The sequence below is a fragment of the Coregonus clupeaformis genome, chromosome 17 (assembly GCF_020615455.1).
Source record: "Coregonus clupeaformis isolate EN_2021a chromosome 17, ASM2061545v1, whole genome shotgun sequence".
NCBI classification, from domain to species: Eukaryota; Metazoa; Chordata; class Actinopteri; order Salmoniformes; family Salmonidae; genus Coregonus; species Coregonus clupeaformis.
The window spans coordinates 43329577-43473356 of record NC_059208.1 but is presented as its reverse complement, the minus strand read 5'-3'; the positions used below and the strand labels follow the sequence as shown (position 1 = coordinate 43473356).

The following is a 143780-nucleotide window of genomic DNA, read 5'->3' as shown; positions in this document are numbered from 1 at the left end:
ACACACAATATCCCATAATGAAAAAGCCAAAACAGGTTTTTAGAAAATTTTGCAAAAAAAAAAAAAGATTTGAAATAGAGCTCAGGTGCATCCTGTTTCTATTAATCATCCTTGAGATGTTTCTACAACTTGATTGGAGTCCACCTGTGGTAAATTCAATTGATTGGACATGATTTGGAAAGGCACACACCTGTCTATATAAGGTCCCACTGGTGACAGTGCATGTCAGAGCAAAAACCAAGCCATGACGTCGAAGGACTTGTCCTGGGGAAGGGTCCCAAAACATGTCTGCAGCATTGAAGGTCCCCAAGAACACAGTGGCCTCCATCATTCTTAAATGGAAGAAGTTTGGAACCAACAAGACTCTACCTAGAGCTGGCCGCTTGGCCAAACTGAGCAATCAAGGGAGAAGGGCCTTGGTTAAGGAGGTGACCAAGATCCTGATGGTCACTATGACAGAGCTCCAGAGTTCCTCTGTGGAGATGGGAGAACCTTCCAGAAGGACAACCATCTCCGCAGCACTCCACCAAATCAGGCCTTTATGGTAGAGTAGCCACTCCTCAGTAAAAGCTACTCCTTAGTAAGCCACTTCTCAGTAAAAGGCACATGACAGCCCGCTTGGAGTTTGCCAAAAGGCACTTAAAGGACTCTCAGACCATGAGAAACAAGATACTCTGGTCTGATGAAACCAAGATTGAACTCTTTGGCCTGAATGCCAAGCCTCACGTCTGGAGGAAACCTGGCACCATCCCTACGGTGAAGCATGGTGGTGGCAGCGTCATGCTGTGGGGATGTTTTTAAGCGACTGGGAGACTAGTCAGGATTGAGGGAAAGATGAACGGAGCAATGCACAGAGAGATCCTTGATGAAAACCTGCTCCAGAGCACTCAGGACCTCAGGCTGAGGTAAACGTTCACCTTCCAACAGGACAACAACCCTAAGCACACAGCCAAGACAACGCAGGACTGGCTTCGGGACAAGTCTCTTAATGTCCTTGAGTGGCCCAGCCAGAGTCCGGACTTGAACCTGATCGAACATCTCTGGAGAAGCCTGAAAATAACTGTGCAGCGACGCTCCCTATCCAACCTGACAAGTGCATGAGAGGATCTGCAGAGAAGAACGGGAGAAACTCCCCAAATACAGGTGTGCCAAGCTTATAGCGTCATACCCAAGAAGAATCGAGGCTGTAATCGCTGCCAAAGGTGCTTCAACAAAGTACTGAGTAAAGTGTCTGAATACTTATGTAAATGTCATATTTCAGTTTTTAATTTGTCATAAATTTGCAGAAATGTCTAAAAACCAGTTTTTGCTATGTCATTATGGTGTATTGTGTGTTGATTGAAGAGAAAAAAAAAAAAAAGATGTAATCCATTTTAGAATAAGGCTGTAACGTAACAAAATGTTGAAAAGGTCAAGGGTTCTGAATACTACCTGAATGCACTGTATATAGACCGAGGGAGAGGCTGTGATACTAACCTGTAGTTCTCAAGCAAGGAATCACTATGATGGATAAAGAGAAAAATAAATAGAAATGTTATAATTCATATGCATTTTGGCCGTAGTGCCCCCCTTTCATAGTAGTACCTTAGATGAAACTTTTCTTAACATTTAACAACAACAAAAACATTGAATGATAAAAATCAAGACCTACCAATTGTCCCTCTTCTGTGCAGAACAAACACGCCAACCAAGATCAGAACTACAATAATGGGGATGACTGCCGCAATGACTCCACCAACGACACTTCCACAGTCACAACATTTTCCATCTGCAAAACAAAATGCATAGTATTTATAAAAAGCAACAATATGTAACAAGAAGCTGATTTCAGTTTTGTTCCTGCTTCACTTGCAAAGCTGTTGTTAGTATGCTGTTTAGTAAGCTGTTGTTAGTATGCTGTTTAGTAAGCTGTTGTTAGTATGCTGTTTAGTAAGCTGTTGTTAGTATGCTGTTTAGTAAGCTGTTGTTAGTATGCTGTTTAGTAAGCTGTTGTTAGTATGCTGTTTAGTAAGCTGTTGTTAGTATGCTGTTTAGTAAGCTGTTGTTAGTATGCTGTTTAGTAAGCTGTTGTTAGTATGCTGTTTAGTAAGCTGTTGTTAGTATGCTGTTTAGTAAGCTGTTGTTAGTATGCTGTTTAGTAAGCTGTTGTTAGTATGCAATTTATGATTGTTTCCCGTGTCAATAACATTCAACCAAATGAACCATACTTTACCCCATTTTTCCACAATTGGCTCCTTCAAAGCGTCATGATTGACATAGCATTCATAAGTTTCCTTATCTGCCTCTGGGACATGCACACTCATCCTGATCTGGTAGGTGTCATCATCATTGGGTAGGACTTCTGTAGACAGCACTCCATCATGTTTGGTCAATTGGACCCCATTCTTCTTAATATGCATATCCACATCTTTGGGATAGAACCCTGTGGCCATGCAGGTCAGTCGGACATGTCCTGCAATTTGGGACTTTTTAGCAAATGCATATACCTTTGGAGGGGCTAAAGAGGGAATGAATGGAGAACATTAATATTATTTCTGATCTCACATTTACAAATGGTTGTTTTTTGTTAACCATTTGTTAGGCTATACTATTTAAGGTTCATAAGTACTCACAATCAGCACTACTAAATTCTTTCTCGTCATATTCCATGAATTTAGACAGCCAGTCCACACACTCCTTCTCCAGGTAGCCCTTGGTGTACTGGTTGAGGATCTGCACCCCGTCCCACTTCCTCTTAGTCGGCAGAGCTTGATCAACTGGGGCCACCCACTGCATAGTGGCATCATCGAAGGCCAGGAAAGTCGTCACCATCGTAGCTGTATTGGTCAATGCCCTTTATGAATTTCAATGTGCCGTCTGGCTGTTGGTCAATCTCACAGCCATGCTTCCACTGAAGGATATGGACATCTGAAACAAAAAATAAACAATGAAAAAGAAGGTGAATGATGCCTCTATGGCAATATACATAGATAACTAATGACCCACAATTTTAAAAGATTAACGGTGAGCGTAGGACACATTTCAGGTGTGGTCCCTCACCAGTGCTGTTATGCATCATGCGCTTCATCAAGATGTCGACGTTGACTTTGAACCACTGCTCCTTGCTCTTGCGTGACTGAGTGCCTTTTTCCCAGTAGTCTGCAGGCAGCTTCTCCCTCATCCAGTCCTGTTTGGGAATCTTCTTCTTTGCCACACTGTCATAGTAGTCGATCTGTTTGTTGTTCATCAGACCCATGGCAGTGAACTCATGGATACCAGGCAATTCTACTGGCTTTGACAGGGCAGTGTAGATGTAATTCAGGGAGTAGATGGCTGTAGGGGAAAACATTTAAACATTGAGATCATTTGTCTGAATTTAACTTCTCTCCATGTTACTCAGACAACGCTGTAAAACATTAACAGGAAATTACTGTATGTCAAATATTTATCTCTATCACACTGTAGGTCTGTAACGGCCAACAAAATAATGTATTCAATTAATAGTGTCAAAGAGACCTTGCATGATGTTGTCTAAATGTTAGGTAACATATAAATAACAAATAAGCCCACACTAGTGCATTAGTGAAAAGTGGGACACATGAGGCCATTTATCTACTTCCCAAGAGTCAGATGAACTCAAGGATACCATTTTTATTCCTCTGTGTCCAGTATGAAGTTAGCGGTAGTTTCACAAGCCAATGCTAACTAGCGTTACTGCTATTGCTAACTAGCGTTAGCGCAATGACTAAAAGTCTATGGGTACAGCTAGTTAGCATTGGCTCTCGAAAGTACCTGTAACTTACTTCCTACTGGGCGCAGATACCTAAAAATGGTACCCACGAGTTCACCTGATGCTGGGAAAGTAGATAAAGGGATTAATTGACAAAATCCTGAACTATCCCTTTAACCCAACACCTAGTGACAGCTTCGGACCTCTTGGTATAATGGTTAAGGTGTTGGCTTGACAGTCACTGGAACTGGGTTTGAGTCCCGGTCCGGACTACCCCATGAATTTGCTACACTGGTGTCAGAAGTGGGATGGTGCCCGTGAGCCCATCGGAGAGGGACTTGGTAAAGAGAAGCGTGGGGACACGATCTCCTGAAGGAAGGTGGTAATGTATAGACCTTAACCCAACACCTACCGACCTTATCAAGAAGTTCGGACCTCTTGGTGTAACGATTAAGGTGTTGGCTTGATAGTCGCTTGATCCAGGTTTGAGTACCAGTTGGGGCTATCCCCCGGATTCGCTACCATAAAGAATATAAATCCTCTGCATTATTGTAGCCATTTGCTGCAGCCTGTCAACTATGCCTCTGCCTATCCCTGTTCTCTCCTCTCCGCACAGGCTACACAAACGCCTCACACCGCGTGGCTGCTGCCTCTCTAACCTGGTGGTCCCTGCACGCACCACTCACCTGGAGTTCCAGGTCTCAGGCAGCCTCTGGAACTGCCGTTCTGCTGCCAACAAGGCAGAGTTCATCCCAGCCTATGCTACCCTCCAATCCCTCGACTTCTTGGCGCTGACGGAAACATGGATTACCACTGAAAACACTGCTACTTCTACTGCTCTCTCCTCGTCTGACCATGTGTTCTCGCATACCCCGAGAGCATTTGGTCAGCGGGGTGGTGGCACAGGAATCCTCATATCTCCCAAGTGGACATTCTAAATTTTTCCCCTAACCCATCTGTCTATCTCCTCATTTGAATTCCATGCTGTCACAGTCACTAGCCTATTTAAGCTTAATATCCTTGTCATCTATCGCCCTCCAGGTTCCCTTGGAGAGTTCATCAATGAGCTTGACGCCTTGATAAGCTCCTTTCCTGAGGATGGCTCACCCCTCACAGTTCTGGGGGATTTCAACCTCCCTACGTCTACATTTGACTCATTTCTCTCTGCCTCCTTCTTTCCACTCCTCTCCTCTTTTGACCTCACCCTCTCACCGTCCCCCCCTACTCACAAGGCAGGCAATACGCTTGACCTCATCTTTACTAGATGCTGTTCTTCTACTAATCTCACTGCAACTCCCCTCCATGTCTCCGACCACTACTTTGTATCCTTCTCTCTCTCGCTCTCCTCCAACACTACTCACTCTGCCCCTACACAGATGGTAATGCGCCGTCGCAACCTTCGCTCTCTCTCTCTCCCGCTACTCTCTCCTCTTCTATCCTATCATATCTTCCCTCTGCTCAATCCTTCTCCCTCCAATCTCCTGATTCTGCCTCCTCAACCCTCCTCTCCTCCCTTTCTGCATCATTTGACTCTCTATATCCCCTATCCTCCCGGCCGGCTCGGTCCTACCCTCCAGCTCCGTGGCTTGATGACTCATTGCGAGCTCACAGAACAGAGCTCCGGGCAGCTGAGCGGAAATGGAAGAAAACTAGACTCCCTGCGGACCTGGCATCTTTTCACTCCCTCCTCTCTACATTTTCTTCATCTGTTTCTGCTGCTAAGGCCACATTCTACCACTCTAAATTCCAAGCATCTGCCTCTAACCCTAGGAAGCTCTTTGCCACATTCTCCTCCCTGCTGAATCCCCCCCCTCTCCCTCTCTGTGGATGACGTCGTCAACCACTTTGAAAAAAAGGTTGACAACATCCGATCCTCGTTTGTTAAGCCAAATGACACTGCTGGTCCTGCTCACACTGCCCTACCCTATGCTTTGACTTCTTTCTCCCCTCTCTCTCCAGATAAAATCATGCGACTTGTGACGGCAGGCCGCCCAACAACCTGCCCGCTTGACCCTATCCCCTCCTCTCTTCTCCAGACCATCTCCGGTGACCTTCTCCCCTACCTCACCTCGTTGATCAACTCATCCTTCACCGCTGGCTATGTCCCTTCCGTCTTCAAGAGAGCGAGAGTTGCACCCCTTCTCAAAAAACCAACACTCGATCCCTCTGATGTCAACAACTACAGACCAGTATCCCTTCTTTCTTTTCTCTCCAAAACTATTGAGCGTGCCGTCTCTAGCCAACTCTCTTGCTATCTCTCTCAGAATGACCTTCTTGATCCAAACCAGTCAGGTTTCAAGACTGGTCATTCAACTGAGACTGCTCTTCTCTGTGTCACGGAGGCTCTCTGCACTGCTAAAGCTAACTCTCTCTCCTCTGCTCTTATCCTTCTAGACCTGTCTGCTGCCTTTGATACTGTGAACCATCAGATCCTCCTCTCCACCCTCTCCGAGCTGGGCATCTCCGGCGCGGCTCACTCTTGGATTGCGTCCTACCTGACCGGTCGCTCCTACCAAGTGGCGTGGCGAGAAGCTGTCTCCGCACCACGTGCTCTCACCACTGGTGTCCCCCAGGGCTCAGTTCTAGGCCCTCTCCTATTCTCGCTATACACCAAGTCACTTGGCTCTGTCATATCCTCACATGGCCTCTCCTATCATTGCTACGCTGACGATACACAACTAATCTTCTCCTTTCCCCCTTCTGATAACCAGGTGGCGAATCGCATCTCTGCATGTCTGGCAGACATATCAGTATGGATGACGGATCACCACCTCAAGCTGAACCTTGGCAAGACGGAGCTGCTCTTCCTCCCGGGGAAGGACTGCCCGTTCCATGATCTCGCCATCACGGTTGACAACTCCGTTGTGCCCTCCTCCCAGAGTGCGAAGAGCCTTGGCGTGACCCTGGACAACACCCTGTCGTTCTCTGCTAACATCAAGGCGGTGACCCGATCCTGTAGGTTCATGCTCTACAACATTCGGAGAGTACGACCCTGCCTTACACAGGAAGCGGCACAGGTCCTAATCCAGGCACTTGTCATCTCCCGTCTGGATTACTGCAACTCGCTGTTGGCTGGGCTCTCTGCCTGTGCCATTAAACCCCTACAACTCATCCAGAATGCCGCAGCCCGCCTGGTGTTCAACCTTCCCAAGTTCTCTCACGTCACCCCGCTCCTACGCACACTCCACTGGCTTCCAGTTGAAGCTCGCATCTGTTACAAGACCATGGTGCTTGCCTATGGAGCTGTGAGGGGAACGGCACCTCCGTACCTTCAGGCTCTGATCAGTCCCTACACCCAAACGAGGGCATTGCGTTCATCCACCTCTGGCCTGCTGGCTCCCCTTCCTCTGCGGAAGCATAGTTCCCGCTCAGCCCAGTCAAAACTGTTCGCTGCTCTGGCACCCCAATGGTGGAACAAGCTCCCTCACGACGCCAGGACAGCGGAGTCACTCACCACCTTCCGGAGACATTTGAAACCCCACCTATTTAAGGAATACCTGGGATAGGATAAAGTAATCCTTCTACCCCCCCTTACCCCCAAAAAAACTTGTAAAGTGGTTGTACTACTGGCTATAAGGTGAATGCACCAATTTGTAAGTCGCTCTGGATAAGCGCATCTGCTAAATGACGTAAATGTAAATATGTCTTTCCTTTGTTCATATATTGTTGTTTTGCTGTATTGTTTGTATATCGTATTTTAAATTTGTGTGACTGTCCTTGTCTATCAGTGAGTGTATAAGTGTTTTGTTACTTGTTATGACTTGTGTTTTGTTTGTGGGCCCCAGGAAGAGTAGCTGCTGCTAAATAAATAAACAAACCTGTGTAAAATTACAGAAGTCATTATAAGTATATAGGCTACTGTAAAATTGCAAACACATTACAAACATATTAAATCTTCTTTGCACTTGTTTTACTTTGTGATAATTAAAAATAAGTAGATGACGCTATGCCTGGTTATTCCAAGCAAAGTAAAAATATGTGTGTTCTTGTTCTTGTGCTGGCCTGTAAGTTCGCAATAGCTTTCCGGTAATCGATACAATGGATGGAGAAACGCGCATAAAGGTCCACTACAAATGCTATAATGCAATTTAAACAAGTAGACGATTATGCTAATAGGCCGCAGCAGTTTATATAGCGATTTTAAAAGTTTTATTTTGTATTATTTTTTTGGCAAGCCTGGATGTAAACTTTTACTTTCACTTTTGATAGTCGAGTACTTACCGCTTTGGCTCTGGCAAATACATTCTAGTGAAAAATATAAAACAAAAACCATCAAATTAGGTCTATACATCTTGTTAATCAAACTACAGCCGTTTTCTTAAGCTATATCCCTATTTTTAAAAGTAAATGTCGATGGAAAGCTCCTTCACAAATGTCTGATGAGTTGCTGCTGCTGCTGCTTCCTCTTCTTCTTCTGTGGGTTTTATGGCGGAGTACTTTTTTTTTTTTTTTCATAGTCATTTAGCAGACGCTCTTATCCAGAGCGACTTACAGTTAGTGAGTGCATACATTTTCATACTGTCCCCCATGGGAAACGAACTCACAACCCTGGCGTTGCAAGCGCAATGCTCTACCAACTGAGCTACAGGATTTTCTTTTGTTACATGGAATATTGGCAAAAGCCGTACCACCATCTCAGGCCCTAGAGCCTGAGAAGGGAGATATGGAGATTTAAAAGAAGGAAGAAATGGGAGTTTTGTTTTGGTAATGTACTATTTTCATTAGGGTGGAGTAAGTTAGTATCACTATTAAGTATGATTCACAATCCACTTCATCGTCCGCCTCCGCCATCTTTTCAAATCTGTCATACCCTCGTGTCCGTTCAACGTTTTTTGCGACGGCCACCAACAGCACCGCTCAAATTGTCATGCAACGGACACACCGATTGTGTTTGGCTTTTTGGTACACAATAAATACATTAATTTCCAATGGAACGCTGCGTCTACCTTGCAGCATTGCGTTGCGGAGACAGTTGCAGTGCGTTCTGTGTGGTGCATACCTTGGATTTATCGAACGTATGCGTCAAACCTTATGCGTAAATGGGTTGACAGAAATGGTAGCAGAAGGTGAATGTTGAACTTTTGTTCCACACATTTCTAGATGATGCTGCATACTATTTTGCGCAAAAACACAGTCGGTGTGTTCAAAAAGCGTTGCATTGCATTCTTTGCCATTTGAAGAGTATTTCTATCCAATGATTTTCGAGGGCTGAAATAAACCTAGCTGTTGTCAGTAAAATAGAGCGTGGGAGGTTGCCGTGGCTGTAGCCTGTGGCGTCATAGTGAAGAAAAATATAGACAAGGCTATGAAAATATCACAACATATTTTTACTTGAAATCAAATATTTAATAAAATCTCTACAATAAGTCAATTACAATAAAATGTATTGTTACAACTCTATCATAGGTCTACACAATGGTAACACCTGACCTTATTCTCTTTATTTTATTTGAGGTACTTAAACTTTTGAAACTGTTGTCACTGACAATTCATGTGTAGTGATTTTATTTATTGTTTATTTGCTTTACTTTAATGTTATTTTATGTTTCTTAAGAGAAAATATACTTGTAGTGATGTCCTATGTTCATTTGTTATTGTATTGCAATTTTAAATTTTAAAGGCAGATTTTTCACTGTAGATAGGAATGGATAACTTATTTCATGAACAACATGAAATAAACATTCACATACCCTCAATAATTGTATTATGTAACAATAATGATAATTTGTATTTTACATTGACAGACTTTTTCTGACCATTTGGTAAACTTTCTGTTTATAGGTTTGTAAGTCTCTTTTTTTTCACTGATGATACATATTTCATCATAATGTCATGACTGATTGCTCTGACATAGGTGTCAATCAGTACATCTCTACTGTCAACTCATCCCTCCCTTCATCATCAATTTATCCTCCAGCCCTCTACCTTACCCTTTTCCAAGTTCCCCACACTCCAGTAGTCCGAGTGCCTCCTCTTTTTCACAACCCCTCCATCCGAGTGCCTCCCTTCTGTCTGTTGAAAGCCTGAAGCCCGCCGGCGATGTACGTGAGAGCCTTGTTCCTGTTTCCTCCCCCCTGTCCTTCCTCTCTCCACCCTCTGGGTAGTGCAGAGTGTCCATAGGGTGGCCGGGGAAGGGACCCAGCGGCCTCCTCTCCAGATACCCCCTCTGGCCCCTCATCATGCCCTTCTGTCCCCAGCTGTTCTCTGCCACCAGCTCCCTGAGCAGTCCCAGGCGTGGGACCTCTGGTCCCAGCTTCAGCAGCGGCCCCCAGGTGCTGCCTGGAGCTGGAGTAAGTCAGCCTCCCACTCAGGGTTCTCCAACGTGGGCAGGATGGAATGGGGGAAGTGGGGGTCCCCGTGGCCCCCGGGATGGGAACCAGCAGAGCCAGTGAGAAAAGAGTGAGCATCGGCTGAGAGGCACAGAGAAGGAACGAAGATAATCTCATCTATAGGTTGTTGGAAAGATAAAGTAGTTCTGAAATAAATCACAAAATGTAAAAAGATGGCTGTAGTTTGATTAGTAAGATGTATAGACATCATTTGATGGTTTTTCTTTTATGTTTTTCACTGGAATGTATTTGCCAGAGCCGAAGCGGTAAGATGTGTACTCGAATATCAAAGTGAAAGTAAGAGTTTACAGCCAGGCATGGCAAAATAATAATAAAAATGTATTTAAAATCTCTTACCATATATACTGCTGCGGACTATTAGCATAATAGTCTACTTGTTTTAATTGCATTATAGCATTTGTAGTCAACCTTTTTGCGCGTTCCTCCATCCATTGTATGGATTACTGGAAAGCTATTGCGCACTTACAAGGCCCTATTCAAGAATAAGAAAAAATGTACTGTGTGGGCAACAAAGAAGATAAACTTCATAACACAGCATTCCTCCTTCCCACACAGAAATATGATTTTACCCTGAAATAGCACTAAGTGTGTTCGATAAGATAGGACATGATATCTAGCAGCACACAAAATGCATACCTAACATGAAGATTTCTACAGGTATTTACTTAGAACCATTTACTATGTAAGCACTGAATCATATGTAGCTGCTGTACATATTAGTACACAGAAATAAACTGAATATCAATGTCCACACCTAATACCAACCACATAAGCATTGATATATCCATTGGCTTACCTTGTAGAGTTTTCAGTGTTTCTGCCTAAAATAGTTTATCAGCTGACAGCATCGTGTCCTCTGTCCCTAATTGGTTAATCGGGCCCTTGACACACAAGTGTAACGCAACTCTGACATCTACATTCTTCTGGCTTGGAAACAGGTCTTACTTAATTGATGGACTCTAAAGTGCCCAATTATTGTGCTTGATTGTGAAGTGATTCAGTAGGATTTGAAGAAACCTCGTCAAGGTCTCAGTCATTAAGGTCATCTCACGGGGAGGACACAGACACACCTGAAAGAATTCCATTGTCCAGTTCCTGACAAAATCCCAATCCTTATAGACATAATTCATAAATACTCCGGATCAGTCACTTTTCTCAATTGAACGATTCAAGTAAAAACATCATACAACCAGACTTCTATAATGATCATACAACATCAACTATGGCTGAAATTCCAACACGAAAGATAACTTCTCTTTTGCTTTCTGTTTGCCATGTATAAATCCTATTTTTATATGGGTAGTTGGATGTATTTGTTTATGTTTTCTTATCGGTATATTGGTATCCAAGTTCATGTCATTTTCTGGTGTTGTTGGTTGTTTACAAAATATCCTGTCTTTTGGGCAGTGGGTAATTGGTATTATGCAATCATAAGTGGTTTATTGAGGTCACAACCACACTATAGATTACATTAATTACTAAACAGAGCTGTTATCCTCACAGAGGACAGTCCTGCGTGCTTAGTAAATTCCCCTTTTAAAGACGTTCTCCGGTACTTTTGTATACTTTTAGCCAGTAGTTCTGAAAGTAGTGCTAACGAGCCAAAAGTGGTCCCTGAAAATTGCTTGTTATGTCACATATGTGCAGATATGTGCTCCCTCTCTCGCTCTGCTGTGTTTGCATCTTGCTAGGTGTTACTCAAATGGCGAGGGGCTGAAGCTCATTGGCTGAAACTCGAATTGCTAGGGGGCTGGCCCATGTGGGGGAAATGGTGCTGCACAGCTTCCAGAAAACAGTCGCTTTCAAACTAGGGATTTTGTGGCCAATTAATGTAAGACAGTAATTCTGCTCATAGATTATGCATGTATGAACTACACATTGAAACATCCAGCCCAAAGCAGGAGGTTTAAAAAAGACTTACTAATTGCCAAAGTTCCAGAGCATGCCTAAGAGGATTGTAGCATGATCCTAACTAAACCTGGTCTGTTAAAAGCATTCTAGTAAGGTACGACTTCTCCATTGATAGGTGTTTACTTCAGCTATCTGATCTGTTGAAAAATGCTTTTAGACAACGAGTAAATAAAAGACTACCTACACTTCCATTAGTTAATACAGCCCATTTATTAAAGACCTCATATTGTCATATTTGGGGTGGGATTGGGTCACTTGATCTTGCGCACAGATTTCCTGGCACTCACTGTGTACAATATCATCACAAACATCTATACATCTTGTTATTGATTACTGCATTGTTGGGTTTAGAGCTAGCAAGAAAGGCATTTCACTGTACTTGTGCACATGACATGAAAACTTGAAACTCTAAACTACGTGCACATATTGGTATCATAACAACCATGACAAACCGTGGAATAAAACAAGTATTCGCGAGGAATAATCATAAAATGCTTAAATTTACCATAGCATTATTATATACTGAACAAAAATATAAACGTAAGACTGAACAATTTCAAAGATTTTACTGAGTAACAGTTCATATAAGGAAATCAGTCAATTGAAATAAATAAATTAGGCCCTAATCTATGGATTTCACATGTCTGGGCAGGGGTGCAGCCATGGGTGGACCTTGGAGGGCATAGGCCCACCCACTTAGAAGCCAGGCCCACCCACTGGGGAGCCAGGCCCAGCCAATCAGAATGAGTTTTTCTCCCACAAAAGGGCTTTATTACAGACAAAAATACCATAACAGGGATGTATACAAATTGTGCACAACATTTCAGAGAAATAAGCTTTTTGTGTGCGTATGGACAATTTCTAGGATCTTTTATTTCATCTCATGAAACATGTGACCAACACTTTACATGTTGCGTTTATATTTTTCTTCAGTAAATATAAACCCTGAATTGTTAATGCTATGTATTGGCCATTGAGAGGATTTGAAGCCACCAGTCGGACATATTGGCACTCCCCAATAGGAGCAGTCCTCCATAGGAATGAATGGAATTTCAATTAAAGGACACAATTAAATGTATTTAAGTAGTTGGGACAGTAACATTAGTCATTTTATAAAAGTATACCTTAACGAAAATTTTTTATATGTTCTTTAATTTCAAATGTTATATTTTGCTTACATAATACATATAATTTAAAAGTATGCACTAAGGTGTCTGTAATAGAATAAATATGGCAAAAACGAATGTAGATATCAATAAATGCATTTCTATAGCTTCCTTCAAAAGGAGCACAATTCTCTCGCCCTCCATTTGGCAAAACTGACCATAATTCTATCCTTTTGATTCCTGCTTAGAGGAGTAAAAACTAAAGCAGGAAGTACCAGTGACTTGCTCAATACGGAAGTGGTCAGATGATGCCGATGCTACGCCACAGGACTGTTTTGCTAACACAGACTGGAAAATATTCTGGGATTCATCCAATGGCATTGAGGAGTATACCACCTCAGTCACCGGCTTCATCACAAAGTGCATCAACGACATCTTCCCGTACGTACATTTCCCAACCAGAAGCCATGGAATACAGGCAACATCCGCACCGAGCTAAAGGCTAGAGCTGCTGCTTTCAAGGAGCGGGACACTAATCCGGACCCTTATAAGAAATACCGCTATGCCCTCAGACGAAACATCAAACAGGCAAAGCGTCAATACAGGACTAAGATTGAATCATACTACACCGGCTCTGACGCTCGTCGGATGTGGCAGGGTTTGAAAACGATTATGGACTGCAAAGGGGAACACAGCCATGAGCTGCCCAGTGTCGCGAGCCTACCAGACGAGCTAAATGCCTTTTATGCTCGCTTCGAGGCAAGCAACACTGAAGCATGCATGAGAGCACCACCTCCTCTGCAACTTGATCCTGGACTTCCTGACAGGCCTCCCCAAGTGGTAAGGGTAGTCAACTACACATCTGCCTTGCTGATCCTCAACACTGGGGCCCCTCAGGGGTGCGTGCTTAGTCCCCTCATGTACTCCCTGTTCACACACGACTGCGTGGCCAAGCACGATTCTAACACCATCATTAAGTTTGCTGATGACACAACAGTGGTAGGCCTGATCACCGACAACGATGAGACAGCCTATAGGGAGGAGGTCAGAGACCTGGCAGTGTTGTGCCAGGACAACAACCTCTCCCTCAATGTGAGCAAGACAATGGAGCTGATCGTGGACTATAGGAAAAGGAGGGCCGAACAGGCCCCCATTAACATCGATGGGGCTGAAGTGGAGCGGGTCGAGAGTTAAGTTCCTTGGTGTCCACATCACCAAAGAACTATCATGGTCCAAACACACCAAGACAGGTGTGAAGAGGGCACGACAACACCTTTTCCCCCTCAGGAGACAGAAAATATTTGGCAATGGTCCCCAGATCCTCAAAAAGTTTACAGCTGCACCATCGAGAGCATCCTGACCGGTTGCATAACATTTTTAGCTTTTTCCAAAGTCATTGTATTCTGTCACAATAATGCTCCTCTACTGTATGTGGCTTGTGTGGGAACATGACAACATTTATAAGTAAGTTGTTTTGATCTTGAAGCATGATCTTATCCTTATCGATTTTCATACTAAAGCTGAAAGTATCAAATCAAATCAAATGCTGTTTGTCACATGCGCCGAATACAACAGGTGTAGACCTTAGAAAATATTTACTAAATAAACTAAAGTTAAAACAAAATAAAAAATAAGATAAAATGTAACACAATAAAATAACAACAACAAGGCTATATACAGGGGGTACCGGTACCGAGTCAATGTGCGGGGGCACAGGCCAGTCGAGGCAATTCGTACATGTAGGTAGGGGCAAAGTGACCATGCATAGACAATAAACAGCGTAAATATGTAAATAGTCTGGGTGGCCATTTGATTAATTCTTCAGCAGTCTTATGGCTTGGGGGTAGAAGCTGTCAGTATGTGAAGTATCCTAGGTTCATTGTGTCAAACAGCATGCTTGTTATTCTTCAGTGTTTTACTTGGTTTACTTTTCTTTGGTAAACCCTGCAGTCTTTTTTGTATAATTGTTTGGTAAACCCCACAGTCTTCTTTCACCTAAACGTTACCTAATAGTATCACTATACATACACAGCTATAATCAACTACATTGTCCTTGTTATGCTCAAAGTTACAAAGTTAATGCGACTTTGTAATTATAGGTCTGCAGTAGGTATGTAAGTCCTTCAGAATGGTTACATTAGCTACATACCCTGTAGTTTATAGGTCTGCAGTAGGTATGTAAGTCCTTCAGAATGGTTACATTAGCTACATACCCTGTAGTTTATAGGTCTGCAGTAGGTATGTAAGTCCTTCAGAATGGTTACATTAGCTACATACCCTGTAGTTTATAGGTCTGCAGTAGGTATGTAAGTCCTTCAGAATGGTTACATTAGCTACATACCCTGTAGTTTATAGGTCTGCAGTAGGTATGTAAGTCCTTCAGAATGGTTACATTAGCTACATACCCTGTAGTTTATAGGTCTGCAGTAGGTATGTAAGTCCTTCAGAATGGTTACATTAGCTACATACCCTGTAGTTTATAGGTCTGCAGTAGGTATGTAAGTCCTTCAGAATGGTTACATTAGCTACATACCCTGTAGTTTATAGGTCTGCAGTAGGTATGTAAGTCCTTCAGAATGGTTACATTAGCTACATACCCTGTAGTTTATAGGTCTGCAGTAGGTATGTAAGTCCTTCAGAATGGTTACATTAGCTACATACCCTGTAGTTTATAGGTCTGCAGTAGGTATGTAAGTCCTTCAGAATGGTTACATTAGCTACATACCCTGTAGTTTACCTGTTGACTCTTTGATGGTCATGGCATCACTTTCCAACTTGTCTCTGAAGATGCCGGACACGGCCACCTTGTATTCAGTGTTGGGAATCAGTCCAGTCAGAGGGTAGGTGTTCATGTTACCATTCACCAGCATCTTCACCATGGGGAGAAAGAGCGAGAGAGAGCTATATAAAGAGAAGGATAGAGATTAATTTCAGTAGGCAACAGAAGAAAAAACTGACAGAGACAGACAGAGACAAAAAAACAGAAAGACAGACAGAAATACCTATTCAGTTGCTCCTCCTCTGGTTGGGGTCCAGGTGAGTCTGTGTAGAGGACCACGTCTTGGGCTCTCTGTGGAGAACACACTGCTCCTCAAGTTCAGAGGCTTTGGGACAATCTCTGGATTAGACACAAAGGGCGAGTCATTTAAAGAGAGCACACATGACACATACATTTTCCATCTAAATTGCTTCCTAAAAACATTCAGAATTCATTGCACACAGGTAGTTCATATAGAGTGTATCACAATGAGATAGCTGCATAGGCTGGATGTAAGTTGGCAGTAAATGTTACAAATTCCCTGCCTCTTTTTAGCACCTCACAACCCTACCTGTCGTCTGCCGAAAAATAAGTCAATCAAAATTACATATTTGTACTGCTAAAGAAAAGCAGGACAACAACACACAAGAGCAATAGAGAATTACAGTAGAGTAGAGCAATAGAGAAGTACAGTAGAGTAGAGCAATAGAGAAGTACAGTAGAGTAGAGCAATAGAGAATTACAGTAGAGTAGAGCAATAGAGAATTACAGTAGAGTAGAGCAATAGAGAAGTACAGTAGAGTAGAGCAATAGAGAATTTCAGTAGAGTAGAGCAATAGAGAAGTACAGTAGAGTAGAGCAATAGAGAATTACAGTAGAGTAGAGCAATAGAGAAGTACAGTAGAGTAGAGCAATAGAGAATTTCAGTAGAGTAGAGCAATAGAGAAGTACAGTAGAGTAGAGCAATAGAGAATTACAGTAGAGTAGAGCAATAGAGAATTACAGTAGAGTAGAGCAATAGAGAAGTAGAGTAGAGCAATAGAGAATTACAGTAGAGTAGAGCAATAGAGAATTACAGTAGAGTAGAGCAATGAGAAGTACAGTAGAGTAGAGCAATAGAGAATTTCAGTAGAGTAGAGCAATAGAGAAGTACAGTAGAGTAGAGCAATAGAGAATTACAGTAGAGTAGAGCAATAGAGAATTACAGTAGAGTAGAGCAATAGAGAAGTAGAGTAGAGCAATAGAGAATTACAGTAGAGTAGAGCAATAGAGAATTACAGTAGAGTAGAGCAATAGAGAAGTACAGTAGAGTAGAGCAATAGAGAATTACAGTAGAGTAGAGCAATAGAGAAGTACAGTAGAGTAGAGCATTGTCTCCGTGCTGCTGTGCTGTTTGTTGCTACTTGGCTACCTGCCAAACTATTCACGTTTTACTTTTAATAAACGTTTAATCAATCTCTGTGTTCAACACATTTACCAACTTTTTAGTTTTGTCCTCACTCATCTTTTTTCGTTAAACTTTTTTCACCCCGGACGTTTTATCCCGAGACAGAAGAGTCATTTTCCTGTGCGTTTTAGCTGCCAACTTTACTTTATTTTCCTTTTTTCCATCGCAACTTTTTTCCCTTATTCAACTTTTTCACTCCGGACGCTTTATCTGGACATGGTTCGTCAACATCTTCAACAGCCGAAGCTAAGTAGTAACATTAACATGATGTCTTCTAATTGCAGTCGCTGTACTCATAATATACAGGAGAACGATCGCCTTACGGCGAGAATAGCTGTGCTACAAGCCCAGCTTCAGACGCAATCGTTAGGCAAGGGTAATTTCAGTGTAGGAAAGGAAGAAACAGCGTCTGTGCCACCAGTAAGTACAGACAGTAACGTTAGTATAAATCCCCCCGCACAGTCCCCGCAGCCGGACAACTTTCTCATGGCTTCTGGAGGGAAATACTGTTGGAATGCTCAACCGGTGTCGCTCATTCAGCCGACAGAAACTTTCAACCGGTTTTCCCCATTATGTAGCGAGTCGGAGTCTGAGTCTGAGTCTTCTCTTGTCTCTACTCCTCCCGTTACGGGGTCTGAGACGCCGAAGGCTCCCACCATTAGCTCTGACAAATTGAAAACCCTAGTCATTGGCGACTCCATTACCCGCAGTATTAGACTTAAAACGAATCACCCAGCGATCATACACTGTTTACCAGGGGGCAGGGCTACCGACGTTAAGGCTAATCTAAAGATGGTGCTGGCTAAAGCTAAAACTGGCGAGTGTAGAGAGTATAGAGATATTGTTATCCACGTCGGCACCAACGATGTTAGGATGAAACAGTCAGAGGTCACCAAGTGCAACATAGCTTCAGCGTGTAAATCAGCTAGAAAGATGTGTCGGCATCGAGTAATTGTCTCTGGCCCCCTCCCAGTTAGGGGAAGTGACAAGCTCTACAGCAGAGTCTCAGCACTCAATCGCTGGTTGAAAACTGTTTTCTGCCCCTCCCAAAAGATAACATTTGTGGATAATTGGCCCTCTTTCTGGGACTCACCCACAAACAGGACCAAGCCTGACCTGCTGAGGAGTGACGGACTCCATCCTAGCTGGAGGGGTGCTCTCCTCTTATCTACCAACATAGATAGGGCTCTAACTCCTCTAGCCCCACAGTGAAATAGGGTGCAGGCCAGGCAGCAGGCTGTTAGCCAACCTGCCAGCTTAGTGGAGTCTGCCAATAGCACAGTCAGTGTAGTCAGCTCAGCCATACCCATTGAGACTGTGTCTGTGCCTCGACCTAGGTTGGGCAAAACTAAACATGGCGGTGTTCACCCTAGCAATCTTATTAGGATAAAGACCTCCTCCATTCCTGCCATTATTGAAAGAGATCGTGATACCTCACATCTCAAAATAGGGTTACTTAATGTTAGATCCCTCACTTCAAAGGCAGTCATAGTCAATGAACTAATCACTGATCATAATCTTGATGTGATTGGCCTGACTGAAACATGGCTTAAGCCTGATGAATTTGCTGTGTTAAATGAGGCCTCACCTCCTGGTTACACTAGTGACCATATTCCCTGTGCATCCCGCAAAGGCGGAGGTGTTGCTAACATTTACGATAGCAAATTTCAATTTACCCAAAAAAAAAATGGCGTTTTCGTCTTTTGAGCTTCTAGTCATGAAATCTATGCAGCCTACTCAATCACTTTTTATAGCTACTGTTTACAGGCCTCCTGGGCCATATACAGCGTTCCTCTCTGAGTTTCCTGAATTCCTATCAGACCTTGTAGTCATAGCAGATCATATTCTAATTTTTGGTGATTTTAATATTCACATGGAGAAGTCCACAGACCCACTCCAAAAGTCTTTCGGAGCCATCATCGACTCAGTGGGTTTTGTCCAACATGTCTCTGGACCTACTCACTGCCACAGTCATACTCTGGACCTAGTTTTGTCCCATGGAATAAATGTTGTAGATCTTAATGTTTTTCCACAAAATCCTGGACTATCGGACCACCATTTTATTACGTTTGCAATCGCAACAAATAATCTGCTCAGACCCCAACCAAGGAGCATCAAAAGTCGTGCTATAAATTCTCAGACAACACAAAAATTCCTTGATGCCCTTCCAGACTCCTTCTGCCTACCCAAGGACGTCAGAGGACAAAAATCAGTTAACCACTTAACTGAGGAACTCAATTTAACCTTGCGCAATACCCTAGATGCAGTTGCACCCCTAAAAACGAAAAACATTTGTCATAAGAAACTAGCTCCCTGGTATACAGAAAATACCCGAGCTTTGAAGCAAGCTTCCAGGAAATTGGAACGGAAATGGCGCCACACCAAACTGGAAGTCTTCCGACTAGCTTGGAAAGACAGTACCGTGCAGTACCGAAGAGCCCTCACTGCTGCTCGATCATCCTACTTTTCCAACTTAATCGAGGAAAATAAGAACAATCCAAAATTTCTTTTTGATACTGTTGCAAAGCTAACTAAAAAGCAGCATTCCCCAAGAGAGGATGGCTTTCACTTCAGCAGTAATAAATTCATGAACTTCTTTGAGGAAAAGATCATGACCATTAGAAAGCAAATTACGGACTCCTCTTTGAATCTGCGTATTCCTCCAGGGCTTAGCTGTCCTGGATCTGCACAGCTCTGCGAGGGCCTGGGATCGGGAGAGACACTTAAGTGTTTTAGTACTATATCTCTTGACACAATGATGAAAATAATCATGGCCTCTAAACCTTCAAGCTGCATACTGGATCCTATTCCTACTAAACTGCTGAAGGAGCTGCTTCCTGTGCTTGGCCCTCCTATGTTGAACATAATAAACAGCTCTCTATCCACCGGATGTGTACCAAACTCACTAAAAGTGGCAGTGATAAAGCCTCTCTTGAAAAAGCCAAACCTTGACCCGGAAAATATAAAAAACTATCGGCCTATATCGAATCTTCCATTCCTCTCAAAAATTTTAGAAAAAGCTGTTGCGCAGCAACTCACTGCCTTTCTGAAGACAAACAATGTATACGAAATGCTTCAGTCTGGTTTTAGACCCCATCATAGCACTGAGACTGCACTTGTGAAGGTGGTAAATGACCTTTTAATGGCGTCAGACCGAGGCTCTGCATCTGTCCTCGTGCTACTAGACCTTAGTGCTGCCTTTGACACCATCGATCACCACATTCTTTTGGAGAGACTGGAAACCAAAATTGGTCTACACGGACAAGTTCTGGCCTGGTTTAGATCTTACCTGTCGGAAAGATATCAGTTTGTCTCTGTGAATGGTCTGTCCTCCGACAAATCAACTGTACATTTCGGTGTTCATCAAGGTTCCGTTTTAGGACCACTATTGTTTTCACTATATATTTTACCTCTTGGGGATGTTATTCGAAAACATAATGTTAACTTTCACTGCTATGCGGATGACACACAGCTGTACATTTCAATGAAACATGGTGAAGCCCCAAAATTGCCCTCGCTAGAAGCCTGTGTTTCAGACATAAGGAAGTGGATGGCTGAAAACGTTCTACTTTTAAACTCGGACAAAACAGAGATGCTTGTTCTAGGTCCCAAGAAACAAAGAGATCTTCTGTTAAATCTGACAATTCATCTTGATGGTTGTAAAGTCGTCTCAAATAAAACTGTGAAGGACCTCGGCGTTACTCTTGACCCTGATCTCTCTTTTGACGAACATATCAAGACTGTTTCAAGGACAGCTTTTTTCCATCTACGTAACATTGCAAAAATCAGAAATTTTCTGTCCAAAAATGATGCAGAAAAATTAATCCATGCATTTGTTACTTCTAGGTTAGACTACTGCAATGCTCTACTTTCCGGCTACCCGGATAAAGCACTAAATAAACTTCAGTTAGTGCTAAATACGGCTGCTAGAATCCTGACTAGAACCAAGAAATTTGATCATATTACTCCAGTGCTAGCTTCCCTACACTGGCTTCCTGTTAAGGCAAGGGCTGATTTCAAGGTTTTACTGTTAACCTATAAAGCGTTACATGGGCTTGCTCCTACCTATCTTTCCGAGTTGGTCCTGCCGTACATACCAATACGTACGCTACGGTCACAAGACGCAGGCCTCCTAATTGTCCCTAGAATTTCTAAGCAAACAGCGGGAGGCAGGGCTTTCTCCTATAGATCTCCATTTTTATGGAACAGTCTGCCTACCCATGTGAGAGACGCAGACTCGGTCTCAACCTTTAAGTCTTTACTGAAGACTTATCTCTTCAGTAGGTCTTATGATTGAGTGTAGTCTGGCCCAGGAGTGTGAAGGTGAACGGAAAGGCTCTGGAGCAACGAACAGCCCTTGCTGTCTCTGCCAGGCCGGTTCCCCTCTCCACTGGGGTTCTCTGCCTCTAACCCTGTTGCAGGGGCTGAGTCACTGGCTTGCTGGTGCTCTTTCATGCCGTCCCTGGGAGGGGTGCGTCACTTGAGTGGGTTGAGTTACTGACGTGATCTTCCTGTCTGGGTTGGCGCCCCCCCTTGGTTTGTGTTGTGGTGGAGACCTCTGTGGGCTATACTCGGCACAGTAGAGTAGAGCAATAGAGCATTACAGTAGAGTAGAGCAATAGAGAATTTCGGTAGAGTAGAGCAATATTTTGGAATAGTCTTTCTGGCCATCAGTCTTTCTCCTTTAGTACATTTAACATTTTAGCAGACACTCTTGTCCAGAGCGACTTACAGTATTGAGTCCATACATTTTCATAATTTTTTCCAAATTGGTCCCCCTCAGAAATCGAACCCACAACCCTGCCGTTGCAAGCACCATGCTCTACTTACTGAGCTACACGGGACCACTGTACCAAACGGCTCTCCACAACTAACAACTGGGGAGAATAAAGGGGAGGGGAGAGCCAGTCTTACTGGTGGTAAATCAGCCAGTCAGGGGCTTGGCGACCCCCATCATTCAATGCCAAGATGGTCACAGTGTACTCTGTCAGTGACATCAGGTTACTAAGCAACACTGGGGTTTTGTTGCATTCACATTCGCCCTATGGTCAAAGAAGAGGTAAGGTGAGTGTTAATTAATCTCAAAGATATGTACCGGTAGATGGCATTCTGATACAGTCTTTACATCCTGGCAAATATTGAAAACATTCATTCATTTTAAGAATAACGTCAAATAACAATAATGATACTGGGATGTCTGTGCCTCCTGGATTTGCCTTTTTTTAAGGTAGTACACAGAACAAAAATAGAAACGCAACATGTAAAGTGTTGGTCCCATGTTTCATGAGCTGAAATAAAAGATACCAGAAATGTTCCATACGCACAGAAAGCTTATTTCTCAAAAATATTGTGCACAAATTTGTTTACATCTCTGTTAGTGAGCATTTCTCCTTTTTCATGATGATTCATCCACCTGACAGGTGTGGCATATTAAGAATTTGATTAAACAGCATGGTCATTACACAGGTGCACCTTGTGCTGGGGACAATAAAAGGCCACTCTAAAATGTGCAGTTTGGTCACACAATGCCACAGATGTCTCAAGTTTTGAAGGAGCATCTAATTGGCATGCTGACTGCAGGAATGTCCACCAGAGCTGTTGCCAGATAATTGAATAATAATTTATCTACAATAAGCCGCCTCCAACATCGTTTTAGAGAATTTGGCAGTATGTCCAACAGGCCTCACAACTGCAGACCATGTGTATGGCGTCGTATGGGCGATCGGTTTGTTGATGTCAACATTGTGAACAGAGTTCCCCATAGTGGCGGTGGGGTTATGGTATGGGCAGGCATAAGCTATGGACAACGAACACAATTGCATTTTATCGATGGCAATATGAATGCACAGATACCATGACGAGATCCGAGTCCCATTGTCGTGCCATTCATCCGCCACCATCACTTCACATTTCAGCATTATTGTGGAAAGGTTAATATAATAGTCTGTTTAAAACATTTACATGCATTGCAAGAAGAACGATTTCTCTAATAATCCTGTTTAAATGAACTCATCTGAAATCAGGCTACTGATGGGACTTAGATAAATGCAGAAAATCGGCAATCAAAATAAACGTTCTACCCCGGTGACCACGTTACATTTGTGAATACTATTTGATTCTGAGTTCGGACATATACATTTTGTATGTGAAAACTATTTATAAGATGCATACTTTCAGTTTTCCCGAACTCACTTCACTCGCGCATAATAGAGGGATGGTAGCACTACCTGGTTCTGCACATGCGCAGATCAAATACACAGCTGGAACGCTGATTAAGCTGTTTACATGTCCTAATAATTTGAAAGATTGCTCAGAAAACCATGTGTTGTAATCGGCGTATGCTTACTTCGATTTTACGCCGATTAAGATAAGCAGAGGAAGGTGTTTACATGACTAATGCCATACTCGGCCTTCTGCCATAATCAGTTTAATATCGAATTATTGGTGTGCCTGTAAACTAATAATTGTTTAATGTGTTGATGTAAGAACTAAGATTCATATGTTATCAAGTTTACCATGTGATTTGTTCCCGAGGTAAAGAAAATCTCTTCAATGAATTATTGGACACCTTTTTAAACATTAACACTAAGGGTTCGATTCAATCTGTAGCACTGATGCAGAACATCAGCGCTGTAAAGCAGTTCACAATTAAAGGGGAAATCTGTAGTTGCTACATCCATATTTGGACTCTTTATAAATTCATTAAATATACCCATTGATTCTTCAAGAATATAACTTAGAAATGCCTCATGAGCTTAGTTCAACTGTCGTACCTTATCAGAACCCAAAATATCAGCTTGTTTTACTCCAAGGTTTGTAAACAAAATAAATGTAAACAAACACTATGTAGCCTCAAAACATGGTTAAAACTATCATTTTGGTATCATGGATGGTTAGTCCTTACATCCATAGCTCTGTTTATGAATTTGAGAGTGGTTAGCTACATTTCTCCAGGCCCATCCTTCAGCTTTTTAACGAAACAGGGGCGAAGAATATGCTTTGTTATTGTTTCAACTGCTGATTGCCCCTTTAATTTTTATTTCTAATTGAGCCCACATATGCAGCGTCTACCATGAATGCCATCTCTGCGACCGCGGGAACATTGCCTTTAATTGTCAATCGCACTATAAAGCGGATCTTTAGTGCTACGGATTGAATTGAGACCTGACTTTGACATAATGGACCACACATGTGGTCCTCTGTAGCTCAGCTGGTAGAGCACGGCGCTTGTAACGCCAAGGTAGTGGGTTCGATCCCCGGGACCACCCATACACAAAAATGTATGCACGCACGACTGTAAGTTGCTTTGGATAAAAGCGTCTGCTAAATGGCATATTATTATTATTATTATTATTATTACATAAAGTCCAGTCATGTTATTAGCTGAGTGTTGGTGTGAGCTCTTACCTCATGGGTCTTTAACCCCTTGGTCATGGCCCACCAGCAGTAGCAGTTGGCCTTGAAGAGCGGTGTTCCCCAGGTGAACGTTACAGAACTGTGGTCGATTTTGGAGAATTGCAGGTTCTGCGCCTGGAGTGCTGGGAGAAGAAGGGGCATAGTTCTAGACAAATGTCTTCTCTCTACAAAAATAACAATGTGTCTCAAATTACATAACCACATTATGTTATAGAACAATAACTGCATGAAACTTACATATTATGCCCCTTTTCAAAAGAAACAGTATCAAGGGAACTGAGATCCATATGAGCAGAAGGACTACAACAGCACCAATGACACCACCTGTGACTTGGCTACAGTCACAGCATTTTCCATCTTTATGGAAGAAAAGAGGATATATTAAGCATTGATAATAAAATCCTAAATATTGAGCTTGAAACTGTTCTCAATTGCATAGAATTTTTCAACAATCAACCACTTCATTTATGTTCATTATTCAAATTAACTAAATAAAATTGATTGATTGATTGATGAATGGGGGAGAATTATATTATTATTTTACATTTACATTTACATTTACGTCATTTAGCAGACGCTCTTATCCAGAGCGACTTACAAATTGGTGCATTCACCTTATAGTTATGTCTCATTTTTTATAGATAGCTAACCAAAATATAATCTATATTCATGACCTCATAACTGTGAGAGCAAAGAAACGTCTACACTAGAATACTTTACCCCATTTTTCCACAATTGGCTTCGGTAAATCAAACAACATTTGGTTTAGTTTTGGCAGAAACCTGTGGCCATGCAGGTCAGTCTGACATGTCCTGCAGTTTTGGCCTTTTTTGCAAATGCATGGACCTTTGGAGGGGCTAAAGAGAGAATTAACCGTTTTACAAAGTGTGGATTGCAGTCAATCCTTGTCTGTAGACGGCTTTAGAAGCAATATCTTTAAAAAAAAAATGTATCTGAAGTATCTGTTGCAAAAAGACCCTTTGAGTTATCCAAAGTCAGGCTACACTATGTGAGGTTTAGAACACTATTCAAAAAGTACTCACAATCATCCCTACTGAATTATTTCTCCCCACCCACTGCATAGTGGCATCATCAAAGGCCAGGAAGTCATCATCACTATTGTAGCTGTTCTGGTCAGTGCTGTTTATGAAATTCAATGTGCCGTCACTACATTGGTCAATCTCACAGCCATGCTTCCACAGAAGAATATGGAGATCTGAAAGGAAAAACAAGTAGAAGAAGAGAGAGAATGACTTAACCATACTATGGCATTGTACTTAGAGTCAAGTCAAATAATAATAAAATAAAATAAATAAAATAAGTCTTAGAAGTTAGTACTTAGAAATTCATCCATTATGTTGGAGTTTTAGTCAAATATCTACTGTAGGCTATGTAGAGTGATACAAATGCAAGCGTTGTTTCTCACCAGTGTTGTTGTGCCTCATGCGCTCCATCAGGATGTTGACATTGACTTTGAACCACTGCTCCTTGCTCTTGCGTGGCTGATTGCCTTTTTCCTAGTATTCTGCTGGTAGCTTCTCCCTCATCCAGTCCTGTTTGGGAATCTTCTTCTTTGCCACACTGTCATAGTAGTCGATCTGTTTGTTGTTCATCAGACCCATGGCAGTGAACTCATGGATACCAGGCAATTCTACTGGCTTTGACAGGGCAGTGTAGATGTAATGTACTGACCATTTCTCTACTGGTCACAAAGAGGGAAACATGAGTTAGTCGTGACTTCTGAGTAGAGATAAAATGCTTCTTCTTCAAAGACCAAAATAATTGAAAACAATTGTTTTAAGGAATATCAAATTAATTGGAATTCTAAATGAATGGATGATGGTGATAAAATGTACCTTAATCAATCTGTTAAATGTTTTTTATTATTTGTATTTAATAATCATTCCATTTTTGTTCACCACTTAGCCTACAATGGTTATTGAAAGAGACCAAACGAAAACTGATCCTGGATCAATGAAATTGGACACTTGGCTAGTCGGCAACATAGCATTTCCAACCAATCAAACTGTCCTTTTATGTTGCCAGGTGAGATGGTTTTCACAGCTGTATAGTCAAGTACAGTCAATGGAACTTGGCAGCAACAGGCAAATCAAATATTGTAGATGAATTACCTATATAGTTTAACCCTTGTGTGGTGTTCATGTTTTTGATATTCACCCAATGTTCGCTGGTCTGATGGACCCACAACATTATTGGGTTTTTAAAACAATACAGCCATAACAATTTCCGTAAAAATAATTCATACTTAATATTTAGATGTTGACTTATATAAAGTACAAGCAATATAGACAGCATACATGGTTAATATTTGCCATTTACCGCTGCTAGATCACATTTAGCAATAAAAGCGCTATTTGTCTTTTTTTATCAAGTTTTATTTTTGTAAACAAAAATCAATTGTAATCAAGACATGGGTGGAATAAATCATGTTTATATTGAACAAATATAAAGGAAACAAGGTTTTCATCACTATTGCTGTTTATTGCTTTGAACTGACAGATTTTACATCCAGTATTTTATGGAAATTAAAAATGATCCCCATTGAAAACAAATTAAGGCCGGTCTACACACCACATGAGGGACAGAGTTTTACTGTGTGTGTGTTGCCAATGTATTTCTTGCACTTGATGCATGTGTACTGTGTCTTCCTGTCCTTCTTGGGTCCACACACATCGCAGCGCTTCTTCTTGTTGCTACCGGCTGCAATGTAGAATGATGAAAACACTTTGTTCAGGAATTTTGCTAACATCTCACTCACTCACATATATAGTTACAGCAGGTCAAGGTAGGAGAGTCAGACACACACACATGCAGCAACATCACTCACACTTACTTCCGGTATTAGAGTTGTTGGTTCTGTGGGTCGGGCGGATGGGGCACCAGCATCCTCCTCCTGAATCCTCCTCATGATGGCTGCAGAAGCTGGGGTCCCTGGGATATGTTGCCTCCTCTGGATTTGAGGTCTTACCAATGCCTTGCCCAGCTCCTCGAGAAAGAGCCGTCTCCTCTGGAGCTTCCCCCTGTTCCAATCTGGGTTCAACGCCATCCAGATGACAAACGCGTTGTACGCCGAGATGTCCAAGATGTTGAAGAATATCACAAGTGGCCAGCAAATGGTTTTTCTTTTGCAGCTGTAGCCAGTCACCAGCTTGTCTAAATTGTACACCCCTCCTTTTGTGCCATTGTAATCCATTATGATTTCAGTTTTTTGATGTTCCTGGCCACAGATTCTCCCATCCCTATGCAGCGTACCACATTTTTGCCTTTCTTTGGCACGTAGGACACTAGGGACGTAGGACACTAGGGACATGTCGGCCGTGAACACAAACTTAGAGGAATTGATAGGCCTGTTCTGTGTGTTCAACAGCTGAGGTGGGAGCTCTGGCTTGTTTTTTCGTACTGTTCCTACCATCGTCAGCTTCCTCTTGAGGAGCTCCTGTCTCAGCTTGTGAGAAGTAAAAAAGTTATCGCAAGTGATGTTGTGGCCACGGAGTCCCTGTGTCACATCCAGGACAACCCACATCCCTTGGTTCTTCTCAGGGGCTCCTCCATCTGGCTTCCCTGAATAAACGTACAAGTTCCCCGCATATGATGAAGCAGCATCACAGGCAGCCCAGATCTTCATTCCATATTTTGCAGGTTTAGACGGAATGTACTGCCTGAAGGGGCAGCGGCCCCTAAATGGCATAAGCTGCTCATCAACAGTAATGTTGGGCCCAGGGCTGTAAAACAGGGGAAGACGGTCCAGAGACATGATCCTCATATTCGGAAAATTCATCATCTTCCAAAGTGGAAGACGCTCCTTCCACACTAGTTTCTCTCTCTGCAAAAAACAATTCTAAGGCCCTCTGAGCATTGATTATTTTTGCCATACTGATTGATTGTGGTAAAGAGCCACACATGCAAATCTATTTATTTGGTGTGTCCCTCCCCCAATTTGCACCTGGCTGGGGTAGAGTGTGGGAAAATACTACATTTTTTACAATGTATCGAAATAATGTATTGAAATAATGTATTGTAATAACATTGTGCAGGCTCCCGCAAGACATTGTGAGGTTTCACACACTACAAAAGGTAAAGAGTGCAAGAAAAGCAGGAGACAGGCAGACAGGCAGCAAGACAGACAGGTTCTTGGTGCTATGTTGAAACAGTAGGCCTAGGGAGGAGGAAGACAGAGTGAAGGCACACAGCAAACCTTTTTGTTTCATTTTTACTTGTTTTCACCTACACACACACTTTTCCACACTTTTATTACCCTCGGGTCCAGTGGACCCGAACACCACATACAGTGAGGGAAAAAAGTATTTGATCCCCTGCTGATTTTGTACGTCTGCCCACTGACAAAGACATGATCAGTCTATAATTTTAATGGTAGGTTTATTTGAACAGTGAGAGACAGAATAACAACAAGAAAATCCAGAAAAACGCATGTAAAATTGTTTATAAATTGAATTGCATTTTAATGAGGGAAATAAGTATTTGACCCCTCTGCAAAACATGATTTAGTACTTGGTGGCAAAACCCTTGTTGGCAATCACAGAGGTCAGACGTTTCTTGTAGTTGGCCACCAGGTTTGCACACATCTCAGGAGGGATTTTGTCCCACTCCTCTTTGCAGATCTTCTCCAAGTCATTAAGATTTCGAGGCTGACGTTTGGCAACTCGAACCATCAGCTCCCTCCACAGATTTTCTATGGGATTAAGGTCTGGAGACTGGCTAGGCCACTCCAGGACCTTAATGTGCTTCTTCTTGAGCCACTTCTTTGTTGCCTTGGCCGTGTGTTTTGGGTTATTGTCATGCTGGAATACCAATCCACGAACCCAATGTTCAATGCCCTGGCTGAGGGAAGGAGGTTCTCACCCAAGATTTGACGGTACATGGCCCCGTCCATCGTCCCTTTAATGTGGTGAAGTTGTCCTGTCCCCTTAGCAGAAAAACACCCCCAAAGCATAATGTTTCCACCTCCATGTTTGACGGTGGGGATGGTGTTCTTGGGGTCATAGGCAGTAACAAAATGTTGGGATGTTGTAGTTCTTAGGTTACTCATGAATGTTTTTGACAGTTTGCGCGCATTTGGCCTATCCCTTTTTCTTGTCAACAATAAATAGCCTAACTTAACAAAACATTACATTTTTACATGAAACAATCATTAAACACGAGTCATCTAAATGTGCCTCTATAATAATAGTTTCACCATATGTAAACAAAAATAAAACGGAATCTCCTATAAGCAACTTGGCCAAAACAACATTTTACTTTTAGCAACATTACAGATAAATAATCTTAGGCCTACCACTGTTCACCGTCGAAAGTGTCCCAAAAAGGAACAAAATTATTTTGAATGCTCACATGAATAATGAATTGCCCGAAAATAATAAGAAAATCTATCCTAAATCAATTTTGTGTCAAATTCGCAGGTGAGCCACACAGTGCAACGACAGTGAACCTGGGCTTTCTTACCAGGTGAACTCCTCTCTTTCCTCATGGAACGTGGTCAAACTAGTTTGGTTGCTTGTGTTAACTGTAGCTAGGCCTACTTCATGCAATATGCATAATCTTGACTTTATTCGTTGGTATCCTTCATTATTATAATGACTAAAAAGCATAACAAGGATCCTATAATTATTGGAACAGTCAAATGTGGCATCATGCATTGTTGAACACATAAGGGCTACTGAGGCGTTAACATTGGTTCATAAAGTAGTATTTTATTAAAGCAGTGATTTATTTCCCCCCCAAAAAAAACATATTTAAAAGCATTTCAGTGCATGTGTGTGCAATGATTTAAATGATTGGTTTCTAGTTTAAAATAAACAATCTACAATAGAAATAGAATAAGGTTCCAATACCAATATATTAAAATGTCCAACATATAGGCGATTTACAAATCAATTTGTTGAAAAATAATTTGGCACATTTTATTCTCACAAGGAATCTATTATGATATTCAAAAGATCAAAATGTTCATTAATAAGTATTCATATCCAAACCGATCTGATCAAAATGGTCAATGCTTGGGAATGAACACATCCAGATTGACAGTATTTGTTGATTAACAAAACAGAATCACACATTCTTTGCTAGATTTGGATGCGTTGTCACTCACTCCCCAATGGCTGAGAGAATAGAGAGAGAAAGTCATCATGGGAATGGTGCTTGCTTTTTATACTAAGGCTATAGCTGCACTAACAGTAGGAATGCTAGTGACAGTCATTTAGATAACTAAGAATTACACCTAAATAATAAATAGTAATGGTACAGTTAGAATTACATGTCCATGTAGTCTCATGATGCTGATATTTGTAAAAGTATGTTGGAATGTTAGTTAATATATGGTTTATACTGTCAGTGGACATGTGCAAGTAGCCTAGTTGGATACAGGGTGGTATGGCTGGAGGCACCAAATCCTTTAAGTGCTCAGATACATAATAGTACACTCAAAAACAACATATTTTTACTTTTGAGGATGAGATTGGGAGGCCATTTAGAGGTGACTGGATCCCAGTAGGTGGTTGAGCTCCTTTTTTACCAGCCCCTAAAACAATGGAGCAAAATGTTAACGCCAAATATGACAGGTTTTTATTAAATTAGTATCTGAAACAGTGGAAGACACAGTGGAAACACAGGGGTAGGAAACATAAATATACAATACTTCACTTTGTTTGACCTCCTGACTTGAGATTAACTAAGGTCATGCCCTGATGTCAAAAAAGGTTGCGACATTACTTAATCGCTTTAGTTTATCTCACAGAACAATACCAATAAGAAAAATAACATACTGTATGAAATTCATTCACAATGTGAGAAACGTACATATTTTGCGTCTTTTCCAAAGAACAAACGGTGAGGCAACCAAGATCAACAGGAGGACCACCACAACAAATGCACCAATGATAACACCTGTTTCTTGGGAACAATCACAGCATTTTCCATCTGCATGGAAGACAAGATAAGAGGACATATTCAGCATTAACAATAACATCTTGTACATTGAGCTTGAAAAACAGTTGTCACATTTTAATAATCTGCATTCATGACCTGTTAACAGTCTCAGAAACGTCTGATTTTACCACAATTGATAACCATGCTAATAGCTGTTTTTTTTATTTTATAAATGCAGTACCGGTATATTAAATATAAGGACTACTTTACCCCATTCTTCCACAATGGGCTCCTTCAATGCTCTGTGGTTGACATAGCATTCATAACCGGCTGTGTCAGCTTCTGGGATCTGCACACTCATCCTGATCTGGTAGGTGTCATCATCATTGGGTAGGACTTCTGTAGACAGCACTCCATCATGTTTGGTCAATTGGACCCCATTCTTCTTAATATGCATATCCACATCTTTGGGATAGAACCCTGTGGCCATGCAGGTCAGTCGGACATGTCCTGCAATTTGGGACTTTTTAGCAAATGCATATACCTTTGGAGCGGCTAAAGAGTGAATAAACAGAGAACATTAGTGTTTCATTTCTGATCTCACAGGTACAAATATGCCTTTTCTGTAATCCACATTTACACTATTTGAAGTTTAGATGACCATTCAAATGTCAGTCCTTATTAGCCTCTTTCATACAGTAAGTACTCACAATCATCCCTACTGAAATCTTTCTCCTCATATTCCATGAATTTAGACAGCCAGTCCACACACTCCTTCTCCAGGTAGCCTTTGGTGTACTGGTTGAGGATCTGCACCCCGTCCCACTTCCTCTTAGTCGGCAGAGCTTGATCAACTGGGGCCACCCACTGCATAGAGGCATCATCAAAGGCCAGGAAGTCGTCACCATCGTAGCTGTATTGGTCAGTGCCCTTTATGAATTTCAATGTGCCGTCACTCTGTCGGTCAATCTCACAGCCATGCTTCCACTGAAGGATATGGACATCTGAGAGGGAAAACAAGTAGAATAGGAGAGGGAATGGCTCACCTATGGTATAGTCAAGTCTCCCCCCCTTTTTTTTTCATTGTGAATTATCTTGGAGTTTTAGTCAAAAATCTACATTAGGCTATGTAGAGTGATACCAATGCATGCACGGTCGCTCACCAGTGTTGTTGTGCTTCATGCGGTCCATCAGGATGTTGACGTTAACTTTGAACCACTGCTCCTTGCTCTTGCGTGACTGAGTGCCTTTTTCCCAGTAGTCTGCTGGCAGCTTCTCCCTCATCCAGTCCTGTTTGGGAATCTTCTTCTTTGCCACACTGTCATAGTAGTCAATCTGATTGTCATTCATCAGACCCATGGCAGTGAACTCATGGATACCAGGCAATTCTACTGGCTTTGACAGGGCAGTGTAGATGTAATTTAGCGACCATTTCTCAACTGGTCACAAAGAGTGAAACATGAGTTAGTCATGACTTCTGAGTAGAGATACAGTCAAGTCCATAAGTATTTGGACAGTGACACAATTTGCATTATTTTGGCTCTGTACGCCACCACAATGTATTTGAAAGGAAACAATCAAGATGTGCTTTATACATAGCCCCCCAATTTTAGGGGCTCAAAAGTAATGGACAAACTAACATAATCATAAATTAAATTGTTAGTTTTAATACTTGGTTGCAAATCCTTTGCAGTCAATGACTGCCTAAAGTCTGGAACTCATAGACATCACCAGATATTGGGTTTCTTCCCTGGTGATGCTCTGCTAGGCCTTTACTGCAGCTGTCTTCAGTTCCTGCTTGTTCTTGGGGCGTTTTGCCTTCATCAAGTGAAATGCATGATCAATTGGATTCAGGTCAGGTGATTGACTCGGCCATTGCAGAACATTCCACTTCTTTGCCTTAAAAAGGTATTGGGTTACTTTCGCAGTATGCTTCGGGTCATTGTCCATCTGCACTGTGAAGCGCCGTCCAATGAGTTTTGAAGCATTTGGCTGAATCAGAGCAGATAATATAGCCTTAAACACTTCAGAATTTATCCTCCTGCTTTTGTCAGCAGTCACATCATCAATAAATACAAGGGAACCAGTTCCATTGGCAGCCATACATGCCCACGCCATAACACTACCTACACCATGCTACCACAGAGGTGGTATGCTTCGGATCATGAGCAGTTCCTTCCCTTCTCCATACTCTTCTCTTCCCATCATTCTGGTACCAGTTCATCTATGTCTCATCTGTCCATAGGATGTTGTTCCAGAACTGTACAAGCTTTTTAGATGTTTTTTGGCAAACTCTAATCTGGTCTTCCTGTTTTTGAGGCTTACCAATGGTTTACGTCGCTGTATTTACTCTGGTGAAGTCATCTCTTGATTGTTGACTTTGACACAGATACGCCTACCTACCGGAGGGTGTTCTTGATCTGGCCAACTGTTGTGAAGGGGTTTTTCTTCACCAGGGAAATAATTATTGTCATCCACCACAGTTGCTTTCCGTGGTCTTCCGGGCCTTTTGGTGTTCCTGAGCTCACCAGTGCGTTCTTTCTTTTTAAGAATGCACCAAATAGTTGATTTTGCCACACCTAATGTTTTTGCTATCTCTCTGATGGGTTTGGTTAGATTTTTCAGCCTAATGAGGGCTTGCTTCACTGGCAGTAGCAGCTCTTTGAACTTCATTTTGAGGGTTAACAGCAACAGATTCCAAATGCAAATGCCACACTTGAAATCAACTCTAGACCTTTAATCTGCTTACTTGTAAATTAACTAATGAGGGAATAACACACACCTGGCCATGGAACAGCTAAGCAGCCAATTGTCCAATTACTTTTGATCCCTTAAAAAGGGGGGGACCACATATAAAAAGTGCTGTAATTCCTACACCGTTTACCCGATTTGGATGTAAATACCCTCAAATTAAAGCTGTAAGTCTGCACTTTCAGCTCATTTTCATTATTTAATTTAAACTCCAATATGCTGCGGTAGACAGCAAAAATAATAATAACTTGGTCAATGTCCAAATATTTATGGAACTGACTGTAAATACTTCTTCAAAGCCCAAAATAATTGATGACGATTGTTTTAAGAAATATCAAATTAATTGGAATTCTAAATGAAGGGATGATGGTGATTAAATATATCTTAATCAATCTGTAAATTTTTTCATATTATTTGTATTTAATAATCATTCCATTTTTGTTCACCACTTAGCTTACAATGGTTATTGAAAGAGAACAACCTAAAAAAAAAATGATCCTGGATTAATGAAATTGGACACTAGTCTAGTCTACGCCATAGCATTTCCAACCAATCAAACTGTCCTTTTCTGTTGCCAGGTGAGATAGTTTTCACAGGTGTACAGTCAGGTACAGTCAATGGAACTTGGCAGCAACAAGCAAAACATAAACATTGTAGCCTAATTATCAATACAGTTTTAAGAACTAAATAAAATGTTGGGACGTTGTAGTTATTAAGTAACTAATTATTATTTTTGACAGTTCACAAGCATTTTCGTGTCAACAGAACAATAAATAACCTAACAAAACAACATTTTCACATGATACAATAATTGAACATCAATCGTCAAAATGTGCCTCTATAATAATCATTTCTCCATGTGTTTTTGTTTTTTTACGTAGGCATATTGCAACTTACCCAAAAAACATATTACTTTCACTTTTAGCAACATTACAGACAAATAAATATTCTTACCACTGTCCACCGTTGAAGGTTTTGCAAAAGGAACAAAAGTACGACAAAATACATTTTGAACGCACACATGAATGATGAATGGCCCGAAAATAATAATAATAATATGCCTCTCCGAAATAAAGTCTGGTCCCAGGTGAGCCGCACAGTGTAACAACAGTGAACCTTGGCTTTCACAACCAGGTGAGCTCTAGTCTTTCCTCATGGAACGTGGTCAAACAGGTCAAACAAGTTTGGTTGGTCATGTAAACTGTAACTGTAGCTAGGCTTACTTCATGCAATATAAATAAACGTACCTTTATTCATTGCTATCTTACAGGGGTCCTAAAATTACTGGAACAGTCAAATGTGACATGAATTGTTGAACACATACTGTAAGGGCTACTGAGGTGTTCACATTGGTTCATAAAGTAGTCCTTTATTAAAGCAGTGATTTATACTTACAAATATATATATACACTACCAGTCAAAAGTTTGGACACACCTACTCATTCAAGGGTTTTTCTTTATTTTTCTATTTTTTACATTGTAGAATAATAGTGAAGACATCAAAACTATGAAAGAAAAACCCTGGAATGAGTAGGTGTGTCCAAACTTTTGACTGGTACTGTATGTACAGTTGAAGTCGGAAGTTTACATACACTTAGGTTGGAGTCATTAAAACTAGTTTTTCAACCACTCCACAAATTTCTTGTTAACAAACTATAGTTTTGGCAAGTCGGTTAGGACATCTACTTTGTGCATGACACAAGTAATTTTTCCAACAATTGTTTACAGACAGATTATTTCAATTATAATTCAATGTATCACAATTCCAGTGGGTCAGAAATGTACATACACTAAATTGACTGTGCCTTTAAACAACTTGGAAAATTCCAGAAAATGATGTCATGGCTTTAGAAGCTTCTGATAGGCTAATTGACATAATTTGAGTCAATTGGAGGTGTACCTGTGGATGTATTTCAAGGCCTACCTTCAAAAAAGCCAGACTATGGTTTGGAACTGCACATGGGCACAAAGATTGTACTTTTTGGAGAAATGTCCTCTGGTCTGATGAAACAAAAATATAACTGTTTGGCCATAATGACCATCGTTATGTTTGGAGGAAAAAGGATGATAGCTTTTATAGGCCTTTATACAAAGTGGCGTAAACAAGATGGCGTATTGAATAGAAATCGGTACAAAACACCTCAAGATAAAAACATAATATTCAAAATCAGTAAGTTAGACTAAATATTAGCATTTCATATATTCGCAGTTAATATAATTCAATCTGGATAATAACAGAAATAAGATCATAAGGCTAGAGAAATATATCGACAAATATTACTACAACAAGCAACACCCAAACATGACTGAAGACAAGCGTGGAGAGCCGATCCCCAAAAGAAAACGCGACTCATCGACAGATACAGATGATATATGCTTTTCACCACTAGGTATGGTAAGTGTGGAAAGCGACCTGTTGAAGTCGATAAATGACAAATTGGGCATATTAGAACTGGTCAGTAAAGACGTAAAAGAGTTGAAAGCGAGTCTTCAAATGAGTGACGAAAAAGCTTTGGTAATGGAGAAAGAAACCAAATAAATAAAAGTGACAGTCTCTAAAATGGAAACGGACGTTAGGGAATTAAAAAAGGAGAACAATCTTCTGAGAGAAGCCTTACTAGACATCCAAACTAGATCGATGAGGGAAAATCTAGTACTTACGGGTATTCAGGAAAAGGAGGGAGAAATAACAGAGAATATTATGAAGGACTTCCTGCATACAGCGCTACAAATCCCACTCGAGGCTGTCGATAAAATCCAACTCGAACGTGTACATCGTTTCGGAAAAAGAGGACAGAAATATGAGCGCCCAATCGTTGCCAAATTTGCTTTTTTTAAGGACAAAGCTATGGTGAAAAGCCTGGGAAAAAGACTTGCCGGCACGAAAATAGGCATGAATGATCAGTTCCCGAAGGAGATTGTAGAAAGGCGCAAAGTTCTGTATCCAATCTTCAAGGAAAACAGATTAAAAGGGAAACGTGTTGCACTAGTGGTGGATAAATTATATATTGACAACCAAATGTTAAGAGACACAAAGACTACTCCATGGCTATTCTAAAAGTTGTAATGGAGGAGTCAAATATTGGAGCACCTGATACTAGCAATGATAGGGATTGTAATATTAAATAATATTTATAGTAAGTATAGTATTTTATAAATGGATAAAACGATATAACAAGCAGAATAATACATCTTTATATACAAATAATTAGAACATGGATTTTTTTGGCGGGAGGTTGTTGTTTTGGCGGATGGTTGTTGTGGTTGGTCCTGTGTTCTCTCTGGCGTCCTTTCCCCCTTGCAGCAGATGGGGGTGCGGGTGCGTTTGCACGCTCGGCCCATTTCTTCCGCAGTCAACCATGTGGTGTGCATTTTTGTGTTTGAAAAGGTACAGCGTTAAGTGAGTGAGAGGGGAAATGGTTGCATATCCCAGAGCCGACCGGGGGTCTATGAACAGGGGTAGTGAGAGAGAGAGCTTTCAATTTTGTGTAGATGAGGGATATACATTTTTAAATATAGTATACATCTAATCTAATTATTCATTGTCCTATCATGATGGAAAGATCCCTAACCCTATAACCTGGACACCCACCTGAGCGACCCATACACCAAAGAGAAGTTCCCATCTATTTTATGGACCTGCTGTGAATATGCAGCCTAAATAGAGAAATAAATGCGGTCAGAGACCTACTTGAGCAGCACCGCCCCCTCAAGATTCTGAGCCTGCCTGGCAGGGTTGGTCCTACAAAGCCAGAGCCCCCTGATGGGAGAGCATAATATACAAGGAAATTCTCAAAGCTGCTAATGAGAACCTTGACGACCTTTTACCTAGCCGGTGGGGATTCCGGTGGGGTACGCCCACCCAGGTAGTGGCAGTGCTGGCAACACTGGCTGCAGTAACCCATGGGGAGGGGGTCACACTCGGACAATCAGAGAGGGGGTTTATCATTGTGGCCCAGGTGGCACAAAATAATCAAAGGTCTGACCGCATGGAGATGCTTGGGAAAATGGTTACAACAGGGGATCAGAGTGTTTGTGTCTCAGGTGAAGAGGGTGGATCTGATCTCCATCACCTAGGACTTGACATAGATTAAGTAGATTAATCAAATCTCACATTGTTATCAATTTCTGCTCAATTTGCATGCTTTCTCAATCAGCTTTAACTGTATGTGCACTCGTAGATCAAGTTATTTCTCGAGTTGGGCTCTGGGATATAACAGCCGTTGAGTATCGGATTTTATGGTGGATTGTGGAGGAGGGGGGTTGAGTGTGTTGGAGTATGTGAGTATGTGCGTGTGTGCTGGTCTGGCATCTGTTGTGGGGGGGTGTGGGGATGTTGGGGGGTATGGGATGGACCGCGGGAATTATTTGCTAGGATAATAATTGCTTGTCAATGAATTAAATGTAATACAATGGCAATCCTGGTTATATGTTAGAATCCTATGCGTGAACTGCCGACATTATTACGCATATTAATTGATAATGATGGAAAATAGGATATGCATAATAAAAAATAAAAAATAATAGTTATATAGATATATATATATAGAGGTGAAAGCATTGGAAATGCTTTTGGCGGTTAACCTGCTTCTGTTTTGTGGGTGGCACTGTGTGCTGTTTTCGATGGATGGGTCCTGGCCTCTCGGGGCCTTAGGGATACGGAGGGACGTGGGGGGGATGCTGATCACTGGGATGACGGCTCAACTTGGGATGGGGAGGGGCTTTAGCGGGGGAATTAGTGGAGAACAATTGAAGGGTTACTCCGTAGCAATGCAAATATCACGGTACAGCTATATGGACACTCAATCATTACGCTATTTTTTATTGGTAAATTTACAAACATATATAATGATAAATAGACTTGAAACTTGTATCTCATTATGGTGTATGGTGAAATAAGTATAGCCAGTTATAATTGTAATGGCTTAGCTGATAATGGTCCTCTGTAGCTCAGCTGGTAGAGCACGGCGCTTGTAACGCCAAGGTAGTGGGTTCGATCCCCGGGACCACCCATACACAAAAAAAAATGTATGCATGCATGACTGTAAGTCGCTTTGGATAAAAGCGTCTGCTAAATGGCATATTATTATTATTTATTATTATAATAACAAAAGAAGAACAATATTTACATGGCTCAAAGAGAAGGAATATAATATATATTGTATATAGGAAACTCATTCAACAATTCGAGATGAAGTAGCGTGGAAAAAAGAATGGGGGAAATATACTTCTCCCATGGGCAAAGAAATTCAAAAGGGGTGATGATATTAATTAATAGTAATTTCGATCCGAATGTGCAAATTGTCCAAATAGATACGCAAGGTAGATGGATTATTTTAAATATGGTATTGGACCATAAACAGATATGGCTCATTAACCTTTACGGACCAAATAATGATGATCCACAATTCTTTGACAATATATATAATAAATTATCAAGCCTGCAAGCAACTCAAGACAATATTATTATGGTGGGGGATTATAATACTGTTTTAAATAGCTCAATGGACCGAAAAGGAAATCACACCACAAACAATCACCCACATGCTCTTAAGGAAATTGTGAATGTCATGGATACATTAGAACTAGTAGATATATGGAGGCTTAAATATGCTGATCTAGTGAGATATACATGGCGGAGACTGAATCAAGCTAGTCGTCTTGACTTCTTTCTTATCTCATTCTCGTTGGCACCAAAAGTAAAAAAAAGTGTTGATAGGGGACAGAATGCGGTCGGACCATCATATAATAGGCATATACATTACTCTGACTGAATTTCCACGTGGGCGAGGATATTGGAAATTTAATCAAAGCCTATTAGATGATAATTTATTTATAATTAGAACAAAGGAATTTATAACTGACTTTTTCCAACATAACATAGGTACAGCGAATCCCCTTATTGTATGGGACACCTTTAAATGTGCCTTTAGAGGCCATGCAATTCAGTACTCATCTCGAAAACAAAAGCAATTTAGGTCAAAAGAGTTTATACTAAGAAAGGAAATAGAAAGTCTAACAGAACAGATAGATGGCAATAAAAACTGTAACATAGAGGCTCAGAATAAATTAGAGGAAAAACAAAAAGAAATGGAAAAACTTATTCAAGAAAGATCAAGTGTAATATATTATAAAAATAAAGCAAACTGGATGGAATATGGGGAAAAATGCACAAAATTCTTTTTTAATCTTCAACATAGGAATGCTACCAAAAAGAACTTAATGAAACTGGTTACAATTGACGGAGTCACCCATAATTCACCTAATGATTCACCTAACAAAGTATTTTAAGCATATGTTTTCTTTTCAGTCGCCTCCATCTCCTCTAACTGAAGCTAATTGTAGAGATTTTTTTCCTATTGATAATGTCAAATTAACAGCCACACAGAAAGACTCATGTGAAGGTGAAATTACAGAGGAGGAACTTCTGGATGCAATTAAAGACTTTAAGTCCGGGAAAACTCCAGGGTTGGATGGCATACCAATCGAGGTATACCAAACCTTTTTTGATATACTAAGAGGACCGTTATTAGCATGTTTTAACCACTCCTATGTAAATGGTAGATTATCTGACACTCAAGAAGAAGGTCTGATCTCATTATTACTGAAACAGGATACAAGTGGAAAATATAAAGATCCAGTCCATTTACAAAATTGGAGGCCCCTTACACTTCAGTGTTGTGATGCAAAAATCCTAGCAAAATGTATAGCGCATAGAATTAAAAAGGTATTGTCGGATATTATTCATTCTAATCAGACAGGTTTTTTACATGGAAGATACATTGGAGATAATATAAGGCAAGTATTGGAAACAATAGAACACTATGGAAAATATGGGAAACCAGGCCTGCTATTCATAGCAGACTTCGAAAAGGCATTTGATAAAGTTCGACTGGAATTTATATATAAATGCCTGGAGCATTTCAATTTTGGAGAATCTCTTATAAAATGGGTCAAAATCATGTATAGTAACCCTAGGTGTAAAATAGTAAATAATGGCTATTTCTCAGAAAGTTTCAAACTGTCAAGAGGAGTGAAACAAGGTTGTCCACTATCGGCATATCTATTTATTGTGGCCATCGAGATGTTAGCTATTAAAATCAGATCCAATAATAATATCAGAGGATTAGAAATACAGGGCTTAAAAACAAAGGTGTCATTGTACGCAGATGATTCATGTTTTCTTTTAGATCCACAACTAGAATCCCTCCACAGCCTCATAGAGGATCTAGATACATTTTCTAACCTCTCTGGATTAAAACCAAATTATGACAAATGTACTATATTACGTATTGGATCACAAAAAATAACATTTTTACATTACCATGTAGTTTACCAATAAAATGGTCTGATGGTGATGTGGATATACTCGGAATACATATCCCAAAGGAAATAAAAGATCTCACTTCAATAAATTTTAATAGAAAGTTATCAAAAATAGATAAGATCTTACTACCATGGAAAGGAAAATACCTGTCAATTTGTGGAAAAATCACCCTGATTAACTCTTTAGTATTATCCCAGTTTACCTATTTGCTTATGGTCTTGCCTACGCCTAGCAAACAGTTTTTTAAATTATATGAGAAAAAAATATTCAATTTTATTTGGAACGGCAAGCCAGACAAAATTAAAAGAGCATATTTATATAATGAATATGAATTCGGAGGACAGAAATTATTAAATATTAAAGCATTAGACCTATCACTAAAATCTTCAGTCATCCAAAAGTTATACTTAAATCCGAACTGGTTCTCAAGCAAATTAGTAAGATTGTCTCACCCACTGTTCAAGAAAGGCCTTTTTCCCTTTATTCAGATTACAACCTCTCACTTTCAGTTATTTGAAAAGGAAATAATCTCCCAAATGTCACTATTTCTAAAACAAGCCATAGAAAGTTGGTTGCAATTTCAATTTAATCCTCCAGAAACGACAGAACAAATAATGCAACAAATATTGTGGTTAAATTAAAATATACTAATTGACAAAAAACCTTTATTTTTTGACAGAATGTTTAAAAAAGGTATAATCTTCGTAAATGATATCATCGGTAGGACTGGTGGAGTTATGTCGCACATGCAGCTAACAAAAACATATGGAAATGTCTGCTCTACCCAAAATTACAACCAAATAATTGCAGCCTTACCGCAAAAGTGGAAGAGGAAAGTTGAAGGGGGGAGAAAGTAAGGAACTTGTCTGTCGGCCTTGCATTAAAGAACATAATTGGTTAAGGAAAACTGTGATAAATAAAAAAGTATATCAGTTTCACTTAAGGACCAAAGGATTGACAGCAGTCCCATATAGATTGCAAAATAGTTGGGAAGAGATCTTTGACGTACCGATCCCATGGCATAGTGTTTATGAACTGACACGCAAAAGCGACACCGGATTCAAAAATTAGAATCTTTCAATTTAAATTATTATATAAAATTCTTGCTACCAATAGAATGTTATTTATATGGGGGATACAATCTTCCCAGCTCTGCAGATTTTGCTGTGAAGAGATAGAATCATTAGATCATTTGTTTTGGTTCTGTCCATTTGTAGCTTGTTTTTGGACACAGGTCCAGGAATGGCTAAAGGATTGCAATATTTACCTGGAACTAACCTTGCAGATAGCATTACTGGGTGATCTGAAAAGTCATAGTCAATCAATCAATAATATAATAATACATTTAGCAAAAATGTTTATTTTTAATTCACAATCTGTAGAAGCAATGAGAATAGAAAGGTTCAGAACTTTTGTAAAACATCACAGTACGGTTGAAATATATATGGCAAATAGAAATCCTATATGGATGGTGTTAAGAGATAGATGGGAGGTATTGAATAGAGTTGAAGGATGGGACTAATAACAAATAACAACAAATAATAACAAAGATAGCTAATAATGTAAGCATACTGTGTCCATAATAAGTATATAGGTTGTATGTTGGGAGCTTTTGGGAAAGAGCACAGTTAGAAAGATATGGCATTTAGAAGCAAACCGGATGGACATCATGAAAATGATCGGAGAGGTTGAGAGTAGAAGAAGTTCAGGAGCAAAAAAATATATATATATATATATTTATATATATATATATATATATATAGATATAGAATTATTGTAAAATTAACTCTGTCCATAAGGTGTAGATAGTAAGTATAGACCGGAAGTAGAGGCCTGGGCGTTGTTGTTCACTAATTTACTCCAAGTAGGGAAAGGATGGTGGGGTTGAAAAGTAATAAAGGGGAATATATATATAAAAAATAAAAATAAACATGGGGGATTGGAAGTGATGCAGACAATTACATTGATAGAAGATACAATCTATCTGCAATATTAAGCTGATCCATCCCCCCGAAAAAAAAAATAAAAAATAAAAAGGATGATAGCTTGCAAGCCGAAGAACACCATCCCAACCGTGAAGCACGGGGGTGGCTGCATCATGCTGTGGGGGTGCTTTGCTGCAGGAGGGACTGGTGCACTTCACAAAATAGATGGCATCATGAGGAAGGAAAATTATGTGGATATATTGAAGCAACATCTCAAGACATCAGTCAGGAAGTTAAAGCTTGGTCACAAATGGGTCTTCCAAATGGACAATGACCCCAAGCATACTTCCAAAGTTGTGGCAAAATGGCTTAAGGACAACAAAGTCAAGTTATTGGAGTGGCCATCACAAAGCCCTGACCTCAATCCTATAGAACATTTGTGGGCAGAACTGAAAAAGCGTGTGCGAGCAAGGAGGCCTACAAACCTGACTCAGTTACGCCAACTCTGTCAGAAGGAATGAGCCAAAATTCACCCAACTTATTGTGGGAAGCTTGTGGAAGGCTACCCGAAACGTTTGACCCAAGTTAAACAACTTAAAGGCAATGCTACCAAATACTAATTGAGTGTGTGTAAACTACTGACCCACTGGGAATGTGATGAAAGAAATAAAAGCTGAAATAAATCACTCTCTACTATTATTCTGACATTTCACATTCTTAAAATAAAGTTGTGATCCTAACTGACCTAAGACAGGGAATTTTTACTAGGATTAAATGTCAGGAATTGTGAAAAACTGAGTTTAAATGTATTTGGCTAAGGTGTATGTAAACTTCCGACTTAACTGTATATTTAAATAAGTGGTGTGTGTGGGTGTGTATGTGTGTGGTGATTGAAATGAATGGGCTCTATGTTAAAATAAACAACCATAACAAATTATGTTATAATATAAATAGATGTGTGGTTCCAATACCAATACATTTGGTAAGAAATAAATATATGAAAAACATGAAAACACACACAATGTTTCCATTTCTATATCTAAAATGTGATTCACTAAAATGTTATTGAAGTGAAAATACATTTATTTTGGCACATTTTATTCTCACAAGGAGTTCCATTATGATATTCAAAAGATCAAAATGATCATAAACTACGAACTTCATATCAAAGGCTATGTTCAAAATGGTAAATGCTTGGAAATTAATACATCTAGATTCACAGTATTTGTTGATTAACAAAATAGAAACACACGTTCTTTGCTAGATTTGGATGCCCTGTCAGTCACTGTGATGGCTGAGAGAATAGAGTGAGAAAGTCATTATGGGAATGGGAGCTTGCTTTTTATACTCAGGCTATAGCTGCACTAACAGTAGGACATCTAATAACAATAACAAAATCATTTAGATAACTCTTAGAATTACAATAGAAGTAAAATATTACCAGGGTCGTGGGTGGACAAGGACCCATTTCATGAACCTAAAGAAAGAAATAGTAATGGTGCGTTAGTACTACATGTCCATGTAGTCTCTTGATGATATTTGTTGGGATGTTTGGGGATGTTGGTTAATATATGGTTTGTAGTGTCAATACCTGTAGTTGGATGCAGGGTGGTATGGCTGCTGGCACCAAATCCATGTTTCATTTCTGTAATCCACATTAACACTATTTGAGGTTGAGATTAACATTCAAATGTCAGCTTGTTTGTAAATACTCACAGTCCTCAGCCTCTGAGTTCTTTGTCCCCATATGCCATGCATTTGGACAGCCAGTCCACATACTCCTTCTCCGGGTAGCCCTTGGTGTACTAGTTGAGGATCTGCACCCCGTCCCACTTCCTCTCAGTCGGCAGAGCTTGATCAACTGGGACCACCCACTGCATAGTGGCATCACAGATAGAACAATGAGACAGATATTTCACTGGATGTATAAATGCGAAGCATCTGGTTGGCGTTTCCGAGAGGAAGCCCACTGGCGGGCAGTGGGAGAAGATGGAACGAGATGTTTTTTGGCCGACATTCTGCATAATTTCTCACCGATTAAACATTTGATCTAAATATAGTTTTCTGTTCCCAAAACTAGAATCTGCTATGAACAGAGTGGACTTAGTTTTGTAGACTTTACCCTTTGCAAAAGTTTTTATAAATCGCACTGTTTAGAAGGAGTGCAAAGGCGAATTGAATTATTGCACACGGGCACTTCACAGAGTAGGAGTTCCCTAACGGAAATATGCAGATAGCTACTAGAGTGCGCCAATAGGATATCGCTAGCGTCCCCACCTCCTTGCTTGTTCTGCCCACTATGACTCATTTGTTCCCATTGGAAACGAAGAGCTGTGGTCTATCTTGGTTTAGTTATAAAAAATATTTGGTGGCATCATCAAAGGCCAGAAAGTCGCCACCATGGTAGCAATAGTATATTGGTCAGTGACCTTTATGAATTTCAATGTGCCGTCACTCTGTTGGGCAACCTCACAGCCATGTTACCACTGAAGAATCTGAGTGGAAAAACAAGTAGAATAGAGCCCCACAGTGGAGGTGTCATAATACCCATAAAACCTATCGGTCAAACAGGGTAATGGTTCCAATCGTTTTTTCACCATTCATTTTTACCATAGGGGATTTTAGACACAGTTAAAATAAGGTCTGTGTTTCGTGTAGGCTTACCCTGGCGTGACGTTTTGATAACCATGTAAATCTCTCTCGGACAAGGTGACTTTTATCAATATATTCGGCTCTATTTACTCTCAGATTAGAAAATGCTAATTAGCATCAAAGTAGACATCATGCAAGACTACATATATCTGCAAGCTCCTGCACATCATCTATGTCACCTTTGCTAACAGGTACATTAAAAAATGTAGCACATTTATTCATTACTACATTTAGTTAACTTTAGATAGTGAATCCAGAGATTCTTACTTTTGCCTTGATTTGGCAGTCTCGTCCAGGTCATCGTGGCATTTGTAGTTCTTTATGATAGTCACATTAGCAGCTAATTCGAATTTCATTTGTTGGGGGTAAATACTGTCAAATATATTGATACATGTCACCTTGTCTGAGAGATTTACAGTTATCAAAACGTCACGCCAGGGTAAGCCTACACAAAACAGCCCTTATATTAAGTGTTTATAAAATCCACTACGTGTAAAATTAATGGTGGAAAAACGATTTGAACCATTTCCATTTGACCGCTAGGTTTTATGAATATTATGACTCATACTGTGGTACTCTACATGAGAGGCAATGACACACCTATGGTATGTTCAAGTCCTTATTTATTTTTTTGCGCATTGTACTTACAAGTTAATTATCTTGGAGTTTTAGTAAAATATCTACAGGATGTTGACGTTGACTTTGAACCACTGCTCCTTGCACTTTTGTGACTGACTGCTTTTTTCCCAGTAGTCTAATGGCAGCTTTTCCCTCATCCAGGCCTGTTTGGGAATCTTCTTCTTTGCCACACTGTCATAGTAATCAATCTGTTTGTCATTCATCAGACCCATGTCAGTGAATTCATGGATACCAGGCAATTCTACTGGCTTTGACAAGGCAGTGTAGATGTAGCTCGGCGACCATGTCTCTAATGGTCACAAAGAGGAGCAAATGGGTTAGTCACAACTCCTGAGTAGAGATGTAAAAGTAGTGAGGTAGTGATGGGAATAAAAAATAAAAAAAGTTATGATAATAGTAAGTACAGTAACATCATAGTCATTGTCATGGTATGAAATCTATACCTAATCAATCCATTATTTTATTGAAACTTTGTTTAATTAAATTATGTATTTGTGATGAGGTGATGTCGAAGGAGTCAGGCGCAGGAGGGTAAATCACAGAATAACAGGCTTTATTCCGCAAATACAGAGTTATGCAGAAATGCGTCGAACACTCTAGTGCGCAAAACAGGCGCACTGGAAAATACAAGGCACACAGGGAAATATCCCGTCGATACAAAATACACGGAGCTCCACCAAGCTTAGCTATCCTCCACAATAAACAATCACACACAAAGACAAGGGGGCAGAGGGAATATAGGTACTGATGAGGGGATATGAACCAGGTGTGTGTACTAAACAAGACAAAACAAATGGAATGATGAGATGAGGAGCGGCAGTGGCTAGAAGGCCGGTGACGACAAACGCCGAAGCCTGCCCGAACAAGAAGAGGTGGCAGCTTCAGAGGAAGTCGGTGACATTATTAGACTAATTTGTTTTTCTGAAAGAGACTAAAGAATAATAAACGGAGACTACAAACTTTTATGTGCCAGTCATACTATATAGTCTTATCACCTGACAGTTCCAACCAATCAAACTGTACTATCATGTTGCCAGGTAGATTATTTTCTCAGCCGTGTAGTCAGTGGAACTTGCCAGCGGCAACAATGAAACATCGCAATATAAGGGCCTACAAAACTAGCCAACCATTAAACAAAAAGTTGGAGTTGTCATCAATAATACGAACATAACATTACAATTTAAATAATATGAACAAAACATTATATTTCATTCAACCAACATAATAGGCTAGTAATTGAAAATTGCTTTTTATGTTTATTATTGATTTGAAAAAGAATGTAGGCTATATACAGTGGGGAGAACAAGTATTTGATACACTGCCGATTTTGCAGGTTTTCCTACTTACAAAGCATGTAGAGGTCTGTAATTTTTATCATAGGTACACTTCAACTGTGAGGGACGGAATCTAAAACAAAAATCCAGAAAAACACATTGTATGATTTTTAAGTAATTAATTTGCATTTTATTGCATGACATAAGTATTTGATCACCTACCAACCAGTAAGAATTCCGGCTCTCACAGACCTGTTAGTTTTTCTTTAAGAAGCCCTCCTGTTCTCCACTCATTACCTGTATTAACTGCACCTGTTTGAACTCGTTACCTGTATAAAAGACACCTGTCCACACACTCAATCAAACAGACTCCAACCTCTCCACAATGGCCAAGACCAGAGAGCTGTGTAAGGACATCAGGGATAAGATTGTAGACCTGCACAAGGCTGGGATGGGCTACAGGACAATAGGCAAGCAGCTTGGTGAGAAGGCAACAACTGTTGGCGCAATTATTAGAAAATGGAAGAAGTTCAAGATGATGGTCAATCACCCTCAGTCTGGGGCTCCATGCAAGATCTCACCTCGTGGGGCATCAATGATCATGAGGAAGGTGAGGGATCAGCCCAGAATTACACGGCAGGACCTGGTCAATGACCTGAAGAGAGCTGGGACCACAGTCTCAAAGAAAACCATTAGTAACACACTACGCCGTCATGGATTAAAATCCTGCAGCGCACGCAAGGTCCCCCTGCTCAAGCCAGCGCATGTCCAGGACCGTCTGAAGTTTGCCAATGACCATCTGGATGATCCAGAGGAGGAATGGGAGAAGGTCATGTGGTCTGATGAGAGTAAAATATAGCTTTTTGGTCTAAACTCCACTCGCCGTGTTTGGAGGAAGAAGGATGAGTACAACCCCAAGAACACCATCCCAACCGTGAAGCATGGAGGTGGAAACATCATTCTTTGGGGATGCTTTTCTGCAAAGGGGACAGGACGACTGCAACGTATTGAGGGGAGGATGGATGGGGCCATGTATCGCGAGATCTTGGCCAACAACCTCCTTCCCTCAGTAAGAGCATTGAAGATGGGTCGTGGCTGGGTCTTCCAGCATGACAACGACCCGAAACACACAGCCAGGGCAACTAAGGAGTGGCTCCGTAAGAAGCATCTCAAGGTCCTGGAGTGGCCTAGCCAGTCTCCAGACCTGAACCCAATAGAAAATCTTTGGAGGGAGCTGAAAGTCCTTATTGCCCAGCGACAGCCCCGAAACCTGAATGATCTGGAGAAGGTATGTATGGAGGAGTGGGCCAAAATCCCTGCTGCAGTGTGTGAAAACCTGGTCAAGACCTACAGGAAATGTATGATCTCTGTAATTGCAAACAAAGGTTTCTGTACCAAATATTAAGTTCTGCTTTTCTGATGTATCAAATACTTATGTCATGCAATAAAATGCAAATTAATTACTTAAAAATCATACAATGTGATTTTCTGGATTTTTGTTTTAGATTCCGTCTCTCACAGTTGAAGTGTACCTAGGATAACAATTACAGACCTCTACATGCTTTGTAAGTAGGAAAACCTGCAAAATCGGCAGTGTATCAAATACTTGTTCTCCCCACTGTATATTGCTCTGCCAAGAGCTTTTATTTTCACTCATGATACATTTTCTAGAAGTAAAATCATTCTTACCGCTGTTCACCGTTGAATGTGTCCCAAACAAGAGCAAAACTACGACAAAATATGTTTTGAACCCTCACATGTATTGGATAACCCGAAAATATACTAAATTCTATGTCTAATTCAGGTCCGCCCCAAAATGCTACGACTGTGCGCTCTTAGCTTTCTCTACCAAGTATAGTCCTGTATTGATCCTGATCATTAAGTTGAACAGGTGTTGTAAAAGTCCAAAGTCTCTTCTCTGATGTTACTGTACTTCATAAGCAATAGTCATACATTGGATTTGCACACCATTCATAACCAGAACTCTGTGCAAATGTGCTGTTGCTTACAATTCTGTTATCATTAGCCAATACTATCCTCCTGAAGATAAATTCTGTTTTGAATTATAGAACGTGCAAAAAAAGGGGCTTTCTTTCTTATTTATTTATTTTTTTCTTCAGAAAAACAAATAAATCATACAGGATGTGTCAAAAGCAGTACAGATTATACACATTGTGTGTGTACATCAGTGGGCATGAATGCAATATGTCACGTAACATACTGGTTTAGTGAATAGTAACAGAGCAATGCCAAGCAAAATTAATGTAGTCATTTGGCGAATGCATTTAGTCCACAGGTAGTGTGCATAACAATAGAGGCCCTATTCATTAAAAACCCCTGACTAGGTTTCTGGCATAAGATACAAAATATTTTTGTCTTGAGCTTCAAGACTGCATGTTGGAATTATTTGTGTCCTCCATAAATCAATGTTTACACTGTGATATTAAAAGAAACTCCACGGCATATTAATTCAAGAGTGTAGCTTTGTCTTAGCCTGGAAACCCAGTGAACGGTTTTGAAATGGGCCCTAGGTTGAAATAAACAATCAAGTATTCTACAATATTAAACAACAAAATAATTTTTACATATTTGCAGGAACTTAAAACAAGACATACAATACGGTAAAAACACTCATGAAACACACGTGTTGTAGTGAAGATGTGCTTTTTTGTTACTGTAAATGTTACTTAAAATGTTTGTCTATACCTCTTTTGAAATGTTACTTAAAATGTTTGTCTATACCTCTTTTGAAATGTTACTTAAAATGTTTGTCTATACCTCTTTTGAAATGTTACTTAAAATGTTTGTCTATACCTCTTTTGAAATGTTACTTAAAATAAGAGTATGTCATTGATTGGCCAGAGGTATAAAAACATATCAGCATATACCTCTAGGCTTATATAACCCTGGATAATTATACAAATACCTTAAAAGGTGCCTCTCCCTTTAGTAACATCCATTGTAACAGTAAAACAATGAAATACAACAGAATACATTCATTCAGGAGAATGAGATACATCAACCCCAATGGTACCTAACCCCCCACTAATGAGACTATTTGGAAGTACAGAAACCTACTCAAGAACAGCTAAAACTATTAAATGCAGCAAATTTTAGCACATTGCAATAAAGTAACTATCATTTCCATCACTAGATTATAATAATGTATTAGTGTAACAGAATAACAAGCAATAGCCATACTTAGGGGTTGTGGCGGTCATGACATTTTGTCAGCCGGTGATCGTCAAGCAAATAACTGCCGGTCTCACGGTTATTGACCGTTAATTAACATAAACACATTTAGCATCTCCTGCTTAGAATTCCGTGGCATTACTTTATAGTATGAAGAATACAATTGAACATAGCTGAATAAAATATAAAGTGTGCACATCCGGCTATTCTGAGTTGAGCTGTTAACAAAGAAACAGGTACTCCTATATGCTTAATTTAGTGTTATTTATGTAACTTTAGTTGTGATACAAATGTTGGGCTATATGTTTTGATTTTTTATACATTCTTAGGCTGCATGATGCGACTCTAAAATTATTTGAAAAAAGTTTAATGAAAGGCATGAGCGCTGCTTTGTTTTTTTGCACAGGCTGTACACACTTCATCAGTCTCTCATTCACTATTTGACAAGCACTTGATAATACCTTGAATTTCCCGGCTGCATCCCTTTGTGGCCGTAACGGCCCCTAAAAGAATCCATGCCTTTTGCGGCCAGTGGCCAGTGTGCCCTTGGGCTGAATATAATAATTATAATTCCCTTCTCCCGGCTGCTTGCTGAAGCACCTCTCACTCACATGGCTCTCTGTCACGTGATCGGGTCTTTCTCACAGGCTATAAGTGAAGACATACACATTGTGGACGCAACTGTGCGCATCCTTATCCAATGAAGAGACTGGACTTTTTGTCAGCCAACAAAATGAGTAGGCTTAATGAACAGCAAAAGCACTAGCCTATGTCAATCTACTATCCCCCATTGTACAAAAGTTGACCTATTATATTCTGTGCAATTAATAAATATTCCAAACATAGTCAGGGACAGTTGTGAGATATGATAGATCCCAAATTAATACAACCACTAGCATCAAAAAACCTGTTTTAAGCAATGAGCCTGACGCAACAGATGAGAACGTTTAAAATGTTGATCAACTATTAGGGTATATCGTTTGCCTTAAGCTGGGCATCATTCACAAGTGATAATATATCATTCACAAGTGATAGGCTAATATTGTCACCCATCAGACTTTTCTTGATTTAATCTTTACATATACTAAATAACGTGTGAAATTTGTTTTGATTTATAATGGACCATTATCCTGCACCTGTCTCTAAACAGGGGCAGCAGGAAAAAATACATGTAATCTATGCACTTAAATAGTGAATGGAGGACGCTTTTCCAGTGTTTCATTTCCATGCAAGCCAGGTAGGCTATACTCCTGTTTTAAAGAGAAGTAACGTGCTTAATATTAGGAAAGTTGAGAGATAAATATAGTAGGCCTAGCCTATAGAAAGTAGATGGGATCCCCCTCTTTTTAATAGAGGCCATCACTCTATTGTCTCACGCAATTGCATAGCCTATAGAAATGTTGAGCAACATGAGCTCATGGGCTCTCATAAGTGTTTGATTAGATTTTCGATTACATTTGCGTTGATGTCAGAGTGATTAGAGGGACAACAGAGTGCTGAGTACCAGGCAGTAAGTAAGTTTGGTAGGCTACTAATGACCATCAGCAGCTTGGAGAAGCCTAATTACCGTGACTAAACGGTCACGTGGAATTTGACTGCTGTCATGACTCGTGGCCAAACCGAAACAGCCCTAGCCATACTATAAAATTATGAATGAATTGACTGTCCTTAATGGTCCGCTCAGGAAGTTTGGCCACCAACGGTCATCTAGACACCTGCACATAAATAGACAACATGGAAAAGATGTGCATTATTAGATCGAACACATACCTTACAGTGCTGTAAAATATTACTCATTACAATAACTGACATGGCTCAGCTTTAATTACAAACGGATGGTGTCAGATACCGCCTATGGTTTTGCCTCACATTAACCAACCAGTTGTTAGGATCTTTAACTTTATCTTTTGATGATAAAACAAAGTGTTGTCCGTGACATTTTGAAAGTGATGTTCCTTAAGTTCTAAACTGTCGATTTATCGATAAATGCAAACTTTGTAGAACCAACAAAGGAAATGTATTTATTACATTAAATTAACCAATTCTATATGGCAAAACCAAAGCAGCATTAAATTCACACTTATTTTATGCTTTCTCCATAATTACTCGTTAGGAAATTATTTTGGTAATAAACAAGCAACATTTTAATATTAGAGGAACCAGAAGAACCCTATAATACTTGGGTTGGATATCACTGAATTATTAAACCATCCAAATTGCAAGTTGGAGAAGAGATGACAGAAGGGTTGATATCCATCTAGACTTACTTCCATTAGGCAGCATTGACTTCTTAACATTCTCCCCACTGCCTCTGTCTGAGGACCCTTCATTCTGGCTGCCTTTACCTGAAATAGTGGCAGAGCAAAACTGTCTTTCTACAGTCTCAAAATAATTAGTCAACAAATACAATCTAAGTCTTTGATTGATATTAAGTATGGACACACGACTAAGTCACTTTGGATAAAAGTGTCTGCTTAATGTATTTTATTTTATATTTATTATGGGTCAAGGGAATATTAGATTTCCAGAGTCTGATGAGGTTCTGCTTTCAACATCTTTTGCTAATAAAAATGAGAAAAAAGTCACTAATTTCATTCCAGATATTACTAAAATATCTGTTTCAGTAAAGTAAAGTTTCAGTACAAGAAGATCATGTAGTTGAATGAATGACTAAAGTGTTTCAGACAAGTTCAGAATAAATGAGTACTTATCAAAACCCAAAGGGAAATCTAAACAGTATTGATTGTTACATAGAACACCTTTTAAGTTTGATGGCCAGATTGTTGTTCTGATATAAAAGCATCATGTTGTCTTTATAACTAATGTCAAAAGTATGTTATATGTAACATTCGACCATTATGCTGATAAATGACATGTACAGTCCATTCGGAAAGTATTCAGACCCCTTCCTTTTTTCCACATTTGTTACGTTACAGACTTATAAAATTGATTAAATTATATATTTTTCTCATCAATCTACACACAATACCCCATAATGAAAAAGCCAAAACTGGTTTTTAGAAAATTTTACAAATAAAAAAAAAAAAGATTCGAAATAGAGCTCAGGTGCATCCTGTTTCTATTAATCATCCTTGAGATGTTTCTACAACTTGATTGGAGTCCACCTGTGGTAAATTCAATTGATTGGACATGATTTGGAAAGGCACACACCTGTCTATATAAGGTCCCACTGGTGACAGTGCATGTCAGAGCAAAAACCAAGCCATGACGTCGAAGGACTTGTCCTGGGGAAGGGTCCCAAAACATGTCTGCAGCATTGAAGGTCCCCAAGAACACAGTGGCCTCCATCATTCTTAAATGGAAGAAGTTTTGAACCAACAAGACTCTACCTAGAACTGGCCGCTTGGCCAAACTGAGCAATCAGGGGAGAAGGGCCTTGGTTAAGGAGGTGACCAAGAACCCGATGGTCACTCTGACAGAGCTCCAGAGTTCCTCTGTGGAGATGGGAGAACCTTCCAGAAGGACAACCATCTCCGCAGCACTCCACCAAATCAGGCCTTTATGGTAGAGTAGCCACTCCTCAGTAAAAGCCACTCCTTAGTAAGCCACTTCTCAGTAAAAGGCACATGACAGCCCGCTTGGAGTTTGCCAAAAGGCACTTAAAGGACTCTCAGACCATGAGAAACAAGATACTCTGGTCTGATGAAACCAAGATTGAACTCTTTGGCCTGAATGCCAAGCCTCACGTCTGGAGGAAATCTGGCACCATCCCTACGGTGAAGCATGGTGGTGGCAGCGTCATGCTGTGGGGATGTTTTTAAGCGACTGGGAGACTAGTCAGGATTGAGGGAAAGATGAACGGAGCAATGCACAGAGAGATCCTTGATGAAAACCTGCTCCAGAGCACTCAGGACCTCAGGCTGAGGTGAACGTTCACCTTCCAACAGGACAACAACCCTAAGCACACAGCCAAGACAACGCAGGACTGGCTTCGGGACAAGTCTCTTAATGTCCTTGAGTGGCCCAGCCAGAGTCCGGACTTGAACCTGATTGAACATCTCTGGAGAAGCCTGAAAATAACTGTGCAGCGACGCTCCCTATCCAACCTGACAAGTGCATGAGAGGATCTGCAGAGAAGAACGGGAGAAACTCCCCAAATACAGGTGTGCCAAGCTTATAGCGTCATACCCAAGAAGACTCGAGGCTGTAATCGCTGCCAAAGGTGCTTCAACAAAGTACTGAGTAAAGTGTCTGAATACTTATGTAAATGTCATATTTCAGTTTTTAATTTGTCATAAATTTGCAGAAATGTCTAAAAACCAGTTTTTGCTATGTCATTATGGTGTATTGTGTGTTGATTGAAGAGGGGGAAAAAAAGAGATGTAATCCATTTTAGAATAAGGCTGTAACGTAACAAAATGTTGAAAAGGTCAAGGGGTCTGAATACTTTCCGAATGCACTGTATATAGACCGAGGGAGAGGCTGTGATACTAACCTGTAGTTCTCAAGCAAGGAATCACTATGATGGATAAAGAGAAAAATAAATAGAAATGTTATAATTCATATGCATTTTGGCCGTAGTGCCCCCCTTTCATAGTAGTACCTTAGATGAAACTTTTCTTAACATTTAACAACAACAAAAACATTGAATGATAAAAATCAAGACCTACCAATTGTCCCTCTTCTGTGCAGAACAAAAAACACGCCAACCAAGATCAGAACTACAATAATGGAGATGACTGCCGCAATGACTCCACCAACAACACTTCCACAGTCACAACATTTTCCATCTGCAAAACAAAATGCATAGTATTTATAAAAAGCAACAATATGTAACAAGAAGCTGATTTCAGTTTTGTTCCTGCTTCACTTGCAAAGCTGTTGTTAGTATGCTGTTTAGTAAGCTGTTGTTAGTATGCAATTTATGATTGTTTCCCGTGTCAATAACATTCAACCAAATGAACCATACTTTACCCCATTTTTCCACAATTGGCTCCTTCAAAGTGTCATGGTTGACATAGCATTCATAAGTTTCCTTATCTGCCTCTGGGATCTGCACACTCATCCTGATCTGGTAGGTGTCATCATCATTGGGTAGGACTCCTGTAGACAGCACTCCATCATGTGTGGTCAATTGGACCCCATTCTTCTTAATACGCATATCCACATCTTTGGGATAGAACCCTGTGGCCATGCAGGTCAGTCGGACATGTCCTGCAATTTGGGCCTTTTTAGCAAATGCATATACCTTTGGAGGGGCTAAAGAGGGAATAAATGGAGAACATTAATATTATTTCTGATCTCACATTTACAAATGGTCGTTTTTTGTTAACCATTTGTTAGGCTATACTATTTAAGGTTCATAAGTACTCACAATCAGCACTACTAAATTCTTTCTCCTCATATTCCATGAATTTAGACAGCCAGTCCACACACTCCTTCTCCAGGTAGCCTTTGGTGTACTGGTTGAGGATCTGCACCCCGTCCCACTTCCTCTTAGTCGGCAGAGCTTGATCAACTGGGGCCACCCACTGCATAGTGGCATCATCGAAGGCCAGGAAGTCGTCACCATCGTAGCTGTATTGGTCAATGCCCTTTATGAATTTCAATGTGCCGTCTGGCTGTTGGTCAATCTCACAGCCATGCTTCCACTGAAGGATATGGACATCTGAAACAAAAAATAAACAATGAAAAAGAAGGTGAATGATGCCTCTATGGCAATATACATAGATAACTAATGACCCACAATTTTAAAAGATTAACGGTGAGCGTAGGACACATTTCAGGTGTGGTCCCTCACCAGTGCTGTTATGCATCATGCGCTTCATTAAGATGTCGACGTTGACTTTGAACCACTGCTCCTTGCTCTTGCGTGACTGAGTGCCTTTTTCCCAGTAGTCTGCAGGCAGCTTCTCCCTCATCCAGTCCTGTTTGGGAATCTTCTTCTTTGCCACACTGTCATAGTAGTCGATCTGTTTGTTATTCATCAGGCCCATGGCAGTGAACTCATGGATACCAGGCAATTCTACTGGCTTTGACAGGGCAGTGTAGATGTAATTCAGGGAGTAGATGGCTGTAGGGGAAAACATTTAAACATTGAGATAATTTCTCTAAATTTAACTTCTCTCCATGTTACTCAGACAACGCTGTAAAACATTAACAGGAAATTACTGTATGTCAAATATTTATCTCTATCACACTGTAGGTCTGTAACGGCCAACAAAATAATGTATTCAATTAATAGTGTCAAAGAGACCTTGCATGATGTTGTCTAAATGTTAGGTAACATATAAATAACAAATAAGCCCACACTAGTGCATTAGTGAGAAGTGGGACACGAGGCCCTTTATCTACTTCCCAAGAGTCAGATGAACTCAAGGATACCATTTTTATTCCTCTGTGTCCAGTATGAAGTTAGCGGTAGTTTCACAAGCCAATGCTAACTAGCGTTACTGCTATTGCTAACTAGCGTTAGCGCAATGACTAAAAGTCTATGGGTACAGCTAGTTAGCATTGGCTCTCGAAAGTACCTGTAACTTACTTCCTACTGGGCGCAGATACCTAAAAATGGTACCCACGAGTTCACCTGATGCTGGGAAAGTAGATAAAGGGATTAATTGACAAAATCCTGAACTATCCCTTTAACCCAACACCTAGTGACTTCATCAAGAGCTTCGGACCTCTTGGTATAATGGTTAAGGTGTTGGCTTGACAGTCACTGGAACTGGGTTTGAGTCCCGGTCCGGACTACCCCATGAATTTGCTACACTGGTGTCAGAAGTGGGATGGTGCCCGTGAGCCCGACTTGGTAAAGAGAAGCGTGGGGACACGATCTCCTGAAGGAAGGTGGTAATGTATAGACCTTAACCCAACACCTACCAACCTTATCAAGAAGTTCGGACCTCTTGGTGTAACGATTAAGGCAGGGGTGTCAAACTCATTTTAGCTCAGGGGCCACATGGAGGAAAATCTATTCCCAAGTGGGCCGGACCGGAAAAATCATGGTATATATAACTTAAAAACAACAACTTCAGATTGTTTTCTTTGTTTTAATACGATCAACATACAACATAAAGCTGGAGTCTGAGGACAGTGTGTCCAAAATAGTACAAGCACAACATCACTATTAATCATAAAACACGTCAAGTTTATTTGAAAATTCTAAAGAAAAAGAACACACAAACACACAATGCCTCAGTGATTAACAGAACTGTTTCACAGATCACAGAACTATATCAGGGTGTCATTTCCCAGGCAGAAATGTAGATAAAAATAATGAAATCCTGTTCCCCAAACAAGTGCAAGAACCACAGAGTCAAGAATAGGTTAAATATACAAATAAAATCAATTTAAAACAATAGCACATCAACATAAAAACATAAACATAAATCTGAAAGCGTTGCTCAAACTCCCGTAACAGTCCCGTTATTTTATCTTTGAACCGCTTCATGTCTGCCACATGTTGGGTCGCGCACACATTTTTCAGACAGGGGAAGTGAGCTACATCACCACCGGCAAGTTGCGTCTCCCACAATGACAGCTTCAACTTGAAAGAATGTATGCTGTCATAATACTGCGTGACAACTTTGTTGCGCCCTTGCAGCTGTTTGTTCAAGTTATTCAGGTGCTCTGTAACATCCACCATAAATGCAAGGTCCTGCATCCATTCTGCGGAATGAAATTCTAACACTGGTTTGCCCTTTTCTTCCATGAACTGTTCAATTTCTTCTCGTAAATCAAAGAAACGCCTCAGCACAGCACCTCGGCTTAACCATCTTACCTCAGTGTGGTATGGCAGGCCATAGATGTGGTCTTTCTCTCTGAGAAGGCTGTCAAACTGACGGTGATTCAGGGCTTCTGGATCGGATGAAATTAACAGTTTGGATGACCACCTTCATGACGTTATCCATCTTTAATGACTTGCAACACAAAGCCTCCTGGTGCAAAATACAGTGAAAAGTCAAAAAATCACGTCCTCCATTTGCAGATTGCATTTTCTCTCTGAACTTTGTCACAACGCCTGCTTTTTTCCCGATCATTGAGGGCGCACCATCTGTAGCCAGGCTGACAGCGCGGGACCAGTCCACTCCGACCCTGTCCAGCGCGCCCGACGAGTGCGGTAAAAATATCAGCTGCTGTCGTTGTATCTGTCATCGGCACCAACTCCACGAACTCCTCGGTGACGGTCAATGTGTCATCAACTCCCGCGGATGAAAATGGCTGTCTGTAATGCCCGTGCTTTCATCAATTGCAACCGAAAACGCAATAAATGACTTTACTTTTTGCTTCAACTGGCTGTCCAAATCCACTGAAAGATCGGAAATCCTGTCTGCAACTGTGTTTCTTGTCAGGCTGATATTTGCAAAAAGCCTGCCGCTTTTCAGGGCACACAATCTCCGCTGCCTTCATCATGCATGTTTTTACAAATTCACCCTCACTAAATGGTTTTGAAGCCACTGCGATTTCATTAGCAATGAGGTAGCTAGCTTTCACTGCAGCGTCACTGATGTGTCGGCTGTGAGTAAACACAGACTGCTGTTTCTTCAGACCCGCCAACAGTTCATTCACCTTCTCTCATCTCTGCTGTCCTTGAAAGTTGTCATATTTGTCGGCATGAAGACTCACATAGTGGCGGCCGAAGGTTATATTCTTTCAGCACTGCAACATGCTCTGAACACACCAAACATACAGCTTTCCCATTCAATTCCGTGAATAAATAGGATGACCATTTTTCTTGGAACACTCTGCACTCTGCGTCCACTTTTCTCTTTTTTGACAGAGACATATTGGGGCAATGAGGGTGCCAAAGCACATAATGTTAAAAGTAAAAGCCGTAATAAATATCGCGGGCAAAACAAAGTAGCTCATTGGCTGCACGTGCTTGACCTACTTGCTCTGCCCCGGTATAAACAGTTTGCTTGCTTAACACAATTGCTATTGCGCCATCCAGTGGACGCAATTGGAACAGCAGTTTATTTTATTGAAAAATTGCAGCGCATTTTTATACTTTACACCCAAAAAAAAAAAAAAAAATTCAAAAATCATCTCGGGCCGTACGTTTGACACCCCTGGATTAAGGTGTTGGCTTGATAGTCGCTTGATCCAGGTTTGAGTACCAGTTGGGGCTATCCCCCGGATTCACTACCATAAAGAATATAAATCATATGTCTTTCCTTTGTTCATATATTGTTGTTTTGTTGTATTGTTTGTATATCGTATTTTAAATTTGTGTGACTGTCCTTGTCTATCAGTGAGTGTATAAGTGTTTTGTTACTTGTTATGACTTGTGTTTTGTTTGTGGGCCCCAGGAAGAGTAGCTGCTGCTAAACAAATAAACAAACCTGTGTAAAATTACAGAAGTCATTATCAGTATATAGGCTACTGTAAAATTGCAAACACATTACAAACATATTAAATCTTCTTTGCACATGTTTTACTTTGTGATAATAAAAAAATAAGTAGATGACGCTATGCCTGGTTATTCCAAGCAAAGTAAAAATATGTGTTCTTGTTCTTGTGCTGGCCTGTAAGTGCGCAATAGCTTTCCAGTAATCGATACAATGGATGGAGAAACGCTTAAAAAGGTCGACTACAAATGCTATAATGCAATTATGCGAATAGTCCGCAGCAGTATATATGGTAAGCGATTTTAAAAGTATTATTTTTTATTATTATTTTGCCACGCCTGGCTGTAAACTCTTACTTTCACTTTGATATTCGAGTACACAACTTACCGCTTCGGCTCTGGCAAATACATTCCAGTGAAAAATATAAAACAAAAACCATCAAATTAGGTCTATACATCTTACTAATTAAACTACAGCCGTTTTCTTAAACTATATTCCGTATTTTAAAAAGTATATGTCGATGGAAATCCCCTTCACAAATGTCTGTTGCATATGGTGTATTTCCTTGCCCTTTGAAAGTGTTTTTATCCAATGATTTTCGAGGGCTGAAATAAACCTAGCTGTTGTCAGGTAAAATAGAGTGTGGGAGATTTCCGTGGCTGAAGCCTACGGCGTCATACTAAAGACAAATATAGCCAAGGCTATGAAAATATAACATGTTTTTTACTTGAAAGCAAATATTTTATAAAATCTCTAAAATAAGTCAATAACAAAAAAATGTATTCTTACAACTCTATCATAGGTCTACACAATTGTAACCCCCAACTTAAACTTTTGAAACTGTTGTCACTGACAATTAATGTGTAGTGATTTTTATTTGTTTATTTGCTTTACTTTAATGTTTCTTAAGATAAAATATACTTGTAGTGATGTCCTATGTTCATTTGTTATTGTATTGTAATATAAAATTGTATTTAAAATAAAAAATTAAAAGGCTGATTTTTCACTGTAGGTAGGAATGGATAACTTAAATCATGGACAACATGAAATAAACATTCACATACCCTCAATAATTTTATTATGTAGCAATTATGATACATTGTATTTTACATTGACAGACATTTTCTGATCACTTGGTAAACTTTCTGTTTATCGGTTTGTAAGTCTCTTTTTCTCTAATGATACATATCTCATCATAATGTCATGACTGATTGCTCTGACATAGGTGTCAAACAGTACATCTCTACTGTCAACTCATCCCTTCCTTCATCATCAATTCATCCTCCAGCCCTCTACCTTACCCTTTTCCAAGTTCCCCACAGTAGTCCGAGTGCCTCCTCTTTTTCCCCGACCCCTCCCTCCTTTTTCACTTCCTTCCAAAGCGGAACCCGAAGCCTCCCTTCTCTCTGTTGAAAGCCTGAAGCCCGCCGGCGATGGACGAGAGGGCCTCGTTCCTCTTTCCTCCCCCCTCTCCTTCCTCTTCTCCCCCCTCTTGGTAGTGCAGAGTGTCCATAGGGTGGCCGGGGAAGGGACCCAGCGGCCTCCTCTCCAGATCCCCCCTCTGGCCCCTCATCATGCCCTTCTGTCCCCAGCTGTTCTCTGCCACCAGCTCCCTGAGCATGCCCAGAAGTGGGTCCTCTGGTCCCAGCTTCAGCAGCGGCCCCCAGGGGCGGAGGCCTGCCGGAGCTACAGCCCCGTGCATATCGAGGGAGGCCTGGAGCTGGAGTAAGTCAGCCTCCCACTCAGGGTTCTCCAACGTGGGCAGGATGGCAAGGGGGAAGTGGGGGTGCCCGTGTGCCCCCGGGATGGGAAGCAGCAGAGCCAGTGAGAAAAGAGTGAGCATCGGCTGAGAGGCACAGAGATGGAACGAAGATAATCTCATCTATAGGTTGTTGAAAAGATAAAGTAGTTGTGAAATAAATCACAAAATGTAAAAAGAGACTGTCAACGCATCATAAATTGCAAACCTATCCAGATATTTTCAAGCCCTGATTCTTAGGGCCCTATGACGTAAATGTAAATGTATTCAAGAATAAGAAAAAATGTACTGTGTGGGGCAACAAACAAGATCACCTTCATAACACCGCATTCCTCCTTCCCACACAAAAATATGATTTTACCCTGAAATAGCACTAAGTGTGTTAGATAAGATAGGACATGATGTCTAGCAGCACACAAAATGCATACCTAACATGAAGATCTCTACAGGTATTTACTTAGAACCATTTACTATGTAAGCACTGAATCATATGTACCTGCTGTACACATAAATAATATCAACATCCACAACTAATTCCAACCACATAAGCATTGATATATCCATTGGCTTACCTTGTAGAGTTTTCAGTGTTTCTACCTTGACATCCCCCTGACCCTTTAAATACCCCATAAATGAAAAGAGTGTATCAGCTGACAGCATCGTGTCCTCTGTCACTGATTGGTTAATCGGGCACTTGACGCACAAGTGTAACGCAACTCTGACATCTACATTCTTCTGGCTTGGAAACAGGTCTTACTTAATTGATTGACTCTAAAGTGCCCAATTATTGTGCTTGATTGTGAAGTGATTCATTAGGATTTGAAGAAACCTTGTCAAGGTCTCAGTCATTAAGGTCATCTCACGGGGAGGACACAGACACACCTGAAAGAATTCCATTGTCCAGTTCCTGACAAAATCCCATTCCTTATAAACATCATTCATAAATACTCCGGATCAGTCACTTTTCTTAATTGAACGATTCAAGTAAAAACATCATACAACCAGACTTCTATAATGCTCATACAACATCAACTTTGGCTGAAATTCCAACACGAAAGATAACCTCTTTTGCTTTCTGTTTGCCATGTAAAAATCCTATTTTATTATTTTTGGATGTATTTGTTTATATTTTCTTATCGGTATATTGGTATCCAAGTTCATGTCATTTTCTGGTGTTGTTGGGTGTCTACAAAATATCCTGTCTTTTGGGCATTGGGTAATTGGTATTATGCAATCATAAGTGGTTTATTGAGGTCACACCCACACTATAGATTAAATTAATTGCTAAACAGAGCTGTTATCCTCACAGAGGACAGTCCTGCGTGCTTAGTAAATTCTAATTTTAAAGAGATTATCCTGTACTTTTGTATACTTTTTAGCCAGTAGTTCTGAAAGTAATGCTCACGAGCCAAAAGTGGTCCCTGAAAATTGCTTGTTATGTCACATATGTGCAGATATGTGCTCCCTCTCTCACTCTGCTGTGTGTGCATCTTGCTAGCTGTTACTCAAATGGCAAGGGGCTGAAGCTCATTGGCTGAAGCTCAAATTGCTAGGGGGCTGGCCCATGTGCTGCACAGCTTCCAGAAAACAGTCGCTTTCAAACTAGGGATTTTGTGGCCAATTGAGGAAAGACAATAATTCTGCATGTATGAACTACACATTGAAACATCCAGCCCAAAGCAGGAGGTTTAAAAAATACTTACTAATTGCCAAAGTTCCAGAGCATGTCTAAGAGGATTGTAGCATGATCCTAACTAAACCTGGTCTGTGAAAAGCATTCTAGTAAGGTACGACTTCTCCGATTTGACTGATAGGTGTTTACTTCAGCTATCTGATCTGTTGAAAAATGCTTTTAGACAACAAGTAAATAAAAGACTACCTACACTTCCATTAGGTAATACAGCCCATTTATTAAAGACCTCATATTGTCATATTTGGGGTGGGATTGGGTTACTTGATCTTGTGCACACACACTTCCTGGCATTCAATGTGTACAATATCATCACAAACATCTATACATCTTGTTATTGATTACTGCATTGTTGGGTTTAGAGCTTGCAAAAGGCATTTCACTGTACTTGTGCACATGACATTAAAACTTCAACTAAACTTCATAACAACTATGACAAACCGTGGAACAAAACAAGTAGTCGTGAGGAATAAACATAAAATGCTTAAATTTCCCATAGCATTATTATATACTGAACAAAAATATAAACACAGCATGAAACAACTTCTAAGATTTTACAGAGTTACAGTTCATAAGGAAATCAGTCAATTGAAATAAATCAATTAGGCCCTAATCTATGGATTTCACATGACTGGGCAGGGGTGCAGCCATGGGTGTACCTTGGAGGGCATAGGCCCACCCACTTGGCAGCCAGGCCCACCAACTTGGGAGCCAGGCCCAATCAATCAGAATTAGATTTTCCCCCACAAAAGGGCCTTATTACAGACAGAAAAACCCCTCCACCCACCCTCAGACGATCCCGCAGGTGAAGAAGCCGGATGTGGAGGTCCTAGGCTGGCGTGGTTACACGTGGTCTGTGGTTGTGAGGCCGGTTGGACCTACTGCCAAGCTTATGGTAGAGAAATGAACATTAAATTATCTGGCAACAGATTTGGTGGACATTCCTGCAGTCAGCATGCCAATTGCACGCTCCCTCAACACATTAGGCGCCTGTGGCATTGTGTTGTATGACAAAACTGCACATTTTAAAGTGGCCTTTTATTGTCCCCAGCACAAGGTGCACCTGTGTAATGAGCATGCTGTTTAATCAACTTCTTGATAAGCCACACCTGTCAGGTGGATCAATTATCTTGGCAAAGGAGAAATGCTCACCAACAGGGATGTAAACAAATGTGTGCACGTCATTTGAGAGAAATACGTTTTTTGTTCATATGGAACATTTTATTTTAGCTCATGAAACATGGGACCAACACTTTATATGTTGTGTTTATATTCTTGTTCAGTGTAACTAAAAAGTCCATCAGTTTACAGGTCACAGAGTTTTACCGTCAACATGCCTAACAATAATATGGTTGAAGTACCTTGTCAGAATTCCCTTCTCTCCCTAATCCAGACTCTCAAAAGTCATAGGTCATCAAAGGGGAGAGCCTTGGTGCACCCTGGGAATTGTAGTCCAGGAAGACAGTCTTTAAAGCCTGTTGATTGGTTGGTGGGGCTTTGGGCTGGGTCACTGAGAGGGGCGATGAGCAGAGAGAGCTCCAGTTGGTTGATGGTGCTGGTCTGGAAGGACTGGGAATGGTGGGAGGAGGCCACTGGGGACGGGGAGGGCGTTGCCATGGCATCAAACCTCTGGGGGGCGGGTGAGTTGCTCTGCGACTCGTCAGCTGAGAGGGAGCGCCTGAGCTTGGCCCTTGCGTTCTGGAACCACACCTGAGTATGTGTTTGTGAGAGATAATGAGAAACAACTAATAATAATCCTACACGGATTTGTATTATTTTTCTGGATCACTATTCCAGTCAAAAAAAAAATCACAGTTCAAATCCTATGTTCTATGTCTCAAACCTGAAGCACTCTCTTGGGCAGACCGGTCCTCTGAGACAGACAGCTCCAATCCTTGCCATCAGGGTTGTGCTTCAGGGCGAAATAGGACTCCATGGCTCTCAACTGCTCGCTACGGAAACATGTTCTGATTCGCTTGGTTCGCCTGCGGCCCCGGCCACCTGTAACGCCATCCTCAAGCCGTGGCTCAGGGCTGCTGACAGATTCCTCCCCTTCTCCTGTATCAAGGAAGGCTGATGTAGCAGACTGTCAATATACATACAGTAGTCGATTTGTAAACATGGATATCATCTATTAATAACTCACCTTCTCTCTGCTTGAGGTGGAGCTTGTGAGAGGGTGGAGCACTACAGTCGTCATGGTTATGTGATTGACAGTACAGGCTCTGCCCCTGTTGGTAGTATAGGTTTCCAGGCATCAAGGTGACATCACACTCCTATGAAATATAGAATTAGCTCCATTGATATAATTGCAACTGAGCTTGGAGAGAGTGACTTCAACAGCCTATGTTCCTATTAAAGTATACTTTGTTTATTCAAGCTTACGTGTCTTGGCCTTTGTCAGAGCGTTTAAAAAAATAATCACAACACCATTACCACAGCTTTGATTAATAAACAAGAATCCTCGCCACTGCCTTATGGTAGGGGTAATTGTTCCACCTTATACTCTGAAAGTTTAAGAAACCCTGCCCTAGCCTATAGGTGGGGACCCAAAGTGGGCCCTAGGCTTGTGAGAGGTGGATCGCAAGTTATGAGAACACATCAATAATCTCACAGTATTTCTTCTTAATTTGGGTCGTTGGAGGACAATTTGGGTCACGGGTGGAAGGTAAATTCTAATTTGGGTCTTGAGTTAAAAAAATTGAGTTGCCATATTGCTTACACTCAGCTCTAAAGAAGTGCCTAGGAGGTAGTCCCCTGTAGCTCAGTTGGTAGAGCATGGCGCTTGCAACGCCAGGATTGTAGGTTCGTTTCCCACGGGGGGCCAGTATGAAAATGTATGCACTCACTAACTGTAAGTCGCTCTGGATAAGAACGTCTGCTAAATGACTAAAATGTAAATGTAAAATGAGGTAGGGTAGGGGTTAGTGGTCAAAGTAGAATTGGGCAGATACTGTACACTCAGTGGCCAGTTTATTAGGTACACCCATCTATATAGCCACGCTATCATTGTGTATTTATTCCTTGTGTTAGTACGTTTTTCTATTATAATTTTTTTTTGTATTCTGCATTGTTGGGAAGGCCCATAAGAAAGCATTTCATTGTTAGTTTACACCTGTTGTTCACAAAGCATGTGACAATTCAAATTTGATTTGATTTAGTACCGGGTCAAACCCCCCCTCCAGAAAAGCCTGAATTCTTCGGGGCATGGATTTTACAAGGTGTGGCGTTCAAACGTTGCTCAATTGGTATCAATGGACCTAACGTGTGCCAAGAAAACATTCCCCACACCATTACACCACCGCCACCAGCCTGTATCATTGACACCAGGCAGGATGGGGCCATGGACTCATGCCGTTTACGCCAAATCCCAACTCTGCCACAACAGAAACTTGGATTTGTCGGACCAGGCAATGTTTTTCCACTCCTCAATTGTTGGTGATCGCGTGCCCACCACTGTTGTACTGCACTGTTATTTGCCTGTTTGTCGCCCACTGTTTTCGCTCACAGGACTGCCACAGACTGGATGTTTCTTGTTTGTCGCACCATTCTCGATAAACCCTAGGCCCCTCAGGGGTTCGTGCTCAGTCCCCTCCTGTACTCTCTGTTCACCCATGACTGCATGGCCAGGCACGACTCCAACACCATCATTAAGTTTGCCGACGACACAACAGTGGTAGGCCTGATCACCGACAACGATGAGACAGCCTATAGGGAGGAGGTCAGAGACCTGGCCATGTGGTGCCAGGACAACAACCTCTCCCTCAACGTGACCAAGACAAAGGAGATGATTGTGGACTACAGGAAAAAAAAGAGGACTGAGCACGCCCCCATTCTCATCGACGGGGCTGTAGTGGAACAGGTTGAGAGCTTCAAGTTCCTTGGTGTCCACATCACCAACGAACTATCATGGTCCAAACACACCAAGACAGTCGTGAAGAGGGCACGACAAAGCCTATTCCCCCTCAGGAGACTGAAAAGATTTGGCATGGGTCCTCAGATCCTCAAAAAATTCTACAGCTGCACCATCGAGAGCATCCTGACTGGTTGCATCACCGCCTGGTATGGCAACTGCTTGGCCTCCGACCGCAAGGCACTACAGAGGGTAGTGCGTACGGCCCAGTACATCACTGGGGCCAAGCTTCCTGCCATCCAGGACCTCTATACCAGGCGGTGTCAGAGGAAGGCCCTCAAAATTGTCAAAGACTCCAGCCACCCTAGTCATAGACTGTTCTCCCTGCTACCGCACGGCAAGCGGTACCCGAGTGCCAAGTCTAGGTCCAAAAGACTTCTCAACAGCTTCTACCCCCAAGCCATAAGACTCCTGAACAGCTAATCATGGCTACCCGGACTATTTGCACTGCCCCCCCACCCCATCCTTTTCACGCTGCTGCTACTCTGTTAATTATTTATGCATAGTCACTTTAACTCTACCCACATGTACATATTACTTCAACTATCTCAACTAGCCGGTGCCCCCGCACATTGACTCTGCACCGGTACCCCCCTGTATATATAGCCTCCCTACTGTTATTTTATTTTACTTCTGCTCTTTTTTTCGCAACACTTTTTTTGTTGTTGTTTTATTTTTAATTTTTTTGTTAAAAATAAATGCACTGTTGGTTAAGGGCTGTAAGTAAGCATTTCACTGTAATGTCTGCACCTGTTGTATTCGGCGCATGTGACCATTAAAATTTGATTTGGTTTGATTTGACACTGGCGTGCGTGAAAAGCCCAGGAGGCCGGCCGTGTCTGAGATACTGGGACCGACGATCATACCACGCTCAAAGTCACTTAGTTCACTCGCTTTGCCCAAGTTCAATCAAACAGTAACTGAATGCCTCGATGCCTGTCTGCATGCTTTATATAGCAAGCCACAGCCACTCCATTTTCAGAAACAGGATTGTGTACCTAATAAACTGTGTATGTGCTAATTATAGATCCAAAATAGCTAACCTGGCAGGAAAAGCATTCGGGGTGAAAGGTCAGATCACCAGACCTCATGACTATTGCTGATGACGGCATTGGCTGGGAGCAGCGGGAACATCGTCCCACACTGAATAACCTGGCCAGGTAGAGAAATACGATTTCTGTTAGCACTCATTATTCTTGAACAATAGCAGGCCTTAACATGCTCCACTTAAGGAAATCACCTTTGACGGAAGAGAAAAGTGTACATATAGAAGATTGAAAGTAACCTACAGAGTACTCCTGCACAAGAAAATGAAGACGGGACCAAAACAACCAAATGGGTAGTCTGGTGCAGATAAGTAGGTAGAGGCAGAATCAAAGCAACCAGAGCAGAGGTATGTAAAGTGGGTGAAGACTGTAGTCACCTGCAGTAGTCCTGCTGGCAGTAGATGCTGCCGTCACGGCAGTAGAGAGTGAGGTGCGTCTGGAGCTCACACTGGCATTGGCTACAGCGGAGACACGCCGCGTGCCACGCCCGCCCGGCAGCCAATAGGACAAAGCGGTCGCAAACACACCCCCCGCAGCTGGCACACACCAATGGCTCCTCTGCTATGCCTGTAGCTAGAGACTGCAACGCAAAAATAGAAAGGTCACTCTGGGGCACAAGGGCTCCGTTCCAATACTTTACAAATGCATCCCTCCTTCCTCGAGGTAATCACTGACTTGACATGACTGGAGAGGTGTAAGCTGACTCATGTCAGATCAATGACTAACTTTGGTAATTGAACAGGGCCATGAAGAGACATTTCAGGGGGTCTTGGGGGCCACTCTGTATAAAAAAAATAGAGCCACATTTCCTGGTTTTCCTGCGATCACTATTCCTTCCATCAAATAAGACAAATCAGAACAGGGTCATGGATATCCTGCTTCTGCTTACTTTGTGTATATAGTGGTTGTGGTCTAATGCACAAATTGAAGCCCGTTAGCTGAATCATGCATGTTAATTATGTAGTCTATCCCTGGAACAGTATTCAGACACTCACTATTGGAGCAGTGCAAAAAAGGAGCAAAGCTTCTCTTTATGGGAAGCTTGCAAATCATGGTCTATTCATAAAAACCCATAGAATACAAATGGAGTGTAGGGCCCCTGGGCCAGCATTGAGACTGGTCTCACACGACTAGGTTGTGAAAAATACTATCAAAATGTAAAGATATTTGGTCAAGAATGATACAGTTTCAGATACAATGCCTGTTTAGGAATGTTAATAAAAAATATTTGATCGCTCACAAAGCTGGGGCATATGCTATTATATAGTCCCCTTTTACAGTACTGTACGGGTTTTAGCCAACTCTTCTGACTATTGTCGTCATGACATGCATGTACGGCCGTCAGAAGCGTCTGGGACCAGGCTACAGACAAAGATAATTGGATCAGGTTAGCTGGGGCTTACACTGGCTGTGGAATTCACCTCTCCTGACCGGCTGCTCCCTTGGTTCACAGACCCCTCCCCCTTGTCACCATGGAGGATGCCATACAATAAGCCCTCCAGGGTGCTGCTATCCTCTGGTGACATCATGATTGCCCTTGTGACAGAGGGAAAAAGAGGGATGTGGATCACATCAAATAACAAGACATTTAAAGAGTTCTTGTTTATTCATTACACAACTTCATTACATTTATTTCGAACACTATCCTTGCAGTGGATACTTCAATCTCCTATCCTAAAATGCACATTTACCAAACACTTACAATACATGCAAGTAAACAACGTGGAATAAGAATACATTGCTCTTAACATAGCTATTCAATGAATTGGCTTGACTAGACTCATGAGCATAAAATGGTCTTACCTGACGTGTTGATGTCCTGAAAGCATGCACTTCTTTTGGATCCCTGAACAATATCCCCTTTAAACAGTACTATTCTCTGTCCACGTGACTACATGAACACCTTCTCTTCGACTCAAAAAATCCTCATGTCCACACCATTATTGGGATACTAAGCAAAACAGTGTTCCCACTCGTCTTTAGTCGTTCAACTGGTGTGCCGTTTAAACATCTAACTCCCTAAATTTTGCCCAGTGTGTTTCTCGGTCCCAAGTGATGCCCTAGCACACCTGTAAACAGGACCATCCGAAGCTGTTCCAGGCAGGTGTGAGAAGATCTGATTGGCTGCCTGCTGGGAAAGCGGGTAGATCAGGGGCCAGGAGGCAGCAGAAAGCTGTCCCAAGAGATCAATTAAAAAAGGAGAGCCAAAAGGGGCATCTGGGAACACAACACCATAAGATGAAAATACAAATGAGACAAAGGCGGTGGATAAAACCACATGCACACAAACACCACAGATACCTGTTAAAATTGGGCATGACAAATAACAGGTTAACGTGAAGGAAATGAATGTCCAGGTTCTAAGTATGGATCTGTAGTCCTACAATAGCTGCATGGGTCACCATCTTCAATACAGAAATGAGTCATTAGCAGGTTGTCCACAGACATCATATATTCCACTATATGTAGCTCTATGATTTTATCCCTGCACATATGAACAGAGGTATACAAATGTGAGGCATTTCTAATTCTTTTCGTAATGAATAAAAACATTTATTTAAAATCCAACATGAAAATGATTTATAAAAACATTATTTACAGAAAATCAAATATATCTTACAGATTTTACCAGTATACTACCTTGGCTTAGGTGCCATGAGGCCCAAAACACAGATGAACTAAAGCAGTATACCCAACACAGTGTTTCCCTTCAATGTACAACAAATATTTCTAAATGCAAAACATTGGTCAATAGTCTTTGCCTGGGTTAGCATTTTGTTACAGCATATATTGAGGTTATAACTAGCATGAACATGGCAAGAACATAATGCATGTATATTTGGGGAAAATTAGGTCCACTGATGCTTTGCATTAAAACACAGCACTGTTAGGTCCTTAACACCCCATTGTCCATGATCCAAGGTCAGATTGGCTGAGCTTGAGTGGTAAAAACAAAATATATTTGAGGCTATAACAGGCCCCACCCCAAGCCAAACTGCTCACTCCTCAATGGCTCATCTGAGCATTCTCAGAGATTATCCACTCCTCGAATTCGCCGGGCAAGCTGAATGTCACGGGGGAACAGCGTTACACGCTTGGCGTGGATGGTACACAGGTAGGCGTCGGAAAACAGTAAAACGAGGAAAGCCTCTGCAGCCTGTAAGAGAAATAATGGTGTCAAATGATGACCAGCAAACTTTCATATTGACAACATCGTTAATAGGGATACAAAAAAAAAATGAGGGCAGTTATTTTTTTGCAGATGTGTAAATATTTTTTTCTTCTTCAAAATAAGTGTACTATGATGTTGTTATAATACTTTTAAACTGTAAGAGAAGGGTTTAGAGCAGGGGTCTACAACTGTTTGATCGCGAGCTACCAGTAGCTGCAATTTTCACACGTTCCACCGCAAACGGTCATAAACAAATCTCACAAGTATCAGACACCGCAAACTCCTAGCTATTATTTAACCAATGCAACATTGACATTATCCCACCCTGGTTAGCCACTATTGGCTTAAAAAGCCAAACCTAACACAATATCTGCCAATTCATTTCCAGCAATATTGCCCCTTTTTTTCTGTGTGGTGCGGGCGTTTGTCTATCACTCTGTGTGTAGCCACTGCCAGTTGATGTGATAACAGTCTTGTGGGTTGACAGAAATACTTTACATTTACATTTTAGTCATTTAGCAGACGCTCTTATCCAGAGCGACTTACAGTTAGTGAATACATATGTTTTTTTTTTTTAATACTGCCCCCCCCCTGGGAAACGAACCCACAACCCTGGCGTTGCAAACGCCATGCTCTATCAACTGAGCTACATCCCTGCCGGCCATTCCCTCCCCTACCCTGGACGACGCTGGGCCAATTGTGCGCCGCCCATGAGTCTCCCGGTCGCGGCCGGCTGCGACAGAGCCTGGATTCGAACCAGGATCTCTAGTGGCACAGTTAGCACTGCGATGCAGTGCCTTAGACCACTGCGCCACTCAGGCAAAGTTTGCAAATAGCAAATAAATTATATAATTTCTCATTATATACTTTCCCCAAAACCTTCTCAATTGAATGTTAACTGCTAAGTAGGCTTACTTGGCAGAAGTATATAATGAGAAATTATATAATTTATTTGCTATTTGCAAACTTTGCCATGAAATAGGCAGCAGCAGTACAGAACCATCACTAGACCGGCACATTAGAAGGCACACTAGATGCGCAATTAAAGGGGAGTTACACGTAAATCTATTTATTTATACCAACAAAAAAAAGAAAAACCACATAAATCTAAAACCAGTAAAATTAAAACTGAGAAGACAATTTGGGGAAGAAAAAAAAAATATCCGATTTTATAGGGCCCAACTTAAGTTTTTTTAATTAACCATTATTTTTTTTAAGGTATATTTCTCGTGTACACTAAGGAGCTGGGGAAGAGTAGCATGGGAGAGGAGAAGAATGTGCTTATTCGAAAAGTTAGTAGCTCGCGACATGTTGCATTTTTAAAAAGTAGCTCTCATGCTAGAAAATGTTGGCGACCAAGTGGGGGGAAAAAGTATTTAGTCAGCCACCAATTGTGTAAGTTCTCCCATTTAAAAATATGAGAGAGGCCTGTAATTTTCATCATAGGTACACGTCAACTATGACAGACAAATTGAGAAAATCACATTGTAGGATTTTTCATGAATTAATTTGCAAATTATGGTGGAAAATAAGTATTTGGTCACCTACAAACAAGCAAGATTTCTGGCTCTCACAGACCTGTAACGTCTTGCACCTGCACCTGTTTGAACTTGTTATCAGTATAAAAGACACCTGTCCACAACCTCAAACAGTCACACTCCAAACTCCACTATGGCCAAGACCAAAGAGCTGTCAAAGGACACCAGAAACAAAATTGTAGACCTGCACCAGGCTGGGAAGACTGAATCTGCAATAGGTAAGCAGCTTGGTTTGAAGAAATCAACTGTGGGAGCAATTATTAGGAAATGGAAGACATACAAGACCACTGATAATCTCCCTCGATCTGGGGCTCCACGCAAGATCTCACCCAGTGGGGTCAAAATGATCACAAGAACGGTGAGCAAAAATCCCAGAACCACACGGGGGGACCTAGTGAATGACCTGCAGAGAGCTGGGACCAAAGTAACAAAGCCTACCATCAGTAACACACTACGCCGCCAGGGACTCAAATCCTGCAGTGCCAGACGTGTCCCCCTGCTTAAGCCAGTACATGTCCAGGCCCGTCTGAAGTTTGCTAGAGTGCATTTGGATGATCCAGAAGAGGATTGGGAGAATGTCATATGGTCAGATGAAACCAAAATATAACTTTTTGGTAAAAACTCAACTCGTCGTGTTTGGAGGACAAAGAATGCTGAGTTGCATCCAAAGAACACCATACCTACTGTGAAGCATGGGGGTGGGAACATCATGCTTTGGGGCTGTTTTTCTGCAAAGGGACCAGGACGACTGATCCGTATAAAGGAAAGAATGAACGGGGCCATGTATCGTGAGATTTTGAGTGAAAACATCCTTCCATCAGCAAGGGCATTGAAGATGAAACGTGGCTGGGTCTTTCAGCATGACAATGATCCCAAACACACCGCCCGGGCAACGAAGGAGTGGCTTCGTAAGAAGCATTTCAAGGTCCTGGAGTGACCTAGCCAGTCTCCAGATCTCAACCCCATAGAAAATCTTTGGAGGGAGTTGAAAGTCCGTGTTGCCCAGCGACAGCCCCAAAACATCACTGCTCTAGAGGAGATCTGCATGGAGGAATGGGCCAAAATACCAGCAACAGTGTGTGAAAACCTTGTGAAGATTTACAGAAAACATTTGACCTGTGTCATTGCCAACAAAGGGTATATAACAAAGTATTGAGAAACTTTTGTTATTGACCAAATACTTATTTTCCACCATAATTTGCAAATAAATTCATAAAAATCCTACAATGTGATTTTCTGGATTTTTTCTCTCTCAATTTGTCTGTCATAGTTGACGTGTACCTATGATGAAAATTACAGGCCTCTCATCTTTTTAAGTGGGAGAACTTGCACAATTGGTGGCTGACTAAATACTTTTTTTCCCCCACTGTAACAGTTCTTCAAATAAGCACAGGAGTGGGAACCAACCTACCTCCTGCAAGGCCAGAAGAGCATACACCTGCCATCTCATGAAGTCCCTGCTATACGTCTGGCACACCTCCCGAACCTGCGTAGACAACCTGAGTAAACAACCTTGCAATTCACTGTAGATAAATAATCAGGAAAGATTAACTCAGGGTAGCAACTTGAAGTGTAAAAACAAGCATTTTAGTTTATCCTTCCAAATTAAGACACTACCAGTTTACCAGACCCTATACATGCATAAATGCTTGATTTTGCTGCGGCAATTCTATCATTGCAATGATTTTGTCCAACTTGTCAAGAAAATGCACTGACAAGGGAATGTTTGGTGACATGTGGCTTAATTGGTTGAAATTGCAAACCCCCTTTTTGTAGTGCGGTGATTGGTCAGTTTTGTGTGATAATATTGCGATAATTTGACTGTTGTATGCGGTAATAGTGTGGTGATTGGTCAAATATGCAAGCTCTCGCATAATATGCGGGGCATTGTTGATTTAGCAAAAAAAGAATGATCGCTAAATGCTGGAGACCCACATAGAGCAAAGTTCACAGGGCTAATATGCATTATCAACAACAAGTAATGTATTGTCAGACAGTGGCAGCATCCATCTTAGAATGTAAGGTGACTATAGACAAAATGGTGGTTATAAAATCGGTCCTCAGGAGCCATGTGCTAATCAACCTCTACCAGACAAGACAGTGGCGACAGAGCCAGGGGTATCGTACCAGGCGTGCAAACGGTCCTTTGCGCAAAAGCAAGTCAGTGCTCTTTTGGTACTTGCGAATTTCCATCAGAGCTCGGGTGCCAGGGCGAAACTTCCTCTTCTTTCGCGGGGAGGGAGCTGGACCTGCAGAGGCTAGAGAGACCAAAATCAACTTTAAAAACAATGGGAACAAAACCTTATAATAAAATGTATTCATTGAAACAGTATTAACTAGTGGTCACATACATAGCTAAACAAAAACTGTTTGCTTCAGTGTCAGCATTGAGAAGCCATGAGACCAACCCACATTCCCCCGCTTCCCTGTTCTCCTCACCCGATGGTCCGCTCAGCCGTGGTGCCTTTGCCTTTGATGTTGAAGCAGGCGCAGTTGGGGCTGGAGGCCGACGCTTGGGTGTTGCACCCTTGCGCCGGCTTGCAGAAGAACTGTCAGGATCGCGACGAGGCATCCGCCAATACTAGTTCACAACACGGCGTCAATGAAGCCAAACTGTTGCCTGATGGTGAAGAGGAGATGGAGAAAAGTAATGCTTTGTGACTTGCTCCAGTATTGACCATATAGCTTGCATGGTCTTCGTCATTAATCTTGCATCACACACACACCTCTGAACCTCTGTTAGCCATATGGTGCATATTGGAAATGAAGACTAAAAATCCCCTTATGACAGAGGTGTCAAACTCATTCTACGGAGGGGCCGGAGTATCTGCTCATTTTTGTTATTTCCTTTCAAAATTGTCCAATTAAAACCTAGACAACCAGTTGAGGGGAGTTCCTAACTAATTCATGACCTTAATTGATTACTCAAGTACAAGGGTCGAGTGAAAACCCGCCGACACTCTGCCCTCCATGGAATTAATGAGTGAGGGTGTTAAATTAATCTAGACCGGGCACCCGTGTAGGCGTGTTTTGCACCGGCTGAAAGTTTATCACATTCGATTTGGAACCGGGCTGCCTCCCAGGAGTGAGCCAGGTGCCTCTCTGTCCGACGGCGAACTCGGCTCAAAACAAAAGTGACATAATTAAGCATGTGTACTAATAGATGTATTTTATATACGCTTTCCATTACAAGTAGAATCTCACAGTCGCTTTAAAAACAAAAATTAACAAAAATGTTTGGGGGATCTGGCAGTTCTAGAGTGATGGTCTTCCACAGCTTTAGATGATAGGCAGTTCGGAAAGGTAGTATCTTGAGCGGAGGGAGCATAGATGGAACAGCCAGGCAGAGAGGTAGAAACATCTGACAAACAGGCCACGGAGCTCTTCTTCGGGCACCTCGTTGTTTTTTATGTTCACATCTCCTTCTCCGTAGGTAGGCTGGATTGTTCAATACTGAAATGTAGCACCCACCTGGGTGATGCTTCAGCAACTGCAGTATATCTACTACTCCTCAGCAGTAGTCTGGAAAAGCCCCCTATGAGGCGAGCCTCTGCATCTCCTCACACCGCTGTCAACTTCCCTCTAGGAACCGGGGCAAGTGGCCAAAAAGCTGATGCTGTTTATCTGGTGTTGCTGCATCATTCAAATCATACTATTTTAGCTAGCCAAGCCAAAAACAAGTTATCAAAAACAAAAAACGTTGATTTAAAAATTCAGTAAAAAAACACTTAAAACAAAAGTACCATATTTACAGAGCTCTCTGCCTAGGCTACCTCAGGGCGCCATGACAACCACGGAATTATTGTAGTAATGAGTCCGATTCTCTATTCACATGCAAAAGTAATTGCTGAAAAATTTACATATCTGCCGTGGGGTCACGTTCAGGGGGGCGTTCTGATAGGTGCAACGTTCTGAGGATAGTCTCCTGAGTGGCGCAGTGGTCTAAGGCGCCGCATCGCAGTGTTAACTGTGTCACTAGAGATCCTGGTTCGAATCCATGCTCTGTCGCAGCCGGCCGCGACTCATGGGCGGCGCACAATTGGCCCAGCGTCGTCCAGGGTAGGAGAGGGAATGGCCGGCAGGGATGTAGCTCAGTTGATAGAGCATGGCGTTTGCAACGCCAGGGTTGTGGGTTCGATTCCCACGGGGGGCAGTATTAAAAAATATATATATTAAAAAATATTTATATATATATATATATATAAAAAAAATATTCACCAACTGTAAGTCGCTCTGGATAAGAGCGTCTGCCAAATGACTAAAATGTATAAGCAATCTGTTATACATAAAACATTATACAACGGATGGGTCTAATCCTGGATGCTGATTGGTTAAAACCGCATTCCAGCCGGTGTCTGTTCCACAAGTTACCACCAGCTAAAGCTATGACATTTAAATGCCCATTTCCTCTGTTCCATCTCACTGCGCAATCACCTGTCTCATCAGCCCAGCCTGGCAATTTATAAACTTGATCTCCACTATAAAAAGCATCTAGACATTATCTCACATTTTTGTTAGACTAGCATTTGATTTTCAACAGCGGAGATTTTTATAAACCTTTCAATATTGAAATTCGATCTTCAGTTGTCCCATAGTAATGAAAGAGTTGGGACGAGACAGACAGGTAGGTTTTCTCAGCCAGTCGAAATCATGAATCAGCTGGCATAATTTGTATGTATATATAAAGAAATGTCAACAGAAAACAGGTAAAACGAAACGCAGCTAGATTGCTTTATTTCCTGTTTAAAGTGATTGTGTTGGCTAGCTCCTCTGAACAACAGTGCATTTTCTATGCCAGGCGAAATCGCGCATCATCAGCTCATTGTTATGGACCTATCCAAATAAATGTCACTAGAAAACAACTTAAACAAACGCCATTGTAGCTACTTTGCTGTTATTCTGTCTGCAGTGTTTGACGTGACTAAGTTAGTTGTTGGCTAGCTAGCAAGCAAGGGATAAGAACGTTGCCAGCAAGTATGGCAATGGAACATTTAGAACGAACGACTGGGTCGCGTCCATAGATACAGAACAAAAATACTTAACGACTGGGTCGCGTTTCTGGCAACCGAACCGATAGAACGAACGACCAGCAGCTTGGGTAGCAACCTTAGATTTGTGTCGGGACTATATCTCGTGGAAGGATGAATACATTCATCAACATAACGTTTAGGTATTATCACTTAACGTTAAGTATCTGAACGTTCTGTAAGGTTGCACCGTCCTGAACATGCCTCTGAACCAAACCAGGGGAAAACTAACTGGAAACAATGCAAAACAGCATTTACTCAAAAGGTAGCAAGCAGATAGTTCACCAACTTGCCACAAGCTACTTACAGTAACTAGTTAGCTAGCTAGCATCGAGTTGAACACAGAGAATTTGGTAAATCAAGAATAAGCTAACGGTAACTGGCACGTTCATTTCAGGGAGGTAAGAAAGCTAAGTAACTAGCTAGTTCTTCAGAGCTTTGGGCATCTACTAAATCAGCCATCTACATTGAGCAAGCATGGCACCGCTAACTTAGCAAACCATACAGAGCTAGCATAATCTTTGAACGTGTCGAAATGTCACACTTACCAGCCGATACAAATCTTATGTGAAGAGCTTTTTGTCAACAATGCACCAAAGACTAAACTTCTCCCTGAACCAACGTCACCAAAATTCAAATAATGCTCGTTGGTGTCCGTCTCCTTGCAGAGCCAATGAGATTTATCGATGGGCAAATAAAAACGCCTCGTTTACCGTTACTCCAATGGGTGGTGTCAGAGAAAGTGAAGCTGCTTGTTTATTGGACCAGTCACATCAGTCAGCTCGAGCATCTGATTTGCCATGACATTAACAACGTACAGTGACATATACAACAATGAGACAGATATTTCACCGGATGTATAAATGTGAAGCATTTGGTTAGTTATACAAATCTTTGGTACAGTAGCAACAGCATATCTAGCAGTAATATGTCATAACTCTAGTAATATAACAAAGTAGCTTGTAATAGTAAGAACAATTATACAGACATATTCAACATTAGATTTAGATGTGTGTATGGTTTGGTGTGTGGGGTTATCATAGTGACGGTGCTGTACTATTGCATGCATGTTCTGGTAGAAACTGCTAATAGGTTTAATAAAAATGTCAAAATGCATTAATTGTATTTTGGTAGTAAGTACCGGTCAGGATTTAGAATTAAAGTAGACACTTTTACTAATGAGTTTTGGAATTCATGAGTGTGTTTGATAATGCCTGCAGCAGCAAACATTTCACTGAGTGTCCATAAGCTGAATTGATTCATCAAGAACATCCAGAGGCAGGGGTGTGACCGTCTTTGTCAAAACTGCAGTGGTGCCAGGCTTGTACTTGTACTGTCCTTCTCTGGAAACAGGCAAAGAGAAAGGAAAGATTTACAGTATATTATAAATTCCCGTTGTGAATAATCAAGTAATATTCACACAATTGTGTTAGTTGTAGCCCAATAGAAACTTGTATAGCTCACTTTTTCCCCTTTTGGGCAGGCTGGTCATAGCCCCTAAGATACTGCACCCCTGACTGAGTGATGACACACAGGTCCACATTACTACCAGAGCCCAGGTCACAGAAAATCCCAGCAGTAATGGCATCCCGCACCAGCTTTTTAGCCTCTTCCAGCTGAGCAAGATAGACAGATAAGACAGGTGAGCAATACATTGTATGAAATTAACAACTGTTCAATGAAAATAACTGCATCTCACCTCCAAGTTTGGTCTGTATCTGTCCTCAAAGATAGAAATAGCTGCCCCTGCTCCTGAACCTGCAAATACAATGGCAGTACTGTTACCTTTTTCTAATGTTTCAATATTCAATACAACTTCATACCATTAGAAGCTCTTCCCACGGCCCAGATGCATTATTTGATGGCAATATATGATTACCAAAGACAAAGAATACAGACAAAATCTATCTGTGATCATGATGGACTGAAACACAACAAATTCTCCATAGCTGACAAAGTCAAGCATTGACTAGGTAAACAAATGGAGAGCAATACCCATAGTAAGGAATGGTAATTTGTCGTAGGAGCCGTGTGGGTAGACACTGTAGAGGTGAGCGCCAGTCACATCCACACCTCCAACAATCAGAGAGGAGCCAATATGTCCCTGGTACCTGGAGTGGAAGCATTGCGGAAGCCACAATTCAGGTGTAGAGAGCTACAATGTAATAGCATCATCATAATGTTTGTGATAAAAATGTGTTGTTGTAATCAAATGAGGGATGTGATATAATTTATGAAGGCACTATTGTGGCAGTTATTTTATATTATGGCCTGGAAAGTAACTCTATTTTCAGCACTGAGAATGGCCACTGTAGATGTCTTATTTTCCCATCGTCACAGACTCATTCATGCTCTCTCACCTGAAGAGCATCTGTTTCAGTTGTCGGGTAACCGTGACAACAAGGGGAGGGCGTCCTGTGCTGAGTGAGTGTAGCTCCACATTGGATGACATCATCTGAGTGGTTACTTCTGCATCTGCAGCCACACCTGCTCCACAACAGCTACAATAAAAACTGAGATTAGTGGGTGAAACACGGTGGTTCAAATAGACTTCAACAAAAGCCTCTGTCTGTGCATACCATTGTGCAGGGGCTGATGCTGAACTACATAGGGGTTACACAAAGTACACTATTATACTGTACGAGGTGTATTCTTTGTGGCACTTACTAGATGTTGGGTGCAATGTAGTGGATCTTCATGCAATTCTTGTCAGCTACCACCATGTCATCAGTGGCTCTTGTGTCTGCTCCAAGTATCACCCCATCCTGTGAAAGGAGGGAGGAAACCCAAACTATAATCATATTTAGTGAATGAATTGTGCGGAGCTCAATCCTGAGAAGGCTACATCACAGTAAGCGGAAAATGTGTAATATACTGATTCTCACCTTGAAGACTATGCCAGCGATGGTGGTTCCAGTCTTCCTTGCCTTAGGAGAACTGTAACCAAGCTCTGACAAATTCCCCTCCAACACAGCATTCCTGCAAAGTGAGCACTTGTTATTATGCAATGTTGGATATGTTTAGAGGAGCTGGCTTTGTGTTGGCCTAAGTAGAGCCCGACCAATCACTGGGGCCAAGTACATCACTGGGGCCAAGCTTCCTGCCATCCAGGACCTCTATACCAGGCGGTGTCAGAGGAAGGCCCTAAAAATTGCAAAGACTCCAGACACCCTAGTCATAGACTGCTTTCTCTGCTACCGCACGGCAAGCGGTACCTTAGGGCCATGGTTTTTCTATGTCCAAAAGGCTCCTTAACAGCTTCTACCCCAAAGCCATAAGACTGCTGAACAGTTAATCAAATGGCTACCCAGACTATTTGCATTGACCCCCCCTTTTTAATACGCTACTTGCTGTTTATTATCTATGTATAGTCACTTTACCCCTACCTACATGTCCATATTACCTAAATTACCTAGATTAACCTGTTCCCCCACACATTGACTCGGTACCGGTACCCCCTGTATATAGCCTCGTTATTGTTATTTTATTGTGTAATTTTTGGGGAACTTTAGTTTATTTAGTAAATATTTTCTTAACTCTTATTTTTCTTAAAACTGCATTGTTGGTTAAGGACTTGTAAGTAAGCATTTTACAGTAAGGTCTACACCTGCTGTATTCGGTGCATGTGAAAAATAACATTTGATTTAATTTGATTTTGACCGATATCTCGGTCCACCGATATTATCTGCCGATATTGGCCTTTTAACACTATATCGGTATCAGCCGATAACCGATATTCAATAAATAGGACGAAAAACTGGAATTTCATGCTTATCTGAACACTTGTGGCCATTCTCATGATGTGTTATTATTGTCACAATGTATGAAATCAACATTTGAAGCATAGTTATTGGACAATTGCTCTTTTGGATGGCAATTTATGAAAATTCTGTGAGGAAAAATGACACTTTTTAATTTCCCTGATATATTACAGTATATCTGCAGATACATCTGTGTCGGTAAGTTTGCTAAAACTGCATTTACATGGTAACAATATGTAAGCCTACAGTAATTATTCTGTTTTAAACTGTGCGATATTGTTAATTATTTTTCTGTAGGTTCACCATTTTACACAACCTGACAAAATCTTTATAAAATTCAGAATAAATGACATTCTAATTAGCCACATTTATATCAGTTTCTTTAACAATTTCAGACAGGTACAGTAATTAAAGGACAATTCTGCCACTTTTCAACCTCATATTCATCTCCAGCACCAAACCAGTGTCTACATATGTGAAAACAGTGTGTTTCTATGATTTGTGGTTAAAAAGATAAGGTCCTAAAATTGTTTAATCACAGGGTAGGATTAAAAGTCAAAAAGTGATTTTCAAAACCTGCTACAAGGGAAGGTATTTTCTTGCTCCCCACATCACCGCGAATCTGTGTTTGAAAATCACTGTTTTAACTTTTGATGTCATGGGGTAGAACTTTTTTACTTTGTATTTTTTCTACAAAACCTGCCATTTTCACATATGTTGACAGTCCAGAGGAGGCTGGTGGGAGGAGCTATAGGAGGAATGGAATAAATGGAACTGAGTCAAACATGTGGTTGCCATATGTTTAATATCGTTCCAATAATGCCATTCCAGCCATTACAATGAGCCTGTCCTTCTATAGCTCCTCTCACCAGCCTCTGGTTGATGTTGGTATTGTGATGGAGATAATGAAAATTAGGTTGAAAAGTGGTGGAGTTGCCCTTTAATTGCGCGCGAATTGGGTCTCGACCAATATCATGGTATTGACTCAGCCCCTGACATCCACCACAAGAACTTTCACAATACATACATTTTTTATATTTTTTGCAGTAAATGTTTCACAAATTACCCTGTGGAGCACTGAGAAATTAACTCACCTGCGAGTGTTTTCAAAGGAAAAACCAGAGCTTTGAGGTTGGCAAGGTCGGGAATTATGGAGCATCTTCAATCAAGATGGGCGAACGAATCCACAACCCGAGAGCCCTCAGGTGAAAGGTGAGAAAGCCTACTGCACTTTACTTTTCTACCCCTTTTACTTTGTTAAACGCTGTCACGGTAAACTGAGTCGGCTGGAAGTGTCAGCATTTCGTGGGGAGAACTCTTTCACTTTCAATTTTAACACATCATAGCCTCGACGAATCAAAATACGGTATAGGCCAGGGAGAACAAAATGGTAATGTCTAGAAGGGATACAGCTTTTGTTAAATGAACGTTAAAAGTAGATTTGTTTTAATTTTAGCTAAGCCTTTTCTTAACCTTAATCTAATTATCCTAACCTGCTGCGTAAATTCTAACCTGCTACAAAAAGTCAAATCTGACAAACTGTATACCATCTAGTCAAAACCGAACAAAATGGATTCTCAATGGCTGGTTGGCTTATAGCAGGGGTGTCAAACGTACGGCCCGCGGGCCGGATCAGGCCCGCAAACGGGTTTAATCCGGCCCGCGAGATGATTTTTTTTTTTTTTGGGGTGTAAAGTATAAAAATGCGCTGCAATTTTTCAATAAAATAAACTGCTGTTCCAATTGCGTCCACTGGATGGCGCAATAGCAATTGTGTTAAGCAAGCAAACTGTTTATACCGGGGCAGAGCAAGTAGGTCAAACACGTGCAGCCAATGAGCTACTTTGTTTTGCCCGCGATATTTATTACGGCTTCTACTTTTAACATTATGTGCTTTGGCACCCTCATTGCCCCAATATGTCTCTGTCAAAAAAGAGAAAAGTGGACGCAGAGTGCAGAGTGTTCCAAGAAAAATGGTCATCCTATTTATTCACGGAATTGAATGGGAAAGCTGTATGTTTGGTGTGTTCAGAGCATGTTGCAGTGCTGAAAGAATATAACCTTCAGTCGCCACTATGTGAGTCTTCATGCCGACAAATATGACAACTTTCAAGGACAGCAGAGATGAGAGAAGGTGAATGAACTGTTGGCGGGTCTGAAGAAACAGCAGTCTGTGTTTACTCACAGCCGACACATCAGTGACGCTGCAGTGAAAGCTAGCTACCTCATTGCTAATGAAATCGCAGTGGCTTCAAAACCATTTAGTGAGGGTGAATTTGTAAAAACATGCATGATGAAGGCAGCGGAGATTGTGTGCCCTGAAAAGCGGCAGGCTTTTGCAAATATCAGCCTGACAAGAAACACAGTTGCAGACAGGATTTCCGATCTTTCAGTGGATTTGGACAGCCAGTTGAAGCAAAAAGTAAAGTCATTTATTGCGTTTTCGGTTGCAATTGATGAAAGCACGGGCATTACAGACAGCCATTTTCATCCGCGGAGTTGATGACACATTGACCGTCACCGAGGAGTTCGTGGAGTTGGTGCCGATGACAGATACAACGACAGCAGCTGATATTTTTACCGCACTCGTCGGCGCGCTGGACAGGGTCGGAGTGGACTGGTCCCGCGCTGTCAGCCTGGCTACAGATGGTGCGCCCTCAATGATCGGGAAAAAAGCAGGCGTTGTGACAAAGTTCAGAGAGAAAATGCAATCTGCAAATGGAGGACGTGATTTTTTGACTTTTCACTGTATTTTGCACCAGGAGGCTTTGTGTTGCAAGTCATTAAAGATGGATAACGTCATGAAGGTGGTCATCCAAACTGTTAATTTCATCCGATCCAGAAGCCCTGAATCACCGTCAGTTTGACAGCCTTCTCAGAGAGAAAGACCACATCTATGGCCTGCCATACCACACTGAGGTAAGATGGTTAAGCCGAGGTGCTGTGCTGAGGCGTTTCTTTGATTTACGAGAAGAAATTGAACAGTTCATGGAAGAAAAGGGCAAACCAGTGTTAGAATTTCATTCCGCAGAATGGATGCAGGACCTTGCATTTATGGTGGATGTTACAGAGCACCTGAATAACTTGAACAAACAGCTGCAAGGGCGCAACAAAGTTGTCACGCAGTATTATGACAGCATACATTCTTTCAAGTTGAAGCTGTCATTGTGGGAGACGCAACTTGCCGGTGGTGATGTAGCTCACTTCCCCTGTCTGAAAAATGTGTGCGCGACCCAACATGTGGCAGACATGAAGCGGTTCAAAGATAAAATAACGGGACTGTTACGGGAGTTTGAGCAACGCTTTCAGATTTATGTTTATGTATTTATGTTGATGTGCTATTGTTTTAAATTGATTTTATTTGTATATTTAACCTATTCTTGACTCTGTGGTTCTTGCACTTGTTTGGGGAACAGGATTTCATTATTTTTATCTACATTTCTGCCTGGGAAATGACACCCTGATATAGTTCTGTGATCTGTGAAACAGTTCTGTTAATCACTGAGGCATTGTGTGTTTGTGTGTTCTTTTTCTTTAGAATTTTCAAATAAACTTGACGTGTTTTATGATTAATAGTGATGTTGTGCTTGTACTATTTTGGACACACTGTCCTCAGACTCCAGCTTTATGTTGTATGTTGATCGTATTAAAACAAAGAAAACAATCTGAAGTTGTTGTTTTTAAGTTATATATACCATGATTTTTCCGGTCCGGCCCACTTGGGAATAGATTTTCCTCCATGTGGCCCCTGAGCTAAAATGAGTTTGACACCCCTGGCTTATAGGAACGGGTTCCTTGGGAGTCCCAACTCTGACGTCACGGTCCGGGTCCTTGGGACGTCCCTACTTCATTAACATAAACATGGTAAGGGTTAAGAGTTATGGTAAGGATGAGGGTTAAGGTTAGGGACGTCACAAGGATACCAGATAGCACTAACCTTGGCTGATAGGCCTGAAATATCGGTTCACAACCAGCTGTTTGCACCAATTCTGCAGCTGTTCATTTTCCATATGTATTGAATTATAGAACATAAACTGAAAGAAGCAATGAAAAAGGGGTGGAGTGTGAATAAGCCTACTACATTTTATATGCATGTCTATGCCATTTATGGTCATACTATCAGTAGGCTATCTATCAATGGCATAGCCTAGGATATTTGCACAGTGTCTGTTTGTGGAGTGTGGGACACGTTATGGAAATGACAAGGTCAGTGTAAATGTACTGTATGTTTAGTATTAGTTTGAAATACATAACATTTACTCAACATAATTATATGTAGGCTAAAAGGAACTTTTTTATATTTTGTCTCACTTTGTCATGTTGCCCAGGGGAGGAAGGATGTTAGGTCTCCTGCTTGGTAGCAGAAACACATGAGAAACAACATCCTGGGCAGGGAGAAGTCTGCCACCAAGGAGAAAGCCTCATATTTCAGGAGACTTGTAGTCATGGCAGGTATACGTGTAGCTAGGGTGTGGTTTCTGGTGGTGTGCTTTCTTTGTGTGGTCAGGACAGTACCGCACCACTGGTCAAATGGAAAATTGTGTGTCCCTCTGGCTGCGTTTAGACAGGCAGCCCAATCTGATATTTTCCCCACTATTGGTCTTGACCAATCACATCAGATATTTTTTCTGAGCTGATCTGATTGGTCAAAAGACCAATTAGTGAAAAAATATCAGAATTGGGCTGCCTGTGCGTCGAAAGGCTAGTCAAAGAGCACATCACCTCCTCCCCGAAACTCGACCCTCGCCAATACGCCTACCACTCGACAGACCCACAGACAACACAATCGCCATTGCACTGCCCTCACCCACCTGGACAAAATTAATGCATATGCGAGGATGCTGTTCATCAACTACAGCTCGGTCTTCAATACCATAGTGCCTACTAAGCTCACAGCCCTGAACTCCTCCCTATACAACTGTCCTGGACTTCCTGTTGGGCCACCCCCAGGTGGTGAAGGTAGGCAACATTACCTCCACAAGGGGGCCCCACAAGTGTACATCCTCAGTCCCCTCCTGTATACCCACGACTGCGTGGCCTCAGTTCCAACTCCATCAAGTTCGCTGAAGACACAACAAGGTTAGACAGCCTACAGCAGGGTTCTTCAATTCCGGTCCTGGAGGGCCGAAACACCTCTGTTTTTCATCCTCTCCTTCTAATCAGGGGCTAATTCAGACCTGGGACACCAGGTGAGTGCAATTAACTACCAAGTAGAAATAAAAAACAGAAGTGTTTTGGCCCTCCAGGACCGGAATTGAAGAACCCTGGCCTACAGAGAGGTAGGCACTCTGACGGCATGGTGCCAAATATAAACAACCTGTGAGGGAAAATGTTATGTTTGTGTGTATCAGATTGTACACAGATCGTATGTTTAGCATAAATGCTGCTTTTCTAATAACCAATTTGTCTGGGTTCATGAAAGTGACTGATTGATTGTGCAGGGGAGGAATCCTCACAATCAGTATAAGCAATTTGGCAGTACACCCAGAACATTGCTCTGGGAACCGAAAGGGGTATCTCAATTTCAAGGTCTCAACTTTGAGAGAAGCCTGAATAATGAATAATGTAAATCATGCTTATGGGACTTGTTTGTGTAGCCGTATATAAGGACTGAAATGGAACGCCCTCTTCAGAGTTTTCATCAAGCTTGCATTGAGTTTGTGAATCTCTGGCCGTATTAACGATGGATTCATTTACATTGAGTTTGAGTCCTTAGTGGTGAATTTCCACAACAAACCTCTCCCTCAACATCAACAAAACGGATTATGGACTTCAGGAGAAACCAGGCTGGGCACGCCCTATCCTCATCAACGGGGCCACTGGAGACTGTCAAAAACTTCTAGTTCCTCGGGCATACACATCTCAGTGGAGCCAAACTGGTCAAACCACAGACACCATGGTGAAGGCACGACAGAAGGCTGAAGAAATTCAGCCTGTCCGAGGGCACAGTGTTCTACAGGAGCACCATCGAGAGCATACTGTCGGCTGCATCACTGCCTGGGACGGCAACTCCACCGCCGCTGACCACAATCATCTAGAGGGTGGTACGCTCAGCTGAAAGCACCATTGGGTGCACACTGACTGCCCTCCAGGACATCCACAACACCAGGGGTCGCAAGAAGGCCAAGGACCTCAGCATGGCCTGTTCTCTCCACTTCCATCACTGACGCGGGCAGTATCATTGCAAAACTGTCAGACTGGCCAATAGCGTCTACCCCCAGACCATCAGGCTGCTGAATAGCCACCACTAGTCAGTTACCTGCTCCCCGGACTCATTTGCCTGATGACGCGCAATTGGACGAAGAGTCAATTCACAATCATCCACTAAGGCTCTTCGCTGCCTCAGATTACCGTAAAATAACTCAGACTGGGTAGGAGATAACAATGGGCATGTCTGCAAGAACACAAGGAGAGGGTAGCCTTTTGACTTTTTTTTTAACAGGTTTGTTGGTCTTTTGTAGACTTCAAATGGTGAAAATGTCACAGCTGGTGAAAATGTGAAAGAGGCATGGTGAGAAATGGTGATGTCTAGGTACAGACAGAAACACAATGTTAATGCAAAACAGAGGTGCATGGTAAAAAGGGCAAACATACCCAAAATAAATACTCCAAACACTAGTGTTGCACAATTGGCAAATAAGGGAAGTGCACTTAGATGCACAACAAACAATATAAATCGAAATTTACATAACAATATGAATTCAATACCTTGGCCGCCACACACCACATTCATGCAATATGCACAGTCAATAACGCATCTCTAGTGGGCCGTGCTGTTTGGTTGAAAGGGGCTAATGACTGCAGGTGGGGCATTTAAAGGGGTAGCTCCGCCTCTTTCAGGTGGACCGTGATTGTTCTTAACAAGCTTTGATGGAGGTGTGTGGTGACCAATGAGGGGAGGACTCCCCTCCAGGTAGGCGGAGAGTGGGCGGGGTTTGTACAATTAACATTGACCTTTTTCAAAAGGAGGACAGAGGAGAGAGGACGCAGGAGGTGAGCCAATCTAATTGATAAAAGGCCAGTGACTCATTCATCCTTTCCATGTGTACTATGACTGAGAAACATGACCATGGCATGCAGCACCACATGCAATGAGAATGTAGGGCCCTCTTGTGGCTTGATAAGGAATGTGAAGCAGAAGACACCACACCGATTGATGTCCCTTTATGTTCAGTTCTTTCCCCTGCTCCAGAATTACAATTGGATTTGGTTTGGGGAAACAAATAATGGCTCATTAATGTTGAAGCAGGCCTACATTCAGAGTTTGTCAATTCAACACTGGGAGCTGTCCATGTGCAACAGAGGCCACAGTGTTCATAGGCTGTTCAGTTGAAGAACATGTGAAAGCTGGCAACTACTAGGCCACTGTACAACTACATAGAGGGCAACATTGTAAAGGCTCCAATCAACAACAAAAAATACCAACATTTTTCTAATCTAATTAATAATGGAGCAGTAGCATGCGCTTTCAGTGACATTGACCTCCATAAAGAAAACGAAAGGTGCATCATGACAAAAAAGTTATTCCGGAAAGGACAATTTGCAATATTTAGGCCTACTGCAAATCTCATCACCCATACCGACAATAATAGGTACGTGAATAATTGGTAAAGGAACCAAGATTTGCTTTGTTTAATGCCTTTATTGCTAAATAATAAATCAAAGTTAGAAATTATTTTGCAGTCAAAAAAAAGATTCATTTTTGCTAGAACAGAAATGCAGTATGCTGATTTTTTTTTCTTGTCAGAGGCTGACACTGACAGATGTCCAGTGGATGGTGTTAGGCAGATCTCCATGCCTACCAAGATCAGCAATCGACCGTAGAACAGTTTGGATCACTAAACCTGTGATCTCTTTCTGTCCCTGCTGCAGTTTGGGGCATCTCTGTGTGCTACTGGCTACCTGACTGTGGTTATTGGTGACTAGGGCCCTGAGGATTCTGATCCAGAGTTGGCTGTTCTGTTGACCTCTGCTCTCTCCACTAAACCCATCTTTGTGGATTTGAGAGCACTCTCGGGTGACGACGTTGGTTGACGATGGTGTCTTGGCCAACAGGCGGGTATGGGCAGTGGTCCCGGAGTGTGACTGATCTCCTGTCCGTTTACTACGGTAATTCTGACTGCGAAATCTGCCCATCCATGAAGAAAATTGCAGATATCCATGTTGAAACCTACAGTTGAAGTCGGAAGTTTACATACACTTAGGTTGGAGTCATTAGAACTTGTTTTTCAACCACTCCACAAATCTATTGTTAACAAACTATAGTTTTGGCAAGTCGGTTAGGACATCTACAGTGAGGGAAAAAAGTATTTGTTCCCCTGCTGATTTTGTAAGTTTGCCCACTGACAAAGAAATGATCAGTCTATAATTTTAATGGTAGGTTTATTTGAACAGTGAGAGACAGAATAACAACACAAATATCCAGAAAAACGCATATCAAAAATGTTATAAATTGATTTACATTTTAATGAGGGAAATAAGTATTTGACCCCCTCTCAATCAGAAAGATTTCTGGCTCCCAGGTGTCTTTTATACAGGTAACGAGCTGAGATTAGGAGCACACTCTTAAAGGGAGTGCTCCTAATCTCAGTTTGTTACCTGTATAAAAGACACCTGTCCACAGAAGCAATCAATCAATCAGATTCCAAACTCTCCACCATGGCCAAGACCAAAGAGCTCTCCAAGGATGTCAGGGACAATATTGTAGACCTACACAAGGCTGGAATGGGCTACAAGACCATCGACAAGCAGCTTGGTGAGAAGGTGACAACAGTTGGTGCGATTATTCGCAAATGGAAGAAACACAAAAGACTGTCAATCTTCCTCGGCCTGGGGCTCCATGCAAGATCTCACCTCATGGAGTTGCAATGATCATGAGAACGGTGAGGAATCAGCCCAGGGAAGATCTTGTCAATGATCTCAAGGCAGCTGGGACCATAGTCAACAAGAAAACAATTGGTAACACACTACGCCGTGAAGGACTGAAATCCTGCAGCGCCCGCAAGGTCCCCCTGCTCAAGAAAGCACATATACAGGCCCGTCTGAAGTTTGCCAATGAACATCTGAATGATTCAGAGGAGAACTGGGTGAAAGTGTTGTGGTCAGATGAGACCAAAATGGAGCTCTTTGGCATCAACTCAACTCGCCGTGTTTGGAGAAGGAGGAATGCTGCCTATGACCCCAAGAACATCATCCCCACCGTCAAACATGGAGGTGGAAACATTATGCTTTGGGGGTGTTTTTCTGCTAAGGGGACAGGACAACTTCACCACATCAAAGGGACGATAGACGCGGCCATGTACTGTCAAATCTTGGGTGAGAACCTCCTTCCCTCAGCCAGGGCATTGAAAATGGGTCGTGGATGGGTATTCCAGCATGACAATGACCCAAAACACACGGCCAAAGCAACAAAGGAGTGGCTCAAGAAGAAGCACATGAATAAATAAAATAAAAGTTAAGGTCCTGGAGTGGCCTAGCCAGTTTCCAGACCTTAATCCCATAGAAAATCTGTGGAGGGAGCTGAAGTTTCGAGTTGCCAAACGTCAGCCTTGAAACCTTAATGACTTGGAGAAGATCTGCAAAGAGGAGTGGGACAAAATCCCTCCTGAGATGTGTGCAAACCTGGTGGCCAGCTACAAGAAACGTCTGACCTCTGTGAATGCAAACAAGGGTTTTGCCACCAAGTACTAAGTCATGTTTTGTAGAGGGGTTAAATACTTATTTCCCTCATTAAAATGCAAATCAATTCATAACATTTTTGACATGCGTTTTTCTGGATTTTTTTGTTGTTATTTTGTCTTTCACTGTTCAAATAAACCTACCATTAAAATTATAGACTGATCATGTCTTGTCAGTGGGCAAACTTACAAAATCAGTAGGGGATCAAATACTTTTTTCCCTCACTGTACTTTGTGGATGACACAAGTAATTTTTCCAACAATTGTTTACAGACAGATTATTTAACTTATAATTCACTGTATCACAATTCCAGTCGGTCAGAAGTTTACATACACTAAGTTGACTGTGACTTTAAACAGCTTGGAAAATTCCAGGAAATGATGTTATGGCTTTAGAAGCTTCTGATAGGCTAATTGACATAATTTGAGTCAATTGGAGGTGTACCTGTGGGTGTAATTCAAGGCCTACCTTCAAACTCAGTGCCTCTTTGTTTGACATCATGGGAAAATGAAAAGAAATCAGCCAAGACCTCAGAAAAAAATTTGCAGACCTCCACGAGTCTGGTTCATCCTTGGGAGCAATTTCCAAACGCCTGAAGGTACCATGTTCATCTGTACAAACAATAGTACGTAACTATAAACACCATGGGACCACACAGCATTCATACCGCTCAGGAAGGAAACGCGTTCTGTCTCCTAGAGATGAACGTACTTTGGTGCGAAAAGTGCAAATCAATCCCAGAACAACAGCAAAGGACCTTGTGAAGATGCTGGAGGAAACAGGTACAAAAGTATCTATATCCACAGTAAAACGAGTCCTATATCGACATAACCTGAAATGCCGCTCAGCAAGGAAGAAGCCACTGCTCCAAAACCGCCATAAAAAAGCCAGACTACGGTTTGCAACTGCACATGGGGACAAAGATCGTACTTTTTGGAGAAATGTCCTCTGGTCTGATGAAACAAAAATAGAACTGTTTGGCCATAATGACAATCGTTATGTTTGGAGGAAAAAGGGGGATGCTTGTAAACTGAAGAACACCATCCCAGCCGTGAAGCACGTGGGTGGCAGCATCATGCTGTGGGGGTGCTTTGCTGCAGGAGTGACTGGTGCACTTCACAAAATAGATGGCATCATGAGGAAGGGAAATTATGTGGATATATTGAAGCAACATTTCAAGACATCAGTCAGGAAGTGAAAGCTTGGTCGCAAATGGGTCTTCCAAATGGATAAAGACCCCAAGCATACTTCCAAAGTTGTGGCAAAATGGCTTAAGGACAACAAAGTCAAGGTATTGGAGTGGCCATCACAAAGCCCTGACCTCAATCCTATAGAAAATGTGTGGGCAGAACTGAAAAAGCGTGTGTGAGCAAGGAGGCCTACAAACCTGACTCAGTTACACCAGCTCTGTCAGGAGGAATGGGCCAAAATTCACCCAACTTATTGTGGGAAGCTTGTGGAAGGCTACCTGAAATATTTGACCCAAGTTAAACAATTGAAAGGCAATGCTACCAAATACTAATTGAGTGTATGTAAACTTCTGACCCACTGGGAATGTGATGAAAGAAATAAAAGCTGAAATAAATCATTCTCTCTACTATTATTCTGACATTTCACATTCTTAAAAAAAAGTGGTGATCCTAACTGACCTAAGACAGGGAATTTTTACTAGGATTAAATGTCAGGAATTGTGAAAAACTGAGTTTAAATGTATTTGGTTAAGGTGTATGTAAACTTCGACTTCAACTGTGGGTCTGTCAGACACTCGTGCTTACTGATGTCCCCTCGGCACTCCTCCATGAAATGATCCATGAGGTTATTGAGGACGAGCCCAGTTAGACGGCCAACAATCAAGGTAACTCGTCTGTTGTGTAGTCCTCCCACTGCTTAAAGACTCTCTGATCTCCAACATCTTGAATTGAAGCAAAAGCAGAGAGATTTACAGGGATCCCTTTAGACTTGTAATGCTGCAGAACTTGAAGGACATTATCGCACACATCGTTGATGAATCTCTCTGCCACATTGAGCCAGAAGGGTGTTATTATGGTTACTTGTTCTAATTTGTCCATGTTGTAGCCATGTCGCCTAGCAGCCTCAAGTGGGTTGGCAACAGCTTGCTGCAAGTAAATGAAAGAACTGACAGGGATTTTGAAAGTACATGGTTGTTGTCAATTGCTATACGAATGAATATCATACTGTATAATAATAATAATAATAATAATATGCCATTTAGCAGACGCTTTTATCCAAAGCGACTTACAGTCATGCGTGCATACATTTTTGTATGTCACTCTGTTAACATATATTATTCTTATGTAACACATTAGACTCTTAAATGACCTAATACGACTTTTTACATACTTTTTGCAATAGGGCCACCACAGGGTTCACCAATGGCCTCATGTGGACTTGCTGATCAGGAACCTGGGTTGGTACAGCATCCCTGTGAAGATTTGACCATATAACCAGGTAAGACGGACTGTCTGTCTGTCTCTCTGTCAGTGGGGGTGTTAAGCAGAAAGAGAGGTCATTACCTGGAAGCCTCAGTACATTTAGCGGTGATGCTTGTTCTCTTCTGGGTATTGTGAGAAATATGTACACATTGTTAAAACAAGCTTATCCTATTTACATTAGCAGTACATAAATAAAACATAATGGTTTAATAATAATCTGTAATATCAATGGTTTCTACAAAAGTAAATGGATAATCTTAAATCCCCTTTTGCCCTTAGAACAGCCTAATTCTTCGGGGCGTGGACTCTACAACGTGTCGAAAGCGTTCCACAGGCCCATGTTGACTCCAATGCTTCCCATAGTTGTGTCAAGTTGGCTGGATGTCCTTTGGGTGGTGGACCATTCTTGACACACACAGGAAACTGTTGAGCGTGAAAACCCCAGCAGCGTTGCAGTTCTTGACACACTCAAACCGGTGCGGCTGGCACCTACTACCATACCCCGTTCAAAGGCACTTCAATCTTTTGTCTTGCCCATTCACCCTCTGAATGGCACACATACACAATTCATGTCTCATTTGTCTCAAGGTGTAAAAATCCTTCTTTAACCTGTCTCCTCCCCTTCATCTACACTGATTGAAATGGATTTAACAAGTGACATCAATAAGGGGTTATAGCTTTCACCTGGTCAGTCTATGTCATGGAAAGAGCAGGTGTTCCTAATGTTTCTTATACTCAGTGTATACAGTGAGGGAAAAAAGTATTTGATCCCCTGCTGATTTTGTATGTTTGCCCACTGACAAAGAAATTATCAGTCTATAATTTTAATGGTAGGTTTATTTGAACAGTGAGAGACAGAATAACAACAAAAAAATACAAAAATGTTATAAATTGATTTGCATTTTAATGAGGGAAATAACTATTTGACCCACTCTTAATCAGAAAGATTTCTGGCTCCCAGGTGTCTTTTATACAGGTAACGAGCTGAGATTAGGAGCACACTCTTAAAGGGAGTGCTCCTAATCTCAGTTTGTTACCTGCATAAAAGACACCTGTCCACAGAAGCAATCAATCAATCAGATTCCAAACTCTCCACCATGGCCAAGACCAAAGAGCTCTCCAAGGATTTCAGGGACAAGATTGTAGACCTACACAAGGCTGAAATGGGCTACAAGACCATCGCCAAGCAGCTTGGTGAGAAGGTGACAACAGTTGGTGGGATTATTCGCAAATGGAAGAAACACAAAATAGCTGTCAATCTCCCTCGGCCTGGGGCTCCATGCAAGATCTCACCTCGTGGAGTTGCAATGATCATGAGAACGGTGAGGAATCAGCCCAGAACTACACAGGAGGATCTTGTCAATGATCTCAAGGCAGCTGGGACCATAGTCAACAAGAAAACAATTGGTAACACACTACGCCGTGAAGGAATGAAATCCTGCAGCTCCCGCAAGGTCCCCCTGCTCAAGAAAGCACATATCCAGGGCCGTCTGAAGTTTGCCAATGAACATCTGAATGATTCAGAGGAGAACTGGGTGAAAGTGTTGTGGTCAGATGAGACCAAAATCGAGCTCTTTGCCATCAACTCAACTCGCCTGTTTGGAGGAGGAGGAATGCTGCCTATGACCCCAAGAACACCATCCCCACCGTCAAACATGGAGGTGGAAACATTATGCTTTGGGGGTGTTTTTCTGCTAAGGGGACAGGACAACTTCACCGCATCAAAGGGACGATGGACGGGGTCATGTACCGTCAAATCTTGGGTGAGAACCTCCTTCCCTCAGCCAGGGCATTGAAAATGGGTCGTGGATGGGTATTCCAGCATGACAATGACCCAAAACACACGGCCAAGGCAACAAAGGAGTGGCTCAAGAAGAAGCACATTAAGGTCCTGGAGTGGCCTAGCCAGTCTCCAGACCTTAATCCCATAGCAAATCTGTGGAGGGAGCTGAAGGTTTGAGTTGCCAAACGTCAGCCTCAAAATCCTAATGACTTGGAGAAGTTCTGCAAAGAGGAGTGGGACAAAATCCCTCCTGAGATGTGTGCAAACCTGGTGGCCAACTACAAGAAAAGTCTGACCTCTGTGATTGCCAACAAGGGTTTTGCCACCAAGTACTAAGTCATGTTTTGCAGAGGGGTCAAATACTTATTTCCCTCATTAAAATGCAAACAAATGTATTACATTTTTGACATGCGTTTTTTTCTGGATTTTTTTGTTGTTATTCTGTCTTTCACTGTTCAAATAAACCTACCATTAAAATTATAGACTGATCATGTCTTTGTCAGTGGGCAAACGTACAAAATCAGCAGGGGATCAAATACCTTTTTCCCTCACTGTATGTAATAATAAAATGTTGAAATAGATCTGATTGTGGACATTAATTGTCTTGTAGTAGTACAACTGTTTCATTTCAGTAAAAGTGCAGTAGGTGTAATCTTTGTCAGTGAGTAATGGCCAGTGGGAATGCATTGGGGAGTTTGGTAGAGTGAGGAGGGTTGGGTATTCAACATAAAAAAATAACTGTGTATTGTCACACCTTTTGTCACTGTACAGTTTATCTTCAAGGTCTCCAAATCTATCATCTAGCTTATATCAGTGAGAACCTCACTTACATACAGTACTTGCTCATACAATGGTACACCCAGTGCATTTTGTGTCAACAACATAAATAAAGACAGATGTTGAACTATTAGCCCATTTACAATACTGGAAACAGACAGAATATACGAATACAGAAATAAAAAAATCAATAAAATCATTTTAGTGAGCGGCTTCTGCTGCCCATGTTCCACCATTATTTTATTATTGTAGCAACTACAATTTGAGAATTGGGGCAACAGAAAATACAGGACATACAACCACAAATAAGACAAACAAAGGACAAACACCAAAACTCGATAATTACTAGTCAAGTACAAACAGAAATCTCCATTATTCACCCGCTAATTTCCACGGTTGTACCATCATAGCGAGGGGACAGTGCATACATTTTTACAGCTGACGTGAGAGGTGCCACAACATTTAGAGTAAAAAAAAAAAGGAAATCGCAAAGATAATCTAGAAACTGTACAATATAACATATGGATGGATAACTGTCCTCTATACATTTGAAAAAATGTAATCACTTTAGTCTGGAGAGCAAGGCATTGGGAGACTTTCAAACTATAGCTAATAGGTGCATGTACTGTGTATGCATGTGTGATTGAGTGTGTTTGCCTGTGTGCTTATGTACAGGAAACTTCCAAAATAAAGGAAACACTTGAGTAAATAAGGGATACAAGGTATATTGAAAGCAAGTGCTTCCACACAGGTGTGGTTCCTGAGTTAATTAAGCAATTAACATCCCATCATGCTTAGGGTCATGTATAAAAATACACAGTTGCCAATTATTTTGGCTACCATGGCTAGAAGAAGAGATCTCAGTGACTTTGAAAGAGGGGTCTCAAAGGAGCATAGTGTGTTATAAAGTGTGTGTGTGTGTCTGTGTGTGTGTCTGTCTGTGTGTGTGTGTGTGTGTGTGTGTGTCTGTGTGTGTGTGTGTGTGTGTGTGTCTGTGTGTGTAATGTGTGTGTCAGTCACCATATCTCAACCCAATTGAGCACTTATGGGAGTTTCTGAAGTGGTGCCTGTGACAAAGTTTTCCACCACCATCAACAAAACACCAAATGATGGAATTTCTCGTGGAAGAATGGTGTCGCCTCCCTCCAATAGAGTTCCAGACACTTGTAGAATCAATGCCAAGACACATAGAAGCTGTTCTGGCTCGTGAGGGCCCAACGCATTATTAAGACACTTCATGTTTGTGTTTCCTTTATTTGGGCAGTTACCTGTGTGTGTGTGTTCATAAAGTGTGCCTCTCTCCCCTTATCATTTTCTGTCCACCACTTTGTCATTACCCCTGAGCTGGAGGGGTGAAAGATGTTGGTCGGAGCTTCATCTCAGAGAAAGGGATGGAAAAGTCCTTGCCTTTCCAGGCAGTCCAGATCACACCCTGAGACACAGAGACAATTCAGTTAACAAACCACTCCAAAAATGTAATTGATTGTAGTAGTTGACTTAGATTACTTTGATGACATAGACTCTGAAATAGTGAAATGAGGTATGAAGTCAGCTGGCATTACCTGGTGATTGACATTGGTGTCGTAGAGGCCATTTAGGTTGGCCTCGTGGCAGTTCTTGTACCACCAACCCCCCCTATAGGACATGGCGCAGCGGGTGATGAAAGGCGTGGGGTCTCTGTCTCTGGTAGAGAACACGCGCGCATTGTGGTAACTCATAGAGTCACCTACCGAGACGAAAAAGTAGAGAGGGAAAGGGGAAAAGGGAGGTCGAGTAGAAAGACGGATGGCAGGTGTGACGAGGGAAACAGTAGGTGTGGAATAGAGGGATAGTGAGAGAAAATAAGGGATTGGTTTAATGATTATGTGGAAATATGCACAATAAGATGTCAATCCTTTTTAGTGGACAGATTTTGTTCTTACCTGCTGTACCGCTGTACCCAGACACTTTGAGAGCGTAGTTCCTCTTAACAGTGTCCACCGTGAATGTGGAGTACTTGGCAAACACTGATTCGTCCCCTGCACTGAGGTCCACACGTAGTGTCATTGGTGCCATGTTGGTTAGATTGTGTAGGTTCTCATTACCTATAGATGGATAGAGAGGAGTGGGAAACAAGGTGTTATAGTACACAAAAAACTGCTTACTGCCGAGCAACTGAAGGAAACTATATGTATTGCCTCTATGGGGCGCTGAATACTTATTTTCATCAGATCTACACAGCAGAAATGAGCATGATGCCCTCAATGTTAGAATAATAATATAATATGCCATTTAACAGACGCTTTTATCCAAAGCGACTTACAGTCATGCATGCATAAATTTTTGTGTATGGGTGGTCGCGGGGATCGAACCCACTACCCTGGCGTTACAAGCGCCGTGCTCTACCAGCTGAGCTACAGAGGACCACCATAGATACTGTGCTACTGGCGCTAATGCTCAGCCAATTGCTCCAATAAAGTGAAAGGGCTTTGATGAATGATAGGCCCTCTGCTACTGCTTTTGGTTTTCCTTCTGTTCGTGCACCAATAGTGCCAGTAGTCCGCTTTTTTCTACCCTCTTGCCATACATTTCCACATTAAATTGATCCATCTCATCTGGCGTTCTGTTTAATTTCTCTGCCTAGCAATGGGTCTATTTACAGAGTTGATCTGTCATGAGGGCTTGCACTGTTTACATAAAAGTGACATGGTTTAGCTTTTGTGTCGTCAATATAACAGTTCTGTTTGATGTTATGCTGGTGCACTGCGGCTGAAGCGGGTGAAAACAAACTTCGCGTGACGAATGACTCTCACCCAGCCAAAATTCCCCACTCAGTTCTCCAAATCCTTTGCTGTAGTTCTTCCAACCTCTGAAGAAGTCCGTTTTCCCATCCATCCTTCTCTGGAAAACCTGGAAAGCACACATGCTCATACAGCTGACATATACCATCCTTAACCAACCCTTAACTCCCTCTCATGTCAGTTAAAGTAAAATACCACTCAAAAACTATTTTGGTATTTGTTTCGTTAGTCCACTGTTGATACAGTCCTGAAATGTTCTGCATGTCAGCGATCAAGTTTTTAAGATAGACTTATTTTGAAAGTTCTATATCTTGAAAACTTAATTGCTGACATGTAAAACATTTTGGGACCGTATCAACAGTGAACTAATACTAATGAAATACCAAAATATCGTTTTTGAGTGGTATTTTCCTTTAAGGGATATTGCTATTATGCAGTCAAATGTATTACATTTGACACAAATAATGCTAAATCTATTGCCTACATCTGAATATATTTAAAATACCAATCTCTCTATTCATCTTCTCTTACCGTCCAGCCGCCTCCATCAGTCACCTGGTCGCAGTAGACCAACACTGGTTTTCCCTGCTTTCCCTTGGGGAAGATCTCCACCTCTCCAGACTCATGCATCCCGTTCAACAGCTCCTGGGAACAGTCACTTGGGAAGGGGTAAAGGAGATTCCCTGAGAGACAAAATCAAAGAGAGAGACCAACTTTATGAAACTGCGCTTTCGATGTATGTATTTAGTTTGTTCAGTTTAGTGAAATATATTTGACCACTTACCTGTGGTGAACTCAGTGGAAATTGCAGCAGTGGAGCTCCCTCCCCTCTCTCCCTGTAGCTGCACGGTGTACTTGGACATGGGATGCAGCCTGGTCAACTTGAACTCCGTTACTGTGGAGTCAATGGTAACCTCCTGTTGAGAAGAAATAGGCCATCTGTCTAGAGTTTGTTGCATTTTGTCCTAATTTATTGTACTGAATAAAATAGAATGTGTGTCTGTCTCCACCGTTTAATCAGTGTTTCTTACCTGCATCTCCTGTCCCTCCGTCTGATAGGTCAGCTTGTAGCTTCCCATGGCGGCAGAGGGTGCTTTCCACGTCAACAAAGCTGAGCGAGGAGTCACCTGACTGGCCTTCAGGTCACGCGGGACTTCCCCGTCTCCCCCAGATCCTGCCAGATGGACATGGACACAATCACAAGAAGCTCAGTTGTGGGATTCAATAAAAACAACAGCCTTCCTTTTCTTCTCTGTCTCGGGTCAGTTGATTGGTTAAAGCATTAGGGTAGTTTGAGAGTGTGTGCGGACTGACCACTAGTGGTGGTGAAGACGGTGATGGCGGCAGAGCTGTCCAGGTTGCCCAGCTGACTGGTGACCATGACGGTGTACATAGTGGAGCCCTGTAGGCCCTTCAGCTGCTGCTCCGCTGCATTGCCCGATACAGTGATCTTCACATCATCTGACCCTTGGTTGACACAGAAACAAGTAAGCGGCGGCAAAGAGAGCACAGGTGAGTGGCAGGGGAGAGAGGTAGGCAGCAGGATTTAATTTATTTCTCAGTGTTTATATTGTAATGCTGTTGGGGTGGTCATAAACTGACTGGCCAATACAAGTACTATGATCTCATCTTGAATGCCTGTGGCCTGTGAAAGCTCCAACTGGAAAGGGAAATGCTCTAATACGGCTAGGGGTTTAAAAAGTCCCACAGGATGTTGTGATGAATATCCAACCTGTGATCCCCGTTACCTTTTTCAGAGCCATAAACTATGACGTAACGGTCAACCGTTGCCAGTGCTGGTCGCCATAGCAGCAAGGCCTTGGTGTCTGTGACATTAATGGCCTGGAGATCCGTTGGAGGGTCAGGGACTAAGTTTGGGTTTGAAAAATGAAGGCAAGAGAAAGTGAGCATTAGTTATCACTATGTGAAATCAAACCCCTTTGATATATAATTAGATTTCGCAACGTACTGTACATAGGAATCTTATTCTTGCTAAAAAGTATTTAGATATTGAAATTGAAACAGCTCCAGAATAGACCTTTGAGAAAATATGAAAATGCACAGATCTTTCCCAGATCCTGCACCTGTTAGAACAATTATGAGAACACAGAACCCATGAAAGTAAGAAACAAAACAAAAAACACATCACTAATGTGGTTTTTAATGCTTAACTTAAATTAGTTGACCGAGACACCACAATGGACCAAAAAAAGTGGATGTCGATAGTCTTGATAACTTACTATAATTTAACTTCCTGTAAATTAGCATTAATCCTAAAACTGAAAGTCAACAGTAAACTTACGTGTCATAACCAGGTCTTTGATTGCATCGCTCTCGTCCAGTCCAAGGATGGATATCACACTGACCTCATAGGTGGACCCCGGAGAGAGCTTTGACAGTGCCAGAGTGGAATCCCCAGAGTCCACCGTTACGGAGACAGGCTCGCCTGGAATAGAACAGGCAAATTGCGAAATATGAAGTCTTCTACAGATGTAAAGAATACACAATGAACTGACGTGACAACAGCCAGGATTTTGACCTCCAGAATATCTGTATAAGGTCCTACCTTCCTGTGTGTGAGTGTAGGTGACCTTGAAGCCACTCACTGGACTTTTTGGCTTGGTCCAGGACACAGAGAAAGACGTCTCAGTCACTTCACTGAAGAGAAGACCTGAGGGAGGCTCTGGACCTGGGCATGGCACGGGAATGACGTGTGTGATTGAGAGCGAAAAAGAGAAACGAAAGAAGGAAAAAGATAGAAAGACAAATAAAGACACAAAGAAAGACACAAAAACAAAGGAAGACAAATAAAAACAGGAAGAAAGAAAGGAAGGTAAAAACATCCTGGGGTCAATATGCCCTACCTCCTGTGGTCAATATGCCCTAAAATGTAGGTGCACCCATACTTTACTCACGCTGTTATTATTAGTGCTCCATTGAGTTTGTGTATATATGTACAGTGCAAACATATATACAGTATATGCAGTACAGCATATACTAAAACAGACAAAGGTGTCACTGTTAAATGCAGATGTTGGACCCTGGAAAGAAGCAATGGAAAATAATGAGATATTAATGTTGAGCTGGTCTTTTGATCCTGAAAAAAAAAGAAGTTGGTAGGAAAGAGAAAAAGTTAAAATAGTTATAACAGAAGACAGGAAAAATCGAAGAGATGTTGACATACAGTTGACCACAAATTATTTGAATACATGAATAGGAGAGATAAAGCAAGAGAAATATAATTTCTAAGGAATAAGAAATGTGTTGACCAACAGATTTTCAACCTTGAGTGAGCAGAATCCTGCCATAATGATTCCAAAAAACATTTGAGACCTCACGCTCTGAAAAAACAAAAAAACTAGCTAATCGTTAAAACCTTGTGGAATTTCATTTTTTAAAAATATTTATATATTTTTTAAATTACTCATAGGATTAAAATCTGTACATTTCACACTTAAGATCAGGAAAAACCATAGAGACCAACCATGGTCTTACCCTGGGTTTTGTGAGTGATGAAGGGAGCCAATGAAGATTGCTGACTTAAAGCTTACCCTAAGTGAGAGAAGATCAGACCAGCAGTGAATGGCGGTTGTGGCTGAATGGTTTAAGTCTTTTAGATGGTCTCAAGAATATCAGAGTAATTTTCATCAGTACAGTGCCTTCAGAAAGTATTCACACCCCTTTACTTTTTCCACATTTTGTTTTGTTACAGCCTGAATTTAAAATGTATTAAATTGAGATGTTGTGTCACTGATCAACACACAATACCCCATAATGTCAAAGTGGAATTTTGTTTGTAGAACATTTTAGAAATGTATACAAATGTAAAGCTGAAATGTCTTGAGTCAATAAGTATTCAACCCCTTTGTTATGGCAGGCCTAAATAAGTTCAGGAGTAAAAATGTGCTTAACAAATTGCATAATAAGTTGCATGGACTGATTAACAGTGTTAACATGATTTTTGAATAACTACCTCAGCTCTGTAACCCACACATACAATTATCTATAAGGTCCCTCAATCGAGTAGTGAATTTCAAGAACAGATTCAACCACAAAGACCAGGAAGGTTTTTCAATGTTTCGCAAAGATTGATAGAAAAAAAATTGATTGATAAAAAATATATAAATGTTTTTATCAATTAGGCTTTGGATGGTGTATCAAGTATTCACACCCCTTGACTTTTTACACATTTTGTTGTGTTACAGCCTGAATTTAAAATTGAGTAAATTTAGATTTTCTTGTTACTGGCCAACACACAATACCCCATAATGTCAAAGTGGAATTATGCATTTTAACTTTTTACAAATTAATTAAAAATGAAAAGCTGAAATGTCTTGATTCAACCACAAAGGCCAGGGAGGTTTTCCAATGCCTCGCAAAGAAGGGCACCTATTGGTAAATGGGTAATACAATTTTAAAAGCAGACACTGAATATCCCTTTGAGCATGGTGAAGTTATTCATTATACTTTGGATGGTGTATCAATACACCCAGTCACTACAAACATACAGGCGTCCTTCCTAACTCAGTTGCCGGAGAGGAAGGAAACTGGTCAGGGATTTCACCATTAGGCCAACAGTGATTTTAAAATGGTTAGCGTTTAATGGTTGTGATATCAGAAAACTGAGGATGGCTCAACAACATTGTAGTTACTCCACAATACTAACCTAAATGGCAGAGTGAAAAGAATTAAGCCTGTACATAATACAAATATTCCAAAACAAGAAACAGAATCCAGCTATAAGCACAGGCAAAGTCCTAGAGGAAAACCTGGTTGTCTGCTTTCCAACAGACACTGGGAGATGAATTCACCTTTCAGTAGGACAATAACCTGAAACACAAGGCCATATCTACACTGGAGTTGCTTACCAAGACGACATTGAATGTTCCAGAGTGGCCTAATTACAGTTATGACATAAATCGGCTTGAAAATGGCTGACTAGCAATGATCAACAATCAACTTGACAGAGCTTGAAGAATTCTTTAAAGAATAATGGGCAAATATTGTACAATCCAGGTGTGAAAAGCTCTTAGAGACTTACCCAAAAAGACTCACAGCTGTAATCACCACCAAAAAAGACTCACACCTGTAATCGCCGCCAAAAGTGCTTTTACAAAGTATTAACTCAGGGGTGTGAATACTTATGTAAATTAGATATTTCTGTATTTAATTTTCAATACATTTGAAAAAAAATCTAAAAACATGTTTTCATTTTGTCATTATGGGGTATTGTGTGTAGATGGGTAAAAAAAAGAATGAATCCATTTTGAATTCAGGCTGTAACACAACAAAGTGAAAGGGTAAGAATAATTTGAATAATTTCTGAAGGCACTGTATGTGCTTAACACATGGATGTGTTTGGGTTGACATACTGTACATGTACAAAATGGAAAACACAGGCTGTTTATGATATGTTGTATATGGACCAGGAGGACTATATAATCATGTGTTTATTGTGTAAGATTTATCACTGATCAAAAACCTGGATCTGCAACTGTTACACATGTAATAATTATAGATTATATTTCAGAAATGACCTTTATGAAAGAGTATCCTTCAACATAACCTACATTTAGGAAATGATGAACTTATATGCTCACATTTGTTGATGGGACGCACTTCAAGTAGTATCCCAGTTAGCAACAGCCCATCTCCCCTGTGTGTTTTGGCAATCATACCTGTTTTTCCACAATGCACCCAGTATGAACACCACACATCACAGTTGCACAACATGGCATAAACAAGGGGTTAACATGAAATACAAATGATTAGTACAGATGCATGACTATTTGGTCATTGCATATTTTGTCATTAAAGCTTTGGACATTGCTTTAATTAAAAGCCTTTGGTTGTCAAAGACAAAACAAAACAAACACAGCTCACCGTATCAATAAGCAGATGATGCAAATTAACAACAAACATGATGAAGTACTGTAATTCAGGAAGTTACAGCATCAAGAGTGTGATGGCTCTTGAAATGGATATGGATCAAGCAGCTGTGCAAGTATACCTCACCTAAAATGTTGTGAGGATGTATCGACATCTAACTTGGGTGTCTTGAATAACTTGCATAGTTCAAGAAAAGAGAAGTCCTGTGCTTGAACAATGAGCTAATGAACCCTTGTAGTAGTTGGTAGAGTTTTAACTATGGCCAGTACCTGTGCTGACGATGAGTCTGTGAATTTTGGAGCGTAGTCCGGGACCCTTCCCAAACACGGACAGGGAATAGCGGGTCTGTGGATGGAGATTCTGGAATGGGAATGAGCGAGCCGACCCCGGAAGGACTTTGGAGAACTTGATTGTACCTCCGTCACCAACTTTAGCTGTAGTATTACTGTCGCTGCTCTGTCTATGGTTATCACTTTTGCTATTGGTAACAGTGTTCTCCTCCCCTCCCTCCTTACCTTGACTCACCCCCATTTCACTTTCCTCCTCATTCCCCCTGTTCTCCTTCTCAGTTTGTGCCTCCCCCTCCCTTTCCTCCTGACTATCCTCCTCTGACTCACTCTCCACCTCATCCTCTTCCTTCTCCTCCTCTTCCTCTGCCTCATTCTTACTTCCATGCTCTTCCCGGGTTACTATGAAATTTCTGTACATCCCCTCTGGTGCTCCCCAAACGAGTACGGACCCTGCTGAGGTTATGCTTTGAACCCCCACTGAGTTTAGAGGCTGGCCTGTTTTTCCAGTAGTAGTGACATCTGAATCATTTATCGGGCTTGGGCTGTCTCTTGAATCAGCAGTCTTCCTCACTTGGCTGCCTTTGTCAGGATGGCCTGTTTTTGAATCTTGGCCCCTTTGGCTCAAGCTACCATTATTTCTCATGTATGTTTGACCTCGTGCTATTTTACTAGCTGTGGCATTTGTTTTCTTGAGGAGAGTTTTGGGCTTAAGGTCTGTGTTTGTGTCATTCTGGCTGGTGCTGTAGGAGCCCTGCTCCCCTGGTTGAGTGGTTTGAACGATGATGCCATTGTCCCTGTTTGTCAGTTTAGGTGGGAAAGGTCTGCGTATGGGGCCTCTTGATGGATGCTGAGGAGGTCTCAGGTTTGTTCGTGTCCTGTTTGGGAATGCTCCCATATTTGGGTGTGGACGGCGTTGCTGTGTCCCCTTAGGAGGTAGACGGCGTAAGGGTGGGGTGCCGCCCACTGTCAGAGTCTTTGACTTGTTTTGTTCAGTTCCAGACGACACCACGTCAGTTGCCCTGTCTCCATCTCTGCTGATACCATCCTCTGCCACAGTAACATTTTCTTTAGTAAAGTCTGATTCCTCTGAAGTGGAGGAAGATGATGAATAGTATTCTTTTCCACTTTGTTCTGATTCATTGGAGGATTTTGGTGCCTTCTCTGGCTGAGCATCTGGAGGGAGGGTTGAGGATTGGGCTGGGGAAACCCGTAATGTCTTTGGAAACACTAGTTGTCTATCAGTCATGGGTTTACCGGTCTTTGATTCATTTTGTTTTGTGGGAGCTGAAGAAGGTGAACGTGTCCTGTTTTGGAATGGTCTCATATTTAGGTTTGGGCGGCGTTGGTAGGGCCCCTTTGGAGGTAGGCGGCGAAAAGGTGGTGTGCCGCCCATTCTCAGAGTCTTTGTTTTGTTTTGTTTGGTTCCAAACAATCCCACGCCAGTGGTTTTCTCTCCATCTTTGCTGACATCCACTTCTGCTACTGCAACATGATCTTTATCTGAGTATGATTCCTCAGAGTTGGAGGGAGATGGTCCTTTGCCATTTTGTTCTGATTCACTGGAGGATGTTGGTTCCCTTTCTGGAGGGAGGTTGGATGATTGGGATTGGGGAACAGGCAAAGTCTTTGCATTCACCACGTGTCTGTCAGTCATGGGTTGACCCATACCGGTCATTGATTCATCTTGTTTTGCAGGAGCTGAAGAAGAACATGACATGTAGGAAGTAGGTGATACTGGTGACGGTGAAGAGGAAGTTGGATATGTAGGACTTTGTGTGGTGTGTGGAGAAATGTCATCTGCTTTTCTCTGTGTGTGAATTACCAGGTTGCGCTCAGAAAATGTTGTCTTTGAATGTCCTGTTTCAGACACTTTTAGTGCACTGTCCTCTTTTTCAGCAAACCCCTGCTCTGTTGTGGGTTTATTTTTAACTATTGTGCCATTCACCCTCCCTCCAATGACTCTCTCTCTACGGGTCACATTGACTTTCCTGTGTGTCAATTTAACCTTGTTGACACATTTCGGGTGAACCATAGTATTTTTTTCTGATGTGGTGGTATGCTCCAAACCATCTGTCCCTGGCCCTGGCTCATTTGTTTCAGTCTCTGTACCTTTTTTTCTATTGGGTAGGTCCTTTAGGCCAGGAATCACTGTTTGATCAGAACCAGAGCTTGGAGTGGCATTTACAGGAAGGATTCCGACAGGATAGGTCTTTGTCAAAGTTTCATATTTTTCTCCAAGAGGACTTGTCTCCAGGTTAGTGTCTTTCACAGTTAAGGCTATAGTCCTGTACCAAACAAAGGGATTTTCTGGTTTAGAGTCAGTATCTAAGGTCTTCTTGACCTTTGGTCCCTCCAATGGATTTCTGCTTGAAGGCTTTTTCAGGAGACTGTGACCCACTCTCCTACCACCCTGGCCTACTCTTGTACCATTAAAATGGATAGACCCTCCAATGTATGGTTTCCTGGGCAAGGTTATTCTATCACCTGGTTTAGGTACAACCCTGTAGTTTGTGTTGACAAGTGGTCTTGTACTGGTTGTAACAGATTTGTCCTCTTTGGTTCCATTGGTTCCTTCGACTGTTACAGCGCCTGGTCCACTCCAATCCTTCCCCCTCTCTGGTTCTTCACCCTTGGCCTTCATGTAGAAGATGTCCTTCACAGGCTTTGTATTCCCTGCTGGGTCTCCCTCATGGCTTTCTACTCCTGGTGCTACCTGCATGGTCACCTTGGATATTGTCTTTGTGGATTTTCCTAAAGGCATGAAGCGATTGTTTGGAATCAAAGATACCACTACTGGAGGGAAACACTGTTAGATCCAAATGGGAAAATCACAAATATTATCTTTGAACTGAACAATTAGAAAAATTATTATTTCCAACAACACCTGCATTGACATTAGTGCAATAAATAGTTTGCCTATGTGCTGTCCAAACCTGCAGGGAGAAGTGGAAAGATTATTACATTTGGTCATTAAAACAACCTTGCCATTCATTGTTCGGGTGCTGAAATATTCAATGTTGTGAGTTAAGTGTGTGCTGCTATTGTCAAGAAAGAGAGCAGCATTAATTATCAAAAAGAAAGAAAGAAAATGAAGATATATTTTACGAAGAGAGATCAGCTTAGCTCCAGGAGGAGTTTTTATATTGTACATAAATTCATTTCAATCTAACATTTTAATTTCACTTCCAATGACCTGCTCTATTGAATAATGACGTGTCTAGACATGTTAACTTTAGTGGGATAACACTTCACAGGAGCAGGGCTGGCCTCCCTCGCATATTCACATTGCCAGGGAATCCAATTTGTTTCAGAGATTTCCCTCTCTTTTTAAACATATGATTTTCTCTCTCTCCTGCTTCTTCTGCTTAGTTCACAATTTATTTGTTGTTTCATGACTGTATATTTGTGCAACTCCCTTATCTCAAAATATAGTATTATTTTTATGGTCTTTATTTCCAAATAAACTAATAAAGAATCTGACACACTAAATCAAGATTGCTTCTTATACGATCTAGTCCCTGGATCTTTTCATATGCAATGTAGTAAGTAAGGTAAGCAACCCCCTCATCCAATAAAACTCACCAGGAGTGACTTGGACTGTTGCTGGCTTGCTCTTGATCCTGCCTTTTTCAGCCACTATTGTGATGTCATACAAATGTCCCGGGTCCAAACCGTCAATCTGGGCAGAGTCCCTCTCAGGGGGCAGGGTCAGGTCTTGTCTTCCCTTGGCTGTTCCGTCTGTCTGATTGGGTGTAACAGTTAAGCGATACCTGTCGATGTCTCCTTGCGATTGTTCCCATTGGACAACTGCAGATGTTGTGGTTGTCTTCACAACTTGAAGGTTTGTGGGACCAGAGATAACTGAGTGGTAGGTGAGGGAAAAGTAGTGGGGGAAAAAAAGAACTTTGCATTTATATCTATCAATAATGGAAGTAGAAAATGATAATAAGGAGATACAAAATGGGGTTTCCTGACTCACGGGTGGTGAATTCTGCTGTGCTCTCAGCGCCCATTCTCCCATCTATTTCTCCCTTGATTGTCACTGTGTACTCTTGCCCGGCCGCCAGGCCTGATTGGGTGTAGGCCGTGAGCTTGCCTCCAACTTGAGATGTTATCTGTTGATCGCCCTCTTTCTGTGTGGCACAGAAAATGATAAGGTCAATGTTAGAACAGATATCAAGAGGATTAATACGCCCTTTTGGCTTACTGGTATTTCAGTTAATTTGTAATGCTAGTCAGAACCTGTTAAAGATGATATAGAATGGGTGCATGTATGCTTACCAGCAGGGGGAGTAGGCTAACTTACAAATTCTGTCATGCCGAAGCCTATATTCAGATATTTTGTAAACATCAACCGAGCCTACTCTCTAAATTAGTAACTGGACTCATATTTATTGTCCACAGTGGGCCTTAAAATCACATTACTACACCACTCAACAGCTATGCAGTAAAACATCATCAGACAATATAGAAACATTATGTCTCTGTTGGAAATGAACGTGGGTGGGTAGTTTCATTATTTTCTTGGCACTGAGGTGAACAGTTCCAATTATGTAATAGTAGTATTGTGAAAGTAATTAATTATTAACATATAGGGGAAATCCAGTAGATCACAAAGCTTTGAGAAATGTTGTCATCCTTTCACGTTCCAACTCTCACAATTTCCTTAATTGATATGTGATAATTTGAGAATTATGGGGGTGTTCTCCAAGTTTTTCTCCATTGTGTAATATATTCTCTCATATGGGAAATGGGGCCCAGCTGGGTTGCCAGGTTGCCCAGCGTTGATCTACAGTGTGCGTATGTCATATGCCTCTAGTTTTGAGTGTGTCGTTGTGCTTTATCTTGCACAATGTGGGGTTTGTGTCCTGTTTAGTCTACGTGTGTTGTTTATCTGTAAACATGAGAGATTAATGTGTATCTCCCTCATTCACTCTCTTCCGCTGTGTCACAGCTGCCGACCAGTGAAGTCATTTCTCTGGCCAGGGCCATGTTTTTGACAGTGTTTACGGCTGCCCCAGCAACAAGCATCCCACATCTGCATCTTTTCTTCTCCCTTGCTGCCCACTCTCTCTATCTCCCATTATCCTTCCCTTTCCCTAACTATTGTTGCTATGACTTTCTCCTTTGACTCGCCTATGACTTTCATCCCTAGTTTTACTTATTCCCTTTACAAGGATGTCCTCCCTTCCTCCATATTTCTTCTCACACCTACCCCTGTCATGTATGTAAAATAGGCTGTTTCCGCTGTTGTTGTTTTGCGATGAGTTTTTGGAATGCATCCTAGTGCTGATGCTGTGGCCAAACTTCACTCTACTAACCTACAATAGCCTCTATTATTTTTTATATATTTTTTCTCTATATTTTTTTGTCTGGAACCCGTTTATGAAGAATAACAATCTCATTCACTCATTGAAATAGTTCCATTAAGGAGGAAAAAGAGGGTTGTTTCATCTTTGTACCATTTCCCTACCTTTTCCAATGGTCCTTTTGGTTGTCATTAAGATGCCTCTCTTTGTTTCAGTGTTGTAGATGAGACTTTTAAGGACATGGATACAGCTTCTATAGAGTGCTTGTGTCTACTGTAATAGCAAGGTCCAACAACATGTGAATGATGAGTACCAATCCAGTTTGTCATTGTGTACATCTAACATCACCCCTCTGTGCAGATTGGGAGCATATGTTTTATTAAAGGTACAATGCAGCCGGTTTTTTCTTCTTCTATCAAATCATTTCTGGATAACAATGTAGTACCTTTCCTTGATTATTTTCAATTAAAATGGTTAAAAATAAACAAAAATTGCTTCTTAGCAACAAGCAATTTCTCAAGCAAGAATTTTGCTAAGACTGTCTAGGAGTGGTCTGAGTGGGGAGGGGAACATTTAAAACTAGCTGTTATTGGCAGAGAGGTTTGGAACTCTATTTCTTATTGGTATATTAACTAATTTATCACCCGGTGATGTCACCACAACTCCATCTCACCAAAACAGGCTACAATTTCAGGCAATCTTTTCAACTAGCTCTTACACTAAAAGGGCATTATCATCATTTTCTAAATTGCACAACATTTTTCCAACCTCATAGTGTTGATATATATATACAACACAGGAAAATCAAGTTTTTGACTGCACTGGGCCTTAAAGGCACAATTACAGTGGGAGACCTGAAAGTGAAAAGTTGCACACATGGCCCGGATATTGTATTAGATCATAGCAATGTATGTTGTTTTTATACTTAGTTTCCAGGCTACTGTATGTTAACTGAACTTGAACTTAATAGGAAGTTATTCTGTAGTGCAAATCAGTGAAACACTAACATCCTATACTCAAAACAAAGAGTACAAAGGCAGCTTTGAATAAAATTGGTAGCATATGTCTCTGTGAATTACCTTTTGATATTGGAAACTGGATTTTATCTTTTGAATCCACTGATTGATACCATGAGCTGCTGAACAAATGTAATACAATACACTTATGTAATGTTATTAAGTCCTGTTATGTTCAACAGAAATCCAGATCAGTATGTCAGTCATATGTTTTACATTTTATGTAATGCTTTTATATTAATTATATTATTATTATTATTTTTTATTATATCCTCCGTTCTGTGGTTACTATGGCTGTGAATCCAACCGTATAAGTTGAACCAGTATATAAGTATATGTCACGCCCTGGCTCTGGGGACACTGTTATGTTGAGCCAGGGTGTGTAGATCTATGTATTCTATTTCTATGTTGGGAGTTCTAGTTGGTTTATTTCTATGTTGGCCTGAGTGACTCCCAATCAGAGGCAACGAGTGTCAGCTGTGGCTGGTTGTCTCTGATTGGGAGCCATATTTAAACTGTCTGTTTTTCCCGTTGTGTTTGTGGGTTCTTGTTCTAGTTGGTTTGTGTTAGACCGTTGACTGTCATGTTATCGTTTTTGTTCGTGTTATCCTTCAGTGGTAATAAATATGTTTGCATTCAACGCTGCGCATTGGTCCTCTGTTCCCGATGATCGTGACAGAAGAACCCACCAAAACTGGACCAAGCAGCGTGTCCAGGAGCCATCGCCAGGGGAATCACTAGCAGATCTCCGTGGCAACCTCAACTGGGTCAAGCCTAGTGAGGAGCAGAGAGGGTGGACTTGGGAACAGTGGAGGAAGAGCTTCGACTGGGTCAAGCCCAATGAGGAGCTGAATGGCGGGAGTTGGAAGCAGAAGAGCGAGAGTTGGGCAAGAATTATAGAGGCCTGGCCCACGGGGGAAAGAGAACCCCAGAACATTTTTAGGGGGGGGCTCACGACGTCGGGGCAGCAGGAGGCCGCGATAGAGCGGTCCAGCGGGTTGGCAGAGGAGGCCGCCAGGTTACGGGGGCCACTGGTCGAAGAGGGGATGGAAGGTGTAGAGGCACGGCGAGAGGTACTGGGGTGTGTTACCAGTCCGGTCCGGCCCGTTCCAGATCCCGGTGTAGGGCCAGTGGTGTGTGTCCCCAGTACGGTCCGGTCTGTTCCTGCTCCCCGCACCAAGTGTACAGTGCGCGTCGCCAGCCCAGCCCGGCCTGTTCCTGCTCCCTGCACCAAGCCTATGGTGCGCGTCGCCAGCCCGGTCCGGCCTGTTCCTGCCACTCGCACCAAGCCAGGGGTGCGAGTCGTCAGCCCGGTCCAGCCCGTTCCTGCTCCACGCACCAAGCCAGGGGTGCGTATCGTCAGCCCGGTCCGGCCCGTTCCTGCTCCACGCACCAAGCCAGGGGTGCGTATCGTCAGCCCGGTCCGGCCCGTTGCTGCTCCACGCACCAAGCCAGGGGTGCGCATCGTCAGCCCGGTCCGGTCCGCTCCTGCTTCCCGCACCAAGCCAATGGTGCGCGTCGCCAGCCCGGTTCGGCCCGCTCCTGCTCCTCACACCAAGCCAGTGGTGTGCGTCGTCAGCCCGGTCCAGTCCGCTCCTGCTTCCCGCACCAAGCCAATGGTGCGCGTCGCCAGCCCGGTTCGGCCCGCTCCTGCTCCTCACACCAAGCCAGTGGTGTGCGTCGTCAGTCCAGCACGGCCCGTGCCTGTTCTCCACACCAAGCCAGTGGTGGGCGTCGTCAGTCCAGCACGGCCCGTGCCTGTTCCACTGGTGCCTGGTCCGGCACCGGTCAGATGCGTTACGCCGGAGCTAGAGCAATCCGCTCCATCAGTGTGCAGTCCAGCTCCGGCCAGCGGGGCCAGACCGGACCAGGGGTACTTTGGGGGGTTGGAGAGGGAGTGGGGATCAGGCCCGGAGCCGGATCCGCCGCCAAGGCGGAGTGCCCACCCGGTCCCTCCCCTGTGGTATTTAGTTGGCGCGGTCGGAGTCCGCGCCTTTAGGGGGGGGTACTGTCACGCCCTGGCTCTGGGGACACTGTTATGTTGAGCCAGGGTGTGTAGATCTATGTATTCTATTTCTATGTTGGGAGTTCTAGTTGGTTTATTTCTATGTTGGCCTGAGTGACTCCCAATCAGAGGCAACGAGTGTCAGCTGTGGCTGGTTGTCTCTGATTGGGAGCCATATTTAAACTGTCTGTTTTTCCCGTTGTGTTTGTGGGTTCTTGTTCTAGTTGGTTTGTGTTAGACCGTTGACTGTCACGTTATCGTTTTTGTTCGTGTTATCCTTCAGTGGTAATAAATATGTTTGCATTCAACGCTGCGCATTGGTCCTCTGTTCCCGACGATCGTGACAGTATATCAGTTGAACCAGTAAAAGCAAACCAGTATTTACTGAAGTGACAGTTAGTTAACGCCAAACATCATTAAACAGAAACTGGCAAAATGTCCACTGCTATTTATTTTGGCAAAACGTTTGCATATCTGCACATTTACAGGATCTATAAACCTTGTTATGTACTCCAACAGTTCACTAAAGGGTTTTGCTCAGTGAAACAATTGTTTTGCCATTTGAAAGTCTTTAAAGGCTGAGTGAAATTAATGACTGAATTTAAATTGAAAAACACAGTAATTGTGAGTTAAGAGGGATTGAGAGTCATCTGTTTCTGACATGGTCTGAGGCTCCCCTGCCAGTAACTGTTGAATATGGACTCATCTTTCAGTTGTGTGATGGACCTCTGCTGCTCAGCTGTCAAACTGTGGTGTGTTACTGTTCTCAAGATCAATCTTTGGATTGATTTATTTGGCATAGAAAACAAAGGGCTCTATTCAGTCCGTATCGCGGAAGTTCAGCGTTACAGCGTGATTGAAATTTAAAGGCAATGTTCCGGTGTTAGCGGAGACAGCATTCACGGTAGAAGCTATATATATCTTCTCAATCTGAAATTACCTTTAAATTACCTTACATATTATCCACCAACGGCAAATAAGGGCAGGCAAATGTAGCACTTACAGTTGAAGTCGGAAATGTACATACACTTAGGTTGGAGTCATTAAAACTTGTTTTACCACTCCACAAATGTCTTGTTAACAAACTATAGTTTTGGCAAGTCGGTTAGGACATCTCCTTGGTGCATGACACAAGTAATTTTTCCAACAATTGTTTACAGACAGATAATTTCACTTATAATTCACTGTATCACAATTCCAGTGGGTCAGAAGTTTACATACACTAAATTGACTGTGTCTTTAAAAAGCTTGGAATAGTCCAGAAAAGGATGTCATGGCTTTAGAAGCTTCTGATCGGCTAATTGACATCATTTCAGTCAATTGGAGGTGTACCCGTGGATGTATTTCAAGGCCTACCTTCAATCTCAGTGCCTCTTTGCTTGACATCATGGGAAAATCAAAAGAAATCAGCCAAGACCTCAGAAAATAAATTGTAGACCTCCACAAGTCTGGTTCTTCCTTGGGAGCAATTTCCAAATGCCTGAAGGTACCACGTTCATCTGTACAAACTATAGTACGCAAGTATAAACACCATGGGACCACGCAGCCATCATACTGCTCAGGAAGGAGACGCGTTCTGTCTCCTAGAGATGAACGTACTTTGGTGCGAAAAGTGCAAATCAATCCCAGAACAACAGCATAGGACCTTGTGAAGATGCTGGAGGAAACAGGTACAAAAGTATCTATATCCACAGTAAAACGAGTCCTATATCGACATAACCTGAAAGGCCGCTCAGCAAGGAAGAAGCCACTGCTCCAAAACCGCCATAAAAAAGCCAGACTACGGTTTGCAACTGCACATGGGGACAAAGATCGTACTTTTTGGAGAAATGTCCTCTGGTCTGATGAAACAAAAATAGAACTGTTTGGCCATAATGACCACCGTTATGTTTGGAGGAAAAAGGTGGTTGCTTGCAAGCCGAAGAACACCATCCCAACCGTGAAGCACGGGGGTGGCAGCAACATGCTGTGGGGGTGCTTTGCTGCAGGAGGGACTGGTGCACTTCACAAAATAGATAGCATCATGAGGAAGGAAAATTATGTGGATATATTGAAGCAACATCTCAAGACATCAGTCAGGAAGTTAAAGCTTGGTCGCAAATAGGTCTTCCAAATGGACTTCCAAAGTTGTGGCAAAATGGCTTAAGGACAACAAAGTCAAGGTATTGGAATGGCCATCACAAAGTCCTGACCTCAATCCAATATAAAATGTGTGGGCAGAACTGAAAAAGCGTGTGCGAGCAAGGAGGCCTACAAACCTGACTCAGTTACACCACCTCTGTCAGGAGGAATGGGCCAAAATTCACAAAACCTATTGTGGGAAGCTTGTGGAAGGCTACCCGAAACCTTTTACCCAAGTTAAACAATTTAAAGGCAATGCTACCAAATACTAATTAAGTGTATGTAAACTTCTGACCCACTGGAAATGTGATGAAAGAAATAAAAGCTGAAATAAATAATTATCTCTACTATTATTCTGACATTTCACATTCTTAAAATAAAGTGGTGATCCTAACTGACCTAAAACAGGGAATTTAAACTAGGATTAAATGTCAGGAATTGTGAAAAACTGAGTTTAAATGTATTTGGCTAAGGTGTATGTAAACTTCCGACTTCAACTGTACGTACTCAGAGCATGCACTGACCAGCTGGTAAGTGTCTTCACTGACATTTTCAACCTCTCCCTGACACAGTCTGTAATACCTACATGTTTCAAGCAGACCACCATAGTCCCTGTGCCCAAGAACGCCAAGGTAACCTGTCTAAATGAATATCGCCCCGTAGCACACACATCTGTAGATATTAAATTCTTTGAAAGGCTGGTCATGGCTCACATCAAAACCATCATCCCAGACACCCTAGACCCACTCCAATTCGCATACCGCCCCAAGAGATCCACAGATGACACAATCTCTATTGCACTCCACATTGCCCTCTCCCACTTGGACAGGAGGAACACCTACGTGAGAATGCTGTTCATTGACTGTAGCTCAGGGTTTAATACCATAGTGCCCTCCAAGCTAATCACTAAGCTCAGGACCCTGGGACTGAACACCTCCCCTCTGCAATCGGATCCTGGACTTCCTGACGGGCTGCCCCCAGGTGGTGAGGGTAGGCAACAACACATTCGCCAAGCTGACCCTCAAGACGGGGGCCCCTCAGGAGTGCGTGCTTAGTCCCCTCCTGTACTCCCTGTTCACCCATGACTGCGTGGCAGCACACGATATCAACACCATCATTAAGTTTGCTGACAACACAACAGTGGTTGGCCTGATCATCGACAACGTTAAGACGGCCTATAGGGAGGAGGTCAGTGACCTGTCAAAGTGGTGCCAGGACAACAACCTGTCCCTAAATGACAGCAAGGCAAAGGAAACGGAGGGCTGCACACGACCCTATCCACAACGACGGGGCTGTAGTGGAGCGGGTCGAGAGCTTCAAGTTCCTCGGTGTCCACATTACTAAGGAATTATCATGGTCCACACACACACCAACACAGTTGTGAAGAAGGCACAACAATGCCTCTTCCCCCTCAGGAGGCTGAAAAGATTCGGCATGGGCCCTGAGATCCTCAAAAGTTTTACAGCTGCACCATTGAGAGCATCTTGACTGGCTGCATCACCACTTGGTATGGCAACTGCTTGGCATCCGACCGCAAGGCGCTACAGAAGGTAGTGCGTACGGCCCAGTACATCACTGGGGCCGAGCTCCCTGCCATCCAGGACCTCTATACCAGGTGGTGTCAGAGGAAGGCCCTAAAAATTGTCAAAGACTCCAGCCACCTAAGTCATAGACTGTTCTCTCTGCTACCGCACGGCAAGCGGTACCGATGCACCAAGTCTGGAACCAACAGGACCCTGAACAGCTTCTACCCCCAAGCCATAAGACTGCTAAATAGCTAGTCCGGGTAGATATTGGTTAACTATATAACTATCTGCATTGACCCTTTTTGCACTCTCTTTTGACTCGTCACATTGAAAAGTATTCACACCCCTTTACTTTTTCCACATTTTGTGTTACAGCCTGAATTTAAAATTGATTACATTGAGATGTTGTGCCACTGATCTACACACAATACCCCATAATGTCAAAGTGGAATTGTGTTTGTAGAACATTTTAGAAATTTATAAAAAATTAAAAGCTGAAATATCTTGAGTCAAATAAGTATTCAACCCCTTTGTTACGGCAAGCCTAAATAAGTTCAGGAGTAAGAGTTTGCTTAACAAGTCACATAATTAGTTGCATGGACTCACTGTGTGCTGTAATAGTGTCTAACATGACATTTGAATGCCTATCTACCTAATCTCTGTACCCCACACATACAATTATCTATAAGGTCCCTCAGTCGAGCAGTGAATTCCAAACACAAATTCAACTACAAAGACCAGGGAGGTTTTCCAATGCCTAGCAAAGAAGGGCACCTATTGGTAGAAACAAACAGACATTGAATATCCCTTTGAGCATGGTGAAGTAATTAATTACACTTTAGTTGGTGTATCAATACACCCAGTCAATACAAAGATACAGGCATCAGAGAGGAAGGAAACTGCTCAGGGATTTCACCATGAGGCCAATGGTGACATTAAAACAGTTACACAGTTGTCTGTGATTAGAGAAAACTGATGATGGATCAACAACATTGTAGTTACTCCATAATACTAACTTAATTGATAGAGTGAAAAGAAGGAAGCCTGTACAGAATACAAATATTCCAAAACATGCATCTTGTTTGCAACAAGGCACTAAAGTAATAATGCAAAAAATGTGGCAAAGCAATTCACTTTTTGTCCTGAATACAAAGTGTTATGTTTGTGGCAAATCCAATACAACACATTACTGAGTACCACTCTCCATTTTTTCAAGCATATTGGTGGCTGCGTCATGTTATGGGTATGCTTGTAATCGTTAAGGACTGGGGAGTTTTTCAGGATAAAAAAATTAATGGAATTGAGCTATGCATAGGCACAATCCTAGAGAAAACCCTGGTTCAGTCTGCTTTCCACCATTCACTGGGAGATGAAGTCACCTTTCAGCACGACAGTAACCTAAAACACAAGGCCAAATCTACACCGGAGTTGCTTACCAAGAAGACAGTGAATGTTCTTGGGTGGCCGAGTTACAATTTTGACTTAAATCTACTTAAAAATCTATGTCAAGACCTGAAAATGGTCGTCTAGCAATGATCAGCAACCAATTTGACAGACCTTGAAGAATTTTGAAAACAATGGGCAAATGTAACGTAACAAAATGTGGTAAAAGGGAAGGGGTCTGAATACTTTCCGAATGCACTGTGCCTTCAGAAAGTATTCATACCCCTTGACTTATTCCACATGTTGTTGTGTTACAGCCTGAATTCAAAATGGATTACATTGATATTTTTTCTCTCACCCATATACACACACAATACCCCATAATGACAAAGTGAAAACATTATGGGGTATTGTGTGCAGATTGATGAGGGGGAAAAAACAATTTAATCAATTTTAGAACAAGGCTGTAACGTAACAAAATGTGGAAAAAGTAAAGGGGTCTGAACACTTTCCGAATGCACTGTACATATCTACCTCAAATTATCTCATACCCCTGCACACCGACTCGGTACTGGTACCCCATGTATATAACCAAGTTATCTTTACTCATAGTGTATTTATTCCTTGTGTTATTTTTTAAATATTATTTCTCTTTTTTTCTCTCACAAAGCATGTGACATTATTTGATTTGAAGCCAAAGGAGTCAATGTCTTTTTCCATGGGAGGTTTTTATTTACAGTATGCCACCATTGAATTCCCTTGGGCTTTCAGGGACATTGTAGGCAAACGTTTTGGGGATTTGTCATGGAAATAACGCACCACCATGACCTTTTCAACATTTGCCCCCAAAACAAGTCTTAAAACCTGGAATGAGAACCGGGCTTCGTGCCATGAGAGCAGCCTTCTGTTCATTTTGGTGACTGTTCATTCTCAGCAAATACATCTGTTGTCTAACAGTTGTTTCTCAAGTTCAGTTTACTTTGTGCTTTATTTAGGACCCAGATTCACAACTCACAACTTCATAAGAACTTGTGAGTAGGGTGTGTAGGGTGTTGTTACCTGGCTGGTGAAGGTGACGTGGTAGGTGTCATACTGGACTGGAGGTGGGGTCCAGAAGAGGGTGACAGAGGAGTCAGTGATGTCCTTAGTGTTGAGCTGGGACACACCAGACATTGCTGGAGACGGGGGGGGTTAGATGCTTAGTTTCAGTCATTCAAGCCAACAATGTCATGCAATGTTTCCTTGCATTAGCTAAAGTGATTTACCATGGAATTGATTTTAAAGGCAATAAGGCATCCTTTTGTCACCTTTCCCCCATTTAACTGTAAAGTCAATGTAAAATACAGAGTCCTATTTTTCCTAAGAAGTCAAAGTCCATTAGTCAACTTGTGTAAGCACCTCAAGCTGCAACGTATGGTAGAGGTCTACATACAGTACTTGAAAGCATAATGTGGCACATATAACAGTATGTGGAATTGGATAGAAGGGAATACTATATTTACCAGATGCTCTTATCCAGAGCGATTCACAGGAGTAATTAGGGTTAAGTGCCTTGCTCAAGGGCACATCGGCAGGTTTTCACCTAGTCAGCTCGGGGATCCGAACCAGCGACCTTGCGGTTACTGGCCCAACGCTTTTAACCGCTAGGCTACCTGCCGCCCTATATTCCACACTGACTGTACAGTATGATATATTAGCACTGCCATGTGGCTAATACAGTGTGCACTCTGTTTCACTGGACAATATAAAAGCCAATTGCAGCCGAGAGTGTTTTATGGAGAATATTTGGAGACTCACCTGTGCCACAGTCAGCTCCAGTGAACCCAGCTTCACACTGGCTGCAGTCCGGGGCGGCGAAACCACGGCGGCACACACACCTCCCCTTCACGCAGCGCCCTTTGTTGCTGCAGTTATCGGGACAGCCCTTAGCGGTGCAGTCCTGCCCAGTGAAGCCCACTTCACACACGCACTTCCCATTCACGCACCTTCCCTTGTTGCTGCAGTTATTGGGACATGCTTTGGCGGAACAGTCCGGCCCCGTAAAGCCGCTGTCGCAGACACACTGGCCGTTCACACACTTTCCACGGTTGCTGCAGTTGCCAGGGCAAGACTTGGTAGAACAGTCTGGCCCTGTAAAACCGCTATCACACACACACTTGCCATTCACACACTTCCCCCCGTTGTTACAGTTTCCAGGGCATGCTTTGGTGGAGCAGTCAGGGCCTGTGAAGCCATTGTTGCACACACACTGGCCGTTCTCACATCGCCCCTTGTTGTTACAGTTTCCAGGGCATGCTTTGGTGGAGCAGTCGGGGCCTGTGAAGCCATTGTTGCACACACACTGGCCGTTCACACATCGCCCCTTGTTGTTACAGTTACCAGGACAGGACTCTGAAGAGCAGTCTGGCCCTGTGAAACCTGGGTCGCACACACACTGGCCGTTCACACACGTCCCCTTGTCATTGCAGTTGTCGGGGCAGTCAGACAAATTGCAGTCGGGCCCACTGAACCCTGGGAAGCAGACACACTTGCCGTCCTCACAGCGTCCCTGGTCACTGCACTCGTTAGGACAATCGTCTCCCTCCGGCTTGATGGAGCACTCAGCGCCTAAAGAGGTGGTTTGGACAGAGACAGAGAGTAAAACGGTAAGACACTAGAGTGCAATGTTCTCGCTAAGCTGAGCATGTGCGTGGGCGCGCAGTAGCCCCGAGACTGCCACGCAGAGTATAGAAGAAATATCAGCCCACAGAGAGAAGCACGAGATTGAACTTCACTCAACTTTCTAGAGTTTTCCCTGTTAGTTAACACTATCAACGTTTCCCTTTACTGTGGCAATTGTGATCGAATCAACGCAATATTAGCCACTTTCAATGCAACGTACTAGAAAAATAATCAATGCAATATATTTTGTTGTAGGCAGAACGCACCGGAGAAGGATTCTATTGTGCACGACTCAGGCTATACTCTACACAGACCGGTGGGCATAACCAATCAGAGCTGCAGTAGGCCTATACAGTGCATTCGTAAAGTATTCAGACCCCTTGACGTTTTCCACATTTTGTTACGCTTCATCCTTATTACCCCCTATTCAATCTACACACAATAACCGATAATGACAAAGGAAAAGAAGGTTTTTTGAAATTTTTGCTGAATGTATTAAAAATATAAAACTGAAATATTACATTAACATAAGTATTCAGACCCTTTACTCATTACTTTGTTGAAGGACCTTTGGCAGTGATTACAGCCTCGAGTCTTCTTGGGTATGACGCTACAAGCTTGGCACACCTGTATTTGGGGAGTTTCTCCCATTCTTCTCTGCAGATCCTCTCAAGCTCTGTCAGGTTGGATGGGGAGCGTCGCTGCACAGCTATTTTCACGTCTCTCCAGATATGTTCGATCGGTTTCAAGTCCGGGCTCTGGCTGGGCCACTCAAGGACATTCAGAGACTTGTCCCGAAGTCACTCCTGCATTTTCTTGGCTGTGTGCTTAGGGTCGTTGTCCTGTTGGAAGGTGAACCTTTGCCCCAGTCTGAGGTCCTGAGCGCTCTGGAGCAGGTTTTCATCAAGGATCTCGCTGTACTTTGCTCCGTTCATCTTTCCCTCGATCCTGACTAGTCTCCCAGTTCCTGCCACTGAAAAACATCCCCACAAAATGATGCTGCCAGCACCATGCTTCACCGCAGGGATGGTGCCAGGTTTCTTCCAGACGTGACGCTTGGCATTCAGGCTAAAGAGTTCAATCTTGGTTTCATCAGACCAGAGAATCTTGTTTTTTATGGTCTGAGAGTCCTATAGGTGCCTTTTGGCAAACTCCAAGCAGGCTGTCATGTGCCTTTTACTGAGGAGTGGTTCTGTCTGGCCAGTCTACCATAAAGGCCTGATTGGTGGAGTGCTGCAGAGATGGTTGTCCTTCTGGAAGGTTCTCCCATCTCCACAGAGGAACTCTGGAGCTCTGTCAGAGTGACCATCTGGTTCTAGGTCACTTCCCTGAGCAAGGCCCTTCTCCCCCGATTGCTGAGTTTGGCCAGGCGGCCAGCTCTAGGAAGTGTCTTGGTGGTTCCAAACTTTTTCCATTTAAGAATGATGGAGGCCACTGTGTTCTTGGGGACCTTCAATACTGCAGAAATATTTTGGTATCCTTCCCCAGATCTGTGCCTCGACACAATCCTGTCCCGGAGCTCTACAGACAATTCCTTCGACCTCATGGCTTGGTTTTTGCTCTGACATGCACTGTCAACTGTGGGACCTTATGTAGACAGGTATGTGCCTTTCCAAATCATGTCCAATCAATTGAATTTACCACAGGTGGAGTCTAATCAAGTTGTAGAAACCAAAAATTGATGATCAATGGAAACAGGATGCACCTGAACTCAATTTTGAGTCTCATAGCAAAGGGTCTGAATACTTATGTAAATAAGGTATTTCCGGTTTTTTTTTTATACATTTGCTAAAATTTCTAAAAACCTGTTTTCGCTTTGTCATTATGGGGTATTGTGTGTAGATTGATGAGGGAAAAAATGTACTTAATCCATTTTATAATAAGGCTGTAATGCAACAAAATGTGGAAAAACTGAAGCGGTCTGAATAATTTCAGAATGCACTGTATGCAAATAGATCATTGCCATATATGGATCTGTGCCGTTTACTTTGAACTGGACTGTGTTTACAGCTGTGGTTGTGAGTAGATGCGCTTGTTTAGAGATCAAAGCAAGTGCTGCAATTAGCCACGTGTGCACATTTAGTTCACATCGTTTGCTAGTTAGTGAGTTATTAGCCCAGTTATAGGTTATTTGTAGTCAGCAATAGGGGAGTGATTGCATCCTACAAGAGCACAAAACGTGTACATTTCTAGACAGGTAAAGAGCTTTTTTTTGTCTTAAAGGGGCAGTGTTGTATTTTGAGACAGACTTGAATAAGCTAAGTAGTCAATATGCAGAGGGTAGCATAATTTGTCTGATTCTCAGTAATAATGGAATGGGAATAATAATGCATTTTATTTTGTTAAATGGTTTCTTGCATCAAACAACACAACAACATTTTCAGTCACCTCCTTGTCTGAAGGACGAGTGGATAAACAGGTTGATGTCAAGCCCTGCATGTTTTCTTCATTCAGTGTTATTCACCACACATTGGCTGCTACTCTAGGCTGAATGATAGAACAGCTATTTCTATGTTAAAATATTCTGGAATGCATTTTCTCCATTGTTTTTGATGGTAGGCCACTCTGGTAGGCCTACATTATGATCAAATAGCCACGTTAGCCTACTTGGCCACTGTTAAAACTGTAACCTAAAGCGGGTATAGCCTCAGTGTTCATAGTAAACGCGCACTGGAAGTTGCACAGAATTTTCACGATGTTCAAGTTTGCGGTCAGCAGACCTGAAATTTGCTGTGTGCTGAAAAAGATTAGAGGGAACATTGCTAGAGTGTATTGATATTTTAAACAGATTGGTGGATAAACTATCCCTGCTGTTGCTGAAAGTGCCCCACATTGAGAGAAGGGTGGAGAGCTAGATTAGGAGGATTGTCTGAGATCACATTGGGCAGAAAGTTAGAGCTGGACCCTTTACTGTATTTGCTCTGATTGGTCGAACCCGTTAGTAGAGTCCTCATTACTCATGTCAGTTAGATCATAATATGAGCATGGCTGTAGTCTGCCAGTTAAAAATGCGATCATGGTTGAGGTCAGTATTGGATCGTTTTTTATATAAATGTAAGAGCTGTGTGTGTGTGTGTGTGTGTGTGTGTGTGTGTGTGCTCAAATGAGAACCAGTTGGGTGATTCAGTGAGATGGGAGGAGCTATGAGGGGATGCCATGTAATGGTCATAACCAGACCCAGTTGATCAGTGAGTCATGTGGCAGCAGTCCTACTGTACCTTTGCTCTGCTGGGATGTGCAGCAGCCCCCCTCTGGGCCTCCACACTTCTCCCTCAGGGCAGACACCTCCTTCTCCAGCCTCTCCAGACGGTCTCGCAGGGCAGCAAACTCGGCCTCACACCCGCCTCCGCATGACCCCGGAACCAGTTTGATCCGATGGGTAAAGACTAGAGGAGAACCAGGCTCAAGGTCCAGTTCCTTGCCCTGGGTCTGACTGGAGTCCCCTTGAACACACGCCTCAGAGATCATGACTTTGATTGGCTGCCCACCACCCTCTGGCTTTGTGTTCCTGGGTGCCCTTTGACCCCCAGTCTGCAGGCTCTGGGAACCTGATAGGGTCAGGAGGGCAGGGCAGGCGAGGAGCAGGAGGAGGAAGGATGGGACTAGAGGCATTTTGGGCAGGAAGTTGCCTTCAGGTGGAGGGGAGGGCAATTGTCTTTGTTGGTTGAAGAGAAACTGATAGTAGACCACTTCAAAAAATGATTACAGTAATCAAGGAAAGGCTGGGAAGAGGGAAGCACTCTCTGCTGTGAAGGTGGCTACAAGTCACAGGTTTTTGTCATCAAGGGGTTGCTTTATTCATGTGAATCTGTAGAACTGTTGCCTCAAAGTGAAGGATATTCAAAGACTCCCTCACCACTGTATCCCTGGGAAACAAGACAGTCAAGAATAAACATTTACCTGAAGTAATGTAAGCACAACAACTATCACAGTGGCTATAGTGAGCTGGAATAGCCTTTGAGTTGTTTATGGCCCTGTCAACACAGCATGTTAGCTTGGAAAAAATGTTTGTCTAGAAGACTAATTCAATATACTCTGCGACCAGCGTTCCTATTTTCCTACGGCAACGTGGTTGTGGCACGTGTAGAACCACGGACTGGTTCTGAACAATTTGCCATTCATGAACAGCACATTAAACGGATGGGGTCATCCCCAGGCACAGTTGGTGTGGGTTAGGCTTGTGTTTGGACAGGGTAGGATGCAGGATAATGTGGTTTCCCAGTGGGACCCAATAAGGTCACTTTCCTCATTCCAGCAGGGGGTTTGGATGTAATGGTCTGACCTGGAGCCAGAGTCTCAGTCCGTGCCACGTAGGCCAGGGGCAGTGTACTCACAATCCCTCCCTTTCTCACCTGACTGAACCCTAACCAGCCTATCCTCAGTCCTTTCAGGCATTTTTCATACGTGCCGTGTATCACAATAAGGAATGCCATGGCTGCCATATCACCAGCCTAATGCCTCGACCTACTATGTGTCCAGTAACTTGTACTATGTATTTTCTAAATGAACTAGGTGAAGTCACAACCTACCTAACATCCCCAGAATTGATATGCACAAAAGTGGATAATGTTCAAATTATCTATGCACACACAGTACAGCTCAAATGACCAGAGTGGTAAAGTGTTCCTCTCAATGCATAAACCAGGCCCTTCCTTTCCCAACCAGGAAATGCAGGGCCTTTCAAGGGCAGCATAACTTCATAGCACCTAGAGAGTTGAGTGAGGGAAATAGATAAATATATGGAGATAAACAATGAGGGGGTGAAACGGTCGTAAAGGAGAATAGGAAACAAAATAGAAGCATGAAACGACAACAGGTTATTCAATTTCCGGCAGCCTGGAAAAAGCTCATAAATCGAGGCCCTCGGAAGGCAAGTATCTTGTCAGCATGAGGAGACTCACAGACACACATCACTCAGGGATAGATTCACTCAGTCCCTCAGAGCTACACTGCTTCCAATCCCGCGAGGCTATGTAGCTCAGGGTTTACAATCATATAATATTTCTGGCACGGGAATACCAAAACTTCACCACACCAGCCTTACTCACAGTCACAACATACGGCTAACATCACAGAGGGAGGGAGGTAGGAAGGAAGGAGAGGATTGAAGTGGACCTAGCTACTACAGTGATTGTTGCTACTGAGCTAGTTGACTAAACTCAACTCCATGGTGAAGGAAGTTCTGATGAACTCCACCAACGGAGTTGAACAGGGACCAGGCTTTGTGGAATTCAGATCTGACTACATCGGCCCAAGGTCAATACTTCAAAAAATGGTACTATGAAAAGCTTATCTTATATCTATGTTTTGTCTTCTGTAGTTTCGCGCCTTTCTTTGTTTACTGAAATCCCAAAAACGTGAATCAAATACAACCACCGAATGTTTGCTCATTTCTGTTTATCGAAGCCTGGTCTCTGCTCAACTCCGTTGGTGGCGTTCATCAGAAACGTCCTGAGTTTAGTCAGCTTCTACAGCGCGTACTGCCACCTCTCTGAATGATAGGCAGCATGGTGATTTTAACAGTGTAACTGGTGTTTCCAACTCTCCGTGATTTCCATCCTTGTCTGGAACTCAGTAGTAGACTCAAAGTACTGACATCATCCAACAGTTTCTTTATTAATACCTGTCACAGCTGGTAATAACTCTATAGTCACAAAAGAAAGCAATATATTTTACAGCACTTCTGTCTGCAGATATCTTAGTCAAATGCACTGTGAAGTGTTTCCAATTGCTTTGCATCCTTTTTTGGCTTCTGCACCATCTTCCCACATCCCTCCAGCTCTCTCACATTCAAGCACACTCATACACATTAAAATATACAATGAAATATCAAAGCAATTTATGCCTGTCAATACACCTTTGTAGAGTGGTTTTGGATTGTATAATGGATAGGGATGGTATGCTTTTGTATATTGGCACTAGTGACTCACTTTCTTCCATTTTAAGTCTACACAGACGCTATGAAATACATCACAGACTTGTGTAATAAAACGTTTACAGGCCAAAGTCATATGGATTTGAACCTACCTATAACATATTTAAAACCGTTCCCTCATGTAGTTATTCAGTACTTACACTAATATGCATAGCTTACAACTTCACAAATGTACATCTAGGATGCTCAGATAATAATGTACTCTGCTCTACTTTTATTCATATAACTAATAATTAATTGATTTATTCTTATTGATATGAATTAACCATCTTTGGCATTTATTGTCAATATTAATTTTAGAATAAAAGCATTGCTAATGTAAAGTACAAATGCATAGGGCTTACCTGGATACTCTGCCTCTCTCCCTGACCAATGTCTGTCAGTCAGTCCAAAGCTCCCTGCTCTTGGAAGGCTCTGATTGACTGACCATGAGAAAGGGAGGGGGAATAGGAGAGCGGGAGAGAGAAGGAAAGAGAGAGGGGAGGAGAGCAGTAACATTTTCTCATACTTCAAGAATTTTTCCTCCCTCTCTCACTTCTCTCTCTTTCTCTCTCCTCTCCCTCTTTCTCTCTGATGTAATTCTATGTGCTTTACGGCTCCCTTTTGGGCGGTGGATTTCGATGGAAAACATCTGAATTTTTAGATGTTTTGAACGACTGGGCCTAATCTTTAATATCTTTTGAACTCATCTTTTCCCTCTCCTTGGACACTTTATGGTGTTAGAGAGACATTCCTCATTATCTTCCATTTGTTCTTTTTTGGCAGTTGACGAAACCAGAATTTTTGTATCAGTCGTATTTGCTTCTTTAGACAGTACATTTGCACATAAGGCTTGTGGGTGCATCTGTGTTCAGACTTTTGCAATAGGCATTCTCGCTGTATTTTCTGTACTCTATATGGCCGTAATAAAAACAGTCATAATATATTTCATTTGTGCTGTGAATGCAATGTGGTTTTAGGCTTTAGGGGTATTGAGGGATTCTGGGAAGTGAAAATATGGAATTGTCTGATGTCTGTTGTAAGAAAACGGGATCCATCTCTAACTTGATGTATTTTATAGATGCATGGTTGAACGTATGGAAAGCTCACAGTAAAGTCAGGTCAGATGACATAAGCAGATAGCACCATCAATCGGCTATCTACCAACCCATAGCACATCCCCAACTTCATTCATTCTGTTATTCTCATAGTAAACACTCATCTCTTCCAAAAGTAGCTCACCCTAACTCGCCTAGTATCCAGCCCTACCCTCGCATAGTAGACTACACTTTTCCAACTCCAAAACCATAGAAACGCAGCCTTAGTCCCACAATAGTGCCACTCCTCATCCATCCACTCATCATTGTCCTCCATACTTTCCCACCTGCCGTATCGTCCACATTCTCACCCCAAAGTAGTTTTTAGTTTTTACAGATGCCGTCTTCCTCACTTGTTGTTACCACTCCCATGTGATTATTGTTCTTTCCCTTACAATCTGAGTAGCCTAAAATTGAAGATCTCCATTGGCAAGATATTCTGTTGTGGTTAAAACCATCTACCAGGGTAAGGGATCATTCCTTTTTAACATTTTGATTTCTAGGAATCAATTGAATTGAAATGAATTTGAAATGAATTTGAGTGTTTGTCTCTTTCCCATCCTTCCTCCTTTTCCTACTCCTCGCTTGGCCCACACTCTTGACCCCATCAAGTTCACAGAGCCTGCAGACTGGGGTCAAAGGGCACCTTGGGACACGAAAGCAGAGAGGAAGAGGTGAAACGAGAGGGTTTATTTACTCAGCCCAAAATCTGTCAATGAAAGTGTCGGATTTGGTAAATATTGAATTGCTAATTTGGTACATGAGGCTTATTTGATCTAATAAAAGTTTTGTAATGGTTAGGTTGTTACGAATGCACTGGGACTCCCGAGTGGCGCAGTGGTCTAAGGCACTGCATCGCAGTGCTAGCTGTGCCACTAGAGATCCTGGTTCGAATCCAGGCTCTGTCGTAGCCGGCCGTGACCGGGAGACCCATGGGGCGGCGCACAATTGGCCCAGCGTCGTCCAGGGTATGGGAGGGAATGGCTGGCAGGGATGTAGCTCAGTTGGTAGAGCATGGCGTTTGCAACGCCAGGGTTGTGGGTTCGTTTCCCACGGGGGGCCAGTATGAAAAAAAATAAAAAATAATGTATGCACTCACTAACTGTAAGTCGCTCTGGATAAGAGTGTCTGCTAAATGAATAAAATGTAAATGTATAAGTAGACACATGTGACATTTCGGATACTTGGAAAAAAACGAGTTGTGCCTGTTGTTCACATACGTATCTGCCCTCTCATTGGCTAGAATAGTCCCACCTAATCTCACCTCCTCCTACCTGCCTTCCATCTTTGAGGACATGTATTTCCGTTGTTAGAGTGGTCACTCGACTATCTTATCAATGTAATGGATAATCTTGGACAAAACCAGAGGGTGCCAGGCAGCCAATCAAAGTGGTGATGTCAGATGTGTGTGTTCCAGTGTAACCAGTGGTGTTTCACTTCAATTTCTGGTTGAGTTTAGGATGGAATGGACATAACCCGGTGCAGAACTTAATTTGGGCATCCCACTCAGGGACAGGAGTCTAATTTGAGTCAAGTGATATACTTTATGCAAGTATAGAAAAGCTGATGGAAAAGGTCAACTTGGCAGGTGCAATTTCTGTTTAAGGAAATGTTGAACAGGTCAATATCATCATACAGTATTTTTGTAGTTATTCTTATTATCAATATTATGCCCTCATCATGATCATCATCTGACAGTCATCCTGCAATTTCTAATTGGTCTCTGATGACACCCATGTTTCTCCTTTTTCATCTGGATAAATGAGACACAGGCAGCCCAATTCTGATCTTTTTTCCACCAATTGGTCTTTAGACCAATCACATTACATATTTTCACATCCAATCTTTTTCAGAGCTGATCTGATTTCTTAAAAGATCAGTTATTGAAAGAAAGTTCAGAATTGGGCTCCCTGTCTAAATGCAGCCATGGTGGTCAGACCTTTCTTTCATCTACATGGTCAGGCCACTTCATCTTTCATCTGCATTTCCATCTTTTCACTTCAGATCCATTACCTCACATAATTCACTATCCTCTGTCATTTGAAGGCCTTTTCAAACGCAAAGGCATCAGTCTGACCCAAGCACGCAGCGTTCTTTGTTCAAAAGCTTATAACATGCTCATACTGTGTCAAGTGTAACAGATGTTCCTTTGATACTTATGTCAGTTTTCTGGGGTCACCCATGGCAGCACTTTTACCAGCCATGTTTTCTTAAGGAGGGTTTGCACATCAATAATGAGGACAAAGGGTGACAAGTAGTCACAAGAAACACAATTTACATGGCACTAACTCTACTTTGGTTCATAATCATTCCATTCGGTCAAACTCAGTATGGGTGGAATTGGCACCTTTTTGTCCATGGGTTAAGTACTGAAGACATTAGAGGCCACTGCATATTTGGCGTGGGATAGAAGTTTGAGTCGTTTCAGGTCTAGTGACAAGGGCTTAAGGGCAATTTAGTTTATTATTGTGCTCAAAGGGATGGTTGTCCTCTTTAGACCCAACACTTCTTTATGGTCACCATCAATGACTAGACTTGCTCTTTGAAATGTGTGAGAAAAAGGAAACAGGTGGCTTTTTAAAGCCCCCATACAGCCTTTTAAATCAAAAATGATCACTGTATGTCTAATAAATCAATATATGTGTTTATTTAATGAAAATAACTCCAAAATATATATTTTTGTCATTTATTTCCCAGAGCCTCCTTTGACCCTTGAAATGCTCAGTCTGATCGTGTGGGCGTTAGGAAACAAATTGAAAGATATTTACATACACAGCCCTGATTGGCTGTTAGAATGGTCTAGAGCCCACCCCCTTACCCAGTTGAACAGTTATTGGTCTATTATAATCAGATCACATTGTGACGTCATGGGCCAAAAATTCCATCCCACCTCAACAGGCTGAAATTCCAGGGATTTTTTTTAAAGAGCTTTAAGACATGAAGGTCAGTCAATACGGAACATTTCAAGAACTTTGAAAGTTTCTTCAAGTGCAGTCGCTAAAAGGGCATTATCATCATTTTCACCATTTCAATGTTATTTCGACCTCATAGAGTAGAATAATTTTTTTATTTTTAAAGAATGAAAATCTGGTTTTTTACTGCACTGCCCCTTTAATGGATTTTACAAATTGTATCATGCATTTTCTTGTCAATGATTTGACCTACAAATGGCCAGGTGTGTGGCTTAGTGAAGGGACACAGGTATACATTCTGGTTCAGCTCAACTCTACTTTTAACTGAAGTAGTTTCCTCAACAGACTGCTGTCACAAGCTGAAATCCTCCAGTTAAAGAGTCAGGGGTCAGAGGAAGGAAGAAGAGGTGTTACTGATTTTTTCCAGCAATGCTCAGAGGTCCGCTCAGAAAAATCAAAAAAATTAAATTAATACATCACTAATGCGCAGATGTAGTTCTCTAAGTATTTTCCGCAGCCAAAGTTGATAGATTTCCTTTCTTTCACCCTCACTACCAGTCCGTTTCCTGTATTTGCAAAACATGTTTCCCTCCAGGCCATTTCCCCGGAGTCCTGTCAATGGCAAAAACCAAAGCAGGCATGTTTTTACTTTGTCACAGGGCAGCAACATTGAGGAGATGAGGGGGGCAAAAATCTGTTACGCTCGTTTCATGTTCAGCTGTCCAGGCCGGCTTTTGATGAATGTACCGTATGTGTGAGCACCATTGGCGAGGGCAATCAATCAAGTGAAACGATTCAAACACATTGTAAATAGCCTCTCTGTTTAGACTTGAAGGGTTGGACCGTAAGACAAGGGCGATCGTGGTGCATATAAAGAGGGACTCAGGTTACTCATACTAATGGGTTGTGTATATTTGGAAGTTTTCAGCATGGTTTGTTGTGGTCAATTTGTCCATGTGTCATCAAATGTTTTTGCTGTGGTTAAACACAGTGTGTGTAAATCAACTGCAGGTAAGGCCCTGAAGCCAACTGACATCAGTATGCTGAGCATAAATCGTTAATCTCTGTGTCTTGGCTAGCCTGCAAGAACATATCTGACTGAGCTGTACAGAGGATCCTGTTAGTTGATCAGTGTTTCTCCATCAGCCACTGCGTTCATGTCTATCACATCATATCCCTATAAGGATATCAATCAGTTAATGACATCTGCAGGTAGCATTGTGCTTTTTATTCAAAGTAGACCGTATTACTCCAAATAATCAGAACATTTGTAATGCAACAGTTTCACAATTGGACCATGTGCATACACTATCTGAACCAGTCCATTCCATGCCCTCGTGGATTTACAGTGAGTCTCTCATGGACGTTGCACAGTTAGAGACTTTGAAATGAACGGCATGAAAAACAGCCAAAGTGTTATGGACTCGTTTGACATTAGCGCAGATTATTTGTGCTGTCAAAATGGGTCCCTTTGTGTAAGCAGCCAAACTTCCTGATCCTAGATCAGTGTCTTTCTTTCATTCATCAGAATAGAGAGCTTGTGCCCTGAAGGCTTGTGGCCTAGTGTAACGGAAAGGTGATTCTGTGGCTGACGCTGAGTGTGTGAGGCGGCAGACCTAGACGTCTTGGGTGTTATAGATGTGACTGTGTGACGTTGTTCACCTATGGCAGTGAGTCTCAGGCCACATGAAAGAGCAACTTCCACCCGTCTCACAAAACCACATCACAGACCCTCCAGGCCGACTGTAAGTTATGCTTACTCTGTATTTACAGTTCCCCATGCTAATACATGCAGGAGTACCCCATCAAATGCCCGCAATGATTGGCAGGCATATTACAGTTTTTCTCAATTGCTAAAACACTAAACCCTATTGTCTGAACCAAATGCTCAGTTGCCTGAACCCACTGATTGAATCAATCACTCTTTTGGCAAAACCATAAGCACTTTTCACCTGTTTAGACACAACTTGCCAACACATTTTCATTGTGATGCACCCGTGCTGCATAATGGTGAGCACAGGTGACAAAAGTCAAACACAATTAGAGCACAGGTATCACCACTTGAACACAACAACTCAAAATTGATCACACTTGTGGCTAATGATGTGAGGGAACATATACAGTAAGCCAGTTCAGAGAGCACTGGTTTGTGAGGCCCTACAATGGATAGAAATATGAGAGGAAGAGTTCGTGTGAGAGGAGGTCGAGGTGGTCAGCGAAGACAAAGAACAGTAATATCTGATGAAATCAGAGCTACTGTGATTGACCATGTTCTTGTCCATGGTATGAACATGAGGGAGGCTGGACAAAGGGTACAACCAAACATCAGTAGATTCACTGTGTCCACCATAATCCGAAGATTTAGAGAAGAGAACAGGTAATTACCTTTTTTTGACATTATAGTACAGTATGTAAATGTTGACAGCAATTACTGTATGACATACTATATACTGTACCACAGTATACTGTAAGTGAATATATGTTTCAGTACATCACTGTACCAATGTACTGTAGTATTGTAATGGAGGGTTGGTCTAACTGTTTGTAGGCCTAGTATTCCATGTATATTTTTTGTAACTCCATGTTCTCTTTTTGTAGAACTGAAAGACTGCCACATGGGGGTGGGAGGACAGGTATGTTCTCCCCACACCAAGAGACCCTAATTGTTGATATGGTCCGTGAGAACAATGCCATTAAACTGAGCGAAATTCAGCAGAAGATCATTGAGGACCATTTACATTTTGAGGGTATCAACAGTGTCAGCCTCTCTACTGTTGATCGTGTCCTCAAGCGCAACAGACTGCGCATGAAACAGCTATACAGAGTGCCCTTTGATCGCAACTCAGACAGAGTCAAAGAGCAAAGATTCCAGTATGTACAGGTTGGCATATATCCAGACACATTCAATGTTGATTACTCTAAGTAGTGATTTACTGTAGTGGCCTAAATCACTTTTTTCCGTATCACTTACAAAACTATATCTATTTCTACAGAGGGTTTTTCAACTGGATGCAATGGAAAGACCCCATCAATACATCTACATGGATGAAGCTGGGTTTAATCTCACCAAAAGGAGAAGGAGAGGCCGGAATGTGATTGGCCATCGGGCCATTGTTGGTGTTCCTGGGCAGCGTGGTGGCAATGTCACATTATGTGCTGCCATCAGCAATCATGGGGTTGTCCACCATCATGCCAACCTGGGGCCCTACAACACTCACCAGCTCCTCATTTTCCTCAATCACATGCGAGATGCTTTGTTAGGGCAGCAGGATGAGCATCCCATCTATGTTGTTGTTTGGGACAATGTGAGTTTTCACAGAGCCCTCCAGGTTAGAGAGTGGTACAATATGAACCAAGGTTTTATCAATCTTTGCCTTCCACCGTACTCCCCTTTCCTAAACCCCATTGAGGAATTCTTCTCCTCATGGCGGTGGAAGGTATATGAACGCCAACCTTACACCAGGGTAAATCTCCTGCAAGCCATGGGACTTGCCTGTGGTGACATAGGTGTGGAGGCATGCCAAGCCTGGATACGGCATGCCAGGGGTTTTTTTCCCGTTGCCTGGCCAGACAAAATGTGGCCTGTGATGTGGATGAAGTCCTGTGGCCTGACCCAGTACGGAGACATGATGCTGTGGCTGAGTAATGCACTTATTTGTATATTTTTGTACTTTATTTTTACATGGGCTTACTGTACACAAGTGGCAAACGCATAAGATTTCTGTTTGTTTTTACAAGTGCTACATGTAAATGCACAAGATTTCTGTTTTGTCTTTTTGTACAAGTGCTAAATGCACAGTTTTTTTTTGTTTTGCAACATGCATTTAGCCTACAGTGAACAATAAACATTTATTTCTCCAGCTTCATGTCCTGAGCATTGTGTTTTCTATTTTTCTACGTAGTGTTTAGTGACTGTTCAGTAGTGTTTTTTATTTTGATTGACTCGGGGCACGATTTGAAAACATAGTTCAGTTTTGAGCACAGATTGAACTGTTTTGAGGTGAAAGTTTGGTTTTGCAAGAAGAGTCTGAGGTTTTGTGAATGTAGCTTGAAAATTGGGTTTTGTGTTCACAGTTAAGAGAAAATGAGAGCAGCTTTCAAGAAATGTGTCTTAGCAATCGAGAAAAACTGTAACACCATGCATATTTATGCAATGCACGTTGTGCCACACATACTGTACAGCCCATTTAGATCAACTGGGGCATTTCAAATAAAGGGTGGGGAAAGAGAGCGGTACATCAAAAGAGGGTAGTTACCAGCCTCACTTGGCAGTTATGGTTGAAAGCTTTAGGGTGAAACTCTGGTTTGGTGAATGTGACTTTTTTCAGAATGCACTCGTGAGGTGAACATGAATGTAATGTAATAATGTAGGGTACATCTGGCTATAAGAGTTTACCCATAGTTCATCAACCATAAAAAAACATACTAATGCATTATCATATGCTATTTAAGTAATTTATCTGTCACATTAAATTCGAAAATATTTGTAGTTGCAAGTTTCATATTCAGAAAGTTTACCAGAACCATCTGTTGAAGTATTCTGAGCACATATCCCAGAATGGCCATCCATGTTGTTCTCTGCATTGGGGTCTACCGTAAATAGCAAGTGACTTGATGCCTTGCGTCACAGAGGACCATATTGTTTTATTTGTGTTACTTTCCTGTTTCACTGTACTATCAGGACGTGGATGTCTGGCCGTGAGCCCAGTTGAAACCTGTTGATGGGACTCTTTTACCAGGCAAGCACTCTCTACTCATGGGCTGTAATATTGTTGATTGACACAATGGTGGGTCAGCCCATTGACTTTATGGCCCACTGGATGATAGAGCCTTCACTGGTCTCTGAGGCAGAGTCGGAATACTAGAGCTGGTGGTTTGGTCCTCGTAGCACCACTTTGTGTTACCATTACTGGACACTCATTGTAGCACCCCTTTTCTGAAAGACACGGGTTCACACCCATGCAAACACTAACAAAACATACACATATCCATTCACATGTGCCATACAGACGTGACCTGCCTGCCCTCTGTGATCCCATATACCCAGGCTCTTTTCAGGGCTCAGAGCTTTCTGGCCACACATAGAGATAGAACCGCCATCCACTCTGTCCTTACCCAGACTTTCCACTGGTGCAATCCAAACTAGCACCGCTCCAGGTAGGTAAACGGAATGCGCGGGCACTGTCACGAATTCTGCCGAGACTGCTCCTCCTCCTTGCTCGGGCAGGCTTCGGCGTTCGTCGTCCCCGGAGTACTAGCTACTACCGCTTGATGTCTCAATGTTTGTTTGGTCTTGTCTTGTTAGTGCACCTGTTTCGTGTTATGTATTGATTAGGTCACCTATAAGTTTCCTTTAGTTTTGTTTGCAGTTGTGTGTGATTGTCCGCCTGTCCGTTGATGATTGAATTTTGTTCTCATGTTGTTAGTGTATTTACGCACTGTATGCGTAATCGCTCGCCTCCAGTGTTTGAGGCCCATTATTTTTGTATTGTCTAGTTGACTAGTAAAGTCGTTTTGACTGAGCTTCTGTGTCCTGCGCCTGACTCCAACACCGCATCCACATCAGCTTGTGACAGGCACATACACAAGCACACGCGCACACATGCTGAAGCTTCAAGCAGCTGTGATGTGAGATTCAATCAATAACTTTCTGACTTCAAGGCGACTTAAGTCTTTCAAAATGCTATAAAATGAATTCTGATTGTTGTTCGCTCATGCAGGACTTGCCTTGAATTATACTATTGGCGGTTGCACACGTAATACACTGTTGGATACACAAACAGATGCACACAACAAGTGCTGTGTACATTGTATGGGGCAATCAGGATGCTCCTTGCTATGGAATTCCAAACAAACAGTGAATGCCATATGTTACACTAAGTTACACTAAATTCTGTTTTGTCCATCTTCAGAAGGCAGAGCAGGGACTGGAAGAACATCAAGAAACAACTGACTGAGACAGCTATCGAGAGAGAGAGAGAGAGAGAGAGAGAGAGAGAGAGAGAGAGAGAGAGAGAGAGAGAGAGAGAGAGAGAGAGAGAGAGAGAGAGAGAGAGAGAGAGAGAGAGAGAGAGAGAGAGAGAGAGAGAGAGAGAGAGAGAGAGAGAGAGAGAGAGAGAGAGAGAGAGAGAGAGAGAGAGAGAGAGAGAGAGAGAGAGAGAGAGAGAGAGAGAGAGAGAGAGAGAGAGAGAGAGAGAGAGAGAGAGAGAGAGAGAGAGAGAGAGAGAGAGAGAGAGAGAGAGAGACGTGGAGGCAGAGTTTACAAGACAAGCCACTATCTCTCTCATTCACTGAGTTTTTTTAATGCCATATGGTGCTCTTCATCCTATGAAAGCCTGGAGGACAGGGAACCTGGAGTAAGCAGGAAAACATGGCCCTTTTACAAGGAGAAGTGAGAGTCTTGAGACATTGACACTGTAGTGGGATTTCAACATCTCCATATTTAAATCATAATCTGGGATTTTAAGAGAAAGAGCAGACCATCTGAAAGGGACATAGCTCTTATACCAAGGCTACTCACTTTGAGTTTTAGAATGGTGTCAGGTGTGTTTAGTTCCCCTCCGACTGAATCCTTATTACCAGTGATTTGATTGTTCATGTTTCACAGAACTAGAGACTGTGAAGTAACTACTGGATGTACACCAGCCAGGATAGAGGCTTTGCCAGGCCTACTGAATATCCTTATCAAACATTTATTTTAGATACTATAATACCTTTCTTCAGATGTAGGATCTTAATTTGAGCCAGTTTGCTACAGCAGGAAAATAATCCTGCAACAACAGGAAATGTGAATTATTATGTGGATTATAATTAATGGACATTTTTGTAGAAAGTTATCCTGCAACAGGGTGATCAAATGAAGATCTGTATTTGCTTCGCTAACGGACGCTAATATTGCTGTAGCAACCACATCATTAAGGCCCCTATTCTATGACCTTACCGTAGGTATAGGATTCGGACTTATGATTAAAATCCTAATAAACTCAAGATCTCTGGTAATTTCTGTCCTCTCTACAAGCCACCCTGGAATTTGCTACTGGTCTACTTCAGAGCATGGATGTGTCAGTGGGCTGGCTCTTGAGGAAGGATTTCATTAGCATCTTAAAGGGTAAAAGTTACCCATTGATTTAGGTGTGTCTTTGCGATTGGATGTAAGCCAGGAATGGGGTATGTTTTGGCTGCCTAATGCTCTGGGAAAGGAAGTTTAGCTCCAGGGGCGCCACTTTGGTTTTAGAAGTGGGGGGGACATAACCTGGCGCGGGGTCTGTGGGTCCTCCCTCAGAATCTAAAGCTCATTTTCTACATTTTTACACAATCCAATATACCGTCTCTATTTAGAAAAGTAAGCAAAAATGCCCACAGTCATCAAGCTAGGTAAGAGATCATGTTTAAGTGATTAATAAGATTGAACTAGATCAAAGGTAATTCAATAATTAATATTGTGTTGCACCTTTAACCAATAGCCTAACAAATGAACAACTCTTGAAAAAATACAAAGACTTTTGATTGTCTTTATTAAGACATCCTCTATATCAAATTTCAGCCAGCCCGAGCCGCCTGCATGCCCGACCCCCACCATTCTAGTCAATAACTCAACTCTCTCCCAACACAATATACTTCCCAGTTCACACCTTACATTTTTTTTATTCCCAAGGGAAAGGTTTGGAAACAAAAAACTAAACAAAAAACCCAAATACACCTCAAATATACATTGACACACAGAAACATCAAATCCTCCATATCGTGCTCCTGAGTGGCGCAGTGGTCTAAGGCACTGCATCGCAGTGCTAACTGTGCCACTAGAGATCCTGGTTCGAATCCAGGCTCTGTCGCAGCCGGCCGCGACCGGGAGACTCATGGGTGGCGCACAATTGGTCCAGGGTAGGGGAGGGAATGGCCGGCAGGGATGTAGCTCAGTTGATAGAGCATGGCGTTTGCAACGGCAGGATTGTGGGTTCGATTTCCATGGGGGGCCAGTATAAAAAAAATAATGTATTCACTAACTGTAAGTCGCTCTGGATAAGAGCGTCTGCTAAATGACGTAAATGTAAATATCATTAATCTCATAGGACTAACAGTACTGTAGAGCTCTTTCTACTTGCACACAATATAGCTGGGTCGCCCCGTTTCTGTCCCTAGTGGTCCAACACCCTGCAGCGCAATAATCCAACACACCCCACTCAGCTTTAGGATCTTAGTGAAACATTCATTATTTCGGGTGTGTTAGGCCAAGGCCAGAGTGACAACCCACACAACGGCAGACCCCCAGGGCCAGGACTGAGCAGCCCAGCAGCTAGGGATTGCCTAAATTGGTATCTCCCCTGACGTGGGCATGTTTTCAATACAGACTCCTTTTATCGAACTGTATTCCATATAAGGCATCCAGACCTTATGAAAGTTGCCCAGTATACCCTTAATCTTGTAATAAATCAAATCTCATGATACATAACTTGACATTGTGGGAGGATAATCAACCTTCCAATTAATGGCAATGCGTTACTTAGCCGCTATAAATGCTTGGTTACACAGTTTCTTCAGATAACAGTCTCCAGTATCAACATTTCCAAGCAAACAAAAACAGGGAGAAGGGAGAATCTGTAGACATGCTGAGATAAAAGAACATACTCTTTGCCAGAATTCAGCCAGCCTTCACAAGACCATAACATATGCAAATATGTCCCCTTTTGTGTTTTACACCTCCAGCAGAGGAATTACATTTCTGAGTGCATGTAATTCAGTTTCACTGGCATATAGTATGTTCTATGGATGGTCTTAAACTGCAGTAATTTATGTCTGAGATGATATGAACATGACTGGGCATTCAAACATCTGTATCCATTCATCATCATCAATAGTTTCTACCAGGTGGTCTTCCTCACATGTTTTGTGTCATCGGGAAAAGCCACTATCAACCCTTCATACAGTTTGGAAATCAACTTTGGAGGTTTGTCAGACTGCCTTAAAATAGCATCTGGCTTGTCCAGTGTTTGCTGCACAGAGAGAATAAAGGGTTGTATCTGCAAAAATTCACCTCACCTCCGTCATAGACTGGCCTTCCCTGGCTGCCTGACCCTGATGAGACCTGTCACCATCTGATCCTCCTAAAATGACGCATGACAAATAATTACCTTGGTGTGCATTTATACATGATATTATCCAACAATAGAATCAATGGTTCAGTAATTGAAATTACAATTACTCGCAGATCCCAGACTGTAGCTTTAAGCTTAAGCTGCTGTCCAGTAGCTACTGTAGGTCTACCCATCAATTCAAGATGGAACTTTGTATCATTCACTGATATTGTTAATATACTGCTCCGTAGACTGGTCTTCCCTGGCTGTCTGACCCCCTGGGACCCCTGGCACCATCTGATCCTGCTAAGACAGCATGAGCATAGTATTGTGTACTGACTGCACTAGAGGGCTGCATTCCTGCGGGGATCATTGCGGCGCTGGCGGTCAGACATATTTTTGTTGTCCCACAGATTATTTGGATGCGTTAGCCTACCTATTATATTAAAAACACATATTCTTCGCATTATTCACACACTCAGAATTCTCTGCTTCAACTTCAGTAGCCTACCTCTCCTAGTTGGGCGTGAGAGTTCAAGTGTGCCTACTATGTGTGGTCTCATTGAAATAGAGTAGGCTGCCTACATGGGCGGAGAATCACGTGGCAGTTAACTTGAATATGAAATTAACTTAAATATGATTAGACTGTAGTTTACTACAGTGTCTGTAAATAAATATTGATAATAGAAAGAACTGGAGGGCACTCAACCAACGTGAGTCGAAGTGCAATCAAAAAATGTAATCATCATTGAAAAGGAAAAGGCACAACGCGCACATAGTTTAGGCTACTACAGTGCCTTGCAAAAGTATTCATCCCCCTTGGCATTTTTCCTATTTTGTTGCATTACAACCTGTAATTTAAATGGATTTTTATTTGGATTTCATGTAATGGACATACACAAAATAGTCCAAATTGGTGAAGTGAAATGAAAAAAATAACTTGTTTCAAACAATTCTAAAAAATAAATAACGGAAAAGTGGTGCGTGCATATGTATTCACCCCCTTTGCTATGAAGCCCCTAAATAAGATCTGGTTCAACAGATTACCTTCAGAAGTCATATAATTAGTTAAATAAAGTCCACCTGTGTGCAATCTAAGTGTCACATGATCTGTCACAGTATATATACACCTGTTCTGAAAGGCCCAAGAGTCTGCAACACCACTAAGCAAGGGGCACCACCAAGCAAGTGGCACCATGAAGACCAAGGAGCTCTCCAAACAGGTCAGGGACAAAGTTGTGGAGAAGTACAGATCAGGGTTGGGCTATAAAAAAATATCTGAAACTTTGAACATCCCACGGAGCACCATTAAATCCATTATTAAAAAATTTAAAGAATATGGCACCACAACAAACCTGCCAAGAGAGGGCCGCCCACCAAAACTCACAGACCAGGCAAGGAGGGCATTAATCAGAGAGGCAACAAAGAGACCAAAGATAACCCTGAAGGAGCTGCAAAGCTCCACAGCGGAGATTGGAGTATCTGTCCATAGGACCACTTTAAGCCATACACTCCACAGAGCTGGGGTTTACGGAAGAGTGGCCAGAAAAAAGCCATTGCTTAAAGAAAGAAAGAAGCAAACACGTTTGGTGTTCGCCAAAAGGCATGTGGGAGACTCCCCAAACATATGGAAGAAGGTACTCTGGTCAGATGAGACTAAAATTGAGCTTTTTGGCCATCAAGGAAAACACCATGTCTGGCGCAAACCCAAACCCAAAAGGCAACAAAATAGGAAAAATGCCAAGGGGGGGTGAATACTGTATGTATGGTGAGCGAGCATTGCGCCTTTTTATTTTCAATAAGTATTGATTACCCATTTATTTGTCTCTGCCTGCAAATCGTCCTCCTAAAAGGTAGGCTATATCCTATGGGACTATGCAAAACGTAAAAAGTGTTGCTGTCATCATTCTTGCTGCTTCCAGTTCAATAGCCATACCTGCGAGATCAGGTGTGCTTGTGGTCTCAATTAAATAGAGTAGGCTATAGCCTTTCCATGGGCGGAGAAGCACGGGCAGTTATTTTTCCAAGGAAATGTACTTCCTAAATAGGCCTATGTTTACTACATTGCCTAGAAATAGGACTAAATATTGATCACCCATATTTCTCTATCTGAAAATCTTCCCACTCCTAAAAGTTAGGCTATAAAAATAGCTCAAGAGAAAGTGCAAGTCTCTCCAACTCTGCTCTCTTCAAACTACATCTAGCATATTGGCTGATATAGGCCAGTAATACAATGTAAGGGCCATGTGAGAATCTCAGTAAATTTAGTTATTTTTGCGTATTTGATATTGCCTATAGGGCGCAAAATTGGGACCATGGCTGGCAAGTGAGCTGCGTCACAATAGCCTAAAGTAACATTGCGGGACTGCGGTTGGGTTTGGGACCAGTTCTTGCGGTAGCGGGTGGGAGTCGGACAGAAATCCAGCGGGTGCTGGCGGGAGCGGGATGAAGAAATCTGTTCTGCGCAGACCTATATGTGCACCATGACAGTGAAGCCTGTAATTTTAGAGCTGTTTATTACTGTGTCAGTGTGAAAAGTAG

The 143780-nt window shown here is 41.9% G+C and overlaps 7 protein-coding genes, 1 long non-coding RNA gene and 3 pseudogenes across 12 annotated transcripts; all 11 read right to left on the bottom strand.

Moving 5' to 3' along the window:
* Positions 1-8103, bottom strand: part of LOC123492873 — a 9528-nt pseudogene extending 1425 nt beyond the window's left edge.
* A 6911-nt stretch (positions 8104-15014) lies between these two features.
* LOC121586485 lies at positions 15015-25041 on the bottom strand. The gene is made up of 4 exons (XR_006003946.2): positions 24935-25041; positions 24689-24819; positions 16079-16194; positions 15015-15977 (listed from the first exon to the last, which is right to left on the bottom strand). It is a non-coding gene; the product is annotated as an uncharacterized LOC121586485 (long non-coding RNA).
* A 636-nt stretch (positions 25042-25677) lies between these two features.
* On the bottom strand, positions 25678-27017 carry LOC121585774 (annotated as a pseudogene).
* Positions 27018-30454: 3437 nt separating this feature from the next.
* On the bottom strand, positions 30455-35328 carry LOC121586480 (class I histocompatibility antigen, F10 alpha chain-like). Its single transcript, XM_045226381.1, has 6 exons — positions 35309-35328; positions 32764-33039; positions 32311-32604; positions 31871-32155; positions 31532-31651; positions 30455-31253 (listed from the first exon to the last, which is right to left on the bottom strand). Exons 2-6 carry the CDS (start codon positions 32957-32959, stop codon positions 31156-31158), a joined length of 993 nt encoding a protein of 330 aa, XP_045082316.1. The 5' UTR covers positions 32960-33039; positions 35309-35328; the 3' UTR covers positions 30455-31155.
* A 9996-nt stretch (positions 35329-45324) lies between these two features.
* Positions 45325-47923, bottom strand: LOC123492896 (annotated as a pseudogene).
* A 4961-nt stretch (positions 47924-52884) lies between these two features.
* Positions 52885-61263, bottom strand: LOC121586483 (class I histocompatibility antigen, F10 alpha chain). Its single transcript, XM_045226378.1, has 8 exons — positions 61056-61263; positions 57122-57394; positions 56696-56989; positions 56296-56580; positions 55992-56111; positions 55817-55840; positions 53628-53705; positions 52885-53075 (listed from the first exon to the last, which is right to left on the bottom strand). The coding sequence occupies exons 1-8, from the start codon at positions 61123-61125 to the stop codon at positions 53068-53070; spliced, it is 1152 nt and encodes a 383-aa protein (XP_045082313.1). The 5' UTR covers positions 61126-61263; the 3' UTR covers positions 52885-53067.
* A 479-nt stretch (positions 61264-61742) lies between these two features.
* LOC121586479 (pyroglutamylated RFamide peptide) lies at positions 61743-62611 on the bottom strand. Its single transcript, XM_041903190.2, has one exon. It carries the CDS (start codon positions 62548-62550, stop codon positions 62035-62037), a length of 516 nt encoding a protein of 171 aa, XP_041759124.2. The 5' UTR covers positions 62551-62611; the 3' UTR covers positions 61743-62034.
* A 2363-nt stretch (positions 62612-64974) lies between these two features.
* LOC121586476 (LIM/homeobox protein Lhx9-like) lies at positions 64975-71519 on the bottom strand. Of its 3 annotated transcripts, XM_041903185.2 has the most exons (8): positions 70880-71519; positions 70480-70612; positions 69454-69656; positions 69074-69182; positions 66264-66393; positions 65961-66190; positions 65479-65827; positions 64975-65006 (listed from the first exon to the last, which is right to left on the bottom strand). In XM_041903185.2, the coding sequence occupies exons 1-7, from the start codon at positions 70903-70905 to the stop codon at positions 65522-65524; spliced, it is 1137 nt and encodes a 378-aa protein (XP_041759119.2). In that variant the 5' UTR covers positions 70906-71519; the 3' UTR covers positions 64975-65006; positions 65479-65521. The 3 variants fall into 3 exon arrangements, with proteins under 3 accessions (XP_041759119.2, XP_041759118.2, XP_041759120.2); XM_041903184.2 differs by lacking the exon at positions 64975-65006 and having other exon boundaries at positions 65340-65827; XM_041903186.2 differs by lacking the exon at positions 64975-65006 and having other exon boundaries at positions 65340-65827; positions 65961-66175.
* A 168-nt stretch (positions 71520-71687) lies between these two features.
* On the bottom strand, positions 71688-79465 carry LOC121586478 (histone H3-like centromeric protein A). Of its 2 annotated transcripts, none has more exons than XM_041903188.2 (5): positions 79362-79465; positions 76199-76406; positions 75914-76044; positions 75198-75272; positions 71688-72233 (listed from the first exon to the last, which is right to left on the bottom strand). In XM_041903188.2, exons 2-5 carry the CDS (start codon positions 76356-76358, stop codon positions 72105-72107), a joined length of 495 nt encoding a protein of 164 aa, XP_041759122.2. In that variant the 5' UTR covers positions 76359-76406; positions 79362-79465; the 3' UTR covers positions 71688-72104. The 2 variants fall into 2 exon arrangements, with proteins under 2 accessions (XP_041759122.2, XP_041759123.2); XM_041903189.2 differs by having other exon boundaries at positions 71694-72233; positions 76226-76406; positions 79362-79464.
* Positions 79466-79541: 76 nt separating this feature from the next.
* On the bottom strand, positions 79542-84119 carry LOC121586477 (proteasome subunit beta type-7). Its single transcript, XM_041903187.2, has 8 exons — positions 83669-84119; positions 81699-81792; positions 81481-81578; positions 81174-81314; positions 80809-80924; positions 80513-80571; positions 80278-80429; positions 79542-80156 (listed from the first exon to the last, which is right to left on the bottom strand). Exons 1-8 carry the CDS (start codon positions 83731-83733, stop codon positions 80045-80047), a joined length of 837 nt encoding a protein of 278 aa, XP_041759121.2. The 5' UTR covers positions 83734-84119; the 3' UTR covers positions 79542-80044.
* Positions 84120-98230: 14111 nt separating this feature from the next.
* LOC121586474 (tenascin-X) lies at positions 98231-128599 on the bottom strand. Of its 2 annotated transcripts, XM_045226370.1 has the most exons (18): positions 128525-128599; positions 125464-126111; positions 121382-122191; positions 120644-120759; positions 110204-110357; positions 109807-110085; positions 106204-108975; positions 102612-102734; positions 102348-102491; positions 101794-101913; positions 101360-101512; positions 101077-101219; positions 100830-100962; positions 100577-100728; positions 100058-100154; positions 99188-99349; positions 98828-98991; positions 98231-98697 (listed from the first exon to the last, which is right to left on the bottom strand). In XM_045226370.1, exons 2-18 carry the CDS (start codon positions 125855-125857, stop codon positions 98599-98601), a joined length of 6015 nt encoding a protein of 2004 aa, XP_045082305.1. In that variant the 5' UTR covers positions 125858-126111; positions 128525-128599; the 3' UTR covers positions 98231-98598. The 2 variants fall into 2 exon arrangements, with proteins under 2 accessions (XP_045082305.1, XP_045082306.1); XM_045226371.1 differs by lacking the exon at positions 106204-108975.
* Positions 128600-143780: the final 15181 nt, after the last annotated feature.

Coding starts and splice junctions, on each gene's coding strand:
- LOC121586474 (XM_045226370.1), bottom strand. CDS start 125,857: ATGCCTCTAGTCCCATCCTTCCTCCTCCTGCTCCTCGCCTGCCCTGCC. Junction 122,192..125,463: donor CACATCCCAGCAGAGCAAAG/GTACAGTAGGAC, acceptor CCACCTCTTTAG/GCGCTGAGTGCTCCATCAAG. Junction 110,086..110,203: donor CACAGCAGAATTCACCACCC/GTGAGTCAGGAA, acceptor CCTACCACTCAG/TTATCTCTGGTCCCACAAAC.
- LOC121586483 (XM_045226378.1), bottom strand. CDS start 61,125: ATGTATAGACCTAATTTGATGGTTTTTGTTTTATATTTTTCACTGGAA. Junction 56,990..57,121: donor CATGATGCATAACAGCACTG/GTGAGGGACCAC, acceptor TTTTTGTTTCAG/ATGTCCATATCCTTCAGTGG. Junction 56,581..56,695: donor AGAATTTAGTAGTGCTGATT/GTGAGTACTTAT, acceptor TTCCCTCTTTAG/CCCCTCCAAAGGTATATGCA.
- LOC121586479 (XM_041903190.2), bottom strand. CDS start 62,550: ATGAGATTATCTTCGTTCCATCTCTGTGCCTCTCAGCCGATGCTCACT.
- LOC121586478 (XM_041903188.2), bottom strand. CDS start 76,358: ATGCCTCGTCGCGATCCTGACAGTTCTTCTGCAAGCCGGCGCAAGGGT. Junction 76,045..76,198: donor GAACAGGGAAGCGGGGGAAT/GTGGGTTGGTCT, acceptor TGGTCTCTCTAG/CCTCTGCAGGTCCAGCTCCC. Junction 72,234..75,197: donor CTCTTCTGGCCTTGCAGGAG/GTAGGTTGGTTC, acceptor TTTCTCTTACAG/GCTGCAGAGGCTTTCCTCGT.
- LOC121586480 (XM_045226381.1), bottom strand. CDS start 32,959: ATGGGTCTGATGAATGACAATCAGATTGACTACTATGACAGTGTGGCA. Junction 32,605..32,763: donor CATGAAGCACAACAACACTG/GTGAGCGACCGT, acceptor TTTCCCTCTCAG/ATGTCCATATCCTTCAGTGG. Junction 31,254..31,531: donor TTGGAAAAGACGCAAAATAT/GTACGTTTCTCA, acceptor CCATTGTTTTAG/GGGCTGGTAAAAAAGGAGCT.
- LOC121586476 (XM_041903185.2), bottom strand. CDS start 70,905: ATGCTTTCAGGACATCAACACGTCAG. Junction 69,657..70,479: donor AGGTGAATTCCACAGCCAGT/GTAAGCCCCAGC, acceptor TTTGCGTTGCAG/TCTCTAGCTACAGGCATAGC. Junction 66,191..66,263: donor CCACCTCAAGCAGAGAGAAG/GTGAGTTATTAA, acceptor CTGCTACATCAG/CCTTCCTTGATACAGGAGAA.
- LOC121586477 (XM_041903187.2), bottom strand. CDS start 83,733: ATGCTCCATAATTCCCGACCTTGCCAACCTCAAAGCTCTGGTTTTTCC. Junction 81,315..81,480: donor TACATTGCACCCAACATCTA/GTAAGTGCCACA, acceptor TTTTTATTGTAG/CTGTTGTGGAGCAGGTGTGG. Junction 80,572..80,808: donor ATTACCATTCCTTACTATGG/GTATTGCTCTCC, acceptor TTGTATTTGCAG/GTTCAGGAGCAGGGGCAGCT.